At 44.8% G+C, this 143,270-nt stretch overlaps 4 protein-coding genes, 1 long non-coding RNA gene and 1 pseudogene across 7 annotated transcripts in view; 3 read left to right on the top strand and 3 right to left on the bottom strand.

The window, feature by feature from the left end:
* Positions 1–695, top strand: part of PROKR2 (prokineticin receptor 2) — a 7,820-nt gene extending 7,125 nt beyond the window's left edge. Inside the window, exon 2 of the mRNA XM_047067505.1 lies at positions 1–695. This exon is cut by the window's left edge and continues 2 nt beyond it. Coding sequence (XP_046923461.1) covers positions 1–695 — 695 coding nt within the window.
* Positions 696–26,703: 26,008 nt separating this feature from the next.
* Positions 26,704–38,190, bottom strand: LOC124503612 (uncharacterized). Its single transcript, XR_006960224.1, has 4 exons — positions 37,100–38,190; positions 35,039–35,227; positions 33,902–34,090; positions 26,704–26,986 (listed from the first exon to the last, which is right to left on the bottom strand). It is a non-coding gene; the product is annotated as an uncharacterized LOC124503612 (long non-coding RNA).
* A 19,927-nt stretch (positions 38,191–58,117) lies between these two features.
* Positions 58,118–114,265, bottom strand: CDS2 (CDP-diacylglycerol synthase 2). 2 transcript variants are annotated; one of them, XM_047067830.1, is made up of 13 exons: positions 114,112–114,265; positions 74,626–74,762; positions 72,656–72,752; positions 71,592–71,689; positions 70,442–70,581; positions 68,600–68,658; positions 67,864–67,946; positions 65,304–65,391; positions 64,719–64,787; positions 63,635–63,787; positions 61,774–61,893; positions 60,948–61,051; positions 58,118–60,687 (listed from the first exon to the last, which is right to left on the bottom strand). In XM_047067830.1, the coding sequence occupies exons 1-13, from the start codon at positions 114,166–114,168 to the stop codon at positions 60,555–60,557; spliced, it is 1,338 nt and encodes a 445-aa protein (XP_046923786.1). In that variant the 5' UTR covers positions 114,169–114,265; the 3' UTR covers positions 58,118–60,554. The 2 variants fall into 2 exon arrangements, with proteins under 2 accessions (XP_046923786.1, XP_046923787.1); XM_047067831.1 differs by lacking the exon at positions 114,112–114,265 and adding an exon at positions 94,316–94,408.
* LOC124503068 (ATP synthase F(0) complex subunit C2, mitochondrial-like) lies at positions 97,943–99,912 on the bottom strand (annotated as a pseudogene).
* A 10,020-nt stretch (positions 114,266–124,285) lies between the features above and the next one.
* On the top strand, positions 124,286–131,118 carry PCNA (proliferating cell nuclear antigen). The gene is made up of 6 exons (XM_047069243.1): positions 124,286–124,659; positions 125,496–125,593; positions 125,745–125,812; positions 127,081–127,275; positions 129,609–129,732; positions 129,831–131,118. Exons 1-6 carry the CDS (start codon positions 124,439–124,441, stop codon positions 129,908–129,910), a joined length of 786 nt encoding a protein of 261 aa, XP_046925199.1. The 5' UTR covers positions 124,286–124,438; the 3' UTR covers positions 129,911–131,118.
* A 535-nt stretch (positions 131,119–131,653) lies between these two features.
* TMEM230 (transmembrane protein 230) lies at positions 131,654–142,056 on the top strand. 2 transcript variants are annotated; one of them, XM_047068993.1, is made up of 4 exons: positions 131,654–131,765; positions 133,914–134,034; positions 135,360–135,482; positions 140,966–142,056. In XM_047068993.1, the coding sequence occupies exons 2-4, from the start codon at positions 133,936–133,938 to the stop codon at positions 141,104–141,106; spliced, it is 363 nt and encodes a 120-aa protein (XP_046924949.1). In that variant the 5' UTR covers positions 131,654–131,765; positions 133,914–133,935; the 3' UTR covers positions 141,107–142,056. The 2 variants fall into 2 exon arrangements, with proteins under 2 accessions (XP_046924949.1, XP_046924950.1); XM_047068994.1 differs by lacking the exon at positions 131,654–131,765 and adding an exon at positions 134,407–134,485 and having other exon boundaries at positions 133,946–134,034.
* The last annotated feature ends 1,214 nt before the right edge of the window (positions 142,057–143,270 follow it).

Genomic DNA, 143,270 nt, shown 5'->3' with positions numbered 1-143,270 from the left:
ATCTCGCCATCGTCCACCCCTTGAAACCACGGATGAATTATCAAACAGCCTCCTTCCTGATTGCTTTGGTCTGGGTGGTGTCCATTCTCATTGCCATCCCATCGGCCTACTTCACAACAGAGACGGTCCTGTTCATCGTCAAAAGCCAGGAGAAGATCTTCTGCGGCCAGATCTGGCCGGTGGACCAGCAGCTCTACTACAAGTCCTACTTCCTGTTCATCTTTGGCGTGGAGTTCGTGGGCCCCGTGCTCACCATGACCCTGTGCTACGCCAGGGTGTCCCGTGAGCTGTGGTTCAAGGCCGTCCCGGGCTTCCAGACAGAGCAGATCCGGAAGCGGCTGCGCTGCCGCAGGAAGACGGTGCTGGTGCTCATGTGCGTCCTCACGGCCTACGTGCTGTGCTGGGCGCCCTTCTACGGCTTCAGCATCGTGCGCGACTTCTTCCCCGCCGTGTTCGTCAAGGAGAAGCACTACCTCACTGCCTTCTACGTGGTCGAGTGCATCGCCATGAGCAACAGCATGATAAACACCGTGTGCTTCGTGACGGTCAAGAACAACACCGTGAAGTACTTCAAGAAGATGCTGCTGCTCCACTGGCGGCCCTCCCATCACGGGAGCAAGTCCAGCGCCGACCTGGAGCTCAAAACCAGCGGCATGCCGGCCACCGAAGAGGTGGACTGTATCAGGCTCAAGTGACCGCCTGGTGCTCCGAGGTGGAAAACCCGAAAGCCAGCACTCCGAGCACAGTCCACCAGTAACCAAGTTCACACAGGCTGCCTGGGAAAAGAGCAACTGTGTTCCCACCTCGCTGCCTTCAAGGAGCAGATACTTCTCAGTCATGGTGGGCGGTGAGACTCAACGCAGCTGATGTGGACTGGACAGCTCCTGTGTGCCGGCCACACCAATGAGATTGGACAAGGCGACAGGAGCTGGTATTTACCAGTTACTGTGTGCAAAAATTAAATAAGAAAAAATGGCAGAAGCTATTGGAGTCACCAAGCGATGGCCAGTCAGAAGCCTCACATGGTTATTGGCACTCACTCTCCATCTACCTACCCTCATTCTCTATCTCATCAGTTTGCAGGAAAGTCAAAAGGCTATAGAATAAGCCACTTAGATGTGATGGAAATGTAAGGATAAGTTCGTCAGAGTGTGGGGTTTACAGCCTCTTGGGAAGAAGGTTCATGCCATCACGTTGAACTTTCCCACTCAGCTCCCACTACCTCCCTAAGGATATTCTTCAGGATTCTGACTGTGAGAGAAGAATTTTTCTCATAACCAGGCCATTGGTTAGCTACAGTGGTGTGATTTCAAAGTAAAGGACCAAAAAAAAAATCTCTTTTCCACTGATGCTTGAAAGCTCATCATTCTTTTGGGTGAAGACATACAGTCCTGAAACGAGGACCACATCCTGTCCTTGATACATTAGTGTAAAGGATTCAGAGGCTGTAATGTCAGGGAGGAAGGGGACAGAGAAAGGGGTGGAGCTTGCCACTGGCAATGAGCATAATCTATGTTGCTCTTTTACTAAGGTGTGGATCACTTTTCTAGGACAAATCGTCTTTTGAGAACAAAGTGATCTCTACTTGGAACGGAAAGGCCTGGGTTCACGTCTTTAAGATTCATGTGACCTGGATGCTTACTCTGTTTCTTGGTTTTGCTTCAATGAAATAAGGGTGATGAAAATACCTGTACTGTCTACCTTAGAGGAGTATTGGGGGAGCCCGCTGACACCATAGTTTGTGAAAGTGCTTTGTACTATACTAGTGACAAGAATGGCTAAGCGATATTGAACAGTTTGGATAAGAGAATCCCCATTCACTGTGACTTAATGTGAAGAAGCACTCCCGCTTTTTCATTCCTGTTCTTTGGACCAGGGACCCCTGAACTCTTCACAGTGCAGCCCATCTACTGGAGTAAAAAAAAAAAAAAAAAAAAAAAGGAACGCCTGTCCTGGGTTATAATGAGGAAGATTTAACTTCAGAACTTCAATGACTGCCCGCCGCCCTCCATCTCTTCAGAAGCGTTGACGGTCTTCCCTGCATGTTGTCAAGGAGCTTGCCCCAGGGCTGCATAATGTTTGCATTAGTATACATTGGTGATGATTGTGTATATATGTCCTCAATTCTTCCTTGTTCATTTTGAAGCAGAGACTACAAATGGTACCCGGTTTGGGACTGACCCATCCACATTTGGACAACTCCGACTTTTCTGTAGAGAAAGGGTTAATGAGTTGTCTGCTTGTTTGTCTTTTAAGTAAGTGTTGGTTTGCCCAACAGTGAAGTTTCAACCAACGTTTTCTTCCATCACCACCCAGCAGACTCACCTTCATCCCAATCACTGTACCCTCAGAAAATGCAGACTCACTTTAACATTAGCTTAAGCCAAATGGTTTGTAAGTTCTAAGTTTACAAAATATACACAATGCGATTTAAAGCAAGCAGCTATTTGGGTTTATCTGCATTTTTACAAATAGAATAACTATGCTTTTATTTATTACCCCCATCCAGACCCTTCTCCTAATTAGAAGATTCTTTAAGAGTAGACTGTGCACCAGTTGTGTGTGTCAAAAGAATTCAGCCCTTTTTTCCTTTTTACCTGAAATGGACCATCCTCTTGTCATTGAAATTTAACCGAAATAACTTTGTAAATATCAGTGTGTTTGTGATTTTTTCCAGGGAATGAGTGTTATGTTATCCAATTAAATAATTAATATATGGAATCTTAACCACAATGTTCAAGTGTTTCCCCATATATATATATATAAGTATATTTAGATACAAAGTAATAGCCACCTAAACAGTTCAATCATGAAACTGAGAAGAAATTTGTTCAAGGCATAGTTAGAACAGTGGCAGCTCAAACCAGCATCCAGCCTCATGTAGGTTACATCCCTCAAGCTTAAAGCCCAGGAGTGTTTTCATGCATGCAGAAACGATTTTGTACCCGTGTTACCCCTTTGTTTAAAAGTCATCTTGTTTGTGTAATGAAAACCACTGTTTGCATGGAGACTGTCCATTCATCTAACTGGTGTTAAGGTAATAAAAAATTAATTGCACTTGTGTTCACCCTTTTCTTCTCAAGACTAGTGAGGGGCGCCTGGGTGGCTCAGTCGGTTAAGCATCCGACTCTTGATTTCAGCTCAGGTTAAGAGCTCAGGGTCGTCAGATCAAGCCCCGAGCCTGCTTAAAGATTCTCTCTCTCCCTCTGCCCCTCTCCACCACTCATGCTCTGTCTCTCTAAAATAAAAACAGACTAATGATAAGCTTAAGATACTTTTAATGCACTTAGATAAGTAAATGTCTATATATACTATTGTGTATTGAAATTTTAATCTCATTTGACAAAACAGATCCATTTCCTTGGCCAGAACAAGAGAAAATATGGCTTTGTGATGAAGCTATTATTACAGATTTTTCTTTCAGCATCCAATATCTAAATAAGTTGATTCTCACATTGAAGAAATCAAAAGATGGCTTCAAGCGCTCAGGCATAAAAACCAATTCCAGACTTATGAGGGAGAATGTGACATGTGGGAGGTGATTAGAAAACTTTAAGAGTTCTGTTTCTAGGGGGAAATGATGGGTTTGAAACATATCTCCTCAATTTAACCATTCTCTCTCCCTTAGGCTCAGAAACACACACACACACACCACACACACACACACACACATATCTATAGGGCACTAGAGCAAGAAATGGCCTTTCAAGAGCATATGATTCAACTTACTCCTTTCTTAGGTGAGGAGATCTGAACTCCAGATGAAAAAATGATTTGCTTAAGGATGCGCAGCTAACACTTGTTGGAGCCAAAACATTGCCCCAAGGTCTAACTCTGATCCAGTGAACTGCCCTGAGCCACTGTATTCTGGAGAAGAATCTTCCAAAGAAGATAACCTCCTCTAGGAATGCTTCAAGGGCCATTTAAACTGGTTTCTGACCTACTGGGAGAATCTTAAGTTGCACAAAAGATACCTTCCCTCCCTCTGACAAGCAAAGAGTGCATCCCATCCATGTGACTTCATAATCCAGACTCCAAGATTCCAGAGAAACCAAAGAGCATCATGCCAGGGCCCCTCTAGTGCTCCTATGTTTCTTTCCCCCATGAGAAACATGCCCTCACTGGGGGAGGTCTGAACACATTGACCTGAATGTACATGGAGCTATTTGGAAGTGATACTAGAGCATATGGGAAAGCAGATTGTGAGGAGAGGTGACATTGACCCAAAGGACAGCAGGTAGTAGGAAAGGGGGTTTGTTCATATTCAAAGACAAAGCGAGTCTGGGGCCACCCAAGACACAGTATGCAATCCTCAACCAAGTCACTATCAGCTGACCCCAAGCAGTGGTCATTCTTCATGCTTCCCAAGAACCAAATGCCTTCTGGTCACCAGGTCAGCCTCCCTCCTGAGGCATACCAACCAGGCGCACATTGTCCCCTGGGGTTTCTTGACCAGCTTACTCCTGTGTTCAGAGAGCTCTAAATAAGGGACAGTTTTTCCAAGAGATTAAAGCTGTGTGAGAAAAAAAATGTGTCTGGCACTTTCTTCAGATATAACCAACTCGTGGGAGGCAAGGGATTTATTGGAACTTAGAATGAAGAAGTAATCGCTGGACAGGGAAACAAGCAGGAAGGAGGTTTGCCTCCCAGAAGCAGGAAGGTCAGCCCTTGGAACAGAAGGCCGTGTAGGCACAAGGTCCTTGCATCCTTTTGCTGACTCTTATAGTGAATTTCCGCAGATGAGTGTCACAGGCTGAAATGAAAGAGGTAATTCCTGGAAGCTTGGTTAAGTGTTGTTTAATGTTGTTTAATGGTAATCCCAGCTCTGGCTCCAACACAATCTTTTGACTGAACCTGGCTTCAGGGATGGTCCACTGTGTGTAAAAAAAGGGCCTTCCACCCACTCATCCAGTCTCTATGATGCTGCAAAGGAACAGAGCTGATGGAGGTGCAAGCCTGGGTCCCAAGGTGACTCTTGAGATGATATACAAAATGGAGACACTGTAAACAAAAGTGGAAGGAATTCAGAAGACAGTTTCCTTCCAGCCATGGGATCAGAGAAGGTTCGGGGTGGTGGGGTAGTCAGGCAGAGCCCTGGACGATGGTGGGGAGAAGGCATCCCAGGCAAAGGGGACAGAATGACCAAAGATGTAGAAGAGGGGAAATGAGACGGAATACACATGGAATGATGAATTGTTTGATTTGCACAAAGCACGCAGGTTGTCTAAAGGGAGAACAGACTCAGGCAGCAGGCTAGAGAGCAGGATGAAGAAAGTGGCCAGGGAGTGGCCAGGATGGACTGAAAGAGCCTGGGGGGCACAATCATACAGAATCAGGTTCAGACAGTAATTCCTGCTTCACCATGTACATTGGGAAGATACCTGACCCCTTAGCTGGGCCTTAGTTCCTCGTGTATTAAATGGGAGTAGTGATAGTACATACATCATAGGATTATACGTGGTATAACTATATATCTTAGAAAAATCCCTAGTACATCATAAGCAGTCAAAAAATATTATCTGTTATGTTTATAATGACTAATTCTAGAAACAGAATTTCTTCTAGAGGAATCCAAAACATTGTGTCATGTATAATGGATATAATGTTTGGGGATTATCAAATCGGAGTATTTTTATTTTCTGTGATTTCAAGTCTGTAGTTATCTTGGACTCCCACCCATACCAGGCCAGCTCAAATCACAGGAGCTTTTCCATAATGTTGAGAATGCCCTTTCCACCATTAAGCCTGAGCCAGGAAGTGTAATGACTCTCAGGAAGGAGACTATAATGTAGGGGAAGCCCTTCCCATAGAGGAAGAAAAAAACAAGGACCACTCCTTCCAGTCCCTGTGATGTTGGGAAAGAAAGAAAAAAGAGTTAATTGAACACAGAGGTATTTGTCCTTGCTTTTTCCTTTATGGGCTAAATCTAGGTGGTGGCGGTAGGGATGCACTAGAAGCATCTAAGTTATGGGAATGCCTAAGATCAAGAAGTAGGGACACACCAATGAAATGCTTCCCCAAGTTCACTCTTCCTCAAGCTCCTCTAAGAGGAGTCATGCATGTCACCCAGGGAGATTGTGGACCAGCAGTGGAAGGGGCCACCATCTTGGTTCCCAGGTTCTGTGACACAATCTTGACATGTGGAAGCATGCTTAAACCTCTATGTCATCTCACTTCACCATTTAAAGATGGCTAAATCCCCCCACCCTTGCCCCATCTGGAAGTCCTTGATGTAGGAGTGAGATCAGTGGGCAAAGTGAAATGTGAGTTGTTACTGGGGCTCCCTTGTGAATAGCTGTTGGGAAAACAAGGCACCTGACCTCACCCAGGAGTAGTTCAAAAAATAAGTTCTTTCTCCTTGGAGAAAGAGAAGAGAGAGGAAGGGAGAGGGAGGGAGGGAAAAACCAGAAGAGAGAACGCATAGTCCCATGCCTTTCCAGCCTGATTCTAGCTGCCTTTCTGGAAAGAAAGAAAGAAATGCCTTTCCAGCCATTTCTAGCCATGCACTAGAAAATGTGAGGGATGAAGAGGTGCTTACGAAATATGCAGATGGGGAGAAGATTTGGAAGGAAGAGCTCATCCTTGGCTGTTCTGTGGGACCTGGAATGTCAAAAGCCTTGAACTGCCTTCTGGAGCCCCAAGGGCATTCTCATGGAGAGAAACACCAGAGAAAGTACTGCCAAGGAGAGAGGGACAGACCCTGGGTGAGGCAAATCCTTTGGGTAGACAATGGAGTTTCTAAAAAAGTGAGTGGGAGTCCCAAGATGAGAATAAGAGAGGAGTTGGTGCTCCCTTTTAAAGTAAGAACAAGATGAAAAATGTCTGTTTTCCACTGATTATTGTGGAACTTATTTTTTTTTTAATTTTTTAAAATGTTTATTCATTTATGAGAGAAAGAAAACAGAGCATGAGCAGGGGAGGAGCAGAGAGAGAGGGAGACAGAGAATCCAAAGCAGGCTTCAGGCTCTGAGCGGTCAGCACAGGCCCTGATGCGGGGCTCGAACTCACTGACCGTGAGATCATGACCTGAGCCGAAGTCGGACACTCAACCGACTGAGCCACCCAGGGGACCCATTGCAGAACTTATTTTTAAAGCCTATTAGGGGCGCCTGGGTGGCGCAGTCGGTTGAGCGTCCGACTTCAGCCAGGTCACGATCTCGCGGTCCGTGAGTTCGAGCCCCACGTCGGGCTCTGGGCTGATGGCTCAAAGCCTGGAGCCTGTTTCTGATTCTGTGTCTCCCTCTCTCTCTGCCCCTCCCCCGTTCATGCTCTGTCTCTCTCTGTCCCAAAAATAAATAAACGTTGAAAAAAAAAAAAAAAGTAAAGCCTATTAAAGTAAGCAAAATATAAATACAAGAAGCAAATAAAATTAAAATGAAATATTACAGTAATTTTGGACAAGAGTTTTTAAATAATAATACTATAAAATTACATGTCATTAAATTCTGAATGTAACAAATTGTAAAATAATGCCTTGAAAAAATGTAAATGTGAAGTAAAAGAATAAATGGAAGATGTAATTTGACTACTACCCAATAGAAATAGTAGTAATAAAAAATATACCCCTAAAATTAAAAAAAAAAAATCTGCTTCCATCCCTTCCATTCAACCTGTAGTAGAAGTCAGCACAATAAGACAAGAAAAAATACGTATGCATTACAAAAGGCCATTGCCCTTGTTTGCAGGTAATATACTGTCTACACAGAAAAACCAAAAAAATCTAATAAAAACACATAGAACTAATAAAAGTGCACAAGGTAGTTGGTTACAAGATTCAGAAACAAAAATCAATACTAAACTTGATAAGTTTATTCCAAAATTCAAGCCAAATCACCTTTTTGAAGGGACTTATTTTACCAGAGACCAGTATTTAGTACAAAGCTATAGTCGTTAAAACATTGAGGTGTTGGGGCGCCTAGGTGGCTCAGTCGGTTGAGCGTCCGACTTCAGCTCAGGTCATGATCTCGCGGTCCGTGAGTTCGAGCCCTGCGTCGGGCTCTGTGCTGACAGCTCAGAGCCTGGAGCCTGTTTCAGATTCTGTGTCTCCCTCTCTCTCTGACCCTCCCCTGTTCATGCTCTCTCTCTGTCTCAAAAATAAACGTTAAAAATTTTTAAAAAAACACAACATTGAGGTGTTCAGGGGCATGACAGATAAACAGCCCAAAGAAATAGAAGATAAAGCCCCAGATACAGATGCATGTATATCCGGAAGTTTGCAAAACATCAAATTGTCTCCAAAATGTGCAAATCAAGACTCAAGGACTAATTTAATCTGTTACAGAGACATAAAGTGAGATTTTACACACTTGACTTTTTTTTACTGAAACTTTACACCTCCAGTCTACTCCTATACTCAGTTGTGGAGGTGCTGAAGGAGATAAAGGCACAGAACAGAAAAGGGAAATGTATTCTGCACCCCCTTTCAGGGAGAATGGTGTCCAGGCCTTCCTGGGTCACCTGCAGCAAAGTGCGAAAAGGTGGGAATGAAGCCATGATGCCCAGCTTACTTCCAGGTAGATTCCTCATGAAGGACTGAAGAGCAACTCCCCTACAGGAGGCTGGGAGGCTGGGAGGCTTGTCCATGGATGACTCTACCCAAGTCTAGTCAGTATCATATATTACCAACAGAATTCCTCTACCATACATAACACACCAGCAACTCACTTCCCAAACAGACTGTGATCTCCCTTCCTGGCACCGGAGAGAGTTGCCCACTTTTATAATAATGCTTTCCTTCCCCCGCTAACATCACTAAAGGGAAAGCCAAAGCTACACAATCATGAGCTATGATTCTGCCACCAGACATTTATCACCATGTAAAACAGAAAGTGTGGGCTTCTGTTTTATGTGTCCTTTCCTACCTGTCCTTCCCTGCCTGTCTCATCCCTACTCAGACTCCTCTAAGACCATGAGAGTAACCCTTAACCTCCCCATTTTCATCCTTACTACCTACGCCAGTTTCTCTGGCGGAACGGGCTCATGGTTCTCAGCCTGTTGCCTGGTTCTGCGCTTATGCCCAGCTCTAGGCTTCCCATCCCATTGGGACTGAGCCTTATTGGACGCAGAAGGATTTCCCAGAGTGAACTAAGTCCCCAATCTCCACTGCCCAAGATCCCTGCCTCTTTTCCCCCACAAGAGAATGTCTCCTCAGTTTCAGCACCAGCACAGGCCGGGAACAATAACCTATAATTAAGAACCATGTGACCCACTTTGTTCAATTCCTGGGTCCTGTCTCACATGCCCCAAGTTTATTCCACCTCCTCCCCTCTAACCTGCATCACTGCTGCCTCGGAAAATCAATCCCACACAAATTGGGACACTTGGTGCCTTTACTCTTTCTCCAAGGGGCCAGTCAGATGGTTCAAAGGAGAAGAAGATTTTAATGGAGGGGCTATTTATAAAAAAGAATCCAGCTGGCATGTGAACTCCAAAAACTGCCACCCCTAGGGTCAGTCTCCAAGCATAAAGCAGAGCAGAGCAGAAAATGAATCTAGGGTGGACAAACAGCACAAGCATCCTTCCTGTCATGGTAGGTCCTTCACTTCCCCTGTGACCATGAGAGTTTCAGCTCTATCATGTGGGCTCTTCTGATCTCTAGAGAGGGGAGTTTCTCCCAACTCCTTCATGAGGTGTCCACCTGGTATTTGCCAAGGCGTTACGGCTCCCACGGTGCTACTGCAACTACTCAGCTATGAGTGAGGCCATCTCTTTGACTTCCCAGGAGTGGCACCACGGATCTCTGGTACCTCTCCGATGCCAGGAGCTACTGCAAATTTACAGACAGATGACAGGGAGGGCATGGCTCCCACCAGAGAGCTCCCAGGGGAAAAGCAGGCAGGCGGGACAGAAGCAAAAGCGAGGAAGAACACAGGACTTCAAAGCTCAAGCCAGGATCCTTTGGTCCGATCCCTTGGGACATTTGAGGGCGACAGTCCCTTCTCTCCTGCCAGGGGCTGCCCAACAAGCAGCGGAGTAGCTCAGGCAGCCTGACAGGAAGGGCTATGGACCATGTAGCAATGCCCTTTCCGAGTTCACACCCTCTGCTCTGTCCAGACCAGGCACAGATTCCCAGCCCCCACTCACACACAGTTGTCCTTTTCTAACTTAGTGTGCATTTTCCTGCATCTCGTATTCCCAGCTCCTTCCTCTCCTTTCTTTCTAGGTTTATTTATGTCATCCCATCACTTTGTGTTGTCACCTAGTCCCAGTTCCATGTTCTTTGCCAGCTTTTAGTGACTTAAAAAAAAATCTGGTTGCCATAACAACACTTGCAAATTCACGGGCTGGCTGCATTATTTAGCAGTTGGTATGTCCCACCTCGGACGACATCCTGGTAAAACAGAGGGTGTGGGCTTCTGTTTTATGTTAACATTGAGACTCAGGGAGGAGAACCAACACTCTCGCCACTGGCTGGCAGGCACATACACTAGCTCATTTGACTCTTCAACTACACTGTTAGGTACAAACCAATATTAGTCCCATTTTATAGATGAGGAAACTAAGGCTCGGAGAGGCTGAGCAACTTGTCCCAGGTCATGCTGCTAGTGAGGGTCAGAAGCAGGACAGGAGCCCCGATCTGTTCAGCTCTAAGACACATGTTCTTAACCAGTAAACTAAGTCTTCTCTATAAATCACTTCAAAGACCTTGAAGTGATGACACAAACATGAGAGGTTGTGATACAGACCCCCCCCAGGAGCCCCTGCTCCTAGCAACTTCCTCCTGCCCTAAATGAGAATTCTGCTTCTGGTCCATGGCTGCTTAAAGCTGATGCTCCCCGGGTTCTCCTTCTTCCTGAGAACCTGGAGAGTTAACTAGAATGTCCTCCTGGGGTTCAAACACTGGTTGTCCAGCACCCTGTAATCAGATCAGAATCTGACCCTGAGACTGGAGTTCAGGTGTAAGTGGTCCATTACAAAATAAGTTCCCTAATGAATCAGATGATTAATTAATTAAGGAGAACCCAGTAAGAAAATGAGGGAAGCAGTATATGAAAGGAGAAGAAACCAAGGAGGGGAGCGTTTCTGGTGGGACCCCAGGCTAAGCCAGATCCCAAAGGGAGATCTGGAGCATACAGTACACCTTGGGCTTTGTCTACCTTGAGGAGCTGAGCTCTGTACTTCCACACTTGTCCTTGGTTATGAAGGGAGGAGTTGGGGGGAGGGACATGGAACTCCCAGGCCCCTCTAGCTCTTGTCCCCACCCAAGATGATTTTCCGAATGGCACAGGTACCAGCATTCACAGCCATGGCAACTGGAGCTACACAGGGAGAGCTGGGCAGAAGGACCTCAGGGGACCTGGGTGGTACAACGACAGGGTCGATGACACACACCAGCTCCCCTCCTAAAACCAAGAGCCAGTACTGTTTTACTCCAGAGCGACAGCCAGCTCCGCCCTTCTGATGCCATAGCTCCGTCTTCCAGGTGGTTCTGAGAATGTGCTGGTTGGATTTCCAGCCCTAGCATGAGCTTTGTCCAACCCCAGTCAGCTAATTCTCTATCTTGCTGAATGTCCACGGTGCAAAGGTGAGGGAAAAGAGCAGCCTTTGGAAGGGAGGCACTTTTCTCTCCATTTACTGCTTTCGTTTCTCTGGCTTACCCACAGATTCTGTATACATCCGCCCCTCGTCTTTACCTTATGTTTCAGAACCAGACTGAATGGATGAATAGCCAGGGCTGTCAAAAGTGGCCTCCCAAATGGGGCTACACGAGCCGTAGGTAGCTGTGGTGGGAACTGGACTCCTGTCGTTGGACCTTTTCAAGCTCAACTCAACAGTCTGCCATTGTGTCTTTGTTCCCTTTTATTCCCGGAACAGAGAAAGGAACTTTCGCTTTCTCCAGGGAGTGAGGAGAGATGAAGGTGAGGTCATTCAGACAGAGTAAATTGAGACAGAAATGGGGCAGGACCTCTCACTGCTCCTCACCCCCCCCACCGTATCTGCCAGTATTGGAGTTGCTTCCACACTACAGAATTGAAAAAGCATGGCTGTTAGCACTTAACAAGCCATCTCCTGCATTACCTAGGGCAGTCTGGGATCTCTAATTCATCCCTCAGCACACACGCACACGCGCACACACACACACAGCTCTGGCTGGGTGCAGAGTGGACAAATGACCAAATGCTCCTGTCCTGGTTGTACTCGGAAGCCAAATCCATGTGTGATGCATGAGTGGTCCATAGAACCCTCAGCCCTCTTGTTTTCTAAATAGGGAAATCGGGTCCAGAAAGGCACCCTGTCCTATGCAAAGTCACAGAACCTGTTGGGGACAGACCATGATCTAGAACCCAGGTCTCCTGGCCCCCAGTGCAAGATGTTCATACTGGGCCAACCCTACTCCTTTCCCTCCATGGGGGCTAGCTGTGGAGAGTCAAGAGCAGAGTCCAGCTGGGCCCAGCCTGCCATGGCTTACTTCAAGGTGACAATATTTGTAGGGGAAGAGGCTCTTGAAAAGTGAGAAATGAGTCTTATGGTCTTTCTTGTGGCAGAGAGAGCCCTTCCCAGGTAGGACTGCCAGATTCACAAATTAAAATACAGGACATCCAGGTAAATTTGAATTTGAGATAAGAATGAATCGTGTTTTGGACAAAGTATGTTCAAATATTGCAACTCTGTCTACTCCCAAGGTTCAGATGGGGTGGGGGGCAGGAACACCATAACTGCCACCGAGCCTTCCTTGTTTCCTGGGGTTGGAGGGTGGAGGGTGGGCGGCTCAGGCCCCCAGGGCTCTGACTACAGCAAATTCAATCGGTCCCGTTTTCTAGGTTCAGTTCTGGTCTGAGGTCAACAGAGACTAGGAGGCAACTAGAAAAGTTAGAAAATACAGATTCCAGGGGTGCCTGGGTGGCTCAGTTGGTTAAGCGTCTGACTTCAGCTCAGGTCATGATCTCACAGTTTGCCAAGTTCAAGCCCTGCATCAGGCTCTCTGTTGTCAGAGTGGAGCCTGCTTCGGATCATCTGTCCCCCTTTCTCTGCTCCTGCCCCCAAAATAAATTTTTTTAAAAAAAGAAAATACAGGGGCGCCTGGGTGGCGCAGTCGGTTAAGCGTCCGACTTCAGCCAGGTCACGATCTCGCCGTCCGTGAGTTCGAGCCCCGCGTCAGGCTCTGGGCTGATGGCTCGGAGCCTGGAGCCTGTTTCCAATTCTGTGTCTCCCTCTCTCTCTGCCCCTCCCCCGTTCATGCTCTGTCTCTCTCTGTCCCAAAAATAAATAAACGTTGAAAAAAAAAATTAAAAAAAAAAAAGAAAATACAGATTCCAAAACACTTACCCCAAACTACCTGTTTGATTTTCTGAATTCCTCTGAGAGTGAGAAATAGACGTGTCATGCCACTCTAAGGGATGTCACTCTAAGAAAGATGCTGAACAGATGACCCTGAAATTAAGCAGAGGCTCTTCACATACTTCTTTTCCTTTAAACGTATTTTTAAATGTTTATTTATTTTTAAGAGAGAGAGAGAGAAAGAGCACGAGCAGGGGAGGGGCAAAGAGAGAGGGAGACACAGAATCTGAAGCAGGCTCCAGGCTCTGATCTGTCAGCACAGAGCCTGACATGGGACTTGAACTCATGAACTGCAAGATTATGACCTGAGCCACAGTCAGACGCTTAACCGACTAAGTCATCCAGGCACCCCAACCTCATATATTTCTTGAATGAGTGAGTGAATGAATAAATGAATGAGCAAACAAGGGCCAGAGAAGGGTGTCAGGAAGGCCGACATCTGAGAGACAACACTCTAATCTTGAATTGACACCCCTTCTTCTCTCCCAACCCAGGCTTGAGCTATCTATCTTTCAGGGCTCAGTGGGCTCCCCTACTCCTCTAAGAGCAAGCAGCTCCTGGACATCAGGGGTCTGGCTCACTCATCCAAGACCCGCATGGCCTATCTCAATGGTAGGCACAAAGTATGAAGCCAATTAAAAGTTGAATGAATGAATGAATGAATGAATGGCAGATCTGACCACAAGGACCTCACGAGTCCAAGGAACTAGGAGGATTTGGAGTGCACAATGATAGGAATCCATTATCACCAATTCTGAATCCATTCATCTATTCAATATTAAATATCCTGAGCTTGTTGAGGTGTAAGCAGGAAATAGCTTCATTTATCCATTTTCCTTCAAAATTGCTCAGTCCCTACCCCTAGAAAACGTCCCAGGCTACTTGACCACTTTCAACAATAAGAACAGCCTCATTTTGATACTGACTCATTGCTTAGCTATTGAAAGCCAAGTCCAGTCCATTCCAAATCAAAACTCCAGTCTTGTGTACAATTCCAAGCATCAATTCTCCTTGGAGCTCATTCACAAACTGTGGCTCAAGACCCTGTAATGAGGAAGGGCGCTGTCAGCTGTCCTTCCCTTCCTCCACTTCCTTCCTCCAATGAAACAAAGCAGGAGAAGGGGGGATTAGAGAAAATGGACTTTGCTAGTGCTGTTTGTGGTTGTGCCTTGACTGTAAGGGTCTTCTGTATGTGGAAGGCTCTCAACCTTCCTCCTGGTGGGGTACCCTGGGGAATCCTTTGCAAATATCTTTACACAAGCCTCCATGCTGTATCATTCGCTGATGTGGGCAATGACAATGTACTCTCTGCATAACCTGCATGCCTCCTCCTTTCTGCTTCTTGCCCAACCAGTTCATCCCCAAATTTCTTCCTGCTGGAATCCCTTCACCTCTTGGGCAAGATCCCATCAAGTTTGTTTACACCTGGTGACAGTCTATAGTTTCCATTCACCCATCCTTGCTTCTCTAAATGAAGTGTGCTATCTGCCTACTGATGCCTTCACTCCTAGCTCTGTCATCCATCAATGCCAATGAACATTCCACCTTTAGCATGACCTGGTAAGTCACGGACACCAAAATGTTTCACATAAATCCCCTAGTTCCAGGTTTGCCCACGAACTCTCACCTCTTTCCCTTCCCATAGCTACACCAAGGTGGATACAGGATTCTGTATCCCAGCAGACCACCAGCAAGGAAGAGGCCAGGTGGGAGAGGGTGAAAGAACCATGAAAAGTAGAGAGAAGACACCACAGCAGCTCCCACTAGACTGGGCTCTCCTTTCGCCATGACTCCCCCATAATAATTTCAAATAGAAAGTTTTCATAAACACTAGAGGTAGGAAGGGGTTGATGGCCACTGAATTTATTCTAATATTTTCTAGTAAGTCTAGCATAGGTATGTCTAGTGTCTTTGTAATGTAGGTAAATACATTTTGCATCGTTCATTCTAGTACCTCTCTTTGGGAAGTGAGGGTAACTTTCATCTACTATCCTCACCTTCAGGGATTCACCAAAATTCCATGACTTCAGGAAAAGTCCTTTTATTCATTCACGCATTCATTCATTCATTCATTTATTCATTCACTCATCCACCTGTTTATTAATTCAACACATTGTTAGAGTCCAGTATTGAGTGTGGCAGAGGGAAACTTGACATAGGAACCTAGAAGGAAGATCTCAATGGGAGAGGGCATCTGGTTCCAAGACCACACCAGACCATCAGTAATCATGGGCTTCAAAAGCAAAAATGAAACAACACAGTATAATCAGTGGCCACATTAATATACGTGAAGTCTGATTCGGGGGACATACCAACCAGCCTTCCCTCTGAACTCACACACTGAGTATTGGGTTCCATTTGGAACACCACGTTTCCATGAAGGATGTTGACACACTAGACTTGGCTGCCAGAAGTAGCTGCACGGGATGGTGAAGGTCTGACGACTGTACTCTAGGAAGAGGGGGTAGGTGAGCTCACCCCCAAAAAAGGGAAGCCGAAGGGAGAAGTGAAAACAGTAGCTGCCTTCAATATTTGAGTAGTAACCGGGCATGAGGGGAGTAAGCTCAAAGAGTAGAACTACAAACAATGACAGAAGTTCTCCTGGAATACAGATTTGAGTTGTGTATATTAAACCGCTTGCCAATATTCAGAATCACCTAATTATTTGCCCAGTCTGCCAGTGAAGGTATAAACCAAGATCTGATGGACCATCTGTCAGGGAGTTTCTCTCCTGCAATGGTCTTCAGACAGCATTTGTAGAACATGTTAAGATACGGGTTCCTAGACCCCACTCCAAGCTTGAAACCAAAACCTCTAGAGGTGTCTGTTTCGACCAGCTCCACAGGTGATTCGGAAGGGCCAGCTGAGGACTGAGAACTGAGAACTAGTGCTCTGCGGGGTGGGGAGCCACACTATGGCCACTGCCAACGCCCAGCTAGGACAGTTTTAGGAAATATTCGATAAGTAAGTCGGAGTGTTCTAACTTAAAATGAGGGACTGGTGTGCCTGGCTGGTTCAGTTGATAGAGCTTGCAACTCTTGATTTCGTGGTTGTGAGTTCAAGCCTTGTGTTTGGCATGAAGCTTACTTTAAGAAGAAATTTGGGGGGGGGGGGCTGTGTGGCTCAGTCGGTTAAGCGTCTGACTTCAGCTCAGGTCACGATCTCGTGGTCCGTGAGTTCGAGCCCCGCGTCGGGCTCTGGGCTGATGGCTCAGAGCCTGGAGCCTGCTTCCGATTCTGTGTCTCCCTCTCTCTCTGCCCCTGCCCCATTCATGCTCTGTCTCTCTCTGTCTCAAAAAAAAAAATAAATAAAACGTTAAAAAAAATTTTTTTTAAAAAGAAGAAATTTGGGGCGCCTGGGTGGCTCAGGTGGTTAAGCACACAACTTTTGATTTCAGCTCAGGTCATTATCTCACGGTTTGTGGGATCAAACCCCATGTCGGGCTCTGTGCTGACAGCACCTGCCCAACCTGCTTGGGATTCTCTCTCTCCCTCTCTCTCTGCCTCTATGCTCCCCCCCCAATAAATAAATAAACTTTTTTAAAACTGTTAGATTTCTTTTAAAAAATTAAATTAAAATAATAAAGGACTGAATACACCAATTATCTCCTAACCCTCCCCAAATCCTACCTGAAAAGTAACAAGAATGCTTCTTAAAAGGCATAAACCACACAAATGAAGACAGCGGGAGAGGAAATGACATACCACGTTTGGAAGCTGGGCAGCAGTAGGATGTGCGGTAACTGAGTTAGTAGACTTGAGAAAGTAGAATCCACAGTCAATAGTGGGAAAATCCAAGACGTAACCCGCTTTGCTCAGCAGAACCCGCAAAAGCTTCAGGCATTATCAGGGGCAGGGTTAAGGGCAATGCTGAACACAGAATGAGGTTGAGCATCTAGTCACAAAGCAAATAGACACCCAGATTCTCCTTGGTACCACCCAAAGACTAAAGGATTTTTTTCCCCAGGGAGAACAAAATGGAAACACCAGGCACAACAGAGGGCAGCAAGTACCATACTGAAAACAAAAACACTGGCAAACATATGTTTACATTCTAACTTTACACCCCAACCCTCTTTCTCCACTTATCCCCTGAATTCTGACAACCAGGGTCACATCCCGAGAACTGGGCAGAGAAGTTTTCTTCTCTGGAAATCGGCCTAGCCCAAAGAGTAAAGACCTAAAGATACTGACGTGACGTGTCCCTAACAAAATGGCCCAGTCAGATCACTCTACGGTGAGACCCAAAGATCGACAAGCATCACCCACGAGCACAGACTTCTCATCACTCTCAACGACATGCACTTCAAGGTGAGAAGACAGCCAAACATCTGAGGAAAGCCATGGAGAGGGACAAAAACAACAATTAGAATATATATATATTAGGGGCACCTGGGTGGCTCAGTCGGTTAAGGTTCCGACTTCAGCTCAGGTCACGATCTTGCGGTCCATGAGTTCAAGCCCTGCGTCGGGCTCTGGGCTGATGGCTCAGAGCCTGGAGCCTGCTTCCGATTCTGTGTCTCCCTCTCTCTCTGCCCCTCCCCCATTCATGCTCTGTCTCTCTCTGTCTCAAAAATAAATAAAACGTTAAAAAAAATTTTTTTAAAGAATATACATATATTACATTATATGTTATGTATAATATTATACACAATATATTAAAATATATTCTTTTATGTATGCAATAGAAATTAAATATATAATATTCTCTATATACATCTATAGCAACATAATATATAATGTCTATGGCAATTCCATTCCTCCTACACATGTGCACTGGGAGGCATAAATAGAATATTCAAAGCAAAATTGTTTCTAATTTAAAAAGGGGAGGAGGCCAGATACAACCTAAACGTCCATTGGCAGGAGAATGGATCAATAAATTGTGGTTATATTCATAAAGTGGAATACAATATGGCAAAGGTTTTCATTTTGTTGTTATATTTATATTTTGGAATCTACAGCAGGAAAATGATTGGAGCTCAGCTACACATGTCACTGGGCAGATCTCAAAATCAATAGTGACCGAAACAAGTAAGTCACAGAGGGACACATATTTCACCATCTGCAAGACTCCCGGTGAATTCCTCTGCTTGGAAGAAATGTAACTGTTCTTTTCTTCTTAATTTTTTTTAATGTTTCATTTATTTTTGAGGGAGAGAGACAGAAAGAGCGAGCAAGCAAGCAGGAGAGGGGCAGAGACACGACATCCGAAGCAGGCTCCAGGCTCTGAGCTGTCAGCACAGAGCCCGACACAGGGCTTGAACCCGCAAACCGGCGAGATCATGACCTGAGCCGAAGTCGGACGCTCAACCGACGGAGCCACCCCGGTGCCCCAGAAGTGTAACTTTTCAAGTCTGACTCCGCACTTCATGTTGCCATCTGAGGTGGCTTTGGGAAACCTCTCACCACCGACTTCCAGGGCTTCAGCCCATTCGGCCACAAAAGGGAAGAGTTTAGAGAGGGAAGCTCTTAGGCTTAGCTTCTTTTTTTTTTTTTTTTCAACGTTTATTTATTTTTGGGACAGAGAGAGACAGAGCATGAACGGGGGAGGGGCAGAGAGAGAGGGAGACACAGAATCGGAAACAGGCTCCAGGCTCTGAGCCATCAGCCCAGAGCCCGACGCGGGGCTCGAACTCACGGATCGCAAGATCGTGACCTGAGCCGAAGTCGGACGCTTAACCGACTGCGCCACCCAGGCGCCCCAGGCTTAGCTTCTTAAATGAGTACCTGGAGACTGTACATGACAGGCGGAACGTTCAGCTCTGTTCCCAAACACAAATCGGGGGTCTAATCCAGAATTCCACTCTTAGGGTGTTTATTTGTACCGAGTCTTTGATGACGTTAACAGGGCCCCACCCTGGCATGGCCTTTAGATACTGAAAGGCAGGGGACAATAATTCCCCCCACCTTTCCATCCATTGTACCTGTGGCCTGTGCCTGGCCCAGACGGCTGTACCTCCCACCCTCACTGCCCCGGACGGGGCTGTGATGCCACATAAGCACTGCCTCATCCCCACCCCTGCCAGCCCCCCAGGAACCCAGATGCACTCATTGGGAGAAACATGGAGTGGGTGGTAGGGGTGAGGAGAGCGCATCCTGAATTGACGGAGGTGAAACCTGAAACGACCAAAAATCTTCAAATAACTATACATTTGCCTGAAAGTGACTGGATGAAGTTTTACGTATTCAGATGGACAGTGCCGCAGTCTTGCTTTGGCCTTCTCCAGACGCAGACCCGGGGGCCAAGATCTAAGCGTCAGTGGCTTAGGTAGGGGTGGTCTCAGAAAAATACTGGTAGGGGAGAGGGGAAGCGAGACAGCGAAGGGAAGGAGGCCCACAAAGAATGTGTGGCTGAGCAGATTGCCGCTGTGGGCAACTGGGGCTCAGCCCGAGAGACATCCGGGGGCCCGCGTACAGCTTCTCTTGGAGTTCTCGCCCGCCGTCGATGGGAACGAGGAAGCTGGTGAAGTCCGCACTCAGGCCGGCCCCTTGGTTCTTCCAGCCCGCGCTGTGCCGCAGGAGCACCCAGAGAACACCCCCAGGGGAAAGGTGCAGCAGGAAGCCGTGGGGTTAGCCTGCGCGGGAACAGGGAACCCTGAGGCGGACGTGGGGGCCATCGACAGCGTCTGCTACAGAGGCTCGAGACGACGGAGTTCATTTTTAGAAAACAAAGGAAATGTCGATGTTGCCCTTCGGAGTTCCGTGGCCTTGAAATACGGTTTCGGGGCCCCATGAAAAATCAACAGACAATGCAGAGTCCCATAGATCTCCAGAGTGGTACATTTGTTACAGTTGATGAACCCGTCTGGACACGTCAGTGCCGCCCAAAGTGCATGGTCTGCATGAGGGTTGGCTCCTGCTGTTGTATATAATCTGTCTTTAGATAAACATATAAACCACCACGACAGCATGGTTTCACTGCCCTGAAAATCCTCTGTGTTCTTTTTATTCGTCCCCCCCCCTTCCCTCCAACCCCTGGCAACTACCGATCCTCTTGCCATCTCCATAATTTCGCCTTTTCCAGGACATCACGTAGTTGGAATCCTACAAAACGTAGTCTTTTCAGATTGGCTCCTTTCCCTCGGTAATATGCATTTGGTGTTCCCCTATGTCTTTTCGTGATAACCGTTGATAACCCGTTTCAATAATATTCCGTTGTGTGGGTGGACCACAGCTGAGCCACTTACCTGCTACAGGACCCCTTGGTTGCTTCCACGTTTGGGCAATGAATAGATGAATAGAGCTGCTGTGAACGTCCACATGCCGATTTTTGTATGGACTTAAGTTTTCAACTCCTTAACGCCAAGGAAGGAGCACGGTGGCTGGACCGTGTGGTTAGAGTGTGCTCAGTTTCGGAGGAGACCACCACGCTGTCTTCCAAAGAGGCCACACACACCATTTTACATGCCCGCCAGCAAAGAAATGAGAGTTCCTGTCGCTGCACCCCTTTGCCAGCACGTCCTGTTGTCGGTGTTTTGGACTTGGGCCATTCTAATAGTTGTGAAGTTGTATCTCAATTAATTTCATGATAATTCTAAATGTAATCATTAATGTCATTTAAGATTTAAAAAGGTGTTTTTTTTTTTTTTTTTGAGAGAGAGAGAGAGAGAGAGAGACAGTGGGGAAAGGCAGAGAGAGGGGAGACAGAGATCTGAAGCGGGCTCTGTGCTGACGGCAGAAAGCTTGACGTGGGCTCGAACTCACGAACAGAGATATCACGACTGAGCTGAAGTCAGAAGCTTCAGTGACTTAGCCACCCAGGCGCCCCTGTAACTTAAGATTTTTAAAAATGTTTCCTGACATTAAATGTCTCCTCCATAAAGGGAGGAGAGAGTTGGCCTCTGTGCTTGAGCCTCTGCATCAGAATGAAATGTAAGAAAGGCACATTAAGCCTGAGGGAGGATGGGAAACGTCCTACCCAGGAAGGGTAGCCTCCTTGAAGAACAGCTGGTTCCACCTTCTGGCCTCATTCCTCCTCTTCCTCTCTTCTGTCTTCCCTCCTCCGACTGCCACTCAGAGGCTAACATTTATAGAACAGTTGCCATACATCAGACTCAACAGATGTGAAGTATCCCGATTATATTCTTATCCCAGAACATTCCAAAACAGTTGATAACAGCTTTAAATAGAAATTTAGTGTATTTTAAGTGGCTCCATAAGGAGACAGTGAAACCGATGCCATGGGGAGAAAGTGCCGGGTAGACAATTTATTTATTTATTTTTTTAAAAAAACTGTTTATTTATTTTTGAGAGAGAGAGACAGAGTGCAAGCGGGAGAGGGGCAGAGAGAGAGGGAGACACAGAACCCGAAGCAGGCTCCAGGCTCCGAGCTGTCAGCACAGAGCCCGACGCAGGGCTTGAACCCACGGACCGCGAGATCGTGACCTGAGCCGAAGTCGGATGCTTAACTGACTGAGCCATCCAGCACCCCATTGGGTAGACAATTTAGCAACATGATTCCATTCCAGAGTCCTCTGCTTATGGGTGACATAGAGTCATCAAAATTACATAGGAAGTGTGCAGTGGTAACACAGACATTCGTGTGCTGCCAAGGACGTTTTCCTGATTTGTGATCCTAAAAGCCCAGAGAGTTCACTGACAGGCTGGTGGGGCTAATCCACCAGCTCCCCCAACTGCAGTTGGGTGTGAATATGTACAGTATCAGAAATGGGAGCAAGTTTGGATAAGTTTTCACCTTGATAACCCTCTCAATTTTAGAAATAATAAGTGTGGGAAAGGACATATACATATGTCCTTATATATGGACATATATATGTATATATATATACACACACACATATATATATATGTATATGTATATGTCAGGAATATGTATATGTCAGGAACATATACAAGGGAGCGCTGGGTGGCTCAGTCGGTTAAGTGTCCAACTTCGGCTCAGGTCATGATCTCACAGTTCGTGGTTTCGAGCCCCGTGTTGGGCTCTGTGCTGATAGCTCGGAGCCTGGAGCCTGCTTTGGATTCTGTGTCTCCCTCTCTCTCTGTCCCTCCCCTGCTGGCACTCTGTCTGTCTGTCTCTCTCTCTCTCAAAAATAAATAAACATGAAAAAAAAGAACATATACAAGGATGTGCATATGTGAGTACACCAACAGACACGTATACATACATACGGGGCTCCTTGGCAATGACTTCATTAAAATGGGATCACCTTATGCATACTTTTCTCCATCTGGATTTTTTCATTCAACAGTACCTTGGGAAGATACCTCCAGGCCATGCGTGTAACTCTGATCGGCTCCTTTTTTTTTTATTTTATTTTTTATTTTTTAAATGTTATATCCAAATTAGTTAGCATATAGTGAAACAATGATTTCAGGAGTAGACGCCTTAATGCCCCTTACCCATTTAGCCTATCCCCCCTCCCACAACCCCTCCAGTAACCCTCAGTTTGTTCTCCATATTTATGAGTATCTTCTTCTGTTTTGTCCCCCTCCCTGTTTTTATATTATTTTTGTCTCCCTTCCCTTATGTTCATCTGTTTTGTCACTTAAAGTCCTCATATGAGTGAAGTCATTTGATTTTTGTCTTTCTCTGACTGACTAATTTCGCTTAGCATAATACCCTCCAGTTCCATCCATGTCATTGCAAATGGCAAGATTTCATTCTTTTTGATTGCCGAGTAATACTCCATTGTATATGTATATACCACATCTTCTTTATCCATTCATCCATCGATGGACATTTGGGCTCTTTCCATACTTTGGCTATTGTTGATAGTGCTGCTATAAACTTGGGGGTGCATGTGTCCCTTAGAAACAGCACACCTGTATCCCGTGGATAAATGCCTACTAGTGCAATCGCTGGGTGGTAGGGTAGTTCTATTTTTAGTTTCTCGAGGAACCTCCATGCTGTTTTCCAAAGTGGCTGCACCAGCTTGCATTCCCATGATCGGCTCCTTTTAATGACAGCACAATATTCATCAGTGCGACTCTGCCATATTCAAGCATGCCTCCATTTGTGAGCATTTTCTGTATCCCCAGTTTCTTCTGGCAATAACCAACAACATTGTGATAAACACCTCTGTTTTGTATGGACTGGTGGTTTTAGTTCATGGAACAGACTTCTAGGAGAGTGTTACTGGGTGAAAGCAGATGTATTTCAGTGAAGTGCATAACTCTTCAGGGCATGACTCAATGAATTTTTAAAGGATAAATACTTTTTAATTGTAATAGATGTTGCCAGATGGCTGTTTATAATGCACATGTCCACAGCAATGAGTGAAAGTGCCTTTTGCCCTCACATCCCTGCCAGTAATGGGTTTTTTTCCCCAGTCTGATGGATACAAAGTGATACTTTTTACCTTAATTTGTATTTCCGTGGCTGCTGGTGAGTTCGAGCATCTTGTCACATGCAAATTGACCATCTAAATTTGCTGCTCTGTGAATCATCTCTTTAAATCGTTGTCCATTCTTTTCTGGTGAGTGCTTGATCTTTTCCTCGTGAATTGTAAGACCTCTTTGAATTTTAATGAATATTAATATTAAATATCATTATCGACATTTTTCCCAATCTATCATTTCTCCACTAACATTTTCTGTGGTTCCTCCTTTCCATATTAGTCTGTTAACAGCAATTAAGGCGGGGGAGAAGAAGGATGTGGATAAAGATCTGAGAAAGAAGAAGGGAAGGGGCAAGTAAAAAGAAGGAAAAAAGACTGCATTTGACATAAACTCTGTACATTTATGTAAAACTATGTATATGTTTAAAGAAATTAAATACAGGGGCGCCTGGGTGGCTCAGTCGGTTGAGCGTCCGACTTCAGCTCAGGTCATGATCTCACGGTCCGTGAGTTCAAGCCCCCGTCGGGCTCTGTGCTGACAGCTCGGAGCCTGGAGCCCGTCTCAGATTCTGTGTCTCCCTCTCTCTCTGACCCTCCCCTGCTCATGCTCTGTCTCTCTCTGTCTCAAAAATAAATAAAAAAACATTTTTTTTAAAATTTGAAAAAAGAAATTAAATACAAAGGTAAAAAGACATGAGACTGCTTTTTTTTTTTTTTCATTTTAGAGAGAGAAAGAGAGAGAGCAAATGAGCATGAGTGGCAGGCGTGACCCAGGGATCCCTGACCCATGGATCATGACCTGAGCCAAAATCAAGAGTTGGAAGCTCAATCAACTGAACCACCCACATGCCCCAGAGAGACTGCTTTACTTTTTAATTAAAATTTTTTTATTTGAGATCATTGTGGATTCACATGCAGTTACAAAAAGTTCAATATACCCTTTTATCCTGTTTACCCCAATGATAACATTTGGCAAAAGTATAGTAAAATGTCACAAGCAGGGGAACCTGGGTGGGTCAGTCGCCTAAGTGTCTGACTTCAGCTCAGGTCATGATCTCACGGTTTGTGGGTTTGAGCCCCGCGTCAGGCTCTGTGCTGACAGCTCAGAGCTTGGAGCCTGCTTCGGATTCTGTGTGTCCCTCTCTCCCTGCCCCTCCCCGACTCACACTCTGTCTCTCTCTCTCAACAATAAATATTTTTTTAAAATGTATCACAACCAAGACATTGACATTGATACAGTCAAGATACAGAACGTTCCCATCACCACAGGATGTTACCCTTTTATTTTATTTTATTTTATTTTTTAATTTTTTTTAAATTTATTTTTGAGACAGAGAGAGACAGAGCATGAGCGGGGGAGGGGCAGAGAGAGAGGGAGTCACAGAATCCGAAGCAGGCTCCAGGCTGTGAGCTGTCAGCACGGAGCCCGATGCGGGGCTTGAACCCACAGACTGTGAGGTCACGACCTGAGCCGAAGTCGGACGCTCAACTGACGGAGCCACCCAGGCGCCCCGGATGTTACCCTTTTAGAGTCACACCTGCTCCCCTCCCATCCTTAATCCCTTCCTCGGCCCCTGGCAACCTCTGCATTTCCATAATTTTGTCCTTTCAAGAATGCTACATAAATGGAATTATACAGTATAGGAAGCAGGGTTTACTTTAGGGTTGCGGCATTGTCTGGAGATTCCTCCAGATTGTTGCCTCTGCTGCCCCTCGACCCTCAGTATGGAATGCTCAGTAGCATTCCACAACACGGATGCACCGTGGTTTAGTCAACCAGTGAAGGGCATCTGGGCTATTCCATTTTCAGAGTATTACAAAAACAGCTGCCAGGAACATTCATGAGCAGCTTCCTGTGTGAACACGTTTTCATTTCTCCGAGATAAATGCCCAGGAGTGCGATAGCTGGATGCTACAGTAATCGCATAGTTCTCGTAGTTTAAGAAACTACCACACTGTTTTCCAGGACGGCCATACCATTTTACATTCCCGGCAGCAGTGGAGGAACGATCTAATTTTCCTGAATTCTCAGCAGTATTTTGTGCCATCACAAATTATTTTAAGTATTCTGATAGGTGTATAGTGAAATCTCATTGTGGTTTAGGCATAATTTGGGAATAGGGATCCCAGGCTGTTGTTGACTCACGAATCTCCATCAACCCAGCCGGCCTCCCCGCTCTGCCCCGCATTCACAGGGTCTCCCACTCAGGCCAGAGACACACGGAGCTCTATACATCACGGTGGCCAGGAATTGCAGGTGCCTGTCCTGACTCTCCCGGGGGCTGGGGACGGGGAGGGGAGTGCTGTCACCTTTCAACACCTTCTTTCTCCTGCACACATGGTGATGAGGTGGGCCACACTAGACTTAATTCCAGCCAATAAGAGCTCCTTCAAGATTAAATAAAATGGAAATCCCAAAGACACGTTACACACTCCCCTGCTTCTTAACATTTTATGGAAGACTCAGGATCGCTTTGTGTGCTCATCCATGCCACAAATGTTTCTTTTATACAAAACTAAGGTCCTAGTGTGGAGCATAGTATAATGTAATGGTTAAGATTACACTGGAATGCCAAAAGGAAGCCAGTCTGCTTAGGTTGAAAGCCTCAATTCCCACCTTCCAGTATATTGCCTTGGACAAAGTACCTAACTTCTCAGTGTCTCCATTTCCCCGTGTCTCATAGGATTGCCGCTGGCAGTAAGTTGGGACAATTCTTATGAATTTAGTGCAGTGCATGGCACGTAGTAAGACTCAATAAATGTTAACTATTATGATGACCATTTAAGGCCACTTCCTCTATGCAAAGCACGGCTCTTGTAGATTTACTTAAATCATCTCTTAATTCTCAGAGTGACCCCATGGAGTAAAGGGCAAATTTTCATAGGAGATGGAACTCAATCTTGGGGAGACCCTTCTATGTGCTGGACATTGTGTTAGGTGATGCAAAGAGGGAAAATTAGACACTCTCTCAGCATTGACAAGTTTGTGGAAGAGACAGTAAGAGAACAAAGCAGCGATCATCCGAGTGATGGACGAGTGTGTTTCCAGAGAACCGGTTCCAAACTAAGATTAGCCTGCTTGCAGATTGAAAATCAACACTTGCGAGACAAGCGATGGTGGAAAGAGCAGGGTTGCTTTATTCAGGAGGCCGGAAACCTGGGGAGATGCTGGACAGATGTCTCAAAGACCACCTTCCTCATCCAAGGGAAGCTGGAAGGTTTCAAAGGGGAAGGCACAGGGAAAGGGCAGGGAGCTATGTGCAGAAGAAGCAAGTGCCCAGGTCGTTAGTCATATGTGGACATGACCCTGAACAGACTTGCTGGCATCCGTGGCAGCTGTTTTCGAATGTAGTCAGGCCTTATCTTCTGGGAACATTTGGTCCTTCGCTCCTCAAGGCCAGTGGGCTGCAAATCGCAAAGTGAGTAAGTTAGTTCTGCTACAGATCAAGGGACTTAGGTTAGCAATCGAGGAGAGCATAAACGTGACGCCGGTTAACCCTCGAGACTGGGTGCAGTGCTGTTGCAGGTGTGGCAGTGAAAGCATAGAGCACCAAGTCTTTTGTGGGGTCATGGAGCCATGTGTCAACCGATCTATCCCTTCCTCCTCCTGCGATGGCCCCTCATGGCACGTCTCCGGTTTCCACAGACTTGTGTTCCTGTTTCCGGCCCTTCCGTTGCGCCTCATGTCTAGTCGTCTCTCCTGTGACAATATCACAGTGCCTTAATGACTCCGACTCTTTAATAAGTCTTGACAGGCAGTAGAGCAGGACCTCCCCACCACCTTGCCCTTCCTGTGTCGAGAGTGTCTTGACTATGCTTGGTTCTTGACTCTTCCACGCAAATTTTCAAATCAGCTTTTTGGGTTCCAGGATGACTTTATTGGAATTTTGCATGGAATTACATGGTATCCATAGCTCCGTTCTGGGGAAATGGACACATGTGTGGCATTGTATCTTCCTAGTCATAAACATATGCAATTATTTAGATATTCCTTAACGTCTTTCAGTAAAATGTCATCATTTTTCCCATGATAAATCTTGCCTTGACAAATGAAAAAATCTGAGTCTACACGGAAATCCTCCTTATCTTAATTTCCAAAATGCTCGCATAGTTAGCACTGATTTTCATTAGTAAATTGGCTGCTGCTAAAGAACTCTCTAGAAGAGCTCTTCAGCCTAAGTTCTCATCAGTGAGGAGCAAAGATGGGGAGGTAAGATCGTGCCCAGGAAGTTTTTAATCAGTTAATTTTCTCATCCACTTTGTTCAAGGGGAAAAGAAAATGCTCACTGCGTAGGCAGTGCTCCAGGACTTAAATAGGTTTTCAAAAGTTATATCCTCTCACTTTTCCAACAGACTCTTATACTCCATGTACTTGGCACCATGCTGGAAACTACTGGGACGCAGGCGGGAAATATATCGTACTTGGTCCCTGTCCCCCAAGAATTTACAATGTCCCAAGAGACAACTCACCCCTGAGTTGTTCTAAACTCACAGCCCAGAGCTGCTTCCAGTTTGTTCTTCCCATTTAGCTCAAGGCAAAGTGATGATGATGCTGAAAATATGGTTCTTCTTTATCCCCACCATATACATTAAAAAAACACTATTGCCATTTGCACCCCTTTTTCTTATTTTAGAGAGAAAGAGAAGGGGAGAGGGGCAAAGGGGGAGAGAAAGAGAGACAATCTCAAACAGGCTCCAGGCTCAGTGCAGAGCCTGACAAGGGGCTCGATCCCACAACCCTGGGATCATGACCTGAGCCAAAATCAAGAGCCTGACGCTCCACCGACTAAGCCACCCAGGCGTCCCTGAACTTTTTTAAACGGAACTAATGGTTTCCCTTTTCAGTCCACCTCTCCTTCGTAGGGAAGGAGCTGAGGGCCTCCTCAATTCACTGATTGAATTTTTTTCTTAGCATGTGTGTTTCTTGTATGATGGCAGGTAGTATTTCTATCATACACCTTTATCTCTAATTGGGGAGCAAAAGATTTTGCTTGCTGTTAAAGGAACTTTATATCAGCATCTAAGGAGATATCTTTCGGAGGAGGAAGTTTAACAAAGGGGCAGAGAGAACTTGAAATCTAGTGGCCATCTACAGCCCTGAAGAGAGGAAGACTGAAGTTCCTCCATTTGCACTGACGAAATTATAAGCCCAGAGTATGGGGTAAAGGAGAAGAGGCACATGTCCCCCCACTTGCAACTTTGCAAAGGAAAAATAATTTGAGGGGCACCTGGGTGGCTCACTGGTTAAGCATTCGACTTCAGCTCAGGTCATGATCTCGAAGTTCACAAATTCAAGCCCTGCATCGGGCTCTGTGTTGACAGCTCCGAGCTTGGATCAGTTTCTATACCTCCTTCTGTCTCTGCCCCTTCCCTGCTCTCTCTCTCTCTCTCTCTCAAAAATAAATAAAACATTAAAAAAATAATTTGAAACTATGAGATATGATTAAAGCGACAAAAAGTGTATCACACACACATTTTGTAGGCAGGTAAGTTGTGACACATAAGTTATATTTCCATTCTGCAACAACACAGAAATTGTAAACCTTTCCTCAAGGTAAAAAAGAAAACGGAAGAGCCCTTTGGCATGACTCAGCCACCTACATCATTCAGATTATGCCACCTCTACATCCCGGCACCAGCTTATGTCTTCATGTTGACACGTGTGCAGCTCTCCATTGCCAGGCTCCCACATTTCGTATTTCCCTTCAGTCACTAAATATTTAAGGCATGTTTGGCCGTGGGTTCTTTCTAGCACTGCAATGTCCAATACAGTAGCCATTAGCCATATGTGACCATTTAAATTTTAATTAAATAGAATTTTTTAATGTTTATTTTTTCTTTATTTTGAGAGAGAGAGAGAGAGAGAGAGAATGAATGGGGGAAAGGCAAAGAGAATCCCAAGCAGGTTCCGTGCCATCAGCGTGGAGCCCAACGTGGGGCTCGATCTCACAAACCATGAGATCGTGACCTGAACCGATCTGAATCGGCCTGAATCAAGGGTCACATACTTAATGAACTGAGTCACCCAGGCACCCCTCAATTAAACAAAATTTTAAATCCAGTTCCTCGGGGGGCGCCCGGATAGCTCAGTTTGTTAAGCATCTAACTTTTGCTGTGAGATGGAGCCCTGCATCAGGCTCTGAGCTGAAGGTAGAGCCTGTTTGGGATTCTCCTTCCTCTCTCTCTCTCTCTCTCTCTCTCTCTCTCTCTGCCCCTCCCCCACTTGCACATGCATGCACACACTTTCTCTCTCTTTCTCAAAATTAATTAATTTAAACAATTCCATTCCTCAGTCACAATAACTACATTTCAAGTGCTCAGTAGCTACATATGGCTAGTGGCTACTGTATCAGACAGCAGAGATCTAGAACATTCCTTCATTATGGAAAGCTCTATAGTGTTGTTCTTAATAATTGGAAGAGCTTGAAAATCAGATTAAAACCAAACTCATTCTCTTCCCTCCCAGACTCCTCTCCTCTTTTCTCTCTCCCTCCTCTTCTACCATAGCCTATTCTTACATCTGGTTCAGAATTCCTGGAAGAGACTGGACACAAGTCTCCAGGATTTGTGAATATTAATAAATTCCTGAACTTTCCAGCAATGACCCCAAAGTTGTTATACATCAGTAAAAATACGGGAACTGTAACAAAAAAAAATTTTAAAGAATGAACTAAACAGGAAATAAATACTTAATAAATATTTTAGAAATTTAGTAATAGGTCAGGAGCCTGGGTGGCTCCGTTGGTTGAGCGTCAGACTTCAGCTCAGGTCATGATCTCATGGTTCGTGGGTTCAAGCCCAGCATCGGGCTCTCTGCTGTCAGCACAGAGCCTGCTTCAAATCCTGTCTCCCTCTCTCTCGGCCCCTCCCCTGCAGGTGGTCTCTCTCAAAAATAAATAAAAAACATGAAAAAAAAGAAGTGTATTCATAGGCCAATTGTTTATTATAATGAATAGTTCTGATTAAAATATTTGTATTAGTAGTACTTTGAATTATACATAACTCAATTCACTTTAATTTTTTTAAATGTTGACTCAACATTTTGTGTAACATAATTTGAAGGTAGGTCTGTTTCTTTTATTTTTTAATTTTTTTTTAAGTTTACTTATTTATTTTGAGAGAGTGAGCGAGAGCTGGGTAGGGGCAGAGAGAGAGAGGGGAAGAGAGAGATTCCCAAGCAGGTTCCAGGCTCTGAGCTGTCAGTACACCGTCTGATGCAGGGCCCGAACCCATGAACCTTTAGATCATGACCTGAGCCGAAGTCAGACACTTAACTGACTGAGCCATCCAGACGCCCCATAGGTCTGTTTCTTTTAACACTTCCTTTTGATATCTCTTGTAATCGAAAAATATTCCTCATAAGAAGTAAATGTAGTAAGGACATCATTGGGTATGCTCTCCTAAATTGTGATACTTCTTTTTCTCTCTTCCACCAACAATTATGGTGACATGTAGACAGTAAATCACTATGTTCCCTGATGTTTTTGCAGACTAATCAGAGGGTGCCATATTCTCATATATATTAACAAAGTATTTCATTTCAAAACCTACTGAAATACTTCATTTGGAAGCTTTTAAACAGCCCAACCATTCTGTTCCCAAGTTTCCCCCCCCCCATTTTTTATTGTGGTAAAAAACACATAACATAAAATTTACCATGTTAACCATTTTTAAGTGTATTATTCAGGAGTATTAAGTTTATTCACATTGTTGTGAATGGATCTCCAGAATTTTTTATCTTGTAGATATGAAACTCTATACTCATTAACTCTTCTTTTCCCCTCTCCCCTACTCCTGGGAATGACCTTTCTACTTTCTGTCTCTGAATTTGACTACTCTAGATACCCCATATAAGTAAAATCATGCCATATTTGTCTTTCATGACTTGCATAAAGTCCTCAAGGTATATCCTTGTTGTAGCATGTGATAGGATTTCTTTCCTTTTTAAAAAAAAAAATTTTGTTAATGTTTATTTTTGAGAGAGAGACAGAGAGACAGAATGTGAACGGGGAGGGACAGAGTGAGAGGGAGACACAGGATCCGAAGCAGGCTCCAGGCTCTGAGCTGTCAGAACAGAGCCCGATGTGAGTCTCGAACTCACAAACCATGAGATCATGACCTAAGCCAAAGTCAGACGCTTAACCAGCTGAGCCATCCAGATGTCCCAGGATTTCTTTCCTTCCTAAGACTGAATAATGTGTGTGTGTGTGTGTGTGTGTGTGTGTGTGTGTGTGTGTATCTCACATTTTGTTTATCCATTCAATTGTCATTGGATGTTTGGGTTGCTTCTGTCTCTTACTATTGTGAACAGTGCTGCTGTGAACATGAGTGTGCAAATATCTCTTCAAGATTCTGATTTCAATTATTCTAGATATACACTCAGAAATGGGGTTGCTACCTCGTATGATAGTTCTGTGTTTAATTTTCTGAGGAATCTCCGGACTGTTCTCCATAGCAGTGGGACTAGCTTACAATCGCACCCTCTGTGCACTAGGGTTCTAATTTTTCCACATCCTCACCAACATTTACTATTTTCTAGTGTTGTTTTTCATAGTGGACATCTGAATGGGTGTGAGGTGATACTTCATTGTGGTTTTGATTCACGTTTCTCTGATGATTTGTGACATTGGCATCTTTTAATATGCCTGTTGACCATCTATATTATCTTTAGAGAAATATTTATTCTCAGTTGGGTGATTTGAATTTTTGTTGTTGAGTTGGAAGCGTTCTTTATATATTCTGAATATTAGCCCCTTATCAAGTATATGTTTTGCATATATTTCCTCCCATTCCATAGGCTGTGTCCTTTGATGCACAAAAGTTTTTAAGGTTGATGTAGTCACATTTGTCTATTTTTGCTTCTGTTGTCTGTGTTTTGGGTGTCATAACCAAGAAATAATTGCCAATCTCATGAGCTTTTCATCTATGTTTTCTTCCAGGAGTTTTACAGTTTTAGGTCTTAAATTTAGATCTTTAATCAATTTTGAGTTAATTTTTGTCTATGGTGTAAGCTAAAGTCCAACTTTATACTTTTACATGTGGATATCCAGTTTTCCCGACACCATTTGTTGCAAAGACTGTCTTTCCCCCATTGAGTGGTCTTGGCATCTTTGTTGAACATCATTTGACCATATACACAAAGGCTTATTTCTTGGCTTTCTATTCTATTCCATTCTTCTATTTGTGTTAATGCCGATACTACACCGTTTTGATTATTGTAGCTTTGTAATGTGTTTTGAAATCAAGAAGTGTGAGTCCTCCAACTTTGTTCCTTTTCAAAATTGTTTCGGCTATGCTGAGTTTCTTGAGATTCTATATGAATTTAGAATGTATTTTTCTATTTCTATGAGAAATGTCATTGGGATTTTGATAGGGAGTGCACTGAATTTGTAGGTTGCTTTGGGTAGAATTGATATCTTAACAATGTCAAGTCTTCTGTCCATGAATACAAGATCTCTTTCCACTTATTCATCTTCTTTAATTTCTTTCAATAAGTTTTATGGGGCACCTGGGTGGCTCAGTTAAGTGTCCAACTCTTGGTTTCAGCTCAGGTCATGATCTCATGGTTTGTGAGCTCGAGCCCCGTGTTGGACTCTGTACTCCAGTGCAGAGTCTGCCTGGGATTCTCTCTCTCCCTTTGTCTCTACCCCTCCCCTGCTCTCTCTCTGTCTAAAAAATAAATAAATTGTAAAAAATAAAAAATAATAATGTGTTGTAGTCTTTAGGATAGGAGGCTTTCACCTCCTTGGTTAAGTTTATTCCTAAGTATTTTCTTCTTTTTATTGCTATTGTAAATGAAATTATTTTCTCAATTTCCTTTTTGGGTTGGTCAATTGTTTTTCCCCCAATTTTAAAAAGTAAGGCAGGAGGTAGACGACCCACTTGTTTTTCTTTGATCAGTAAAATATAAACTTTCAAAATGTTCTCTCCATATATTTTATTCCAGAAAAGTATTTGCTTTCTTTCTCAATGCTGAACCATCATTTTCACCTTGGTGGTAGATGTTTTGTTTTGTTTTGTTTTGTTTTTTTACTAATTTTGTTTATTATAAAATTTTTATTACGAACATTTTCAAACATATGGAAAAATAGAAAAAAATAGTGTAATGACCTCCCATATATGCATTACCTAAACTTAACCATTCTTAACATTTTGCCAGATTTGCTTCCTATTTTTTGCCAAAGCATTTATAATAAATTACAGACATGACATTTTACTTCATAACACTTTCATATTTCTATTTTCTAAAAATAAGGACTTTTCTTCCATAACCCTATACCACTCTACCTAACAAAACGAACAATAATTCTTTCATGTCACCTGGTACCCGATCCGTATTCAGATCTCTCCAATTGTTGCCATAACGTCTTTTGCAGCTGGTCCATCTGAGCCAAGATCCACACAAGGACCACACATTGCATTTGGTTAGTAGGTCTCTCAAGTCCCTCTGAATCCAAAGACAGCTGGACAGCACTAGGTTCAGGAATGTGTCTGGACAAGGCTGTTAGTCTGGAGAAGCAAAGGGGACACAGAAGGCTGTGTTCATGGCGGAGGGTATTGGGACCTATAATAATATTTCATATCATAAACTCCAAGAGTGATGAAGTGCCTCTGGCTCCAGTGCAAAATTATGGAAGTCTGGAGCCAAAGAGGCTTCCAGAAGGTCTGTTGGAATCCTTACTTGATCAGATTCTGTCATCTGACAATGTGTATCTCTGGGAGAAGATTTCGTGCACAATTTTACTTCTCTGTATGGCTCAGTTAATGTTTCTAATCTCTTTGCAGTGAATTCTGACGACACCAACTTCCTTCCCCATCCACGAGATAAGCGAGTCTTGCTGATTTACTCTTGTCCTTCTGCCAGTCTGACCCTCCACCATCACTTGTCAATTCTATTGATAGTTATTTGTCTTCCCAGAATAGGCTCCCAAATTTGAAACACTAGCCTTGTTTTAGAGGAAAACTGTGTAACTTACTTTTAAATTAGATGCCCTTTAACAAACGTTGCCACCAGATAACCCATGAATTCTCGTGTGGTCTAATGATTTTTATGCTCATCCTCTTAGAAACTTCCTTATTCAGCAAGCTATGTCAGTGGAGCACTTCTGATTTCCACCTCTTTGCTGCAATACCTAGCCTCTGAAACAATGGTGGATGTGTTTTTTATGGGATGTTCAAGACCCTCACACCAAAATCCTTTCTGATCCCTTCTTAAAACAAAGCAGATGATCCTTGCTGGCTACAGGTTTTTTGGGCTTTCCTTTTCATCAAACACTGGTTTTATTCAAAAACTCATTACTGCTGAGACTCTCTGTCTAGTTCATCTTTTCTTTCATGGCTCATTAAAAACATCTCTTGCATTTTATTGCCGCCAGAACCTAACAAGCACTTTATACCCTGGGACACGTTAGGAAGAGCTCTCTGTACTTGTACCAAACTGCACTGCCAACTTCTCACCTGAGTCCTTTGTTTTCACATTCTCCAAATCTCCAGACGCATTTTCTAGGTGTCCTCCATTGATTTTCTGACCAAGGACCGCACCGTAACTTTGCTACCATCTTGTTTTTGTTTATTCTTTCAATTGTTTTTATTCCAGGAGGATGAGACGTTTTACACAAGGGCATGGAGCCTGCCATCTTTGCACTCCTAGATGGGAAATATTAAAAGTGATAGAAAATATTAAAAGTGGCTTTCCACTTGTCGGGAAGTTTCACAATATTTTGTCGAGTTCTGAATCCCGTTGCCCATGATTTCAAAAACAAAGCAATGAAAAAGTGGAGAGCTTTGGATTAGGGCCTACCCTACTCCAGTGTTACTTCATCCTAATTACATCTACAACGACCCTATTTCCAAGTAAGGCCATCTTCTGAGGTCTCAGGGGTTATGACTTCAACATATTCGGGGCGGGGGGGGGCACAATCCAACCCACCACAGAGCTTAGAGGAATGACTACAGACCCTCCCAGCACTAACAGCCTATGTATCTAAAAATGAGATGAACAAGGGGCACCTGGGCGGCTCAGTCAGTTAAGCATCCAACTTCAGCTCTGGTCACGATCTCATGGTTCATGAGTTTGAGCCCCACATCGGGCTCCATGATGACAGTGTGGAGCCTGCTTGGGATTCTCTCTCTCTCTCCCCCTCTTTCTCTCTGCCCCTCCCCCACTCACGTGCACACATGCTCTCTCCCTCTCTCTCAAAATAAATAAACCAAAAAAAATGAGATGAACGATGGGAAGTGCTGTCCAAGCAAGAAGCGCCACTTGGGAGAGTGATGACTACGCTTTGTGATGGTTGGTGTGGATGATGCCAACCAGAGATATTATTCTGATCTCTGCCTCTGCCATCAGATCTGGCTTTATTTGGATCTAGCCAGATTGGGTTCTGGCTGCTGTTGAATCAAAATGTGTAATTGCCCGTGCTAGTCATAAGAGTGCTCTATTCAGGGATATTTCCTCCCACCTGTAGAAGTGATCGATGTTCCTAATAAGAGTCAAGTGACCCTGCATGGTTAGGGAGTATCTTCTGAATCATCAAAGAACAACTAAATTGTCTTCTGAAGAATGTTCCTGTTAAATGCATTTGAATGCTTTCTTTGAAATTCAGTCTCATGATAAGTCCTTTAAAAGCAGAGGTTGAGGAGCACCTGGATGGCTCAGTTGGTTAAGAGTGTGCCTCTTGGTTTTGGTTCAAGTGTGATCTCACCCTCAGATCGAGCCCTGCGTGAAGTCTGCTTAGGATTCTCTCTCTCTCTCTCTCTCTCTCTCTCTCTCTCTCCTCTCCCCTGCCCCTCCCCTGCTCTCACGCATGCAGGCACTCTCTCTTTCAAAAAATAAAATAAAATAAAATAAAATAAATATATAAAATAAAATAAAATAAAATAAAATAAAATAAAATAAAATAAAATAACAGAGGCTAAGACAGGATTCAGGTGCACATGATTTATTGAGGGTGAATGGAGAAGAGGAGTAAGAGAAGCAGGAGGGGGGCAGGGGAAGGAGCTGAGCAGGGATGTGGTCTCAGCTGGAGTCTAGCGTCAGCCTGGTCCACAGAGAGCTCTAGAGTGTGAATGCACCACGTGATCAGTCCCACCTTAAGGCAAGGGGACTGGCCTTTTGTGCCCCTTATCAGTTGTCATTTGCAGTGGGCTGCCAGAGGGGATGCGTAACTTCTCCCAAGGAAGTTCCCAGACAAGGAAAATTCTGTGCAGATGTGAGCCACCATCTGCCAACAGTCGCAGCAAACGAGAGATGGGTACACCAGCTGGTAAAGGCTGTCTGGCATTTCTGTACACTCGGTGATGTGTATATGGGCTACAGTCACTATTGTGGGGTGAACTGTGTTACCACCACCACCACCAAATTCATACGTTGAGGTCCTAGGTTCCAGTACCTCAAAATGGAATTGTATTTGGAGATAGGGTATTTGAAAAAAGTCAGGTTAAATGAGGTCTTTAGGTGGGCCTTAATCCAATACGACTGGTGTCGTTGTAAGAGGAGATTAGGACCTAGACACTCACGGATGGAAGGCAATGTGAAGACACAGGGAGAGTCTGCAAGCCAAGGACAGAGGCCTCAGGATAATTATACTCTGGTGACGCTTTGACCTTGGACTTCTGGCCTCCAGAACTGTGAAAACATAAATTTCTGTCAGTTAAGCCACCCAGTCTGTGGTACTTTGCGATGGCAAACGAACAGTCTTATATGGCAAAAACAGTCACTCATTTATCTTCGCCAGCTCCAAAGGCCAGGATGTTGGATTCGCTTGGAAATCTCCTCTCCCAATCCTGCTAGAAACCCCTGCCATAGTGTTTCATTATCCCCAGTGCCCCGAGGCCACCAATAAAGACAAATTCATCTAACGGCTCTACCTCTGTGGAAACATACTTACATTCAGGCATCTCCTCCGTGTATTTTCCCACACCCACACCAGTGGTTTCTACAGCCAGCAAGCAGGCTTTGTTTTGCTAAAAAATTATAAATGTGAGAGTTCCCGCATTAGGGTGGTTTGAATAACAGTGGGAGAGAAAAGCTATTAGACCAGGCGCGCTCTCTGTCTTCTGTTCCCATAACATCTTCACTCTGTAATGGTGTCAAGGGATATTAAAACGTCATTGATAGACAAAGGCTTTATAACAACACCATCTTACCCAAAGGCTTATGGGTGGCTGAATTATGATGGAGAAGTTACTCAAATAGCCATCAATCTCTGCTGTGTTGTCTGGGAGAAAACATTTAGTGCTCTGATTTCACCATCTTCTCCTGAAACTTTTTGGTAAGGATTGCTGCCGGCCTGGGTATATGTCACTATTTGGAAATAAAGCTACTTCCTAATGACCTTTTCCATAAGAGGACAATGGCTAAGGAAACTGAAATTCCCACAAAAGCAATTTTGGTTCCTTCCCTCTCCCTTCCCCACACCCTTAAAGCAAATAACAATGTTGGCTCCCCGGAGTTTCTTCGGTCTTTCTTTCCTCTGTCCATTGACTGGTGGAAATACCGATGAAGAGGTGAAGTGGCAGGCTCGAGGAGGCAGGAAAGAGAGATGCATATCACGAACGAGATCCTTCAATTCTCACTCTACCCTAGAGCTGAGCTTCAGAGCTCTGTTAGGGCCAGTGGCTCAATGACTCTGGCGTTCGGCCCCAGAAGCACCAGCCAGCCTTCCTGACCTCTTGGTGCGGTTCATGGGTCCTTGGACGAAGCTGTCTGAGGCAGCTGCCCCCTACTACCCAGATGTAACCTCCAGAGTCACTTAGAATCTTCTCCTGTAACTCGGTGGGGATGGGGGGGTGGTGATTTTGCTCCCCAGGGGACATGTGACAATGTGTGTAGGCATTACTGGTTGTCACACTGTGGGGATCGGGGGGTTGCTATTAGTATCTAGTGTATAGAGGGCAGGGGTGCTGTTAAATATCCTATAATGCACAGGACATCCCCCCCCTCCCCCATCGTCCAACACGTACCTAAAAAAACAATTATCTGGACCAAAATGTCAATAACGCTAAGTTTGAGAAACCCTGTTCTAACTATTTTTCATCAGAACCCACCCCCCCGCTCCAGCCTTTCATCCTGCCTTGACCTACGTCACCCATCTATGCATCTATCATTCAGCCTATAAACATTCACCATGAGCCTTGTCTCAGCCTGGAACTGTACCATTTGCTTTCAAACACACATGGAACAGGAATGATAAAGATTTAAACTGTAGATTGGCAGCTAATAAGGGCAATCATTCAGACGGTGATTTTACTTGAAGATATGGAGGAATGTGGCGTGTGATAGATGGGCTGGGCCAGTGGGATGGCTGCTCAGCGTGGTGTTGGCAGGGCTCCCTCGTGCACTACAGTCAACTCATGGCCGATGACCTCACTCGCACATCTGCCGGGTGTCTGCCTGTTGGCAGGGACAATAACAGTCTGTTTATCATCCTGCAGTGGGCTCATTCACAGAGCAGTAGTAGTAGGGTTCCCAAGAGCACCATGAAAGGGCAAGCTCCACTGTGCTAGCATATTCCAAGCCTCTGTTTGCAACACAGAGCAAGTCACATGGCCCTGCACCAATTTCCAGGAGTGAAAAATAAACTCCACCTCTTGATGGAAGAAACCAACAAGTCACATCGCCTAGGGGTGTAGATACAAGGAGAAGAAGATCTGGAGCTATTTTGCAATCAGTTTTGCAATGAGAGTGACTCCTTAATCTTTCTTTCTGGTTCCTCTCCATGGCCAGATACTGAATTCTTCCCTTTGGCTTTGGCTAATGACCATTTCTCATTTTCACTTTAGTGAATCCTCATCCCAATCCCACGCGGGTTGGCCAGGCAGGTTCAGTTTTCCTTGTCGCTGTTTTTACTCTATACGTGCAAACCTTGAGTCCCTGCAAGACAGCGTTCTAGCCTAGGTCAAAAGCTAGTAAGTGACAGAAGTAGACCGTAATAATGACCATCATGTGTTGACTGACCACCAGATGTCAGGCGATGGACTTTCTTAATCCTCACAATAACTCTTTCATGGATCCTATTTTACAGATGGGCAAAGTGAAGTTCAGAGAAGTTAAGTAATTTGCCCAAAGTCACACAGCACATAGGGTTGAAACTCTAACCTAGGACTTAAATCCAGATTTTTCTGCTGCCAAGTTGTATCTCCATGTAACAGGGTCGTTATAAAAACAGCCTGAGCCCTTGCTGAAGCAGCAGGTAACCTCACCTCTGTAGTTAAACAGGGCAATACTATAGTTAGCTGGGGTCATCTCTGTGCTAAAATCAATTTCCCCACCATCTAAGCTGATACACAGGACAATGAAGAGCTTATAACCACAGTCAACAATGTGGTCTGATGAGACTTCTACGGGATGTCGCTGTTTCTTCATGGTGACAGAGGCCCCATGGGTGAGGAGCCTGTGCTCACTCAGGTCTATTGAACTTTTTTGTTTTTTTTTAAAGTTTATTTATTTATTTTGAGAGAGAGAGAGAGTGCACACGCATGGGGGAGAGGTAGAAACAAAGAGGGAGAGAGAGAATCCCAAGCAGGCTCTGCAGTGTCAGCACAGAGCCTGATGCAGGCGGGGTTCAAATCCATGAACCACGAGATCATGACCTGAGCTGAAGTCAAGAGTTAGACGCTTAACCGACTGAGCCACCCAGGCGCCCCTCAGGTCTACTGATGTTTGACCAGCACGCCAGCCCAGGTAAACCCTGTTAATATGAATGATAGAGCCACACCTGAGGCTGGAAGGCAACCACGAGGTGTAGTTTTGCTCAAACTATCTGCATCAACAGGATCAAAGACAATATTCTTTTTCTTGATATATTTTTCTCTTTGCAAAAAGAATATGGTCAACATAAAACACTGTGAAAACATGCCAATAGTATCTTTCCCCAAATTCCAAACCAGCCCTCCTTCCAATGTACCCATTATGAATACAGTCTTGTCTACTCTCCCTGTGGGTCTGTATATGTGATTTATGTGTGTAAGTAACTTACATGTATAATATAAGCATGTGTCTTGTGTATGGGGGTAATTTACAAATGTACCTATAATTTTTATTTGCCCGTGCAATGTATCAAAATGAGGAGTTCCTGTACATTCTGCCTTGTAGTTTGTAATCTGTTGTGAGCACTTACCCCTGTATGTCAATATTCTTTAGAACATGACTATAAGGGCTATGACATGTCATCACACCTTGATCATCTATCTAGCTGGACCCCGGGGTTGGATGTCTAGAGGGACAGACTTATAACCAGTTGAGTTTTGGGATTTGGGGCCCCTTATCATTGAGGCAAAGAGGTCTGGGGTGACCAAATGGAGATGAGGATGAGAAAATAGGCAAAAGCCTCTCTCCACGCCTCCTTCTCCCAGAACCCCACACAGGGGCCCACAGTCCTTGAGTTCATTAGAAATGCCTGGGGGAAGCACAAGTGATAGAAGCACATTACATCTCTCAGGGCTCCGTGAAGCATGATGTTGCGTGGGATTGTGGAAGGCATTATTTATTTTCAAATGCACCTTGCCTCCAGGAGGCAGCCCATTCAGTATTTCCAGTGTGTCCATGCTGCTAGTCTAGTTAAGGACTTGGAGGTTAACATTTGTATGCTAGCTATTCAAGAGAAATTATCGGCTCAAGTGTATGCTCGAGGCTGGTTGGCAATTTGAGGCTGTATGCCAATTTTAAAAATAATAATACCCAGAGTCCTCATCGTTCCTCTTTAGAGAGATTCCAGGAAGAAGGAACATTATTTTCTTGTACAATTTGTCTGTATCTCTGCTTGTTATTCATGTGACCAACAGAGACTATGTCTTAACCCTGAATGCTCTGTGAACAAACAGGACTTCCCATCTGTGGCTTTAAGCCTCCTTGGTGTACCCGGACCTCACTTTTTCTCATAGTGCCAGATGTAACGAGGAAAATATATTGTTTTAAACTGCTTGCAGTGTGAGCAACAGCCAACACTCAGAAGTAAGCAAAATGTGCAGGGCGAGACCTCCTCCTTTGTTTAGCCAAGACTCTCGATAGGTAGGGTTACTAGAGGAAGTAAAGATCCCTTGGGAATAACTTGGGTGAGAGAGATAAGGATAAAGAACAGTTAAATCGCTCTGCATAATAATTTGGGATGTGTCTGCTGGGGCCTGGAGAAAAGGGGTGAGATCGTAGAAGGGAAAGTGAGACCAAAGGGGTCCTAGCAATATGGTGGGAGGGAGGGACCCTAGTGGGAGGATGAGGCCAGTACTGCCATCAATCCCAGAGAAAGGGGGACCCATGGAGGCAGCAGGTGCATTGGGTCACTGAGCAGAAGTCAGGGAGCAGCATCTTAGGTGGTTCCCCAGAAGCTGACCTGAGACAGGATTTGAGTGCAAGCAGACAATTAGGGAGGTGATCCCCGAAATGCTGGTAAGGGGAGTAGGGTGAGAGATAAAGGGACGGCAGGAAGTGGCAACAAGCAGGACATCACTCTGGGCAGGTGGGGCTCAGTCTTGCCGGGCAGCTCTGGGAGACAGCACAGAACACACCTGAGTTAGCCCACCACTGAGGCAAAGGGGCTGGATTGTTTATCTACCAACTCCTCCACATCACCCGCTGATAGGCCCCTCCCCGGGACGCTTACTCCCCAGAATTCCAGCCTCCTCAGTGCGAAGAGGGAAGCCTCGGGCAGGAAGGTACAGGGGCTCGCAGTGGAATGCGGTCTACATGTCCTCAAACGGTGAGTGCCAAGAGCTGGCCGGTCACTGGTGAGGTCTGCTGTCGGCACCCAAGACTGAGACTCACCGGAAGGACTCATGAATTACCCTGCTACTACAGTTTGGTTGAAGGCTGGCCACATGAAGGTAGAAATGACATAAATAAAATCAAAAATCTAATATTCGGGAGCCCCAGGGTCATCCAGTTCAAACCCATTATTTTACAGGCAGCCAGAGCCCAGAGGATTTCAGGGCATCTTTGTCTATACAGCCAGATAGAAGCAGGGGATTAGCAGGGGAAGGCCAAAACATTTAACCTTTCACACCCCTGGGAATCCAGGAAGGAAGTGATCCCAGTGGCCAGGTGAGATGGTTGCTGATAAATTCATAGAACAAACACTGCTAGGTTCCCAATGTTCACATCTAATCTGTATTGCAGGGAACTTACCATGGCCCAGCACTGTTCTAGAAGATTAGAACACAACAGGGAACAAAGGGGCAAAATTTTGGCCTTCAGGAATCTCACCCTTGAGAGGGAGAGATAGACAATAAACAAATAAGTAAAATATGTAGTATGTTGGTGACAAGCATATGGGGAAAAAAAGTCATGAATGGGGAAGGGGGTTATCTGGGGTGTAGGTGTGTGTGCTGTTAGATGAGTGGCCTGATGAAAACCCACTAAGGAGGAGACATTCGTGTAAAGATCTGAAGGAGCTATGTGGACATCTGGGGTAAGGGCAATCCAAAACAGAGGGAACAGCAGGGGTGCCTGGGTGGCTCAGTCGGTTAAGTGACTGACTTTGGCTCAGGTCATGATCTCACGGTTCGTGAGTTTGAGCCCCGCATCAGGCTCTGTGCTGATAGCTAGGCCTGGAGCCTGCTTTGGATTCTATGTCTCCTTCTCTCTGTTCCTTCACCACTCACTCTCTGTCTCTCAAAAATAAATAAACATTAAAAAAATTTTAAAAACAAAACAAAACAGAGGGAACAGCAAGTGCAAAGGCCCTGAGGTGGGCTGTGCTTTCCCAAGGGGCCAGTGTGGTTGGTACAGATCATAAGGGCTCTGGCTTTTACTGAGTGAGAAGAAAGTTCCTGTAAACTTCTGGGCAGAGGAGGGAGAGGATCTGAGTGGCCTGGATCACTCTGGAAGCTGTGTTGATACTAGAGTGAAGGAAGGGACAGAGAAAGAGAGACCAGTACCAGTTAGGAGGGTGGCTAATCTAGGTATGACATGACAGTGACTCACTCCAAGGTGATAGCAAGGGGCAAGAAGTGATTGGATGCGAAGTGCATCATTTTTAAGGGAAAGTATAAGTAAAATACACATTTGTGCCAGAAGTGATGTCCCAGATATCCATACCATACAAACCTAAGAGGCCAAGAAGAAGGCCAGACATGGACACTGCCTGTGTGCGGTGTGGGCTTAGAGAGGCGAAGGGTGGCATCCAGTGACTTGGCCAGCACCCCCCTCCTTCCTCCTTGTTCCTTTCCTTATGGCAAAGACCCTCTTTGAACTTTCCCTACTTTCCCCATGGAAGGTCTGTCCCATAAGGGGCCCAAAGCAGGAGTTCGGGCTGCAACTTTCCTATTCATTATTTAAGGCAACTAACTCACTCTTGTCACCAGATATTGAATTGCAGGGGACTCTGAAGTCAGCATGGTCTTGTTACTGCCACACACCTCCTGAAGCTGGTTAATATTGTGGACTTTGTGAGGCCCAAACTGGTAGGCTCCTGTGTTTCCTTCTGCCCTTTTTTGGAAAGTGGGGGTGAGTGGTTATTTGGTATGTGTTAACGTTTGCTTGTTTAGAGAGCGAGCACGAAGCCGGGGAGGGGTGGGGAGAGAGAGAATCCCAAGCAGGCTGCACACCCATGCAGGGCTCCATCTCACCACCGTGAGATCATGACCTGAGCCAAAATCAAGAGTTGGACGCTTAACCAACTGAGCTACCCAGCCTTCCCTTGCTACTGTTTGGAAGTAAAAGCTGTTCTTAAAGACAGCTGATGTGACTTTCCACTTAACCCTTTTCAAGTTAAATGTCCTCAGAAGGGTCGGTGTGCGTTTGGACTGACGTAGGAAGAAATGTGGCAGCTCCCCGAACTAATTATGACTCGTCTTCACGTCCACACGGAACATCAATACTGTGCCTTCATCATGCCCAACAGTTGACTTAATGACACATCCTGGATATAAATCATTCTTTTCTAAACTCACTTTTCCCGGATAGTACTTCCATTAACATTGACTCATATGGCAAATTTGTACAAATTAGAACAAGATACATCCCCCAGACAGGTTGCAGATTCCTTGTGTCCAGATGTATCCGGACTGGATACAACTCCTTACTGGATATTGGAGACTAGGTGAGTGTAGCTGTTGTGCATTTTGGCCCCCCTCACCCAGCACCCTTGTGCAGCAGGGGTCCGCCCTATAGTATCCAGACTGAGCCCACGTGAGCGAGGCCTCCAAACGTCGAAGCCAGCTAATTACCTAGGTATTGTATGCATGAATTCCTGGAAAAGGTCTGCCATGACCAGCCCATACTTTCGGCCAGTTGCATGGGCTCCATGCAAGCTGGCTATTTTAAAGAACAAAATTGTTGGAGGAAGTATCAAACATGGGTGGAATATTTTGGGATGGAACTATCATGGAAATTATTTTGCTGTTGCTTATAATTTGTTGTGAGGTTCTCCAACTATGGAAGTGCCACAGACGCCCATGGCATCCTTTGTGTTATGCTTGGGAAGACTTGTCTGCCTGCCCTCCCGGCCAGGGCTTGAGATCCAACAGCCAGCTTTTCCCTGAAAGCTGCAGCAGCCGAGGACATCAGTGCCCACCCATGTCCCCTTGGCCCTCACCGTCCCCAAGCGTGCAATGGCTCCCGATAGCAAGTGCTGGGGACTCATCGCCTGAGAGGTCCCTCTGGCTGCAGAAATGTTCTTGGTCCACTGCACCACGGGTACGGTCTGCTGGAGGATTTGATGTCCCCCGAAGCTCTCCTCGACTGGTGACAAAGCAGGTTTGAGGCCTTTCCTCACCTCTTGGGGGTGACAACTCTGAAGAATGTGCTTTTCATAGTGTCACAAGTTCCTGCAGGGGGACTGAGCCCCAGATGCCCCTGGCAGGAGCTTCTCATTAATACACACCTCTCGGTCTGTATTCCACACCACCCTGCAGGCTTGTCCTGAACGTACTTCCAAACAACCTCCTTGCCTCGGGGTCTGCTCCTGGAGAAGCCCAGTTGCAAGCAGCTGCTTAAAGGACTAAGTACATTGATTCTTCCTTCAGCTCTTCTAATTCTTTCAGAGTCCAGTGTAGACGGGGAGTAATTTTCACAGAGGAATTGAACGTACGCAATGACAGTCAAATCAATCCCGCTCAGTGGGCAGAATAAGAACCACTGTTATTTCTGCAAACCTAAATATGCTGACGCCCGCAAAATGCCAGAAAGAGAGAGGCTGTCAAAACAAAGATAACAGATACGAACGCACCAAAGCAGTCAGCCCTGGCTAGCGCCATCGACTCCCAGGTGAACGCGACTTCACCATGAGAAGTCCCGATTTGGAAAGTGTTTCAGGTGTTTCTCCTCGGAAACATCCTTCACAACCGTTACCCAGTTATGTTCCCACTCCCTCGGATCTCTCCCCATCTCCGTAACCACCTCTGTCCTACACTAAGTAGTGAGACTCTTACCAGGAAACAGTGGGACCCTGTCCACAATTATGGACAAGCCCATCCTTTCCCTGCTGCACTAACCTTGGTCGTAAACCAAGTGGTCATATATGTGCAGGTCTGTTTCCCTGCTCTTAATTCTTTCCCTTTATCCACCAGTTTCTACCTAGGCTGCTAGTTGGTTCGTCTTCATGCAGCAAGTATTTATTCAGGTACAAAAAATTTGCTACAGTTTATTTAGAAAAGGCAGGATGAATGCTTGATTTTGCCCCTTTGTTTATAAGTTTCATTTATTTTTAATTTTTAAAAAAAATGTGTTTATTTATGGGGCACCTGGGTGGCTCAGTCAGTTAAGTGGCCAACTTGGCCTCAGATCATGATCTCAAAGGTTCATGAGTTCAAGTCCCGCATCAGGCTCTGTGTTGATGGCTCAGAGCCTGGAGCCTGCTTCAGATTCTGTGTCTCCCTCTCTCTCTGCCCCTCTCCCACTCACACTCTGTCTCTCTCAAAAATAAATAAACATTAAAAAAATGTTTTTAAATGTTTTTATTTATTTTTGAGAGAGAGGGAGACAGAGCACAAGCAGGGGAGAAGCAGACGGAGAGGGAGATGCAGAACCCAAAGCAGGCTGCAGGCTCTGAGCTGTCAGCACAGAGCCCGATGCGGGGCTCGAACTCATAAATCGTGAGATCATAATCTGTGCCGAAGTCAGACGCTTAACCGACTGAGCCACCCAGGCACCACTGTTTATAAGTTTTAGAAATAGTTTTAATTTACCAGCATCCTTCAGTGGTGATCCATTGACTTTAAGTATCACCCAGAATTCATGTATTTAAACCTAATTGATACATTTCAGTCAATTGCAGTTATTAATCCCAACCGATGTTCAGAATGTCCTATCTTTGGGAGCCTCTTCTTGTTGAGTCATTTGGACGTGGCCCTATTGTTTTTTATAGCTTCCTTGCTCTCTAATACATTTGCAGCAATAGGTAATGGGCAGGTAGGGAGCCCTTGGGCAGCTTAAAATCTCACAAGCCTGACTGGGGGCTATGGGGAGTTCAGTGTGAGCAGCCATTTACATAAAACAGGTATGTTCGAGAGAGGGTGGCCCAGACCCAACACTAACTCCTCCACTCCCATAGGGTCGTCTCCAGGGTGATATGAAAAGGCCAAGCATACAGATTAGGAAGCAAGGGGGGGGGAGGGGAGGGAAACACTAAAATAACAATAGCTAATATTTATGAAAACTTACTGTGTGCCAGAAGCTGGTCTAAGGTCTCTCCAAGTCCTAACTCATTTAACCCTCATAACGACACCGCGGGGTGGGCACTGTCGTTACGCCCATTTCACAGATGAGGAAACGGAAGCACGGAAAGGTTAAATAACTAGGCGGAAGCTACCAGGTCATATCAGGTCATGCCAGAAAATGATGGAGCCAGGAGACAAAGTCAGGGGCACTCTCCCAACCAAAATGGAAAAGAAGACCAGCACTCCTCCTTTGTGGATCGTTAAGGATTCTGTGCAGGGAGGGTGGGGGGTTGCAGCGCACGTGGGAATCTGCGCAGTCAGCATCCAGTGAGAGTTTTCGACCTAACTGACCTTGGGATGCCCGAGGTCAGTGATCCAGCCGCTAACCTCAGTTCCCCCTGCCTCCCTCCCCAGCAGTGTCCCTCCTAGTCTGTGCACCAGCCTCAGTGTCCGGCCCTGCTCCCGCCTTCCCTGGAGCATGGTGCTAGCTCCTTCCTTCCCCAGCATCCCCCAGAAATTCACTTCTCAGACCAAGGTGGGAATAGCACAAATAAGTTTCTGATGGGGGATTAGGAGGTGCTTTGCACATTTCCTCGAGAATCGCTATTTTGTAGAGGAGGAAGCTGAGTGGTTGAGTGTTTTGTTCTAGCCATGAAGCTAGCGACCTCTGGACCAGATTTCCGCTCAGATCTATCTCTCACACCACAGCCCTGTGCCTCACTCGTGCCCCACTGCTGCCCTCTGCTGGGCTCATGAGAGCACCTCCCTGATGTGCTGTAACCACGTGTTACCTACGCTTCCAGAACACGGTGTCCAGAGTGATCCCACCTGAGGAGGACGTTGGGGGGTGGGGGGGGACAGGGATGATATTTCTCATTCTCAAAGCCACGGGCAACGCTCCTCAAATCACATCAGTAGAAACTATTATTTTGCTATGAAGAACAGTATTAGGATAATTGGTGACGTTTGAATAAGGTTACATAAAAGGGACATCACGTCTATAACTTTCAAGCAATTTGGAAAAGTGTGTGTGCGGAGAGAGAGAGAGAATACTTGGGAAAATGTTAGCATTTGGGGAATTTGGGGAAAGTATGTAGGGAATTCTTTACTATTTTTACTCTTCTGTTCGTCTGAAATTATTTCAAATAAACTGTACTTTCAGGAAGCCACCCACCACAGCTCCCCTGAGAGTAGTCTCTAGCTACTGATGGAGTCTGTAGGAGACTACAAATTTCTGAGCCACGGGGCTCCCTCCTCGGCCCTTCTTCATGACAATAAGCCCAACCACCATGGTAGGTCCGGAGTACAGGGACCCTTGAGAGGAGGAAGAAGCTACCTCTTGGGCAGTAGCTACTAGGGGTCTTCACTTCCCACAGGACCCCATGTGCAGCCCTACTAAGGCACACGGGAATTTGTCACTGTAGGCAACGAGGGGAGACCCTCAAAAAGGATAAGCCTGTGTGTGTCCAGATACCGGTCAGCATAGTGAAGGGCCAGAAGTCATTTCTCGTGAGGTAGAATGAAGGGCATAAGATGGGGCGCTTGGGAAGAGTAGAGCTGGGTGACAAGGAAAGGAGCTACCTGGGGGCACATAGGGAACACTATGGATCTCTGTCCAGCAAAATAGAAGCAGACTCAGTCTGTGAGATGTGAGAAGACACTATGAGCACTGAGTGGAGGTGCCGGGAGGCACAGGTCACTCTACACCGGGGCCATGGTGCAGAATGCCATCCAATGATTAATCCAGAAAGCTCACCTCAGGGCACCCTGGGGTGCCCACTGGGGACGCTCCCCCAAGAGGGTGCTGACCACCTACAGGGGGAGGGGGCGTCTGAGAGGGGATGGACTCACTGCAGGGAGTTCCAACCACTGCTTTTCAACCTTGGCCATACATTGGAATCACCCGGGAATTTCTTTAAACCACCCATGCCTGAGTCCCACCCCCAGAGATTCTGATGTAATTGGTCCAAGGTGCTGCCTGGGCATTGAGTTTTTGTTTTTTGTTTTTTAAGTTCTGCAGGTGATTCTAATGTGCAGGCAAGCTTGAGAATCACTGGCTTAGAAGGCACTACCTTCCAAGGCTCTTTGAATCTCAGAGAAATCAGGACCACATGAACAAGATCAGAGGGCCCATCTTTGCTGTAGGAATAACAGCTTCAATCACCTCAAAGAGAAATCAGAATGAACCCTGAACCTAGTCTCTGATGGATGTGCATCTGAGCCTGAAAATGCACTTAGGTGTCTTGTTAAAGTTGAGAAGAGACATTAAGGGAAGGGCGGCATGGTTTTATTGCATTTGAGAGCAACCTGGGTTTGGGTTGATTTTGGAACTGGTACTGTCTTCTGGCAAATATGGGGAAGTAATGGCTTGTGGTTATGTCACCGTGAGGCCATCAGTCCATTCTCTGGGGCTTTCTACTCCAACTGCCAGTCCTCTGAACATCCAAATACGGAAGTCACTCTGGCTTTGTTTCCCTCTGCCACCTTCCCCCGGGAGACCAAAAAGGTAATGGCACCCTTCCTTCTCAAGGAAGGGGCACCCAAGCCTACAAAATTCTGGCCCCCTTCTCCAGAAGGAAGTTAGCAGCCACGGCTGCTGTGGCTGTCGGGTGGGAATGGGGCCACCTGAAGACAAACTCCATCCAGGCCTTTGTCCCGTGCCAACAGCTGGATGGTCTGAGGCTCCCTGAGAAAGGAAACACTGTCTCATTGAAGGGATGAGGGGAGAGGCCCCAGGTGAAAAGCGGATCCCCAAGTCCAGAACAACGAACAGAGGGCTTAGTTTTGGACTTCAACTCTTCCCCATCAATGGTCTCATCCTGGCTCCTGGCGCAGAATATTATCTACATCTTGGCCACCCCCCTGGACTGGACAACCCCACATGGGTATTTCACAGGCACATCAGTCCTATTGTGTCCAAAACCAAACGCCTGATCTTCCCTCTCTGCTCCACCCCCCACCCCAAATCTGTTCTCCCTCAGCCTTCTTCAGCCCCCCAAAATAGCAACACCATCCTTCTGGTTGCCCAGGCCAACAGCGTCATAGCCACCCTTCACTCCTCTCTTCTCTCCCATGCCACGTAGAATCCTTCAGTCCCACCACACCACCCACGCTGAGCCACCGTCTCCTGCCTGGACTGCCACTGGGTCCCCCTCTCTGGTCGTCCTCTTTCCAACCCCTCTGAAATCTGTTCTCAGCACAGCAGCTGAATGACTTTGAAAACATCCGATCAAGTTACTCCTTGGCTCCAAGCCCTCCAACAACTTCTCATCTCTCACAGAGTAAAAGCCCGTGGCCTTGGCCTCCATAATTACCCCCTATCTCTGGGACCTCATTTCCCACCACCGCCCCCTCCCCATTCACCCTGCTCCACCCCCACTGCAGCTCCTCGAGGACGTGTTGCTGTGCACCTGCCCAAACACGCCCCCCACACCCTTCAGTGCGTCCAGTTGCCCAAACATCCCTTTGGTAGCAAGGTCTTCCCGAGGGCCCTATTTAAAGCTGTAATCTCTCCCCACCAGCCCTCCCCTCTCCTGGCTATGTTTTCTCCAACTAACATACTACCTTTTCCAGGTGTCTGCCACCCACTCCTAAAATGAACTCCACAAGGACAGGGACTTTGTTGGCTCTGTGGCTGCATCCCCGGTGTCCGGACGGGCCAACCACAGAGCAGAGATCCCATGAGCGTGTGCTGAATGCGTGGAGATCATCAAGACCAGAGCACAGGGGCTCTGAGGTCGAAGGACACCAGGTGCAGACAACTGCAGGGGGTGTCACGGGGGATGGGCCCTGATACCACTGACTGGGGACCTCCTCAGAGCAAGCAGAAGGACCTCGTGGGCCTGGACGACAAGAGCCTTCAGCACATGGACTGGGGACCAGGGGCCCCACCATTTCTCCAGCACCACATGAGCCTTGGCTCCCACTACAACAGGGGGGCAGGCAGCCAGGGAAAACAACCAACGCTGGGCTTCTCATGAACCTTGGAAACCCACAGCTTGCAGTGAGATTTTGTTGGATTAAGAAAAGTAAGTAAATACGGGCTATTTTGCACCTTGACTATTGGGCAGCAATTCCTACCAGAAGATCCCCACTGAGGGTCCCTGTGGGCAAGCAAAGCAGAGGCTCCTTGCAAAATGCAAACACTGATGGTCCCTCCCGCGGGGCCGAGGTGCTAGCCTGGGGGTGGGGGGCGCTGGCCCACATGCTCCCAGGGCTGCAGACTCGGGGTGTCCTCCACCCTCCCACCAGGCCCACAGTCTTGCTGAGACAGCAGAATCTTAGGGTGGGACGGGAAGTAGGGGTTAGGCAGGCAGGGGGAGTCGGGGGAGGAGGAAGAGAAATCTGGCAGAGGATACAGCATGGAGGCAAGGAGGTGAGTGCCTGGGACAAAGCGGGGACGTGCACGGAGCACGGTTAGGAGAGAGCAGGGCCCAGGTGTGGGGTCAGAGGGCATGGCCTTGGGAACACACCAACAAGCCTCACTTGGACCTAAGGCCGCAGGAAAGCACCCACCTGAGAAAGCTTGTCCCTGCCGGAGTGGGCTGGGGCTGGTAGAGCCTGACTGGTGGAGGTGGCCAGACCGCAGGAAGCTGGCTGGCAGGCAGGGTGAAGGCAGGATGGGCAGCTGTGGTTACTGAAAACAGAACACTAGTTACCGGCTGGGGAACAGAACACTGGACTGGGGCAGGTGTGGGAAAGGGGCCAGGGTCTGGGTTTGGTCGTGCAAAGTCCACATGAAGGGGCCTCACAGCCCGTGTGGGCTAGCGATGTGGACTTGGGAATCGTGGAGATGAGTGTGGTAATGGGAGCCGTGGGAGTGGGGGAGAATACCCAGGACGGAGTTCAGTTGGAGGGGAAGAGGGCCTGGGGCAGAATGCCACCATCTGAGGGACGGGTGGAAGAAGGTACTCAGAAAAGTGGCTGAGGAGGGGCGCCTGGGTGGCTCGGTTGGTTAGGCGACTCTTGGTTTCAGCTCAGTCATAACCCCCACAGTTCATGGGATCAGGCCCCGCGTTGGGCTCTGCGCCGACAAGCCCGTTTGGGATTCTCTCTCTCCTTCTCTTTTTGCCTCTCCCCTGTTCACTGTTTCTCTCTCGAAATAAACAAACATTAAAAAAAAAAAAAAAGGTGGCGTGGAGGAGAAGCTGAGGAAGCCCGAGGAAAGCCAGGAGAGCAGGTTGTGAAGGCCAAGGGCAGAGTGTCTCTAGAAGCAGGCAGTTGTTGGCAGCATCCTGGGAAGGGACGCTGGTTCCACACAACCAGCCGCCCCCCAGCTCGAGCCAAGTGCGTCCGCCCCTGCTGCACCCCTGGTCTTCAACAGGCACTCCTCCCCCAACAGAAACCACAAGTGACACAGAATTTAATGGATGTTTATTTGTGTAACAGGAACACTCAGGTATATAAATAAGGTAAATACTTCCCAATGGACAATACATCATGTTGTGGAACCGTGCTGGAAAAGAATCTACACGTATTGTTCAACAGGGATCAGACAGCGCGCGGAGAAAGGTCAACGGTGGCTAACACACATGGACTGTGAACCACTAAGTTGGGTAAAGGGCACGGCGGCAGCACATGGGCTCACACCTATTGGAGGAGGCCCTAGGACTGCCAGGTGGGCTCCACACACGCCCAAGAGCTGCTCCAAGGTCACCCGTGTTTGAGGTCAAGAAAACCGAATGTCAATACCCTGTACATCCATGCAAGAATACCAAACCTCACCCACACAAGAGGAGCAGAGAAAGTGACCCTGAGGGGGCAGGGTACATATGGGCTAACCTCTGCGTGGCTCAGACACAGGCAGTGATAGGCAACATGTGACTGCCTGGCACTCCCCAAGGGAGGCCACTTCTGTTTGGGGGAACTTTACCCTTAAACAGATCCTCAGAATAGACAGAATTGAGGAGGAGGCCCATAGCTGTGCCCAACTCACCCAACGGCACAGGGCTCCCAGGGCTTCAACAGAGGGGACTCTTTCCTCTACCACTTTGATCTTCCCCTCCTCTCCTGGAAAGTATAAACACCAATAAAAATTAAAATTTGGTATCAGCATCAGCTCCAGAAGGTAGTCCACAATCCATGAGCTTTGCCTCTCCCCGGATGGGCTTCTGAGCCCTGTTCCTGACCCCTGCACCCACAAAACACACAGCCGGCCTCTGTCAGTCTGCCCTCAGCTGCAGGACTCCTGGCCTCTCCTTGGCTCCTGTGGTCTCTCGGCTGTCCTCTGGCTGGACAACAGCAGCTCTCTGCGTCCTGTCCCTCACCTGTTCTCTTGGCTCCAAGTCCTCTGGTTTTATTGGCTCTGATGTCTGTTCAGCTCTTCCCCTTTCTAACCAGTCCCCAGGCACCCAGCTAGTGTGACTTAAGGCAGGAACACGGTGCTCTGTGTACGGAGGATTTAAACGAAACGGCACACGAAGGGCGTCTTTTAAGAACAGGTATGCACGTTCTGCCCGCTAGAACTCCCTTCCTATTCTGGCGTTTCTAGGCACAAAGGCGGCAAGCCCAGTACGTGAACCTAATGGAGGTGAGAAATAGACGTGTTCCAGGAGCCAAGGACAAAGACAGCGATGCGGACGATATCAGACACAATTTCACCCAGAACAGAATCACCAGGGGACTAAGCCCAGCTAAGCCGTCTGAGTGCTACGTATAGGTAAAGCCCTCAGGAGGCTGTAAGGAGCTAGGCCCTGCCTAATGCCTGGAGACCGACACAGAGGCATCTTCAGCCTAATGTCCAGAGGGCCCTTCTCCCCAGTTTAGACCCCACTTCTCTACAGAAAAAAGCAGCCTGGGTCCATCCAATGCAACAATGAGGGAGGAAGTGCCAGGTCTGGCAAACACAGGTCCGGGAGGGCGTGAGGGCAAGCCAGGATCAGCCTGTCACAGCAGCACTTCCACAACCTTGTTGTCCTGATTCCTGTCATAATCACTCCTTCTTTGGGTAACTGAAGGGGAGAGGCCATTATTTAAATACAATGGGCCTTTGAGTCTGGTCTCCATTCCCCACCAACACCCAGGAAACAGACAAAGGTCAATTGGTAGTCCTGTTACCATCATTCCCTTGGCTCGAGAATTTCACGGATCCTTGGACAACAAGATTCCTTCAAAGCAAAGAACTCTTCACACGGGCCCTTCCCAAGTCCCCATCTCCATTTGGGAAACTAAGCAGAGGAAGTATTTTTCACACAATCCAGTGCCCCTTTCCCCTTCATTCATCACACACCCATTTGATCCTTCAACCTAGATTCTAGCTAACCTAGACTCCAGCAGAAACATCCCACACCATCTATCCTCAAGAGGTCACCTGCTTCTAGCCCATTAATACTTTTAAGAAAGCATGAAACACGAGCCTCCTAACTGGCTATGTTGTGAGGGTGTGGGCAGCATTTTTAGGCTTTCCATCGGTCCCATAATCACAGGTTTCTCTTTTCCCCACTCTTCTTGGCCCCGGAGAGGTCCATCCATACCGAGAACAGCTTTCGGCCCCTGAGCTGTGTGCAAAGAGCACACAGAGGAAAATGAGCAGAGGAAAACGGGGTCCGGAGTTACAGACCCTCACGTCTCATGGAGTGGAGGTGCCATCAGCAAGAGGTAAGGGCCTTCTTCTCCATGGAAAGTCTAGGCCAGGGGCAGCAGGAAATGGGCAAGACCTCAAGGAAACCATTCCAACTAAGAGGGGAGAATCCCTGACTATCCTCATGTCCTCTTTCCTTTTGTCAGGCTGGTCTTCTAAATGCAGTATGAAGCACCTAGAGGTCGTAGGTGGGCGTTAAGGATGGACTGCTTCTCTCAAAATCTTCTCGACGGTGAACTCCCGGGCTGTGTGCAGGGCGAGTGACAGTGTAGTATGGAAGGACCCAGTCTCTCGCATTACACCAACTTGGGTTCAAATAACTCACTTGAGTTCAACAAAAATAACTACCATTTACTGAGCGCTTACTATGTGCCAGGCACGGTGCTCGACGCTTACGTGCATTATCTCATAAAATTCTCACAACCATCCTGCGAAGGTGGTACCACTATCAGACCCTGGCAGGTTGGAGTTACACCCGGTAACCTGCCCAAACCTAGGGCTATTTGAGCCCAAAGGCCATCTTCCTAACCACGGAGATCAGCCTGTCATGGTCTCTCAGTCTCTTTATCTACAAAATGGGAATAATCCCTAATCAATAGTTGTTTTCTGGATCAAAAGGAATAATGTCTGTAAACCCTTAGCACTATGCCTGGCACATATTAAGCACTATCAGTGTTCTTGCAATTATTAGTAATAAACATACCACTGGTATCTTGTTGGCTCAAGAATAAAATGGAGCCTCAGCAGACAGGCATTCGGTGGAGAGGACAAGGGATGGGTCAGGGTTTTCAAATGGCCCATAGGTTTGAAATCCACTGACCATAAATTCCTGGATGCCACATTTCTGCCCCCTATTCTCATAAATCACCCACATGTTCTACAAACCCCAATACTTCAGCATCCAAAGTATACCCCCCCAAACTGCCCTCACGACTGTGATCTCTTTGCCCTCGAAAACATGGTGAACATACGAACAGGGGAAAGTCTTAATCAAGAGGCAAGAATAGCCTCTACCCACCTGGGAGCCCAGGTAAATATGGTCATTGCTGGTCAACCTGAGAGGGGGAGGGTGGCAGGGCGGAGCCAGGAGGAACAGAAAGACGGGCCACTCTCCAATGGTACAAGCAGTCAGCAGCCGTGACTCCGTTCCTCACTGAGAAGGGGCCACCTCCTGCAGGGATGCGAGTGAGCAGAGTCCAGGACCAAGAGGAGGTGGGCCCAGAAGAGACCTTTCACTCACCACCACTTGGTCCAAACTGCAGCACCCTCTGTAGATTAGGCCATCAGGCCCTCCCTCAACAAGGGAAACCACGTCAGGCAGTGGGAGTGGCAAATCTCTTCAAAAACTGGAAACTGGTCAACTGGAGATCGATCGAGGGAAAGGGAAGTTTGTTTTCACCAAGACAAGGACAGAATAACGAGACTGCCCAAGAATCAGCCCCTCTCTGCAGGGAGTGGGAGGTCTGTTCTGGCTGCTGTCACAGCCCCTGCTGCAGACAAGCACAGTGAGTGGGTCCACGCTTATTTTCTTGTGATGTGTCTAGACAGCCACCTGGACATCCTCCTCTAGCCTTTCCTCCCCACCCGGACTTTGGAGGAACAGGAACCCCGGGACCAGGTGAAACCAAACCCCTCCCCACCCCACCCTTACCCAGCACATCATCACAATGCACAAGCAAGGTGGGCACACAGACTGCTACTCCGAAAGACTGACAGTGCCTAAGATATGATGAGCACAGGAAGAGGTTCCAGCAAGGATGAATCACATCTGGCAGAGAAACAAAAATCTACTTGCCTAGAAACTGACCTAGGGCAGGCTCCTTATGGAGCAAGGCCATTGTTAATTTTCCAAGCAGTGCCGCTCTTTGCCCTGAGCCATTCACATCCTCCCCTGCCCACCGCCATCAACATCCAGGGTGCTTCTGAGCCTGCTGGGACCTCATGGACACACTGAAGATCTGAATTCAAGGATCCATTCGGATCAGCCTCTGGCCAACTCAGCAACTCGCTTAGACTCAAATCACAGGGTCTGTTTAATCGCCTTTAAAATATATCATACAGGAAGATTCCAAAAATATGAATCAAGTTACAGGAGAAGAAGCCCAGTGGGGAAAAATAAATACCATAAGAGTGACTTCAAAGTCCACCTGGGCAAAGTTAAATGTTACAGTTCACCCCTTCTACAAGTAAAAGAGACACTAATTTCAAACATACACTGTAGAATTAGAAACCCAGAAAACACTATGGAAAACACTAAGAGTAATATGTTTTAAATATGATTACACAATAGCTACTAATATGCTCAGAACATGAAACAGGCAAATAATAATAAACATAAACAGGACCCAGGCTGCCGTGGACTTTCCCTGTGCTGAGGGCAGTTAGGGGTGGCAGTTAGGTGTGCCCGCTCATAAAGGGGAAAGACCCAGGTGTCCCGTGAGTGGTCACAAGTAGGGCTCACAGGGAGGCGGCTCAGGCCCGGCCCTCTGCAGATGCGCCCTGCTCTCCTTGACAGCGTGTCCGTCAGCTCCCTGGGGAAGCTCCAACTTGGTGCACAGGCTGACCTCCTCGGCTTGAGGAACAAATATTCCAGAATTCTTGGAATTTCAGGCACACCTACACCACTTTCACAAAAGCAAGTGGAACTAGGGCTGATTCCTGTCCTGGCAAGCTGGAGTGAGGTCTGCCTCTGCCCCACGACCCTGGGGAAGCGCTCCATGTGCTCTTGCCCTCAGCGTCCTCACAGGCAAGGCGCTCAGGACTCTTGCCTGAGACCCCTCAGGAGGCTGCTGTGAGAACCTATAAGATGCAGAGGAGAAAACAAAAATCTTGGGGCACCTGGGCGGTTCAGTCGGTTGAGCATCTGACTTCGGCTCAGGTTGTGATCTCATGGTTTGTGAGTTTGAGCCCTGCATCAGGCTCTGTGCTGACACCTCGGAGCCTGGAGCCTGCTTTGGATTCTGTCTCCCTCTCTCTCTCTGCCCCTCCCCTGCTCATGCTCTGTTTCTCTCTCGTTCTCTCTCTCAAAAATAAATAAACATTAAGAAAGAAAGAAAGAAAGAAAGAAAGAAAGAAAGAAAGAAAGAAAGAAAGAAAGAGAAGAAGGAAGGGAAGAAGGAAGGGAAGGGAAGGGAAGGGAAGGGAAGGGAAGGGAAGGGAAGGGAAGGGAAGGGAAGGGAAGGGAAGGGAAGGGAAGGGAAGGGAAGGGAAGGGAAGGGAAGGAAAGGAAAGGAAAGGAAAGGAAAGGAAAGGAAAGGAAAGGAAAGGAAAATCTTGACATCAGGACTGCATGATATTTATGAAGCGAAACAAGTGGGAAACACATCCACACACGAAGTGAGAAACTGAAGTCACAAGGGAGAGCATACAGTTTCAGCCACATTTTATTTCTCACACAAAAAATGGATCTGAAGCAAGTTATACCATTCATTAAGAATGCACAGGTATATGTTAAAATAGTCTTTTGAATCTCGTCTGTACAGTGAAATATCTTCAATAAATGGGAGAAAGAAAAACACTGTGCATATATATAGATATAGATAAATAGACACGAGGTGGTGTCGCTTTCCCAGCTACTAGGCTAGGAAGCTCCTCTTATTTGACCTGAAAGCATGTGGGGAAATCAGAAGATAAAACCCGAGCTGACCCTCTGGGCTTCTTGCTAAGAGCTCTCATGAGCACCCAGCTTCAGCTTCCTGGGATGCCAGGACCCTCCCCACTTGGTGACCACTTCCACAAAGGAATGTGCCAGTCACCTCGATCCCAAAGATGGCCTTATGCAGGAGTTGCTGGGCCCCAGCCACCAAGCACCCCGCCATATGCCCACAATAAGGCAACAGAGACAACCCCTTCTGTCTCTGGTCTCAGGAACCAAGTTCATTCTTCAATGTGAAAACTAGACTCGTTACTAATTACCTCCACTAAGATTTGTGGGTGAGATACTGACTCGTCTCAAGGACCAGCATTTAGAAATGGCCTGAAAGCTGTTGCTTTTTGGGTGCCCAGGACATCACTCGATACCCATAAGTAGCCTCTGGTGACAAGAACTTGCTTAGCCAGAAATCACAGAATACTGGACTTAGGAGAGAGCTCTGAAAACGAGGCCCCGGAGAGTGCTATGTCCTGCCCAGGGTCACAGAGCCACAACAGAAACCCCAAGCAAAAACACATTTTGTTTTTAAGGGGGCCTTGGACCTGAAAAAGAAAAGCCATGTGCTGAAACAAGTACACGCTCAGAAGAAAAAGTCACGTAGTGACTGAGAGCTGCAATGTTGAGGGAGGCCTGCCCTGTGCTGCACATGGCAGCCATCTGGGCGGACTGTGAGCTTTCAGGGAAGCAGGAGGGCTGATTTAAACAGAAACAGAATGAACCGGCCGCAGACCAAGGTGCTGAAGCGGGTCTCTGCACTGCATTTGGCAATGAGAAGAGCCGTGGCACAGAATAAGCAAACACATTTGGGCACCAAGTTCTCTCTCCCATTCTCCCCTGCTTGCTGTCCTGACAAAGAACTTGTCTTCCCAAAGTCAACCTCACTCCTATAATCAGGCAGGGGAAAAAAAAATAAATCACAGTTTAAAAGGAAAAAGGTCCCTCAACGAAATACACACTACATTTAAACTGGTCACATTATATTAAAAAAAAAAAAAAATGCGCACTGAATCTTCAGAAGAGTCAAACCTCTAATCGGATTAGGTTTCCAGAGCTGTAAGCAGGATTCTGTGGTTTCAGTGGAGAAGTCATGGTACAACTGAAATCACTGCAAGGGATAAGTGATTTTTAAACCACACACACACACAGATACACACTTGCCTTAAGAGGAGTATATACACAACACAGCAGCTACGTGGGTGGTCGGTCAGGCTAAGGGTGCATGAACAGGAAGCCCCCTGCTCCCTAACAGGAAAGCCCCCAGAAAGGATTCAGCAGCAACAAGTCTACAGCCCAAACGTGAACAGCATCGTCCCTGAACAGACACAGTTAGTCGGAGCCACCAGAGCCTACAGCCTGTGGGAGGGCTCGGTTACAGTCCATTCTACTGCGTACACTTGAGATATTACAGTGTATTTTTTCAGACTATTATAAATAATTTCTCGTGCTTTCTGGAAAAAAAAAAAAATCAAACGAAGCCTTCTTTCATTCAGTCTGTGATGAAGTAAGGTGAACCCTTCTCGTAAAGCACAGCTCAGGCTCCCCAGGGCTTTGTGGGCAGGATGCTCCTCTGATTAATAAGCTTGTGTCCCTCCAGCCTACAGAAGGCAACCGTCCCGTCACTCCAGCGCAGGTGTTCTCAAGAGGCCCGTGTGAAGGCTCTTGGGGAGCAAAGGCATCCAAGCTGTGCACCTCTTCCCTGCTGGGGGGCAGCTACAAGGCAGGCAGGGGGTCCTCTGAACTGGTCAGACACAGACGAACGTCTCTACTCTCTGATGGAGCACCGAAACAGAAGCTCTGGCTTGGGAGCTAGAAGTACCCAGCAGACCCACCCCAGGTGGGCACAACACTGCCTTCCAGGTTAAAACTTTTGTATAGAAGACCCAAATGGTCTTACCCCTGTGACTTCTTTCCAACTCAAAGCTATGGTTTACCCACAACCCAAATCATAAGCACATAGACTGTATATATACAGATTGTTTTTAAATCCCACAAATAAAAAACACTCTACAAAAAAAACAAAAAACAAAAAAAAACAAAAACAAAACACCAGTGAGTTGAAGCCTTGTCATAGTCTGAGACACACCAGCGGGGCTTGCCTTGGGGCCCTGCCCCTCGCTCTGCTCACTCTTGCTCTCTCGGCCCTGGGGCCCCTACTCATCCTCCGTGCCGGCTGTCAGCATCCCCTTGTCAGCCAGGTGAGATCTGAGGGTGTTGAAGATGTGCAGTTGTTGATCTGGACGCAAGGTCAGGAACTGCTGAATCAGCTTGCTTGGGTTCGGGCCCCTGGAGGAGAACGTGAGGAAACAGCTCTGAGTGGGGGGACTCAGCAGCTTCTAGGGCCTGATTATCCAAATAGCTGCTGTTCCCTGTGGATTCTCTACTCATGGAGGGCAGGGGGCCTCAAAGAATCCATTAAGAGCAGCAACTGAAAACTGCATTCATATTTGGGATGCTTTTCACTTCAACTGAGGTGTAGCTAAAATCTCAGATGTTCACCACACTCAAAAATCCAACAACTGGCTTCAGATGGAAAGGCATCGTACCTGATAAAACTGGCAATGTACACGTTGACAAAGGTGGCCATCAGATACTGGCAGTCAAAGCGATCCATGATGCCGCCATGGCCGGGAATGGTATTGGCAAAGTCCTGTTAGAGGCAGGGGAAGGACTGGTAAGCCTGGGCTAGGCCAAGATCAAACCCTGCCCTATGGTCCCACCTCAGTGTCCAGCTACTATCCTGAGTAGCTGAGGGCAACAAAAAGTAAGAAGTATGGACCCAAATGCTGAGGATATAATACCACAAAATCTTATTATAAAATGTTTCTTTTGAAGAAAGATACAAGGTATATTAACAAATAAACTGAAAATCCAACTACAGTTGACTCTTGAACAACAGGGGTCTGAACTACAAGGGTCCACTTAAACGCCATTTTCTTCAGTAAATACAGTACAGGAATATAAATGTATTCTCTCTTCCTTATGATTTTCTTAATCACATTTTCTTTTCTCTGGCTTGCTTTATTGTACGAATACAGTATATAATACATATAACACACAAAATAGGTGTGAATCAACTAATAATTCTTCTGGTCAAGTTACATGTGAGTTTTCTAGTACATGGGAGGATGTGGTAGGGGGGAATGTCAGTGCCTCTAACCCCTGCATTATTCAAGGGTCAAAACTATTCTGAATTTTCTTGGAAAGCAATGTATTTTTATTTAACCTACCTAAATCTCATGCACGAGTGAAGGAAAGCACACATTAACAGTCAGGGTTTATAGCCTGGTATTTTGAAGGGGGCGGTGGTTGATGGGGTGGGACAGGAGACTGGGCTGGGAGACAGAAGAATAGGGAAGACAATTTTCCTACTTTGATTTTAAAGGCTCGTTTGAATCCACTTGCAAAGAATCCTCCAAAGGGGCCGATGAGCGAGGCAAAAGTGGACAGGGCGATGCTGTGGATCTGGAAGGGGTACATCCAGACTGTTGTCTGAGAAGAACAAGGGAAAATCAGTCAAGATGCCTTGTTGACATAAATAACTCTTTATCAAATGAACTATATTTTCCCTCCAAAATCAAAATGAGTAAGAAAAGTGGATTTTGTGTTTGTAAATCTCGAATATCTGACTTAATGGAGGACATTAAGTATCATACATTCAGTCTGTTGCAATATGTTTTGGCTGACGTATGCGGAGAAAGTCCAGCCTTACACAAATTAGGTAGTTGAAAAAAAGGAAGAGTAGGGGCGCCTGGGTGGCTCAGCTGGTTGAGCGTCCAACTTTGGCTCAGGTCATGATCTCACAGTTTGTGAGTTTGAACCCCATGTCAGGCTCTGTGCCAACAGCTCAGAGCCTGGAGCCTGCTTCGGATTCTGTCTCCCTCTCTCTCTGCCCTCCCCCACTCACACTCTCTCTCTCTCTCTCAAAAATAAAGACATTAAATTTTTTTTTAAATAAGAAAAAAAAAAAGGAAAAAAGGAAGAGTATTTTAGCACTGTCTTTCAGATGCTTACGGGTATTCTGCTCTGATACTGCACCAGAACTTGACAAATGGTAGCTTCTTAAAAATTTGTCGAATTTGAGATCCAGGAATGAAATTTTTGTACTCTTAGCATTAAAATCCATTGGTCTGTCTTGAACTTTGAACGGACCTTTTACCCACAAGTGACTGCTGTAATGCCATGCACTGACTATTTAGGAAATAATAGTTCACTAAGTTATGTAAATCTTCCAAACGTGGACACATTTTGCTATATATAATGTCAAAACATCATTATGTTAAAGTCATCATATGTTAAAATCACTATAAAAATCTTACAAAGAATCACCACAACTCTCAACAGCAAAGCTATGAAGTATTAAGAGCTCTGGTGGAAACCCTATGACACTTTCCAAAATACTAATTTTCACTTGGCAGGTGAATTTTATCGTTGGTAACAATCACCGTTAGGTGTTTTCCTTCCAGTGACAGACTCACTTTCGTCATCTTCAAGGAAAATGTTCGTCAAATACACAGGTCTGAAAAACCATAGCTTGTCGGTACTTTTCAAGTAAAAATGATGTCCCTATAAAACAGCAGCTAGTTCAGCTCATATCTCAAACAGGCACACGCGTGTTTCCTTTAGGTAAACGCTGTACTTCAGTATTTACCAGAAATCTTTTATGCATCCTTTTCATACACAAGAGTATTAGAAAGATATGTATTCAAGGGTCAGGATTTAATAAAATGAATAGTTTTACTGTTTCATCAAAGACACTCTTCGGAGGAACTCTCTTATTCTCACTGCGTGTGTGTGGCACGAAGAATCCAACGACTCAGTCCAGTTCGGGGCCAGAGCCCCCACTCATACTAACGCACCAAGCAAGTTTACCCATCACTGCTTGTGTACCCTACCATTCACAGCAAATTTCAACAACGTAAACAGGCAAATAATGTCATTATATTGTTATGGAAATAATCGTGACTTCACAGGCCCCCTGAAAGGATCTCAGGGTCCCCCAAGGATCCACAGAGCAAGTTTGAGAACCACTGGTCTAAATGAATAGAAGTGAGATGAAGTGTCTCCTTCTGCTTTCAGCCTGAACTGACCTGAACAATTCTCTGTCCTGGGGCTTGCAGCGTTGTGGAGGGAGGAAGCTAGGTTGTTGTTGTTGCTGTTGTTGTTGTTGTTGTTTTGAGGGAGTGGTCACTATCTAACCAGGGATAGCTTGCCCCATGTGAATGGCACGTACCAAGCCAATGACCGACCGGATCACCTCAGGAATGTTGTACTCCTGCAGACGGAAGAGGTCCGAGGGCTCACAGTCCACAGTGAAGCTGTTGGTGTCATTGTTGTACTCCACGGGGCAGACAAAGCATCTGTACCCGGACATCACATAGGACAGCTGAGGATGAAGAGCAGAGACGGGCAGAGGAGACCAGTCCCAGTCATCCTGCCTGGGTGGCAGACACGGGGCCTGGCTGTGTCCCTCACAGCGCCTAGCCTGCTCGCTGCAAGCTGTGCACTAAATCAGAGGTTCATATTTCCCCACGTGAGTATTTTGCCAGAATCTGGGAAAAATTTTTAAAAGAGGTTCATGGCCTGCTGAGGCTTCACACATACTTACCCCAACATCCAGGCCAAAATCCAGGACAGACCTGAAGGAATCTGGGCAAAGAACTACAAGAAGATTCCCCCCATTCAGGGAAGCTACGGTCCCTTTTTCTCAGCATCTCTTAATTTAATTCAAATGGGAGGCAGGTTGGCAGGGAGCGATATAGTGAGAGACAGCCAGTCCAGAGGAAAAAGGAAGAAGAATAATGAAGTAAGGGAATCAGTACTAGAGGATGGCTGGACACCTCTGAAGAAAGGAGAGAGGCTGGCCTGATGGTCAGAAGCAGGGAATGCTCCAGAAAGGGTGGGAAGATCAACCACCCACAGGCAGGGCACAAATGGGAGAGAACCTTGGCCAGAGTGGCATGGCTTGCCTCACCTCCCACTCTTAGCTGCCAATCACTTGATCTTGAAATATCAAATGCATGGACAAGAACACTACCTGCTGAGTGTCACCGTGCCTCGACATGGGGGGAGTACAGGTTCACACGGCCCTGCTCAACTGCCAAGACCCTGTTTGGAATCTGGCAGATAAAGGACAGCTGGCTCTGCCCGGGCCACTTACGGAGCATGCCAGGCTCATGCCCCTTGCAGGGCAAGGTTACCATTCAGTGGGACAGGGTCCTTGGCCTCGGGAGACAAGCTCTCTAGCCCTGGACAAGCTTTGAAGGTGGGCTGAGGTCTCTGTGCCCTCTCCCACCCAGCGGGAAACCACCACCTACCAGAAGGCCAAACACCACTGTAGCAAAGAAGCCCCCAATGAAGCCTTCCCAGGTCTTCTTCGGGGACAGCTACGGACAGAGAGCAAATCTTAACAAAGGTCATTTTGATAACTGGCTTTGGAACAATGATTACTTGTTTAAAACCTTCCTACTGTTAAAACAAACAAAAAATAAACAAAAAAACCTTCATTCTGTTAACCACCTCCCTTTCTAAAAATAACCCCATGCTTGGTTTCCTTGTTCCCAGCCTGACAGCCCTCAGTTTCCTTTCTGTCCCAATTAGTCACTCAAATAATTTAATTATATTATAAAATAGTATACTAATTAAATAACAACACTCAAATTCAGATCAGAGCCCCCAAAGTGTGCCTGTATAGTCTATACAATTATCTTCTCTAGGAACTTCTTCTTCCTTTCTGAATAGTTGTCAAATGTCTTAGTCTGGCTTTTCTCTTAAGACTAAACTATTGCAAGACTTTCTCCAAGATGACATGAAGACATAGACGCTAGTGAGATTTCTTCTGTGCCAAGTTGATCCTCACCGTTGCCTCACAGTGGTGTTTCATGTTAGGGTGACCCACTTACCTTAATGAGTGGGGTCCGACCAAAGAAGAAGCCAAACATGTAGGCCATAATGTCATTACAGATGACGCAAGAGATGGGGACAATGAACCTAGGGAATAAACCAAAGTAGAAATCAACTCTCCTAAGATGACAATACCTCAGATGTCTATAAAACACTGCCATTCATCACTTCCGGCACCAAAATAACCCCTAAGTACTTGTTCTCCACTAACTAATAAGTAAAAGAAATTAAATAGCAGACAAGCCATACCTAGTACCTGGCACACAGCAGACATTCAAGTGTTTACTGAACGACTCCCGAGTAAACAGAGGTGGTGTTCTCTAAAATGCCATTTGTTCTTTTTATCCTTACAAAGTAATATAGGCACACAATACTACAAATTTAAACTGTAAAGAAAAGAAAGTTTTCCTTGTTCCTCCCATCCCTATCTCCATTCCCCAAAATAACTGCTTTTAATGACTTCTGACTTCTCTTCTTCTAGAGGTCATCTCCATAATTCTATGCAGTATGTTTCATAATTTACCTATTTTTTTTTTTTAACTATTTATGACTAGCTCTGATGAGGCCTACATTTCCTAGTGCTCGGCTGAGTGCACAACCACACCCCATATAGCTGGCTACCTTCTCGACAGCCGCCGCCCCTCCCACCAGCCCACCATGAAACAGGAGGCTGTTCCCACACTTGTAACATCTTTCTGTCCTCCTCACTCTCTACTCTCTGGCCAGCACTTTTTTAAAATTTCCCCTATTTAAATTTCTGAATTTCACATACAGAAATCTCTGACTTCCTGGCCCCTAAACTACAGGCAGTATTTTCTGACTTCCTGTTTGTTAAGGGAGCATCTGTATCCTCTCAACACCACACGATATTATTTACTTTGTCGAGGCTTCTAGCACATATTCTCTGCTCAACATATTTTCTACATCTACAATTAAATCTTGTAGTTTGAGTGTGAAAACCAACAACCAGAGATTTTAATATAATTCACTGTAGAACTGAGTGGCTGGCACGTTTGGCCCTAAAGATAAGGACTTATCATGAGCCATTCTTCGAAATTACCTGAAACTCTGAAAAGGAAAGATTGTGTGTCTCCCCAGGCCATTGCTATCATTGTTTTAAACGTAATAATGCCTAAGGCTGCCAATTATCTGAGCTAGTCTCTGGTCTAAGCACTTTACATATATTTACTAACTTGGAGGTGGGTACTATTATACCCTCATTCTGAGATCTGGAAACAGACACAGTCTGGGATCTTAACCACAACTCCTCAACACCTCTAATATAAACTAGGATATGCCTTACCTTTTCACTAAGATCATCCAGTTTCCTTAGCCAGCCTGCAGATTTCTATAAATACTGATAGATTTCCTGCTGAAACCACTGCATTTCTGGAATAATGTCTACTAAGTAACAACTATATCATTCTTTTGACACATTGCCAGATTCTATGTGCTAATATAGTTTATTTACAATGGCTTATCTGTAATCATTAAAGAAATCAGCTTAACATTCTTTCTACCTCCCCATGCTTATTAGCTTTAGTATGAAGGGTTAGATAAAACTCTGAGATTATCATTGGTTGTTGTTTTTTTTTTTTCCTTCCAGGTGTGGATTCTTAGGCAATCCAAAGTTCTTCTATAGTTATTGATCTTTTCAGGTTTTCTTCTTCATGACTTTTGGTAGCTTCCATTTTGCCAAATCATGAAAGTTTCCTTTTGTTTTCAAACCTGTTGCTATACAATTGCATTATCTTTTATTCTTTAAATATCCATGTATAGGGGCACCTGGGTGGCTCAGTTGGTTGAGTGTCTAACTCTTGATTTCGGCTCAGGTCATGATCTCATGATTTGTGGGTTCAAGCCTGGCATTGGGCTCTGTACTGACAGTGTGGAACCTGCTTGGGATTCACTCTCTCTCCCTCTCTCTTTCTCTCTCTCTGCCCCTCCCCTACTCACGTGCACTCCGTCTCAAAATAAATAAACTTTAAAAAAAGAAAACTTTTAAAAATTAATTAAAAATATCCATATGCTAACAAACACATGTCTAATGTCTACATTAGTTTTTGGGGAACCTGAGTGGCTCCGTCGGTTGAGCGTCTGACTTCAGCTCAGGTCATGATCTCACAGCTCATGAATTTGAGCCCCGCATTGGGCTCTGTGCTGGCAGCTTGGAGCCTAGAGCCTGCTTCAGATTCTGTCTCCATCTCTCTCTGCCCTCCCCTGCTTGCACTTGCTCTCTCTCTCTCTCAAATGTAAATAAACATTAAAAAAAATTTTTTTTAAATAGAACATTAGTTCTCAAAATATAGATCCTGACCAACAGTATCAGCATCACCTGGGAGTGTATTAGAAATCAAATTCTTAGTACTGAATCTACTGAAGCAGAAACTCAGAAGTGAGGCCCAAGTGATCTGTGCTGTACCCAGCCCGGCAGGGGATTTTGATGTAGCTCAAGGTGAGAACCCCTGGCTTAGACTGTAAGCGGGGGTTCTCAGCCTACCTGTACATGAGAAAACCCACAAAATAAAAGGGAAAACCTCCCTCACTGACATCACTCACCAGATCATTCCTTCAAACAGGTTGTGGATAACAAGGTGTGACTGGGTTACAACAATCAGTAATGTTACATGTGTCCAGCCAAACTGCAAAAGAAGATATAGATTACATTTTACCTGTATGTTTACCTTGAAAGGAACTTCAAATAACTGCCAGTAACAAATAGAAAACTGCCAGCAACAATAACAAAAACATGTAGAAAAAATGTCTGCTTCTGTACCTGTCTTATTGGAAGAAAAAAGATACAGAACAGGCATTTGGGAGTAACTTTGTCCCCCAGCTACAGTCCCCACCAAAAGTAGAAACCACAGGGCCCACTTAGTGAGCAAGTCTTTCTACGCTCCAAAAGCCTGGGTATGTCTCATTTTCTCAATAAGTGTTTACTAGGTGCTTGGGACACTCAGTGAGGGGATGTTTTCAAGTTGAGGGAGCAATGTAGCTGGTAGGATATTCGTGAGCATTGCCTGAAGCTTCACCCTGAGCCTTACTTGGAGGCCACCTTCAGGTCCTGGCGGAGAGGTTGCTTGGGGTGTATTAAGCAACAGTGATTGGGTCTAGGTAGAAGCAGAGCCACCTAACTTAAATGGGGACACTCCTTCGTGCTCTAGGTTCTAGATACAAACACAACAGCCTGCATTCCAGACTGTTGATTTGTCACAGAAAGCATAAAAGGCCTGCCGAGTTTCTGCAGAACTTCCCTTAAGCCAAGAATTCTGACACACATATACATTTTCCTTACCATGTAGAACTGCAGTCGATAATGCTTCTTGACCAGACTCAGTACAAACATGCAGAATCCTAGTTTGAGGAGCAGGAAGAGAAGAAGGGGCAAAATGAATTACACTCTGTATTATCTTTGTCCTACTCATTTCCTTTAGACGCATGAAGTGGTCCTTTGGCCAATCCCCTGGCAGCGGTTAACCCGGGTACAACTCCAAAGCCTAGGGGGATGATCCTAGTCATTCCAATGACAGCAGGGATAATGGACTCCCTCAAGACAGTCAGAGGAAGGCAATATTTTTAAATCTTGCAGACTACACTCAATTTAGAACACTGTTCACCAGATAGGAATGTTTTGATCCTAGAGCAAGGGTCAACAAACAAAGGTCAAGCCAGCTGCCTGTTTTTACAAATCAAATTTTTTTTGGAACACAGTCATGCCCATTTGTTTACATGTCGTCTGGGCTTCTCCTTTCATGCTCAAGGCCAGAACAGAGGAGGTGCAGTGAAGATCCTTTGGCCTCCAAAGCCTAAAATATTATCTGGACCTTTAAGAAAAGGTTTGCTGAAGGGAGCCTGGGTGGCTCAGTCGGCTAAGCGTCTGATCTCGGCTCAGGTCATGATCTCACAGCTTGTGGGTTCGAGCCCCGCGTCGGGCTCGGTGCTGACAGCTTGGAGCCTGGAACCTGTTTCAGATTCTGTGTCTCCCTCTCTCTGCCCTCCCCCACTCACGCTCGCTCGTGTGCGCACGCGCTCTCTCTCTCTCTCTCTCTCAAAAATAAATAAATATTAAAACAAAATTTTTTTTAAAAAAGAGAAAAAATTTGCTGACTCCTCCTGTCCAAAGTTATAGGTCTGGCTAAGGGAGACCCACCTGGTGTGGAGTCAAGGCCACCCCTGCATCTCTCACACTGACCCAAATGGTGGCAAAACAGTCTACAGCCGCCCTTCCCCCACCTCCTTCAGGAAGGAAAGAGACTTTTACCCACGAGAGTGCTGGGCCCCTCAAACACAGCCCTGCCCAGAAGAAAGCATGTGGCTATTCTAGACCCCTGACCTGACTCTGTGAGGGGTCACTCTCAGGGTCTGAGGCATGCTCTCTGACTGTGCTCAATCCCTGCAGACCTCTTGGCAATGGATTTTCTATTTTACAGCCAGGTGTCATTCACAGAGACGAGTATTGCTATAAGCTGATCAAAAATAGATCAGACGGAAATTTAGGTCAGAACAAATTTCTCATGTGCCTCAAACTGGCTTTGAGGGCAACTATGAAAAAACAGGAGCATGAACACTTAACACTCAGATAAGACTGAGGTTAGATGGACACAGTGTTTGACTGTTTGTCAACTTCTAATGTATCTGACTAAACCCTCACAGTACCCCTGCTGTTTTAGCTCCAGATTATGAAAGGGATTCAAAGATTAAGCTCCCAGCTCCTGTGAAGTCACAGAGTCTTTTTAAACCCAGGTTGGTAAAATTTCCACTACACTGCAATGTCCCCCATGCGGCCACGCCCCTAGCGATAGCCGCTTGTTTTTATACCCAACTTCCTGGACAGTTTTTGTTTTGATCACACCGCAGAATCTCTGCCAACAAGAGAGTCAGGACAGGACCGTGTTATGCTGTCCTCTGACGGAGGCTGGGACACAAGGTCAGATGGCACAGACTGAAGTCCCCACAACTACACAAGGCCCTCGGTCCCATTTCTTAGGCAAGAGCTGCTACAGGGCCCTCAGCTCTGCTGCCCTGAACAGAGTTAACACCATCGAAACTGCGTGAACCAAGAAATTCCCCAACCTCTCCTCCACGGACATACAAACACAAGACAAACACAAGAACTGGTAAACCGCTGAATGCCTACCTATTAGATAGAGAGTAAAGGAAATGAACCGGTGGTATTTACTGAGAATCCGCAAAGGCTCCTCTCTCTGGACCAGAGTGAAGAAGTAATCCGTCACGGTTTCACCATAGAAGAAATAATTTACACACAGTAGAAAGTACCTGTAAAGGAAGACAGGTCACTGCTGTGAGGGGCACATGTGTCCGCTCCTTTACAGTGAGGCCATGAAAAAGTTCCAGGGATCAGAGCGGCAGTCCACCTGCCCCTCGAAACCCTGGTGGCAGCTTGCAGAGGGACAAGCAGACCAGGGTTCCCTGTTTACTGGTGACCCTGTAGGTGAGAAGTTTATCTGGGAATTTGTGGCAGCTTTCACTCCCTCTCCATGTATCACAAACTGGGGGCTCAGTTTTTGCTCTTTTTGTCCAGTTTCCACGCCTAATGTAAGAATACTCAAACCATAACACGACCTTCCAGAGTGTGCCTCAGCCTGCCTCCCCATCCTATTTCCACTCTTCCAGGAACCCTGTGCACCTATCACAATGGTTGACTCTGGCTTTGCCACCCGTCTGCTTCGTTCCTGTCTTTCCCAGCCTGGAATATCCTCTTTGCTTACCCATTTTTTTCACTTGTTGCTCAAATACCATTTTCTTCATAAAACCTTTATATAACCTAACATGTATCTGTCTCCCCCACATTTATTTCCATAGTATATAGTATTTCATCATTTCACTAAGCAATTAATTACGCTCTGTCTCAGAACTTTCCTCCGGCCCCTGGTTGGGCTCTGAGCCTGCTTGGGATTCTCTCTCCTTCTCTCTCTGCCCCTCCCCCACTCGTGTGCACATGTGTGTAAGCTCTATCTCAGAATAAATAAAGATTTAAAAAAAATATATGCTAGTCTAAAAGTGGGGGTCACTGTGCAAAGTCTGACGGATCCAAATACCAAGGCCAACATGTTCATGGATACAGCCAGTGTGGAAGTTTCCAGATCCCAGGTAACTATTATAAACACTCCTCATAGGCCAACCACATAAAATACCTGGGTCTCAAAGGTATTGTGTGAGCTGGTGGCCATCCCTCCCTGCCCACCCAACCACCATGCCTGTAAATACCCACTACAAAACACTTTTCATCCAAATCTGTGGGGTCCCTGTGGGGCTAGACGGCTTACCAGCTGAGGGTTCTAAACCAGGGCAGGTCATAGGAGTGGTAGACGTTGTAGCCAATAGTGATAATCTCATGGAAACACTTAATCTGAACACACATCACCTGCAAGACACAAAAGAATCCAAATACTTGCTGATTCCCCAGTTCTTACCATCTTTGGAAACAGAAACCCACACACAGGTCATGGGCCTTCAAGGAAAACTATCACATTTAAGAATGTCAGTCCTACAGGGTGCCTGGGTGGCTCAGTCAGTTAAGTGTGCGACTTTGGCTCAGGTCATGATCTCGCGGTCTGTGAGTTCAAGCTCTGCGTCAGGCTCTGTGCTGACAGTTCAGAGCCTGGAGCCTGCTTCGGATTCTGTGTCTCCCTCCCTCTCTGCCTGTCCCCCACTCATGCTCTGTCTCTCTGTCAAAAATAAATAAACATTAAAAAAATTTTTTTTTAAAAAGAATGTGGGTCCTACAGGGACTCCGCTCTCCTCCTCACTCTCACTCACACCGCAGGACTTGGCAATGTAGTCCTTTATGTCACACAGAGTAGATGCAATAGAAACAAACCCCTGAAGCTTCAATTAACTTTTTATTGTTGTACCTCCCTGGATTCAATCCCTTCCCTTTGACTTTGAATAGGAATACCTGAAAAGCCCCAACTGCTGTGCTCAGCAGTCAGCTGCTAGTCATCTGACCCTGTCCATGACAGTGGGAAGACTGCAAGAGCAGTGCTGTGGACTGGGATTTTTAAATGAAAGTCCTAAGCCCCAGAGTGAGGCCCTAGGAAAACCAGAAACAAACCCGAGAGTCACAGAGAGTCACAGCTGGGGTCACAGTTTCATCAAATGGCTGAAATAATATCATCAAATTTTTAAGTGAAGGGAGATCTTCAACCACATACTACTGGCCTATCCCAGTGCCCCTCTGGTTGGCTCCTGACAGGGGAGAAGTCACAGATACTGGAAGGCAGATGTGGTCTGAGGAGCCAGGCCCACCGCTGATTCCCAGAACCAACCACAAACCCCATACTCAAGATTAAATTAGACAAAATTAAAACAGCATGCAAATGGCACTTACAATGATCATTAAAACCATTGGTCCCAAGTAAATGATGATGAAGAAAAATGCAATCATGGCCAAAGTCAGGATGCCTCTCACCCACCAGTTCTTCCATCTAAGTTAGAGAAGAGAGAAAGGAGAAAACATGTTAGGAGCCCAGAAAGAAGCAAAGCACAAACCCAAGGGGGAGGGCTCTTTCTGGCAGGAGAGGCCAATCCCTTCTAGGAACACCTCCTTCACCTTGACAGAGTACTAGCCACAGGCTGGCAGAAGCAGGGCCAATAGAGCCATTACCTCACTCCCACCAGACTCAGCAGGTGCTCCACAGCCTACAGAAAAATATACCCAGCTTCTATCTTAACGAAGGAATCAGGCAAAAACCCTGAGGGAAATGTGGTGCCTACTTCTGTATCTACTCGGATGGCTTCTATCCAAAGAAAAAACTGCATATTTATCCTGCAGCACAATCCTACATCACTCTGCCCCTGCATCATTATGGTGATAACATACCAGTGATTAATAGCTATCACAAATATGCATCTGGCACACTTATAAGGATTTTGCATATATTAATTCATTTAACACTCAACACTACTAGCCTTGACAGTGGAAGAATTGGACAAATCATATAGTTGTGATGTGGTTAAACTGATATCTGAATCCTGGGAGTGTAGCTCTAGAACCCATGCCCTTGACCACAACAGAACCTTTCAAAGAGAGACGTGCATGGGACACACACATAGAAACACTTTTAGATAATGTCTTGGGGTCTTATAGTTTGTGTTTTTAGTCTACACACATAGCTGGTGTTGGAGGACCAGAGTCTCAAGGGACCAACACTTTAACCCTGGATTCACTCAAGTTGAGATTCCTTAATTCTTCCAGAAGAATCTCAGGAATGTCCACAATGGATGTGTGGGAGAGGGAAAACTAAACTTTGACCATGAAACTTGGGCTCCTCTGTGGAAAGCAGTCTGCCCATCAGTCACAAAGCCCTTCACATGCTACGTCAGCAATCTTGCCCACCACCACCCCTTTGTTTTTTGGGGTTTTTTCCATCTTATTTTATTTTTTATTTTTTACAGTTTACATTCAAATTAGTTAGCATGTAGTGCAACAATTTCAGGAGTAGATTCCTTAGTGCCCCTTACCCATTTAGCCCATCCCCCCCTCACAACCCCTCCAGCAACCCTCAGTTTGTTCTCCATATTTATGAGTCTCTTCTGTTTTGTCCCCCTCCCTGTTTTTATATTATTTTTGTTTCCCTTCCCTTTTGTTCATCTGTTTTGTCTCTTAAAGTCCTTATATGAGTTAAGTCATATGATTTTTGTCTTTCTCTGACTAATTTTACTTAGCCTAATACCCTCCAGTTCCATCCACGTAGTTGTAAATGGCAAGACTTCATTCTTTTTGATTGCCAAGTAACACTCCATTGTATATATATATACCACATCTTCTTTATCCATTCATCCATCGAGGGACATCTGGGCTCTTTCCATACTTTGGCTACTGTCGATAGTGCTGCTATAAACATGGGGGTGCATGTGTCCCTTCGAAACAGCACAGCTGTATCCCTTGGATAAATGCCTAGCAGTGCAATTGCTGGGTCGTAGGGTAGTTCTATTTTAGCTTTTTGAGGACCCTCCATACTGTTTTCCAGAGTGGCTGCACCAGATTGCATTCCCACCACCACCACCCCTTTGTCCACACTTTCCTCCTCCTTGGGCTACTGCACCTCCCAGCCCAGCCTGCAGCACCCTTCAAGGGCCAGATGTAGTTGCTGTTAAGCCCTAGATTACACTCAGTGGAGCCCTGAGCAGAAGCAGGGAGACTGTGGCCAATGCAAGTGAACAGGCCCACCCTGCACATTTTAACAGAAGTGGGCTCGTGCCATATGACTGCAGGCTGTCTGAGGGCTCCGGGTCTTCCACGGCACTTGGACCTGATGCGAGGCCCCCATGGGCATCTGCAACATTAAGCCAGGTTACCTTGAAGACAAGTTGGAAAGGGCCCTGTTGAGGACCTCTGGGGTATCGTCTGCAGAGGTGGATAAAGGAACAGCTTCCGCTCGGCTCTCAGTGTCCGATGCAGTCTCTCCATCTACCTTTACTTCTGACTCCAATTCCTACGTGGCAGAAAAACAGATGAAAGGTTAAAAAAAGAAAAAAAATGCCTAGTAGCACGCCGAGAAGTACATGCATATCATAGGAGATCTGTGGGAAAAGACCCCCAACAGGGCTCGGGGACATAGCACAGTCAGGTGACAGAACAGATGGGACTCACAGCGATCCCAACACTGTTCCAGCATGTGCTGAGGTGGCCAGCTCTGCTGGAAGTAAGGCATGCGCCTGCACCACGGGGTGGGGGATGAGTGACAGCCACAACCTGCTCAATTTCCCTTGCCTTACTGGGGGCAGGGGAGGGAACAGTCCAGAACAGGGAGAAAGAGGTTCTTTTGCATCCACAGAAGGCAAACGGGAGTCAGGCCTGAATTTCATCAGGACCTCATTCCTGACTCTGCCCTTAATGCCAGGCTCATTACCTATAAGGGCTCGGCTGCTGGCACCCAGGAAAGCATATCCACCTCTGAAAACCCCTCTCCCCCAACACCTGAATCATGCAGGGAACAGTCCCTGCTCTGCCACAACATGCCGTGAACTCTCAGAGCCACCGGAGTGGCCCCAGAAACAGGCTCTCTCAGAGAAAGGCTGGATGCGCAGGCTGTTGCTCCCCGCTGGACTCCCCCAAGTCCACAGTGTTACTTCCAGACTTCACAAGAGCACCCCATGAGGAGGCCAGCCCCAACGAGTGTAGAGGCCGCACAGTATTGCTCACCAGGACGGGCGTGTTGCTGTCTTTTCCCTGTCACCCGGTCCTGGGCATCAGCAGACCCTGCGATGTCACTCACAGAGTTGCCATCCAGGCTCCGGCCAAGTCAGGCAGTCACCCTGCTCGCCAGCCCCTGTGAGGGGACCAGAGCCATGCCAGCAATAGGCTCTCTATCCGAAGTACCAAGGAGCAGGCTGCTCTGAATCCTAGGGACCCTACTGCTACTCAGAGCATTTTTCTCTTACAGAAATTTAGAATCATTGCCGTGAGGAGAGATGGAAGAGAAATCAAATCACTTCGAATTAGACAGAGTCTAACAACACTGCTCTGTATTTGCAGGGCCCTCAACAGTTGTAAGAATGTTTCCCATACCTGCGAACCTCAGAGTTCTGGAAGGAAGGGAAAGGAGACAGGAAGATCCCTACTTACAAATGAAGAAACAGGAGCTCTGAGAAGTCCAATGGCTGGTCCCAAATCCCCTATTAATCCTGGTCTTCTGACTTTTAGGTGTTCATCCCACTAGACTTCCTTTTATTTAAGTATCTTGGAATCCATTTTTTTCCTGACACCCGACACTTTATGGGTGAGGAGCCTTGGTTTGGGGATGGGGGAAACTGGGATGGACAAGAATCACCCGTCTCAGGGGATTTTCCTGGACAAAAAATTTTTAACTTAAAAAAAAAAAAAAGACAGCTGCCTTGGTAAAGGATGTAGAGATGGTCTCCTCAGTAGGATGTGAGGGAAAGAGCCACAGCTTCTGATGACAGGGTCACTGTTCCTTACTCTGCCACAGCTGAGCCTGGTGGCGCTCAGTAAGTCACACTGGTACCTCTGTACTTCAGTGTCCTCACCTTGTAAAAGGGGGCCAGGAAAGGTCCTCCTTGTGAGGGTTCCCTAAAGAGATCCAGCCAAACTCCACCCAGGGCTATGTCCTATTCCACCATCTGAGGTTCCGAAACAGGACAGTGCCTCCGGGATTACCCCTCTCCAGTTAGACTGAAGACCTGAGGCATTCAGAAAAGCTTCCCATTCTTTATGTTAACATTAACACCCACGTCCCAGCAGCAACCATCAATGATACGAAGTAACATCTAGATCTGACCCCCAAGCCCAGGAGCTTCAGCACGTGACCACCTGGGCCCTACCAAGGCCTCCCACAGATGCTCACCAGGAGCATCCGGAAGCCACGGGGACTGAGCTGGAGCCCAGCATGGGAAAGGGCATGTATCCAGGCGCAAGCGCATGTGCGAACACACGTGCCCCAGCACAAGGCTATTTTTAACTTATCCATCCTGTTGTCAAGGAGACTCACAAAGGCTGCTGGTCTCCCCAGGCGAGGAAGGGCAGGAAGGAGCCTAGGCAGAGCCTCTGCAGGGGAGGGTAGAGAGACTTGGGTGCCGAGTCTCTCTGGACCTTCCATGCCCTTTTATGAGCATCAGCCCAGCACTGTGTGCTGCAATATAGCCCTGACTCCCCTCCTTCCTTGCTAGAAGGGGTGAGGTGCAGAGAGATACCCTGAGATGGGAAGTAGAACACGAGATAGCTGTTAACTGTCAGGACAAGAAGGGCAAATCCTGTGCAAGGGGCAAGGGCACAACCCAGAAAGACACGGACAGAGAGGGAGCAAGAGAGCCGGCTCTGGGGGTTCCTGAACCCTAGTCCCCATCCCCCCCACTCCCTGAGGCATAGATGTCACAAGAGAGCAGGCCAAGGGAACAGAAGCTTAAGACAACTTGGAGGTTACAGTGTCTGGCTCCTCCCCACCCCATGGGCAAAAGCCTTTTGCTTGAACTGCTAAGACCACCTCTTTGGCTGCTTATGCCTCTAAATCAAAGAAGCCCAGTGCTGGTGGTGACTCCCATAGTGGACAGGGAGGCCGAGGAGGCAGGAACCCGGAGCTCGAGTTCTTGCCCAGGAGAAAAGTGGCACATGTTGGACCAAGAGTCAGAGGTGCTGAGAGGTACACTGCCTTGCTCCTCCAGGGGATGGCAAGATAGGCAGATGGAGAGGAAGACTTTCTGCAGGAGGAGGCGGCAGCCAGTCAGGGAGAAGGGGCCCAGGACCTAGCTGCGATGCTCATTACACTCCTCAGATCTCTGGTCTTCCAGTGGAGAGAGGATCCCTTATCCTGGACAACTTGGAATGATCAAATGTCATACCGATGAAAGTCATGAAAACTATAAAGGGACTGAAGAGCAACACCACCCCCACCCCACCCCACAGTATCCTGACCATGGCTTACAGGACAGGAGCACAAGAACCTTAAACACCTAACTCAGGCGACCTGGGTACCCTGCCCGAGGAGGGTAGAGTGGAAAACACAAGAGCCATCAGGCCGTGCTGGGGCCTGTGTGTGACCAATTACGTGAGCTCAGCACCAGCCTGCCTTGCTTCCTCTTTCGCACCCTCCACTCATCCAATAGGTGGCCCCTCAACTCAAAAATGATCCACTTCCCAAAGCTACCGTGGAAAGGGGTGGCCTGGCACATGGAGGCAGCCGTATATACTAGTGCTCTCTGAAGTGGGTGGGATGTGTGCGACACAATCCACTGAAGCGTGAGAAGAAATATTAGGACTTCCTTCTATCTCTTTTGTATTTTTCTTTCTTGTGCATGCTTTATGATGGACCCAGCAGCACACGTATGTAACTCAGTAAGTCCGTGCAAGCTGGCACACGTGGCTAAAACCTCACACACTGTCAGACAAAAGTGTCTCAGCGGCCACAGGCTCGTTTCCCACTGTGCTGAAAAGTGCCTGGATCATAGCAGGCACCCAAAGATTTGTTGACCCAATGAGTTAATGAAGTCTACTTGACCCACCACAGGCCAAGGCATCCGGACTGCACCGAGAGTGTGAAAGAACCCCCCTGCCTCCCAATGCCCTCACAGCAGGACCAGACTTGCCCAGTCCCATTCTGGCCTTCTCCCTGCAAGGAGGGCAGCAGGGGGAGACGGCTTTGTTGCTTCAGACTGTCTCAGCCCAGCTCCCAGGCGGCCTCTCCTTCCTTTTCAACCCAAGGGCCCAGAACAAAGGCTAACTGGAGGATAGCCTATCTCTCCAATTTGATCTCAATCAACAGCCATCCTCCACAGTCCCTTAGCCATTCCCCAAGGAGCCTATGATGCTGATGTAAACAGGAAGCAAAAGAATGTTTCAAAAGGAAAGAAAAAAGCTCCCTCTTAGGCCCTTCTGATTCACTTAGACCCTGAAGGGAAAGCAGAAAGTCTGTCTAATGACGGACAGAGGTAATGTCCTGGGTACCAAGGGCTCAGCTAAGACCTGTTGACATTTTTGAAGAAATAGACACTCAAAAGGCTTCCCCTACCAGCCTTCCAGCGCCCACAACTGCTCAAAAGCAACCCCAGCCCTGACCTAAGGCTCAAAACAGCACAGCACAGAACCTTCTTTCAACAAAGGACAAGGCAGTGAGGAGGGAGCTGCGGGGTGGGAGGTGAAGCTCCTTGGGGCGGAGGCCTGGTGTTTCCTGGCCTGGGGAGGGACCAGCACTCAAAAAACTCATTCTCATTGTTATTCTCTAAGTAGACAACCCTACCTCTTCCCACCCCCTCCTAATTCCCAGTATTTCCTGAAGGCCTGCCTTGGGCTTACAAAAGCTTACTAGGCAGTGTCCTTTTGAGGCTCCTTTTTGGTGGTCAGTTAGCGTCAGGGCTCACCCTCTGACGTTGCTATTCCTCAAGACTCCACAGTGACACCCACAAGTGGTGATGGTCAGAGCTTGACCAAAAAAAAAAAAAAAAGTGTGGCTGTGGCCAAGCTAAACAGGAGCCCTTGGCATTGTATCGACCAGGCTCCAGGCAGAGGGTAGTCACCCCACCTCATACCCCATTTCTTTACCAGATGCCAACTCAGTTTTGTACCTTGTTAAGAAAATATATTAATATTCTGTTCACGTTTGCCCATGAGGAGCAAAAAACTAAGGAAAGAAAATAAGTGGTACCATCCACTAGGCCCTTTCTCCTCTCTTTCATTTTCAGAGAAATTTCATTAAAAGGTAGTGCTCAGTGCACTGGCTGGTTATGCTTCCAACAACCCTGCCCTTTCCACTGGCAATGCATTCAGATTCATAAGTTTCATTTACTAGGTGACTCCAAACTCACACAAACTATGTTTTGCACTGCTTTAGATGCAAATCACAAACTTTGCCCTAGAAGAAAGTCATCAGGCTGAGCCTAACTTTTCTGCTAAATATTGGGCTTGCCATCGTTTTCAACCCTGTGGCAGCTGCCAGGGCAATCCACTCCCCCACTTACAGACCCATCCCCAGGAAAGAAACTATCAGAGACAGGTTTATCCTTAATATCAGAGACCTAAGTGTCCCTCTCACTGAGAAAGCCAAGTAGCTGTGTGTGTGTGTGTGTGTGTGTGTGTGTGTGTGTGTGTGTGGTGTTAGGAAGAGCAAATATTTCTAGCTTTTTCTAATGTTAATCCTATTTGACAAGTTCAATTGTTTGAACAAAAGATCAAGAAAGAGAAGTCCTACTCTGCAAGTTCACCATCATCCCCAATATGGCTATCCCCTGTCCTCCAAAAGCCTATTAATAATATGATCTACAGAAAATGCACTCAGCTACTCCAGATGGACTGCTTCACCTAAACTACCTCTACAGGTGACTGCATCCCAGACCAAAGACCTCAGAGAAAGGACATGGAACAACATGTACGTGGGAGACTCAGCTTTTTAAAACCTGACTCTGGATATGAACCATTTCACCTCCAGACAACACTTCTTACAAGGAGCTCCAGGGACCTTTGCTGAGAACACATCCCTTGAAGGACAGTCGTTCCCAGGACAGGTGCACACATGCCCAAGTACGCAACATCCCTTTTGCTACGGCCTCCTCTGAGACCTCACAACACTGACCTCTCTCCCTCCCTCTGGAGTCCTCTCCTCCCCCTCATCACAGGCCCTTACTTACAACCAGGTGAGCAGGCTCAACAATAAAAAGCTTTTGACAGCTCATCCACCCAATGCACTCTCTTTCCTAGTTCACAAACGAACCTTTGGCAAGAGCTGCGGACACCCCATCCCCCTCTCTGACCGCATGATTCTTCAACCATGGCAAGCCACCTGCCTTGCCTGCCCAGCCACTCTGCTGAAGTGCTCTCCCCTCACCAATGACCTAATCACTAAACCCTGCACTCTCTGTCCTCTGCCCAGTCCCTCCCTTCCATCAGCCAATGCAAGAGACACACCCCTTCTTTGCTTCCAAGCAGCACATCCTTCCTGTTTCCCAGCTGCCTCTCTAGCCAGGCCTCCTTTAGGCAGTCTTCTCCTTGGCAGCTTCCTCTTCCTGGCTCTTAATTTGGGGGTTCTGCCAGGTTTCTTCTGAGGCTCTTGTTCTTGTACTACCCACTCTCCATGAGTAGCCTCGTTCACTCTGATGCCTCCAACTGCCTCTCCTTGGGCTTCACATTCATTCATCCAAATGTACTAGATGTCTCCCCTTGGATGTCCCCACCACACCTAAAATCCTCCACGTGTCCAAAGCCAAACTAGTTCCTTTCTCCTGAATTCTCAAGTGAGAAATGCGACGTTCATCCTTCGTGGCTCCCCCCTCAGCTCCTAGAACTATCTATCACCCAGTCTGTGTGCCAGCTCCAAAAAGGTTTTCTGCTGCAACTACTTCCTGTCGCCTCTGGCACTCCCTTAATTCAAGCCAGTACCATCTCTGCTGAGTACCTGCAGCAGCTCAACTGGCCACCTCACCCTCAGTCTTTAGTCCACTCCTACCTCCCCTCTACTCTTTACGCTGCACCAAGAAAATCTGATCATGTCGCTCCCTATTGTGAACTCCCTCTGGAGCACCGGTGTAAATGGAGCAATTTCCACTTCCAGTAATCTAAAGGATAGACTGAACTATGGAACAGATCTACACTTTTTTGAGATGGTTGTACCAGCCACTTTGAGATCCGAGTCTTATCCACCCTTCTAGCCTCATTCCTTTCGGCCATTCTGAAGTACAGTCAGCTGTACTTTGTCACCTTTAGGTCTTTTGTTCATTCTGCTCCTACCCAGAGCAGTCTGCAAATCACTTCTATGGACACCTATTTCTCTTCTTTTTGGTCAATTATAACTTAGCCTTTGAATCTCGGCTAAGAGATCCCTTTCTCTCTAAACCTTCCCTAACTGCCTATGTGCCCCAGTGGCCCCCTGTCATTTCTCAAGAGCACACCATACAGCGTGGTCTCCTGTTGACTTCCTCAACACAGTACCCCAACATCTGGCATGGGGCCCACAACAGAGAAGACAGTAAGCAGGTCTTACCACATCTGCATAAGGTGTCAGAGAGGATCTGGGGTTTACTGAATTGGCAAATAGCTGGGTGACTCAGCAACTCATTTCCTGTGCTCTTAACAAGCACTACATGAAGTATCACCGGGTTGTAGCCCCGCTGTCCATCTTCTCTTCTTTCCTAAAACATTGTAACAGAGACCCTGATTTTTAGCTGGGCTTAGAACCAGGACTACATTTTCCAATTCTGGCCAATGAGTCATTAGCAGTTGTGTGCACTTCTACTATTCTTCCATCATGCTGGCTAGAATGCAGACAGGCTAGGGGCGCCTGCGTAGCTCAGTCGGTCAAACGTCCCACTTCAGCTCAGGTCATGATCTTGCACTGGTGGGTTCGAGCTCCTCATCAGGCTCTGTGCTGACAGCTCGGAGCCTGGAGCCTGCTTCAGATTCTGTGTCTCCCTCAAGTTTTTTTAATTAAATTAAATTAAAAAAAAAAAAAAGGTCACCGCTGAACTGCAAGTGACTTTGAGATATCCAGTACCTCAGCAGAGAAAAGCAACACGGCCTCAATTTCTAACACATGAAGTAAATAGCCTCTATGCTGCCAAACTGGATGGACTTTCCAGTATTCATCTTGCTGTACCTCTTGGCAATTTTAAATATTAGATCTAGTTGACCATTTCCTCCTTGAAACATTTCTCTCTTAGCTTCCACGATCATTACCTTCTGGGTTCTCATTCCATCTGACTGGCTGCTCTTTCTCAGTCTCTGTGCTATTTTCCCTCCACATGACCTCTACATGTTGGACCAATTCTGGTCCAATTCTAGACCCATTACATTCTCTCCCTAAATATTACCATCCAACCCCTTAGCTTTAATTACTAATTCCATGCCAAAGATTCTGACATTTATATTGCCAACCTCAACCCCTCCCCCACTGCCAGACCCAACTATTGTTTCCAAATACTTCATGGCATTTCCACCAAAAAGTTCTCATAAGCATCTCAAACGTAACTACCTGAACAGAACTGAACAGAACTACAGATGTTGTCCTCAAAACTGTTGATCCTGAGGCCTCACCTTGCTGACAAGTTGATGACACCACAATCTGTATCCTGCATAAGCCAGAAACTTGGGAGTCATGCCTAATTTCTCTCTTCTCAGCCTCCCCCAGTACTGGACACAGCAGTTGGCTCCCTCTGAAAATCCATTCCACTCCTCCTCGATGGCACACAGTAGCCTGCACAAGCTAATTATTTTAATTGCACCCCCCTTTTCACAGTGACAGGTTCCTGAAGAGGCATTTTTACCCCCAGCCTAAGCCATGGCTATTTTATTAGAGTGGGCACTTGGCCTCAGATGGTACAGTCGAATTATAGCTCCAGAATCTGGTAAGAAGACCATGGAGAGCCACTTGAGCTTTCTTTCCCTCCCTAGCCTGAGGAAAAAGGAAATCAGGTGCTACCAGCACTGGCTTGCATCTCCGTGAGAGCCTTGGGATGACCATACACCTGAAAGGCACAGAGAAGCGAGGACAGAGAATGATTTAAGCTAATGAATTTCATGATTATTTGCAACTGAAAGACAATGAACCCAAATCCTGCTGACTCCACAGCCAAAACAGATCTCAAATCTATCCTTCATATCTCAGCAGTCACTAAGAGCCAGGGATCTTTCTAAGATGCCTATCAGTTTGCGAAAACTAATGAAAGGAAACCTTGTTCACAAGGAAGTCAGGAGGCCAGCAGGAGAAGCTCTCATGCCCTACCACTCCTGGTCAAGGGCAGACCCAATAAGAAGAGACTACTTTGCAAGTCAGCAAGTCAAATCACTACTACTTTACTACCTCAGCAGGAGGAAGAAAGGTTCTCTTCCTCCCCGGCAACAGCCCAGCCAATGAGAAAAAGTCCCAACTCAGTCAATGAAAAGCCACCATATTTTGAATTCCCCGTTTACTCCAATAGCCTTTTTGTTTGTAACAGCCTTCCCACCTTCCCTCCATCTCCTCTATAAGAGACCATTCCTCTGGTTTGTTCTGTGGACTTGTCTGTGGTTTTGCCAGTAGCTTGCTTATGTCTGACTGCATGTCTGTGTTATTCCCAAGTAAACCCATTTCTACTGGTAAAATGGCTTTTATTTTTAATGTTAACATTACTTGGTGGTAAGAAGTGGGATCCAGAAAAGATCCCCCAAAAACTCCAAGGCTGGTGGGTAGAAGATGCCGGTACCCACAGAGCCAAAGGGGCTCACTGCTCTCTTGCTGACTCTGGAGTGTGAAGGTAAGTTTTCTCCTAGATTTCAAGCTCCACTTTGTGTCCAAGCTCTCCAGGCTTTATTTGAGATCAGTTTTAAGGCCTGTTTCTTATAAGAATACTCTTTTGGCCTTCAGTCTGACTCCTTTTCAGAGTCAGACTTCTTGTTGGAACTGTGCTGGCCTCTGGTCTGATTCCTTCTGGAACAAAGCTGTTCCTGTTGAAACTGTGTTTTTAGGAATTTTTTTCTGTGCTCTAGAGAAAAACCTCTAAGAAATGGGATTCCAGTCATCAAAATGCTTTGAGGGTGCCCCCTTTCTGAGTTTCATATTTAAAAACTATGGTCCCTACATATGCACATTTATAACCAAATGGACTTAATGAGAAGTAATTTAGGGCACCAATGGCCACTATGAGGAACTTCCAATCTCCCCAAACTTGTTTTCTTGAATTAAATTAGAAAACTGTGGCTCCCTGGCACAAAAACAGACACTCAGATCAATGGAACAGAATAGAGAACCCAGAAATGGACCCACAAACATATGGCCAACTAATCTTTGACAAAGCAGGAAAGAATATCCAATGGAATAAAGACAGTCTCTTCAGCAAGTGGTACTGGGAAAACTGGACAGCAACATGCAGAAAAATTAACCTGGACCACTTTCTTATACACAAAAATAAACCCCAAATGGATGAAAGACCTAAATGTAAGACAGGAAGCTATCAAAATCCTCGAGGAGAAAGCAGGCAAAAAACTCTTTGACCTTGGCCACAGCAACTTCTTACTCAACACGTCTCTGGAGACAAGGGAAACAAAAGCAAAAGTGAACTCATCAAGATAAAAAGCTTCTGCCCAGCAAAGGAAACAATCAGCAAAACTAAAAGGCCACCGACACAATGGGAAAAGATCTTTGCAAACGACCTATCTGATAAAGGGTTAGTATCCAAAATCTATAAAGAACTTATCAGACTCAACATGCAAAAAACAAATAATCCAGTGAGGAAATGGGCAAAAGACATGAATAGACACTTCTCCAAGGAAGACATCCAGATGGCCAACCGAAACGTGAAAAAATGCTCAACATCACTCATCATCAGGGAAATAAAAATCAAAACAACGAGATACCAACTCACACCTGTCAAAATGCTAACATTAACAACTCAGGCAACAACAGATGTTGGCAAGGATGTGGAGAAAGAGGATCTCTTTTGCACTGCTGGTGGGAATGCAAACTGATACAACCACTCTGGAAAACAGTATGGAGGTTCCTCAAAAAATTGAAAATATAACCACCCTACGACCCAGCCAAGAGATACAAGTGTGCTGTTATGAAGGGGCACATGAACCCCAATGTTTATAGCAGCACTATCAACAATAACCAAAGTATGGAAAGAGCCCAAATGTCCATCGATGGATGAATGGATAAAGAAGATGTGGTGTGTGTGTGTATATGTATACACATACATACACATACACACACACACACACACAATGGAGTATTACTCGGCAATCAAAAAGAATGAAATCTTGCTATTTGCAACTACGTGAATGGAACTAGAGGGTATTATGCTAAGCGAAATTAGTCAGAGAAAGGCAAATATCATATGACTTCACTCATATGAGGACTTTAAGATACAAAACAGATGAACATAAGGGAAGGGAAGCAAAAGTAATATAAAAACAGGGAGGGGGACAAAACAGAAGAGACTCTTAAATATGGAGAACAGAGGGTTACTGGAGGGGTTGTGGGATGGGGGGTGGGCTAAATGGTAAGGGGCATTAAGGAATCTACTCCTGAAATCACTGTTGCACTATATGCTAACTTGGATGTAAATGAAAAAAATAAAATAAAATTTAAAAATCTTTAAAAAAAAAGATATTTAGATATTAAAAAAAAAAAAAAAGAAAACTGTGGCTCCTTAGAGACAAGAACTCAATGGGATGCATATTTTATTTTATTTTATTTTTTTTATTTTTAAGTAGGCTTCATACCCAGCACAGAGCCTAACGTGGGGCTTGAACTCATGACTCTGAGGTCAAGACTGGAGCTGAGATCAAGAGTGGGATGCTTAACCGACTGAGCTACCCAGGCACCCTGGGATGCCTATTTTAATTGGCATCCCCCAAACTATTTCAAGATTGAGACCCCCAAACATTTTCAAGATTCTAAGTTTGCCTTTCTGCAAAAACACTATTTCTAAATTAACTGAGGCAACCAAATCATCTAAAGAAGTCAAAATGATTTCTGTGGCTTCTTTTTCTAACTAAATAGACCAACTTAAAAGTAATTTAGAACTTCAATGGCCATCATAGAGAACTTTCAATCTCCCTAAACTTACTTTCTCAAAACTGAATTGGATAGCCATGGCTCTAAAATTGTCAAAACTGAATAGGCTTTTGGGATTTTGAAGCTTCTAAACATTACCAGGAATCCCAAATTGCTGCTCTGCAAAATACAATTTCTAGACTAGTGGAAGAAAGCAAAGGGGGTGGAGGGGAAGGGCTTCTGTGGCTTCCTTTTTCCCTTCCTGTCTTTTGTGTCTCAGGATGTGTCTTGTGTTCAGTCCCTACCTTCTCTATATCATCCCCCTCCCATACTAACCCTTTTACTGAACTTCCCTTTTCCTCTGAACTTCTCCCCACTCTCTTTCCTGAACCTAATAAAACCTGTTTCTTTAAAGTTAGGTCTTCTTGCTTTGGATTCTGTGTTTTCCCCTCGCTGCCCTTCCCATGCTCATACTGTCTCTGTCTCTGTCTCTCTCTCTCAAAAATAAATAAACATTAAAAAAATTAAAATTTAAAAAACAGGGCACCTGGGTGGCTCAGTTGGTTGAGTGCCTTACTTTAGCTCAGGTCATGATCTTACCCTTGGTGAGTTCAAGCCCCACATGGGGTTCTGTGCTAACAGCTCAGAGCCTGGAGCCTCCTTCGAATTCTGTGTCTTCCCCTCTCTCTGCCCCTCTCTCACTCACACTCTGTCTCTCAAAAATAAACAAACATTAAGAAAGATTAAAATTTAAAGTTAAGTCTTCTGAAGATCTGAATAAACCCCAGATTTCTTATGCTGCCTGGACCAAGGCCAAACTGCAAGCCAGAGTTAGAGTTTCCTAAAGTAACTCAGGACCCACGTTTGCTAGAGAATTTAACATAGTTACTCCAACTTACCACCCTGCTTTCTCAGATTTGTATCAGTCAGGCCATGTGCTTGTTGGTGAGAACCAGGCCCAATGTGGGATGAAACTAACCCCATGAGAACATCCTAAAGGATTTAGAGAAATAAACCCCTAACTTTTGGCAAGATGCTAGAACAGTCACTGGAAATCTTCACTGGGCAATTACAGTAGCTTTTTCCAAGCCTGCTGATTGAGGAACAAAACTCAGGCTTGCACACAAAAGCCTGACGAACCTATTCATGATCATTATAATCAGCTTGTCTATAAAGAAGATTCTGGTCTTCCTTTAGAGGCTGAATCCACCTGGGTAGTTTAACTCTGTTTACTGAGATCTTTTAAAGGACCAGCATGAAATGGGAAATTGTGTCCACTCCAGAATTAGCTAGCTTGGCAAACCAGCGCTCTCACATGCTAAAGGAGTCATCTCAAAGAATAACCACTAGGGGCGCCTGGGTGGCTCAGTCGGTTAAGTGTCTGACTTCAGCTCAGGTCACGATCTCGCGGTCCATGAATTCGAGCCCCGCGTCAGGCTCTGGGCTGATGGCTCAGAGCCTGGAGCCTGCTTCCAATTCTGTGTCTCCCTCTCTCTCTGCCCCTCCCCCATTCGTGCTCTTTCTCTGTCTCAGAAATAAATAAACGTTAAAAAAATTAAAAAAAAAAAAGAATAACCACTAATTTTCTCAATTTTCTTTTTTTTTAATGTTTTTTTTTAATGTTTTTATTTATTTTTGAGACAGAGAGAGACAGAGCATGAGCAGGGGAGGGGCAGAGAGAGAGAGGGAGACAGAGAATCTGAAGCAGGCTCTAGGCTCTGAGCTGTCAGCACAGAGCCCGACGCGGGGCTCAAACTCACGAAGTGTGAGATCATGACCTGAGCTGAAGTTGGATGTTTAACCGACTGAGCCACCCAGGCGCCCCGTCTCAATTCTACTCTGGCAAATGAAGGGCCCTAACAGACCAAAACCCCCTGGCTTTCTGCTATCACTGCAAAGGGCCAGGGCACTGGAAAAAAGATCATTACAAACATAAGCATTTCAGAAGCCTTCAGCCCTCTAGCCAGCTTTTCCAATGTCTTCTTAATTCCCAGTGACGGGGCTCTGAGGACCTACAGGGGCTCCTCCCAGTCCTCCCTCTTTTTTTTTTTCCCCCCAGTTCTCCCTCTTAATCAGCTTGGAAAAACCACTCCCCAGACTAAGAATGAATCTCTTTGTCTTAGTGACCCCAGAGCTGCATTCTTGGGGCTCAACAGCACTGCTATAAAGTAGGTCCTGTCTCACAGCATGAAAACAGTTCAAATAGTGGGGGTCTCTCATAAACCTCAACAGGTCCCTGTCTCTGCACCTGTTCCCGTTTAGGCCCTTTGAGATTCCCATCCTTTTTTCCTTAATTTCTCTACCCCATTCATTTACTAGGCCAAGATTTCTTAGGAAAGTATCATGCCAGAATTTCTCCCAAAAGAAAAATAATTCTAGAATCAAAATCACCACGGGGCACCTATGTGGCTCAGTAGGTTAAGGAACTGACTCTTGATTTCAACTCATGATCTCATGGTTTGTGGGACTGAGCCCCACACTGGGGTCTGCACTGATAGCATAGAGCCTGCTTCGGTCGGTCTCTCTCTCTCTCTCTCTCCCTCCCTCCCCATCTCTCACCTTCTCACCCTCTCTCTCTTTAAAAATAAATAAACTTAAAAACAAATTGCCAACCAGGTGAATTAAATGACCCTTCAACATCTTTTATTTGCTCCATCTCTAATGTCACTATAAAGGAGTCTGGGGACGCTGAGCACTTATCCCTATTGGACCAGTAGGGATAGATTCCTTTATGGGCAGATTCCTCAACTGATACTGGCAGAATTCACAGTGCACCTCCCATCAATATTCAAACAGATCCCTCAACACCTCTCCCCAAAAGTATATTAAAAAAAGAAACCCTTTGGGGCGCCTGGGTGGCTCGGTCGGTTAAGTGTCTGACTTCAGCTCAGGTCATGATCTCACGGTCCGTGAGTTCAAGCCCCACGTCAGGCTCTGTGCTGACAGCTCAGAGCCTGGAGCCTGTTTCAGATTCTGTGTCTCCCTCTCTCTCTGCCCCTCCCCCGTTCATGCTCTGTCTCTCTCTGTCTCAAAAATAAATAAACGTTAAAAAAAAATTTAAAAAATATATATATAAATAAATAAATAAATAAATAAAAGAAACCCTTTAAGGCATCAAGCCCATAATACGGCACCATGGACTCAGGGCCTTATTATCCCCTGCGCTAGTCCCTGTGATACCCCAATTTTATCTGTGAGAAGACCCAGTAGCCAAGAATGGAGGTTAGTCCAGGACCTCAGAGCAATAAATAACAACATTATCCCTCGGTGCCCTGTTGTTCCTAACCCCCACACACTGACATCTGTTTACACTGAAAGCAAATTCTTTACTATAACTGTTCTATACAGTGCATTTTTAGTCTCCAGTTGATAAGGACAGCCAGTATCTTCTTGTTTTCATTTGGGAAGAACAGTACTATACCTGGACAGTAATGCTCCAGGGTTATACAGATAATCCTTCTTAACTTTTGCAAACCTTAAAAGCTGATTTGGAAGATATAAAATCTTCTGCAGGCTCTGGTTGGTTACAACATGGAGATGATTTGCTTCTCTGCTCCCTTTCTCAAACCTCTTCACAGGAGACAGCATTCACCTGTTCAAACTTTTGGCCTTAGGGGCACCTGGCTGGCTCAGTCGGTGGAGCATGTGGCTCTTGATCTCGGGGTTGTGTCCAAGCACCACACTAGGTGTAGCAATTACTTAAAAATAATAATATCTTTTAAAAAATACAAAAACAAAACAAAACAAAACACTTTGGCCTTAAAGAGACATAAAGACTCTCTTTTTTTTTTTTTTTCGGTTTGCTCAAACTCCGGTTCCATTCCAAAACTACATTTTGCATTCAGATGAAACTCCTCATGACAGCTTAACACTGACAGATTACCTTTTGATTTCCGTGAAATTTACAGGAAACTCCTCTAACCAATGCAAATTTTTCATGGCTCGCTGATAGTTCTTATTTATAGGGTGAAAATGGTAAATCCTGTGCTGGGAATGCTAGTGCGACTCCTTCTGAAGCCACTGAAGCAGCACCTTCACCTTTAGCTACTTTAGCCCAAAGGGCAGAGTCACAAACCCTTACTTGAGCTTATACCTTAGCCCAAGGTAAAACAGTAAATGTTTATATTGATAGTTGCTATGCCTTTGGGGTAACTCGTGACTTTGGAATGTTACGGAAATAACCAGGTGTCCCTACCTGCAATGGGGACAAAATCAAGTATGGTTCCTAGGTCCAAAATTTATCAGATGCCATACTTCTGCTGGCTGCTCTGGCTACTGTTAAGATTACTGTGCATTCCAGATTCACTCCCTGAAGGCCAAATTAAACACCTTGCTGGTATTTCCACCAAAAACACTGTTCTCAAGGAAACTAATGGCCTAACCTGTCATGTTCCAAAAGGATGTTCTCCCAAACGATAATTTGGGAAAAGTGACCAGAGATACCCAGAGAGGGAAAAACAATATTGGAAATCTAATAATTGTTGGCTCAATACAAAGAGAACCCTGGTTTGGACAAAACAGTCATCCATCCCTACCAGCAATTCTCAAATTCCTACTACTTACCACTGTACATGCCTTAAACCATTAGTCCACTGACAAAATGATCTCATTCAAGAGCCAGTATGTTTTGATAATATTGATAAATGTGTTTGGGTCATGGTTTGTATGTTTTTCACTGGACACACAAACTAATCACAGTGATTTCCTGTACTTCTTCTGGAGCCCCAAGGAAGAAGACATGACTTTGTCCATGGGACTTCCACCTGCTGGGAAATCTTGCAATCATGTGAAGCCTCAAAACAAAAGTAATGTGAAAGACAGCAACCAAGGCTTGGTGACATCTGAGACTCCAGATTAAATTAGACCTGAAGCTAGAATTCCCTTGGTCTTTAAGTTTACATGAGCCAATGGATTCCTTTTTCCATTTTAATCAAATTTGAGCAGCTTCCTGCATTTATAACTAAAACCATCTTAGTTTTCTTCCTCTCCAATCACACCTTTTCTGTTCTTCCTCCCCACACTTCCTAAATGCGGGTTGCATTTCTACACCATATCCTTAATGATCACTCCACTGCCATCAGCCTCTCTTCTATGGACTCATCCTCCATAACACTAGTTGTGTCCCCTCCCCCAAGCTACAGCACTACACTTCAGCCTTCATGTCTGACCAGCACCCCAAACTCAATAGGTCCAAACTTATCACCTCCTTTCCAACCCACACAAGCTCTTCTGTCTTCCTTCAATACCCTAATCAACCTGAGATGTACTCCATGGGAAGCACATCCTCATCACTGTCTCCAACCCCCTGTTGAAAACTACAGACCCCAAATGGTGTCACTTACACCAAGTTCCCATACCGGAGCTTAATACCTAATCTAATTGCAGTTTCAACCTCCCCCAGAAATGTAGTCTTAACTGTGCAGTCAGGAAGTTCTGGTCAATGGCAGTAAGTATGCCACATGGCCCTCTTCATCCCCCAAATGAAGAAAAGTAATCTGCATGAGAAGACCTTCAGCTTCTCCCCACTTGCCTGGAACAATCCTTTTCTTTAGCTAGTAACTTTCTCCCCCGCACCCCCTCCCAAAAAAAACCTTCCATTCTATACAACTCCTCAGAGCTCCCCTCTATTTGCTAGATGGGATGCTGCCTGATTCATGAATCATTTAAGAAAAGCCAATTCAGTCTTTAAAATTCACTTAGTTGAACTGTTGTTGTGTAACACCCCCCACCCACCCTTCACCTCATCAGTTCTCAAACCGTGTGACCTTCTCACTTACAGGGTCTTCCCTTATTCCCATTCCCACTGCTAGTACCCTTGCTGAAGTCTGCACGTCAACCTCTCTCTACTATGCTGGTCTCTCAACTGCTTTCTCCACCAATTCCTCCTTTCTCTAATTTATTCTGCACACACTCCCAGATTAATCTTCATGAAGCACAGTTCTGATCACACCCCGCCTCCACTCATCTTTGCTTAGTGAATTAAAGACCAACTGCCTCCCTTTCCGGGGCCTCCACACTCTGCACACACCACATGCTCCCACCAAACACAACTAACTACACTTTGGCCCTGATTACATCCCACTCTTCCTTCTCTCCCTTGCTCCTTGCCTTTTCTCCTCCCTGCTCATCCCTTAAATCCCATCTTAGAAGCCACCGAGACTCCAGGAAGGTCTTCCCTGATTCTCATCTGTAGTAGGAATAAAAAAATGCTCCCTCCCTCAATATAAATTGACTTCCTAGGAACCTGTGGATATTACCTTATATTGCAGAAGAGTAAATATTCCCTCATATGGCAAACGGCGTGACTGAATTAAGGATCTTGAAAGGAGGTGTATTCTGGCCCCTAAATGCAGTCATTTGTACCCTTATAAGAGGGGGGCAGAGAAAAATCTGAGAGAGGAGGGGCAATGTGGCCAAAAGCCAAGGAATGCCAATAGTCACCAGAAGCAGGGCAGAGGCAAGGCACAGGATCCCCCCTAGATCTGAAAGGGGTACAGGCCGGCCAACACTTTCATTTCAGCCTGCTGGCCTCCAGAAGTGAGAGAATAAACTTCTGTTGTTTCAGATCACCCAGTTCGTGGTAATTTGTTAGAAGAGCCCCAGGAAATAAACAGCCCACCAGCTTTATCTCCTACAAATAAAGTTCCCACAGGATGTTACTTACACCTCTCTCACACCATTTGTTGCCCAAGTGTATTTATGTCAAGACAGAACTTTCCATAATCTGATTTGATTTCAAACTCCTCAAAAATCGGGACTGCACTATTCATCTTTATCTTGAGTGCTCCTTGCCTTGAATTTGGTAAAAGCTACATAAGTGTTTTTTTAAAAACTCACTGAATTTTAATCAAATTCATCAACCTTTATCTACAAAGCCTAGAATCATGGGAGGCCAGCATTTCTTTGGGGAAGACCACCCTAGAGCTACAGCGCTACAAATCCAACTGGTGACTAAAAGGGTTGCATTTTCATCCTTCCCAAAGGTTAAAATGACTGGAAGGCCCCAGGGGGCGCCCATAAAACCCAGGGTGGCAATGAGCTATATTTCCAGACAGTCATAATGTTGCCAGGAATAATGAATAAGTGGGCAGAGTAAAACCTTTTAGAGCCCTGAATGGTTCAGACCTGCCCTACAAAAGGTAGGTCTGTGCACATTTCCCTTGAACAATGGGAAATGCTCCAGGAAGAGTAAGAACACATTTGTCCTTTGAGCTGATAGGACTAATTAGTGGAAGGGCCCTTCCAACACTAACACTTCAAAATGCTACCCTCATATTAAAAAAACACCCACTTTGTTCTTCATAACACTACTACCACCTGAAATTATTACACATTTGTCTGCCTCCGCTGGAGCACAAACTCCATGTAGAAGGGACTTTGGGGGGCGCCTGGGGGGCTCAATCGGTTAAGCCTCTGACTTCAGCTCAGGTCACGATCTCATGGTTCATGGGTTCGAGCCTCTCACAGGGCTCTCTGCTCTCAGCACAGAGCCTGCTTCAAATCCTGTCTCCCTCTCTCTCTGCCCTTCCCCCATTCACTCTCCCCCCCAAAAAACAAAAGTTAAAATAAACATTAAAAAAAAAAAAAAGAAGGGACGTTGGTTATTCACTGCTACATCCCCATGGCCTCCAACACTGTCTGATATATCTGAGGTCCCCAGTACAGGTTTCTTCAGAAAGGGAGGAAGAGTGGGAAGATGACAAGTTAAGGAACAATTAAACAGTTCTCCGTTTCTGACTCTGTAGGTTAAAACAGCAAGCATAACTTCTCACATAACCAGCCGCTCTGCACGAAATGGTCCCGTCTCACTGTGTTCCCCCAGATTTGCACATTCCCTAAGTAGAAGGAATGGGAAATTTTTAAGAATGTCCTAAGGATGAGGCATCAAACATCCAAGAGAATAAAGGTGGTAGGAGAATGAGAAACTAATCTCCAGCAGCTACTGACAGCTTTCCTGTCCAGCAATCTTGCAAAAGGGAAATACCTGCTTCCTGCAGCTTGGGCTTCTAGAAGCTAAGCCCCTGTCCAACTGGTTGTTGCCCCAGACAGATGCAACAACCAAGAAAATCACTCACCATCTTTGCAACAGGTGCAGCTGTGGCGGCCACTCCAGTCTCTGTACTGTGGACAGGCTGGCTCTTGTGCCCACCCAATTCTGTCTCAGCTGACAGTTGAGGTTTGATGAATAAGCTCTAACACCTCAGTAATCTGGCATTAAGGAGAAATCTGCGAATCCACAGTGAAACTTCTCAATAACCAAAATGTACCTACTTCATCAACAAAAAATGGCTTTTAATGTTCAGGATTGTAAATCTTCTACCCAAAGATTATTATGCACTTCTGCAACGAGGACACTTATTTAACAGGGCATCATTCTAGGTTTCCTTTGTTAAAAAAAAAAAAAAAAAAAAAAATTCAGCTGAGTAAATTTTAAAGCTCTCATTGGCTTTTTTGAATGATTCTTGAATAGGGCAGCATCCCTCTAGAAGACAGAAAGGAGCTCTGACAAGCTGTACAAAATGAAAGACTTTTATAGGCAGAAGGGAGTAGAAATAAGGAAGTCACGCTAGGCCCAAGCAGATTGGTTACTGTGAGATCGTTTTCCTTTAGGGGACAACAGGGGTCTATAAGGCAGATTACCTAACCGGTGCTATCAGATGACTTCTGACTGGTTTAAGATTCCATTTCTACGAGAGCCAAAACTAAGTTTCAGTTTGGTGATGTAATGCTTAGCGAAAGTGACTCCATTTTTGGGCCAGCTATGTTGTTTTCAACACCTGAAATCTCTACTGTTCTTCTGGCTGGGCAGGACTCAGGGGCTAGTGAATAAAGATGCCGCCTGCCCCAATAGTACAGACCCTGTGCTTCGTGCTTAAGTTTGAATCCCAGAGTATCCTCCCTCATTATCAGGCCACTGGCTAGCTGCAGACCTGTCTTGAGAGTGTTTCCAAGCTGCCTCTCTCCCAGAGAACTCTATCAAGGATGGAGAACTCAGATGGCCCAGGTTCTTAGAACTAGGCCTGACCGGAGGATGGACACAGGGCGTGAGTAATTCACAGCTCAAGAGGGTCCTCAGGCTCAGTGCCCAATCAAGGACTTCTAGGCATGCACTGTTAGACACCAGCCCCTGCTGCTCTCAGAGCATTTACTCCAAGAGGTCGTGGCTGGGAGCAATAATCTCTCAATCAGAAAGGCTTGAGAATGACAGGACCACATGACACTTAGGCCCTGCAGGTAGGTTTCCTGCAGCCTGAGGGAGACATGGGGTGAGAAGAATTATCTATCTGTAGGCTTCTACACAGAGAGAAGGAAATGCAGGTCAGCACAGTGCTTTGTGGCAGGTGACAGGGAGGAGCTGTCTACACCCAGTCCAATTCATCTGTCATACCTGCATGCTATCTATACACCAGCAGAGTTTCATTCTATTAGGGGGAGGCAGAGGATGAATGCCCTGACAGCCTCCAAACCACACAACCTCCAAAACAGTGAGCAAATGTATACCATTCATATTCACAAAAACATTTGCGGTACTTAAGAATACTGGAATTCACTAAGGCTACATTAATAATGAATATCAATCCTGTAAACACAAGTAAGAGGGAGTGATAAACTAGACAAAAACAAAAAGGCTGCAACCGACTTTCCAAAGAAACAAGTCTATCTCAAGAAGAGATCTCAGAGGCATGGGGAAAGGGGGAACCAGTATACGCTGTGTGATCTTAGAAGAAATAACGTCACCTTCTGGGCCTCAGCTTTTTCACCTATAAGAAAGAAACAATTCTTGTCTCAGGGGTATTGGGGAGATAAAATAAGGTAGGTGTTTTTCAGACTGTGGATTGAAACTTACTGGGTCTTAAAATCAGTTCAGTGGATCACAACTAGCAAAAAATAAAATCAAATATGGCGCCAGAAGTCAAGCTACTCCTGAAAGGGGTACACGTCATGTTAACATAATGTGGCACTTCAGTATTAGAAATAAATCCTGACATGCCAATATTTTCTTTTTGCTCTACAACAACTCTAGTCACTACGCTCAACAAATTCTTCCTGCAACCAGAGCCCTGGTTCTCACTGCCTGGCCAGCTGCTAATCTTCACAGCTGACTTAACACCACTCCACCTTCTGACAACCATATGTGCTAGGGACAGCTAAGTCTCACAGCAACCAAGGAGCTTATGACCAAGTCGGCAGGAGAGCTGTACTCTCAAGCTTTCTTCTCCCAGGGACAGTCAGTTTTGCCTCCCTGCCGGGAACATCATGACAGATCAACATGCCTTTACTGAATCTCATGGGACCTGCACAAATCTAAGACAAGGAGTCCAACTCCAGAGACTTTCTTTGCTGATGAGACAGCACCTACCCAGAATTTGAACAATCTCCATAGGAGACTGGAGAAGGAAGGAAGATGAAGAAATGGGGTGCAGGAATAGAAAGCGTGCCACAGAGGAGCTGGGGCTGAGGTGGGCATCAGGGGATGAGGGCTCTATGCCACGCGTGCTTCACATTGCTGTAGCCTCGAGCCTCCTTGCAGCCTGCAGGGCCTGTGCTGAGATGCCCCTGCTTCCAGCATGCAGGCCCCAAGGAACTCTGGGGCCACTGCCCCCACTTCCTCTCTCCAAGACTGTTGCAGAGTGAGGCAAGTACTCTCCCACCCCCATGGGGCCCTGTTGGCCAATGCTGAGACACTCACAGGTCTTCCTGTGTTAGGGCCAATTTGGCCAAACCATGGAAGAAAATGACTGGGGAGACCAGGAGGCCAGGAAGGCAGAATGGCAAAACAAAGTGCATGGAACTCAGATTCAGCCTCCCTGGGTTCAAATTCTCACTTGAATTTCAGGCCTTTTAGCTCATCCTTGTAAAATCGGAGCCGATACTTTTTTTTTTTTTAAGTTTATTTATTTATTTTGAGAGAGGGAGAGAGAGTGCGTGTGTGTGAGCAGGGGAGGGGCAGAGAGAGTGGGAGAGAGAGAGTCCCAAGCAGGCTCCACGCTGTCAGTACAGAGCCGGATGCAGGGCTTGATTCCACGAACTGTGAGATCATGACCTGAGCCAAAATCAAGAATCAGACACTTAACCAATTGAGCCACCCAGGCATCCTGCAACCAATACTTATAATCCTTTAGATATATATACAAGTGGCCAGCTGGTCGCTCGCTGCATGATCAGTCAGGCGGTATAATAACATCACAGCCCTACTGAACAGCGCCCCCTGGCCCTCAAATACCTGCCAGGTGATCACTGCACCATGTCTATGAAAAACAAATCATCATTGTAAAAAAAAAAATCCTTTAGGATTTTTTAGGAACAATATCACTTTAGCTCTTTCAGCTCCCTTAACTATTAAAAAAAAAACTCTTATAATACGGCCATGCCAACAGAAAAAAATCAGGAGAGACAATTTGCCGAATACAAATAACCTGTATACTTATTTAACCTCACTAATAATCAATGACATAAAAAAGAAAATGGCCATAGAAGCCATCTTCTCACATCAGGGTGAATAAATAGATAAAGAGAATATTCACTGTGAACGAGGCTTGGAGAAAACCAGTACACTCACATAGGGCTCACACAAATATAAATTAGTATCACCTTTCTGAAAGGCAATTTGGAAAGACGTATTAAGAGCCTTTAAATGATTCACATCTCCTCTGATCTAGCCATTCCTTGATGAGAACTATATCCAAAATGAGTATCTGGAGAAATGTATCATTTACACGAGGATGTGCATCACACCATTATAAGAAGAAACAATTTATATGATCTACTTAACGAAAATAGGGAAAAACACCAAGCAGCCAGAGAAAAAAGATTAGAAGGACGTGATAAAAATGTTAGCAGCAGCTACATTCTGGGTAGTAAAATTAGAGGTAATTTAAATTTTTTAATATTTTCTCATCACCTCCACATTTTCCACCAAACAAGTATTGCTTCCATAATTTAAAAAAAGTACTAAATGGATACATCTAAGCCTCTCAATTCCTCTGTGCTGACATCTCTACTGGCTTCCCCCTAAACTCTCTGGTCTGGCCCTCAAGGCCTATCCATTGGGACCCCTGACTCATTCTTGGTCCATCTTTCCAGACACATTCCTGCTCCTCCAGCTCAAATGTCACCACCCCACAAGACTTTCCTCCGCCCCCGCCTAGGCAGTGCTGAACACTTCAGAATGATGAGCAAGCCCGAGAATCCCACACGGATGACCACAGGAGGCAACATGAGAGTCTTCAAAAGTAACCAAAACAACCAGCCCCCGAGGTCAGCTTCTACAACCACATCACCTATACTGAACTCATCAAAGCTAAGAGAGATCTGTGACGAATGAAGATGGACATCCCAGGCCAAATTTCCCTGGAAAAAAGGGGAGCCCTGAAAAATCTCAAACCATCCTGGTTTCCCATCCCCTTTTTGGTCCCCTGGACACTAAAAGTCTTTGTTTTCAACTTCAAATAGTGGCTCATTCTCGTACTTTGGACATTTTTTTAAATCTTATTAATACAGTATTTATTTGTCTTTCTTCTGTCAAACCCTGAGCCAACCACTTTCCACAGGCTGCCTGGGGAGGTATAGGAAAAGGAACATACAGGGCAGATGAGACTCAGGAAAAAGATCTATGGGAGGTGGAGACAGCTACTTCACATGGCAAAGGAGGTGAGAAAGCCCACCGTCAGGAAAAAGAGCCCCATGGCCTCCAAGAAGGCAAAGCCCAGGACGACACAGAAGAAGAGCTGTTGCTTCAGAGAAGGGTTCCTGACATAACCAACGATGGAAGTACCAAACACTGTCCCAATTCCAGCCTCAGAGCCAGCCACCCCTCCCGCGGCAGCCCCAGCCCCAATGAACTTGGCTGCTGTGTGGACGTCCCTTGAAATGGCACTGGTTTGGAAGCTGTGGCTGGGAATAAGTAAGGCATGGGACTGCCAAAGCTGCTAAGGCTCTCAACTTTCAGTGGTTTTAACACCGCTGCTCAACAGCTGAGAAGTGCTCCTGACAAAGAAGGAGTGGAGACAAACTCTGCCCAGGTGTACATTTTCAGGGGACGAGGGGCTGTGGCAGGAGAGCTGTGCCCAGTGCAGAGAAGACAGAGAGCTCCTATTTTAGATACTTTAAGACCAATGAGAAATGTAAGAGTCGTGTTAGAATGCCAAACCCAACATTCCAGATAATTCTTCCTGAGATCCAGGAAACAGGATGTCTAACCATTTCTCCTAGGACTCAAGTAGGACCCTCAAGCAGAACGATGAGATGCCACCTGTCTGATAAAAAGCCTCTAGGAAAGGCGAATATCTCTGGAAGAAATGGCCCTTTGTCAGAAGTGCTCAAAATAGCTACTCTGCCATGGCGTGTTTTCAGCAGACCACTATGTGAAAACTGAAAATTCTCTGTACAGAGAACTCTATGGAACAGACAGAAGATAGAAATGGCAACTGTTCTGGAAAACTGAGAGTCTGGCTGACATCCCTGTAAGAAAACAAAGCCCATGTGGCTCTTGTTCGCCCAACACTATAGGAGATGACAGACATCAGTCTCAACACGGCACAGAGCAGATTGTAGCGGGAGATTCTATTTAAACTAGCCAGGGAAGAAGGTCCTTGGGCTTCTACAACTACCCTCATACTCAAAGTAGGATGGGACACTATACACCTACAGTGGAAGGGAACAGAAAAGATTCATGATTTATGCCTTCGGAGGTAAGCCCCTGGAAAAAACTGGCTACAGACAATCAGAATGCAGGCTGGCTCGTCAGTCCCCCTGAGCCTGCTTACACATGCGACATAATGGGACCCCTTCTCAACTGATTATTTTTCCACCAATGACCTCTTATTTAGAAGACTATTATTATTTTGAAGACTGAACTTATTAGTAACTGATTCATTTCTCCAAAGAAAACTGCCATGTCGCACTAAGACCCTAACCATGGCATGCTTGTTAGGCCCTTCAGGTAGCAAGACAGCCCTGCCAGGATTTCCAGCAATTGACTGTTCCAACATCTAAGGAACATACATTTCCGCTGCATTGGTGGAAAGAGGCTACATGTGCGATAATCATTTTTATCTGAAACCATCTTGTTAAAGCAGCACCACCGCTGGCTATCTTGAACAGGTACAATTTCTTAAGAATTAAGATCATCATTTTAGGGGCACCTGGCTGGCTCAGTCGGTAGAGCATGCAACTCTTGATCTGGGGTCGTGAGGTCAAGCCTCACGTTGAGGATAGAGATAACTTAAAAAAAGAACAAGAAGATTGTCATTTTAGGTAACATTTACTGCTCTGCCCGATAGAGAGATCACAAGATATAAATTAGAGGAGGGGTATGAAACTGAGAGCCTGTTTTTCTTTCTCTACCTTTAGAAAAATGTTGCTGGACATAGTTGGGAACTACTGGGATGCAAGGAGTTTTCTGGATATTACTCTTGTTTGCCAGACATTTATGGACCACTCACCAATAGATCCCCAAGGCCTGTGCCTAGACGGTTCTCCCACTAAGCAGCAGGCAGCTCCTTGTGCTTGATCCCCTGGCCCTTCTTTCCCATTCCCACACCTGTGAAACAGCCCCTCTTTTCTCCTTGCCTGGCTGTCAGTGAGTCGGCTGTCTACCACCACCAGAGGAGACCCTGAGCCACCAAAACTGGACTTTTCTACTCTCTACCTTCGTCTTCCCACAGCTTTGCTTCTTCACTGCTATGTAGAATGCCTGCCAATTTTTCATAGGCATCTTCAGGCCCATGGAAGTGCTCACAGTTCTCCGTTTGTCCCAACATCCATTCTCCTTTCCTTCCATCGTAATAGGAACCCCAAGGTTTAGTCAAGCACACAACCACCAAGAGGGAGCATTTCCCAGCTTCCCTTGCAGCCAGACAAGGACATGTGAGAGTTCTGGCCAATGGGATAGATGCAGAAATAGTGCATTTCCTAGAAAGAGTCCATACAGGAAAGGACTCTCTCCTTCCCTTCTTCCTCTTGGAATATGAAAGTGATGGCTGCAATTCCAGCAGCCATCCTGTACCAGGGGGTGGAAGTCACCCGACTCATGATGGTAAACAGCAAGATGAGAAGAAACCTGAATCCTTGACACTGTGAAGCTGCTGGAATGCCCACCTCCAGACTTCTTTTGTGTGAGGAAGAAGTGTATCTATACTTCTGTCTTGTTTAAGCCACTATCATTTTTGGTTTTCAGTCACATGTAGCTTAACAGGGCAGCAACTACTTTTTGGTACAGAAGCCAGAGACTTTCTGGTAATGCTTAAAGAAATAGGTTATAAACACACACAGTACTGGTTATTTCATAAGATAATAGAAGCTAATAAATATTATAAGAGTTTAACAAAATCCATTAAATGGGCCACATATAAAGCTTTTATATTTGTATACATGTATACAAGTTTGCAGTTCAGAAAAATTTAGGCCCCATCACCTTCTGAGATACCATCTTCCATGAAAGGATTTTTGGACCATTGTGGGAAACAATGGTGGCAAGGTAAAACCTTGTCTACTATTCATTCTACTTGATCTACTTGAAAAGCTGTGTTTCTTTTTTCTCAAAAACTTGTTCTTTCAGGATCTGGTAGCACACCTCTCTCCTGACTCTTCCTTGGTCCCCTGCCCAGTCTCATCTCCTCCACCAGCCAACTCCAGTCAAACACAGGCCCTTCCTAGGGTCGCTCGTCAGCTCTTGCCCTTCTTAATGTCAAGAGCAGAAGCCCGGAATTCACAGGTGTCATCAGTCAAGAGCAACCATTTTTATCCTTCGCCCCCAACACAGAACAACAAAGGGTTGCAACAGCCTGCTTCTAATGTAAGATCAACTCAGTCTCTCAAAACTGAAAACTTCCTGTTGGTAAAAGCAGACAGAGCACATGCCTTTTGACCTCAATATCCCACTGAAATGAATGTCATTAAGCACAGTAAGGAATAAAACCATGGCCTTTTAGGCAGAAATAGTAGGGGACTGGGACCATCCATGGATGTGAGATTTTAACAAATTTCTGGATAACAAAGTAGACTGAAGAACTAAGATGGAGGAAATGAAACAAAGTGTAGACAAGAGTATACACTTCGGAAGGCTGCAGAGAAAGTAGAACCCCTCTGCCCTCCACCACCCTGGAGGGTTCTGGATTGAGATCTGACATATGGGATGGTGGATGGCATTTAGGAGGTCCCACTCCCTAACCGCTCAACCTAAAATGAAGTCTATCGTGCAACAGGCCCCATCTAAGCACAACAGAGTCTTAGACAAAGTCTGGAGAGAGGTGAGCCAAGACATTGCTATGTGTCTTCCTCATCCTCTCCTTGTCCAAATGGGAAAACTTATTTGGATTATCCTGCCTCCTTCCTCCTGTCCCAACTGTCCCTTGAAGAAGAGAGGGATGGAAGATAACTTTTAGTTCGTAGTCACCAGACCCAGTGAGACCACTGAACATCAAATGGTGACACAGAACTCTGGGCTGCATAGAAGGACTAGCAACTGGATGGGCTTGGTGCCGCCTGCCTTGGGAGGAAGTGAGGTGTTCTGCAGGCCGGAAGAAGAGACTGTATTAAGTAAGCACACCCCGCGAACCCTCCCCAGTTTGTGTTTGCCTGGGAACATAGGCACAGATTGTTAATATGCAAACTTCAAACAATGCACATGATCGTCAACATGAGGTTTTCAGTCAATGTTTATGTAAGAAACAAATGTATATTTATGTCTCAAAAATCCATTTGGCATTTAAAAAAATATTTTTAATGTTTATTTATGCTTGAGAGAGAGAGAGAGAGAGCGCGCGCGCACAAGCAGGAGAGGGGCAGAGAGAGAGAGAGGGAGACACAGAATCCAAAGGAGGCTCCAGGCTCTGAGCTGTCAGCACAGAGCTGAACGTGGGGCTCAAACCCACGAACTGCAAGATCATGACCTGAGCTGAAGTAGGAAGCTTAACTGACTGAGCCACCCAGGTGCCCCGATTTTGCATTTTTAACAAAACAATGCATGGGGAAATTTTCAAGTTACATTCCAAATAACACTGGGAGGAGGTCAGAATCATTAGATAAATTTCAAGTCATTAGTCAAAATTCAAAAGGAATGTACAGTCTCCAGAATTACTGGAATTTTGAGAGTCGCACTGGCAACATATGCTTTGTGAATATATAAGAGGTTTTCCTTTAGAAAAAAAAAATGACATGATGTCTTACAGCATCATACAAAGAAATTTTTAATGTAACAACCAGGAACGTAATGTAGCTACATTCTGTAGTTTTTTCATCCTAAAGCACGGTCCACAAGAAGATGAAAGCTGGCCAGTTTAGGAAGCTCTGCTACAACACCAGGCAAAGGTGAGTGGGTTGCCCAGTTTGACCATCCACCTAATAATGGATCCTGTCATTAGGGTGACCATATAACGTATCCTCCAAACTGGGACACTGGAGGGCAAAGGAGAATGTCACCCACCTCATCTACATCCATTAGCAAAGACTGCTTCAATCCTTCTCTTCCTTGGTGAGTAATAATGCAGTTCATTAAAGCTGCAGTTCTTGATTTTTTTTGCTTTTTTTTAATTCTCAAGACCTCTTTACACTCTTAATTACTGAGGACCTCAATAGTTCTCTATGTAGGTTATATGCATCAATATTTGCCATTATTGGAAATTAAAACAGAAATCCCTAAAATTTAACAAGAATACACCAATGTGGCGGTTCCTAAAAATATTAAACACAGAATTACAGTATGATCCGGCAATTCCACTTTGGGGTCTCTGCCCAAAATAACTGAAAGCAGAGATCCCAACAGATACTTGTACACCCATGTTTATGGCAGCATTATTCCCAGTTTGGGTGGTTTGCAGACTGGGGCTACTACCAAGAACACTGCTTTCAATATTCTAGAACTTATCTTTCAGTGAACATTATATACAGATTTCTATCAGGTAATCACCTAGGATCTATCCTAGGTCGTAAGATTTGTGTATAAAATAGGCATTAGTAAGTATCTGCCAAACAGTTTCCCAGAGCAATTGTACCAGTTTATACTATCCCAAACAGTATATGAACTCCACGTACGTGCCGTCCCTTAGTATTTTCAGTCTTCTTAATCCCAGCCATGCTGGTGGGTGTGCAGTGGAAATCTCATTGTGGCTAATGATGTTGGGCACATTTTCATATATTTATTGACCGTCTAAAGAGCCTTTTTAAAACTGAGTTGTCTTTTTTACATGTTCATTTTGTTGAAATTATTTATGCAGATTCTGGATATGAGTCTTGTGTCAAGTATTTTTTTTTATAAATATCTTCTCATCTGTAGACTTCCTTTTCATTTAGTTTAATAAACAGAAATTCTTAATTTTAAGGTAGCTCTATTTATAGATTGTTTCTTTTATAGTTAGTGTTTTCATTAGGGACTTTTAAATATCACTATACCATTATCATACCTATAAAAATTCATAATTCCTTTATATTAAATCTCCAATATTCAAATTTACACAAAATTTTCAATTCTTTTCTTTTCATAGCAGTTTCATTAAATCAGGATCCAGGGGCGCCTGGGTGGCGCAGTCGGTTAAGCGTCCGACATCAGCCAGGTCACGATCTCGCGGTCCGTGAGTTCGAGCCCCGCGTCGGGCTCTGGGCTGATGGCTCGGAGCCTGGAGCCTGTTTCCGAGTCTGTGTCTCCCTCTCTCTCTGCCCCTCCCCCGTTCATGCTCTGTCTCTCTCTGTCCCAAAAATAAATAAAAAACGTTGGAAAAAAAAAAATTTTTAAATCAGGATCCAAATGAGGTCCAGAAATCATTAACATGCCTTAAGTCTTTTAATCTGTAGGTTTTATCATATCTATTGCTCACACACACACACACACACCCTTTTTTTAAGTGGGTCAAGATGTCTCTTGCCATGTATTTTTTAAAGTAACCAGGTCATTTGTCCAGTGGTGTTTTTCAACGTGTTCTCCTGTCCTTTGAATTTCCTGTCAACTAGCACTTAGAACTAAAGTCTTGATCAGGCTCAGGTATGATTTTTGGACAAGATTCCTCCATCAGTAGTACTGTGTACTTCCATCAGGAGATCCACAGTGTCTGGCTGTCTCTGTCATGGTAGCAGCATTGATGGTTATGGTCTCATTCTATCAATTCAATGGGGAGTTGAATATATTAATATTCTATAACTCCTTTTCCATTTATTTACCCTATAAAAAGAAACTTTTTTTTTTAATGCTTATTTATTTTTGAGAGCACGCGCCAACAGGGAAGGGGCACAGAGAGAGGAAGACAGAATCTGAAGCAGGCTCCAGGCTCTGAGCTGTCAGCACAGAGCCTCACACAGGGCTTCAACTCACAAAGCAATCAGATCATGACCTGAGCCAAGTCGGAGGCTTAACTGAGCCACCGGGGGGGGGGGGCTGAAAAGAGAAACTTCTAATCAACTATTTGGTTACTCTAAGGTACAGTTCCTATGGGAAAAGCATGATAATGCCTCAAACCCCATTCTAAGCCCCATTATCCAGATGAGAAAACTGAGGCAAATTATTGGGGGAGCCAAGTTATAAACCAAGCAGTCCAATTAGGAGTCAGTGCTTATAATCACTAGGCTATAATGCCTCTTCTAAGATCAGGAAAAAAATAAATACTCCGTATGTCTCTGTGGGAGAGGAGAGACCACAGAGATAGACACTCTCATGAAGTTAGGGTGCTACAAATTTACTGCAGGAAGGAAACATATTAATTGTGTCAAAAGCTTAGACAACGTACATCCCTTTTTGAATCAGCAGTTCTAAACATAGAACTTATCTAAGTGCAGAAAGGGTTTTTTGTGTTGTTTTGTTTTAACAAGGGTACTTCCTGCAGCATGCTTACAATAGCAAAAACACTTAAAACAACTTAAGAGCCTGATTGGTCTATTAAGTTAAGGTACAGCCACACAATGAAATGACACATGGCCAAAGAAAGGACACTGGTTCATTGTTCAAAGACTTGAACAATGTTTACGGCATATTCTTAAGTAAAACGGAGTTATAAAACAGTAGTATATATAATACAGGAAGGTGCAATGTGTATAAAAAGAAAGGCTATACACCAAAACACCAACAGTGGTTGGTTATCTCTGAATGGCAGGCTGAAGGTGATTTCTTTTCTTTTTGGTGCTTCTACAATGAATATCTTTTATTTCCATCTGTTTCTTTCATAATGAGAAAAAGTTTGATATATTGTTTACAAAGAACTTAATGAACCTTAACGATGTGGGAAAATGCTTCTGACAGCATAAAAAAGGAAGCTATCAGATCATACATGGTAACTACAATTACAGACATGTGTAGCAACATGCATTTGAACAATGGTTGTTTCTCTGCATTACAGGATTACAGATGGATTTTGTTCTCCTATGTATACATTTCTGTGATTTCTACAACAAATATATGCCTGGTAAAGTACTGAGATGGAGAAGATCCAAAATGGATTTTGAGAAAATAAGATTTAAATAGGTAGAGTGTAGAGAAAGAGCACAATTCAGGGGTTGGAGACAGCAAGAGCCAAGACTGATACCACAGGGTCACCAAGCAAGAGGAGGGACCAGTTAAGAGAGAAGGCTATGAAGGACCAAGTTTAAGAGATCTGAAAAAGGGGCCAGAATTCTTTTTTCCCCTGTAATTTACAGGATGGTTTCAGAGATGTCAGAGGACAGAAAGGACAGATGGACTAGAACCGACCATGCAAATTCTGAAAGAACGGAGCTCAATTAGAAGGGTTCACAATACTGCTGAAGTATGTGAAATACACAAGAGCAACAGGTAAGGAATCTGGGTAACACCTGGGTAGAACCTGTGACCTAGATGCCGTGAGGGAGCAGAGACACTGGGACCAATGGATTTTAAGCTGGAGCAACTCAGAGATAGGATTCTACTTGCACAGGAGACAGAAAGAGGCTCAATGTCTAGAACAAGACAAGTCAGATTTGAGATAGTCACTGATTAAGGGATATGCACTGGGGAATGTCCTCCAAGCCACTGGAACAACCAGGACTAGCAGGACACAGATTGTGGGGAGGAGGCTCTGAGAATCACCCACTGAGGAATATGGGGTCAATGACAGAGATCCTCTCAACATCAGAGACCCAGGAGCAGAGAGCATTGTCAGGAAATCCTAGTCTCAAGGGCTCTTTCAAAAACACAGCGGAGTCTCCAGAGAAGCCCCAGGCTGGCCCTGTGGTGACCCTAATACAAAGGACATCCGACTTTGGAAAGACCTCTCAGGTCCCGCACCAACAGCAGGCATTCAGGAGCCCCACAACCTGGCTCGAGAGGCTGCCTCTGCGGAGAACTGGGTAGGAGCGAAGCTGCAAGTCACAGTGTACCCTTTGCACCTTTTGAATTCTGAACCATGCACTGTCCAGTCAAAATGACACAATAAGGTCTTGAAAAGGTCACTCAACTGAATGGGCCCTATGCCATCCCCACTGCTGGGGCAAACAGCAGAAGAACAAAGATCAGGGACCAGCAGGGCGAGCTGCCTAGTGGAACCAGCCTACCATCACTGGCACTGCACCACCACTCGACAAGGCTTGGAAGGCAAGAACTCTGCCCGATGTCGGGAACAAATTCGTATTTTTCCAAAAAGACCCTGGCAAAAATACCAGTCAAGAGTCAGGGTCTCTATGTCTCTTTCACAAACCAGAGGCAGTACAGCACATGAAAGGCCATGCTTTCTCACACCCAGCAGCCTCCAGCACCAGTCAGGAAAGTCAGGGAGGCTGTCATAGCACAGGGAACAAGAAGCTGTGTGCAGGAGAGTTACTCTGCAAGTCTGCAAACAAGTTCAACATACTCCACCTGGGTGGATCCGAGAACGGATGGAAGGGCGCACAAATCAGAAACACAGTAGCCCCTAGTCTACAGTTTTGCCTTCCGAGGTCCCAGTTACCCCCAGTCAACCAGGGTCTGGAAGCAGGCGATCCTCCTGAGGTATCGTCAAAAGGTCAACAGTAGCCAACTGCCAAGTCACAGTGCCTACATCATTCACCTCACTGCGCCTCATCACGTTGACGTTTTATCATCTCACATTGTCACAAGAAGGGCAAGTACAGAACAGTATTTTGAGAGAAAGAACACATGTAACTTTTATTATAGTACATGGCTATAATTATTCTATTTTAACACTGTTGTTAATCTCTTACTGCACCTAATGTACAAATTAAGCTTTAGCATAGGTATGTACGTATAGTAAAAAACACAGTATATACAGGGTTCGGTGAGATCTGTAGTTGTGGGCATCCACTAGGGTCCTGAAACACATCCCCTGCAGATGGGGGGTGGGGGGCTACTGTATTGATGCTCACATTCTTTCAAACAGTTTAAAGGAGGATCATTTGCAACCTTTTGCAACTGTGAAATTAGTTACAAGATTCATTTAGGGGCAAAGTTAGATATCTCCAAATATTTGGAGCCCAAACCAGTATAAAATCCTGAACATTTTCTTCACGAACACAGACACCAGCCCTCCTCCCTCAGAGACAACAAAGACTGAACACAGCAGACCCTGGATTCAAGGGATGTTCTAAGGAGAAGGTATGTTGAATACTGAGTGACTGATTACTGCTGGAACAGACAGTTCCGATACTATGAGTCATCATCCGGAAAGCAGGCTCATAGACAGCTCAGAGGGAGAAGCCCGCACCACGCCGGGAGCTCCTTCCAAGGATACCCAAATGGCTCCCCCAAAGGATGGGCTTCAAAATCTAGAAATCACCAGTCATCCAGTAACGGGGAAAACTAGGCCTAATCAACTTTTTCTGCCAATTTTTTTCCCTCAGAATCTCCACATTTGAGAATTTGCATACATATATATACATATGCACACACACATTGAAAAATGTCACCATTTTTCTGATTTTTATAGCCACATAAGAAAAACAGGTGATATCTGGGCATGTTTTATATCAAAGCCAATCTGTATTGGAGCTTTTAAAGTCTGTAAATTAAGTCTATACCTGTGAAGGCAGCATATGCAACATGAGAAAAAAACAGAAATTAGAAAACCTTCATACTAGGACCCATTCTGCCTCTAATGAGCAGTGTGCTCTTCAGCAAGTAACCCCCCTGGGATGTGGTATCCTCTTGTATAAAATAATGACCCCTAAAATCCTTCTACTTCTAACACCCAATGAGAATTTAAACTTTTTAAAAGATATAAATTCTTCTAATGAAATATCACAAATGTGTGCAAACACAAAACTTTTCAAACAAAATTAGCTGTTTTTTTAAAATGTTTATTTTTGAGAGAGAGAGAGACAGAGCGTGAGTGGGGGAAGAGCAGAGAGAGAGACAGAGTGTGAGTGGGGGAGGAGCAGCGAGAGAATCCAAAGCAGGGTCCAGGATCTGAGCTGTCAGCACAGAGCCCGACTTGGGGCTCGAACCCACCAATGGTGAGATCATGACCTGAGCCGAAGTCAGACGCTTAACCGACTGAGCCACCCAGGCGCCCCCAAAATTAGCTTTTTGAACAAAAAAAGATTTTAAGTAAATTTCTACACCAAGAGTAGGGCTCAAACTTAACAACTCTGAGATCAAGAGCCACACGCTCTACCTACTGAGCCAGCTAAGTGCCTCAAAATTAGCTTTTTAAAAAAATTAATATTGAGTAGTCACAAAATGGGAGGTAATTGAGCTTTTAAAATTACAGTTTGATCAACATAAATAAGAAACTTAAAATGGCAGGTTATATGACAAATCTTGCACCTTCTCTCCCTGTTTAAGAGCCATAGTCGAGGGGCGCCTGGGTGGCGCAGTCGGTTAAGCGTCCGACTTCAGCCAGGTCACGATCTCGCGGTCCGTGAGTTCGAGCCCCGCGTCAGGCTCTGGGCTGATAGCTCGGAGCCTGGAGCCTGTTTCCGATTCTGTGTCTCCCTCTCTCTCTGCCCCTCCCCCGTTCATGCTCTGTCTCTCTCTGTCCCAAAAATAAATAAACGTTGAAAAAAAAAAAAATTAAAAAAAAAAAGAGCCATAGTCGAGGGGCACCTTGGTGGCTTAGTCAGTTAAGTGTCTGACTTCGGATCAGGTCGTGATCTCACGGCTTGTGAGTTCGAGCCCCGCATTGGGCTCTGTGCTGACAGCTCAGAGCCTGGAACCTGCTTAGGTTCTGTGTCTCCTTCCCTCTCTGCCCCTCCCCCACTTGTGCTCTCTGTCTCTCTCAGAAATGAACGTAAAAAAAAACAAAAAAAGAAGAACCATAGTTAAAGTTTACTGATTTTTCAATACCAAAGTATTTCTCAATGTTAAAAAAAAAAAAAAGTTGAAATACAGCATTTCTCCTACATCTGTAGTTTTATAGCTCTTAAAATAAGATGTTATTTCAGTAGTTCACTCTTAAAAATCAGAAAAACAGGGGAGCCTGCATGCCAGCTAAGCATCTGACTCTTGATTTTGTTCAGGTCATGATCTCACGGTTTGTAGGATCGAGCCCAGTATCAGGAACTGTGCTGACAACGCAGAGCCTGCTTGGGATTCTCTCTCTCTCCCTCTCTCTGACCCTCCTTCCTTCACCCCCACCCCCACTCAAGGGCGCTTGCGCACGTGCTCTCTCTCTCAAAATAAATAAACATTTTTTTTAAAAATCAGAAAAACATTTTTAATTACTAACCACTGTCCTAAAACATATTATAGTTAGTGCAGTAAAGGGAAGATAATTGCATATAGCGATGCTGCTTCTACAGCCTGTGTTTCTGAGCACTGAAAAATTCAGCAAGAAAATGAAGTCAAAAGATAGGTCAAGGAAGGCCACGCCCTATCTGTAACACTTTCCTTAAAAAGTGATGAATAGGGAAAGACTACTCCAAAAACTCATAACTTAATGATTTAATTATCTTACAAGAGTGGAAGGTGAAGATTATTTTTTCTATAAAACTGTATTTTAGCCAAAGACAACATTAGCTAACCCATTATCACAATGTGACAATTCCTGCCCTACCCTACGTAACATGCATATTCATTTAATCCACAGGAATAGCCTATGAAGCACATACTAATTTTATCACCCCCATTTTAGGAATGGACAAACTGAGGTGTTTATACAAGTGCCTTGCTCAGAGTTACCCTGCTGTGCTCAAAGTGGCACAGCCCCTTTCCAAATGATGTCACTATTTCCTCCCCATTCTGGTTTCATCCATCAAAGGAAGCTTTGAAACAAGTAAAGCTCTAATTTAAGTAGCACTCTAGCACCTAAATACAGCAGCCTTCACTCTAACCTTCAAAACAAAGTCTCCTGAAATGTCAACCCAAACATAAATTTTAAGATGCCAATCTTTTGGCCCACGTTTCATCCTTTTCTTTTCTAACCTCCATTGGAAAAACGTGGTTGGGCGGAAAGAGGATCATTCCTAAAGCTTAAATTCCAAGTTTCTTAAATTTGGCAACAATACTGTGCTTTTGGGACTTTAAAATTATAAGCACGGCTCCCAGAGGAAAACATTTCCTTTATTAGCAATTGGCTTTGAAAATTCCATTCTAGGATGCTAAATATAACAAAATACCTTCTGACTTCTAATAAACACATTCTCCAGATTATTTTGAAACTAATGATTGCTTATTTACAAAACAATTTTGCCACAACCGTTAAGCAACTGGAACATTTTAAAGAGCCTTTTAAATTTGTTCCAGTTCTTTTAATGAATTGACCCGGTATTATTTTCTGGATTCTTCTACCATGAAATAAGAAAGTCCTCATTTCACAATTCATTTTTTTTAAAGAGATATACTTGTTTTATTACTTCTAATTTTGTTTTAACACAAGACTATCAACAAAGCCAGAGTCACGGAAATAGGTGTTTCAAACTTTGAAATAGAGTAAATATTATTAAAGACTCTACTACATGCATTCATCAAAGGCAAAGAAAACATTTCACGGTTGTTAAACTGTACCTTTATTATTAAAAATACCATACGTGATAGCTCAGAAATACTGAGCGACTGGGTGAGGAGCTGAGTGCCCTGTTCTGGGCTAATGGACTACATCAATCAGCTTTTAACTGAATGCAGTAGCCTCTGTGATTTAGGAACAAGCACTTAGTGGAGCTCACCACCCCAGGCATTGTCATTGTATAAGTGGCTTAAGTGCAGCTGTGAAAATTTAAGGTATCTTTAGCTGGACAGCTCCTCCTGTCCTCCCTACCTAAAAACAAGGAAGGAGAAAGTAATTAAGACTCAACCAGCACTTTTTCTCTGGGAGGTGGACCCAAGGAGTTGGGTGGGGAGGCTAAAAACTTTCACCTCATAATCCCAAGGGTCGTGGGCAGGCGGTTTTGTTTTCACCAGTAAGTACGTCTATTACAAATAGCTTTTCAAAAATTATAGCCCACTGGCTATCATGCCTTCTTTTTATCTCCCTCTCTTCCCACCTTTTAGGCCACAAAGTCCCATTAACATGAGGTCTGATCTCTCACCCTTAAACTGGGCTACACACCTACAAACATTTGAATATTCACCAACTAGTACATGCAGGGTAGCACAGAGTTCTTTTAGGCCCAACCAGAACATTTAATAGGAAGATAAAGAGACTTCAAAGTACCGTTTCCCTGCAAGTGACTCCTAAACTTCTGCTGAAGCCCTAAATCTTCTCCAAAATTTGCCCTTGGACGATCCACTGTCAAGAACAAAAAACTTGTTTAACACCCTATTATCTTTCACCCAAAACACTGCTCCTAGTGTAACTGCTCTGTTGACACTATCACCAAATCTTGAGTTTTCTTCCTCCTTCCTGGCGTCTCCCTAATGCCCCTTTCCTCCAGTTACCATGCAAGCAACATACATAAGTGGGTGCTGTAGGCCTGGTGTAGGGCAACAGCGATTGGTGGGAACTGCTGTTCCTCAGCTCCAGCCCCACGTTAATCAGGTGGGAATATGACGGCAGACCCTCCAACTCCCCACACAGGCCCGAAGTTCAGACAGTTGGGAGAAACCTTCTGGTTTTTAAAATAGCACGTCAACCAAAGCAAACATGTGCAGGTCACACACTGACAACCTCCAAGTTAACCAGTGTCTTCGATTCCGGCCCAGGCTCCCTCGGTCCATTCTACACATCACTGGCAGATGAATTTACCAAATACACTGCTCCTGAAGCTTGAAATACTACCGCGAAGTCCCAATCCTTAGGCTGTCATTCCACCTCCACAGAACAAACCACTCTCCACCTTCCTCAGCTCCCCTACACAAATCTTGCACTTCAGTAGGAGGTGTCGACTCCCCTCATCCCTCACCCCCAACCAGCTGCATCCCCACCAAGATGGCCTCTTTTTTTACCTTCCTGCTCTAACCCATCAATGCCCACTCTCGAAGGAAGGAAGATATACGGGGAGTATACCTTCCATCACCTGCTGACGACGTGAGTCAAGAGACTTCTCTGCTTAATTGAAAGCCACGGGATTCAACTTTCAAGAAAGGATTTAAATCTCCTAAGAAGCAAAGCCCATGGCCTTGTCTTCATAGCCGCCTCCCTGCCCAAATAACATTTTAAAGGAGAGCAGAGAGCCTCAGACGAACTCAGGGGAGTCTCCTGCCAAAGAAGGCTTTACGGGGTCTTGACGTCTCCACACCAGGAAGGCCTCGGGGAGGTGAGAGACTGGAAGGGGACCCCAACCAACCCTGCGAGGCAGGTGGCCGCGCGCAACCTCCCGCGCGCTCCCTCCTGCGCCCGGGAGATGCCACCCCCCAACCAGATCCCGGGGCCCGGACCTTCCGCCCCCTGATGCGCGCTCCGCCGGGCCCCCCCCCCCAAAGACCCTGGGCGCTACCCAGGCCCGGGGCCGCAGTGGGCCACGACAAAGGGTCGGAGAACCAGACGACCCCCAGCGCGCCCCCCCGCCCCGCGAACCTGCGGGGGACGCCGCTGCCCATCCGCGCCCACTCCGACGCCGCCGCTACCTTGTCCTCTGGCGGTGCGTCCGGTTCGCGGACCGCTCTCTGCCTCAGCTCGGTCATGCTTGGAGACCCCGGCGCGACGCCGCAGCAGGCGAGCAGCGCAGCCGCCGGAGCGGGCAGCTCAGTGCGGGCGCGCGCGGACTCCGCTGGGCCGGCCCCGCCCCGCCTGAGCCGCTTGCAGGACCCACCGCAGCCCTGCCGCCCGCGGTGGAACTCTGCCCCGCCCAGTGCTGCCGCCGCCCTTTCACCCAGGCGAAGCACGGTCAGCTTGCTCCACCACCCGCCCGCTAGCGCCTCTCGAGAGGGCGGCCCTGGAGCGAGCGCGCACGCGCACAGCCGCCATCACGGCCCCAGAGACCCACCAATGGCGCGAATCCGCCAGGGAGGCGGGGCGGTAGGGGCGGGGCCGAGAGGACCGGAGAGGAGCGGAGAGGCGTGCATTGGACTATCAACGTGAGGAGGCGGGAAAAGGCGTGTGTTTCCGAAGGAGACTAGCCAATGGCAGCTCGGGCCTGACCTTGGTCGGCTGGCGCTGGCGCCCAGGATCCTAAAGGTAAAACTGGTAGCCGGGGGTAGAGGTGGGAGCCTTGAGGTTCTTGTCTGGGTGGTGTTTTGCAGATCTTAGCTTCGCGTCCTCTGTAACCGGGGCGCGTCCCTCACACGTATAAGCAGATACTTGTTAGGCCCTGAGTGGAAAGGCCTGCGGAGCCCACCTGTGTAGGAGAGACTCACGTGATAAGGAAGTGAAACCCAAACTTAAGTCGGCTTTGCCTCTCCAAGCTGTCTCTAGTACTTATTGAGTGTTAATTATGCTAGGCACTGAACTAAGTAATCGCCTTATCTATCTCACTTAATCTGCTTGGAAGTGGATATGATTTTCGTTTTACAGAGTTCTTACACGGCTTTTCAAATTTCTGTCTTCTGGACTGTTGAAAGACCTTTTCTTGGACGGGAATGCTGCCTTCTTCGTTCACAGTGGATCCCCGAAGTACCTGACACATCCTTGGTACTTGAATGGATTTAAAAGTCATCCTAAAGAAAAATGATTTAACCAAGGTCTCAACAGCTAGAAAGTGCCCACTAGGAATTAGAACATAGATCTATTTGTTACCAAAGTCCACGATAACCATTGTACATACTGCCTGCCTTCCTAAATTCATTCATACCTGTGTGGTTCAAACATTTCTTTCAGCGGTTCCTATTCTCTGCTTTGTAAGTGATGTAAAACAAGTATGAAATGGGATGCCTTCCCATAAATATACTGTAATTTAGCGAGAGAAACTTGCACACGTAGGAGTTGCAATTTCGTATTAGCAATTTTGACCTTAGTTTTGGATGAAGTAGTCAGAATTCTGAGAAAGGCTTGTTTCCTTGATTTGTATAAGTATATTCCCAAGCTCCTGTTAACAGTGCTTGAGAGTGACAGTAAAATAGGCATGGAGGAATACTGAATCCGGGTGTGCTTTTTTTTTTTTTTTTTAATATTTATTTTTGAGAGACAGCGTGAGCAGGGGAGAGGCAGAGAGAGACACAGAATCCGAAGCAGGCTCTAGGCTCTGAGCTGTCAGCACAGGACCCAACTCGGGGCTCGAGCTCACCAACCACGAGATCATGACCTCAACTGAAGTTGGTCGCTTAACCCACTGAGCCACCCAGGCGCTCCTAGGTGTGCTTTGTTTTCTACCAACAATGTTGCACAAATACTTGGTGGGGTTTTTTTTTGGGGGGGGGGGGAGAAACAGATCACTCCTTTTAAGCCATACTTTATTTATAGAAAGCTTTGCTTGGGGCGCCTGGGTGGCTCAGTCGGTTAAGCATCTGACTTCAGCTCAGGTCATGATTGTCCGACTTCAGCTCAGATCATGATCTCACGGTCCGTGGATTCGAACCCCGCGTTGGGCTCTGTGCTGACAGCTCAGAGCCTGGAGCCTGTTTCGGATTCTGTGTCTCCCTCTCTCTCTGCCCCTCCCCTGCTCATACTCTGTCTCTCTCTGTCTCAAAATAAATAAATAAAAACATTTAAAAAAAAAACTTTGCCTTTGTATTTTATTATAAAAGTAAATAACATACTAATGGTAATTTTAAAGCTCTTTTAATCTGTTGAGGACTGTGTGACCACCATTTTGACCAATGTCAGCGGTTACTTCTTCATCTAAAGACCAGACACGTATTGCGTAAACTAACCAAGGTTTATTATCTAAAGGATGTAGAAGGATGTCAACACAGAGAGCCAACAAGGTCATCCTCTGAGACAGAAGGTGTTTGTATCCAGATCATTACTGTTAGGGTACTTACATAATTGTGAAAGGTCACAACTGAGAAGTAAGCATCACAGCAGTCCTTCCAGCTCAGCTGTTGCCTTTCAAACCCAGACTAATATAAAGGAGGCTGGAGAGCTGTGCATACAAATCAGAGTTTCAGAATGGACAGTATGATTACTAGGGTAGATAAGCCCCTACAATTTGGCCTGAACAAATTTCTCAGCCATTCCTCTCAGCCCTGCCAGGCTAACTGAGCTTAGACCAAGTACATTACTGAAATCAGTGCTGTAGAGAACAGGGAACAGGTACTCAGACCTCTGAAAGCCATACTAATAGGCCTTTAGGCAAGCTTTAGGGTCTAGTTCTCTCTCAACTGTAGAAAGAAATTTTTTAAAATCTCCCCTTATCTCCAGCCTGAAGAAAGATTTTGTTCCTTTACATTACCTTACACCTCCTCCTCTATTCCTGATTTTTCTTTTCTAATCCTCATAATAGCTCTTTCCCTAGGGTCATTTCTTCTGGGCTTGTAGCATATCTTGTTTACAGTGACTTTTTTTCATTGCATTCCTGCATTAGTTCCATTATTTTTAGATGTTACTTAGATCAGTTGAGGTAACTAACAAGAGAGTCTTAAACCCCCCGGAATATTCAGACTGACTGTGAACTCAGTGTAAGTGGACAGCTATTGCTATAATTATTATTCTACAATAAAAACACCTCCCCCCTTTCTGATATTTGAAAACTACATTGGTACAGCAAGATAATTCTTCAGTTACCTGAAGAATTTTCTTCTATTACATCGGAAGAATTAATAATTCTTTAAACATAACTTCTTTTAAAAATTGTCAATAAACAAATACAGCTTTATCTGCTTTTTATCTTGCCCTCCATATCGCCTTTCTAGTTCTTAGCCTGACAAGTGTTTTCAGGGAAACCTTACTCAGTTTAATGAGGCAACATGCAAAATGGAATTACGAGTGCACTCTGCAGAATTATCAAACTTCTTAAAGCTTCAAAAATGCAAATCCTGCCCTCCCACAAACTTAGTCAATCATTAGACAGTCCGTTTAAACTATAATGTCAGTTTCCTCTCGGCAAATTGTAGGTCTGATTTTTTTCAAACCAATAGTCTACATGGAGGTGCTTTAAGCTGTAAGCAAATATTCATCTATTGATCACACATGGTGAGAGACAGTACTACTCAGGCCTCATTATTTATTAGAATTACCTGGAGAGCTTCTAAAAGATACTAATGGAGGGCCCACCCTGGACCAACTAAATAAGAATCTCTGAGATGGAGCCTAGAGGAAATAGGCTTTTTTGTTGTTGTTAAGCTCCCCAGGTGTTTCTAATGGGCAGCTAGAATCGAGAATCACTCATACATGATACCACCTTGTAAAGAAATTTGCCAGAAATTATATAAAATAGTTTACAGCATTTTTCTCTCCCAACATTCATTAACATTTTCTGATCAACAATACATATCTGATGAAGAATGCAGAAAAATAAAATGGAAAATGCAGAAAAATATAATGGAAAACATTACAATCATTTATGGTATCACCAGCCACACATAATTATTGTTATCATTTACATTATTGCATTTTCATTCTATTTTCTGTGCACTTATACCTCGATATAACAATTTTAGAAAATTGGAATACTACTATTTATACCATTTCATAATCTGACTTTTCTCTTTATCATTATATGCCCTTTGAGAATGGTATTTCAAAGACCGTTTAGTATTCTTACAGATTTACCATAACAGCATTTTGTTACTTAACCGTATTTTGTTAGACCTCAAGGTTATTTCCACTTTCAGAGGAATTTTTTTTTTTTATAATTTGTTTTTAATGTTTGTTTATTTTTGAGCGAGAGTGAGCAGGGGACGGGCAGAGAGAGAGGGAGACAGAATTGGAAGCAGGCTCCCCATAGCGCAAAGCCAGATGTGGGGCTCAAACTCATCAATGTGATATCATGACCTGAGCCCACGTCTGATGTTCAACCTACTGAGCCACCCAGGCGCCCCTCAGAGGAATTTTTAATAATTCTACAAGAAATAAACATGCTTCATCTTGGTAAGTACCCCCATTACTTCTTCAGGAAAAAATCCTGGAGTTTGAATTTGTGTGTCAAAGAATAAATAAAATTTGAAGGCTTTCTGTACACATTACCTAATTCCTACGAGAAAAAGTAAACCATTTATACTCCTATTTTCAACGCATGAAAGTGCCCACTTCCTTGATTTCTTCCTATCAACAAATATTAACACAATTTTCATTAATTGGTAGGTTATAATTCTGTCTCCCTTTAATTTACTTTTCTTTGTTTATTAATGTGGGTAACCATTTTTTCCATACACTTACTAAGACTGAGCCTTGGACACTGGAAACTACCTACTTCGGCTTTTGTTTAGATTGATAAAGTCACCTTTTCTCTTGAAAAGTGGAAAGTTTGAATTAGGTTCTCTGCGTGGAAACTTAAAATGTACTAACCAACACAGTGCTCTCACGCATACTGAAGTTTTAAAACTTATGTTTTAAAAAAACATTTTAAAAAATTTTAAAAAAACATTAAAAACATTAAAAATTTTTTTTAAAAAGGGGGGCACATGGGGGGCTCAGTTGGTTAAGCATCTGACTTCGGCTCAGGTCATGATCTCATGATCCATGAGTTCAAGTCCCGCATCGGGCTCTGTGCTGACAGCTCGGAGCCTGGGGCCTGCTTCAGATTTTGTGTCTCCCTCTCTCTCTCTGCCCCTCTCCCACTCATGCTCTGTCTCTCTGTGTCTCAAAAATAAATAAACATTAAAAAAATTGTTTTTAAATTTATGTAGCCATTTCTTATGTTTTATGAGGTTTTTCCTTTTATATTTAGAAACCCATAGCAGGATCTCATAAATAATCACCGGAAGACTTCTACACATCTTTTTGGGTTTACATTTATTTGAATTTTTTTTTTTTTTAGATTTTATTTTTAAGTAATCTCTACACCCAATGTGGGGCTCAAACTTTACAACCCTGAGGTCAGGAGTCACATGCTGTACCAACTCACCAGACAGGCACCTCCATTCATTTGAATTTTAATTCTTTATTTATTTTGGAATCTATTTTGGTGAAGAGTTATTAGGAAGAGTCTATAGCTTTATTATTTCCTAGACATTTAATGAGTTTGATAATCAATACATTGTTTCTCTTGCTGATTGGAATAACATCTTTACCAGATGTTGAAGTGATCCTCTAAAAACAAATTAGATCTTGTCAGTGACCTTCTGATAATTTTCCCTTGCACTTGCAAAGTCTCCAAGCTCCCATTTCTGCTTCCCTTTGCAGCTTCATCTTGTACCACACTCCCCTTTTCTCAATGTGTTCTAGACATATCAATCTTTGAGTTCTATTATATGTCAATTATATCTCAATAAAACTGGGGGAAATTGCCCATAAAAAAAAAAATCTTTGAATTCTAAAACAAACTATTATGTGAACATCTTCTAAGTATGCTGTCCTTTTTCAACATACTATTCTTTCAGCCTAGAATGCTTTTTTTTTATGTTTGTTTATTTTTAGAGAGAGAGAGAGTGTGTGTGTGTGAGTGGGGGAAGGGCAGAGAGAGAGGGAGACACAGAATCTGAAGCAAGCTCCAGGTTCTGAGCTGTCAGCACAGAGCCCAACGGGGGCCTCAAACCCACAAACCCCAAGATTATGACCTGAGCTGAAGTCGCTTAGCCACCCAGGCGCCCCAGCCAAATATACTCTTTCTTCCACTCTCCAAACAGCTAGATTTTGTGTAAAATTCTACTACCTTGGAGGGCCTTCTCTGACCACAGATCATAGTCATTCATAGGTCTTCATTTCAACTGATCACCTGCACTGTGGGTGAGACATGGGTGGAATTTAATTGCTATTTAAAATGCCTTCAAATCCATTACACTTAGATCTGGCATTAAACCAAAATGTTATTATGTAAGCAAAAGGCAAAGAAACAGAGTAGCCGAGTTCCTGGAGGGAACACATTCCCCATTTTGCAAAGAATTCCCCATTTTGCAAACAGAATAAGAAAGGAAAATACAAATGAATGAAACTATTACGTTTTGATATTAAAATATATGCAAAAGAATAGTTGATCATACATAAAGCAAGAAGGTGCCAGTATCAAAATTTACAAATGCGAAACCATCAAAAAAATGAAAAGGCAACCTACTGAATGGGAGAAAATACTTGCAAATCATGTAACAGATAAGGGACTATCTTACACAACTCAATAGCAAAAACAATCCAATTTAAAAATTGGGCAGAGGGGCGCCTGGGTGGCGCAGTCGGTTAAGCGTCCGACTTCAGCCAGGTCACGATCTCACGGTCCGTGAGTTCGAGCCCCGCGTCAGGCTCCGGGCTGATGGCTCGGAGCCTGGAGCCTGTTTCCGATTCTGTGTCTCCCTCTCTCTCTGCCCCTCCCCCGTTCATGCTCTGTCTCTCTCTGTCCCCAAAATAAATAAACATTGAAAAAAAAATTAAAAAAAAAAAATTGGGCAGAAAATCTGAATAGACATTTTCCCAAAGAAGACATACAGATGGCCAACAGGCATATGAAAAGATGCTCAACATCATTAACCATCAGGGAAATGCAAATCAAAACTACAATGAGATATCATCTCACACCTATTATCAAAAAGAGAAAAAATAACAAGTATTGGCAAGGATATGAATAAAAGGAACCCTTGCACATTGTTGGAGAGAATGTAAATTGGTGCAGCCACAATGGAAAACAGTATGGACGTTCCTCAAAATATTAAAAATAGAATTGCCAGGGGTACCTGGGTGGCTTAGTCGGTTAAGTGTCTGACTTTGGCACAGGTCATGATCTCATGGCTCGTAGGTTCAAGCTCCATTGACAGCTCAGAGCCTGGAGCCTGGTTCAGATCCTGTCTCCCTCTCTTCCTGCCCCTCCCCTGCTCACACTATGTCTCTGTCTCTCTGTGTCTCTCTCTCAAAATATAAATATTAAAAAATAATAAAAAATATAAATAGAACTACCATATAATCTAGCAAGTCCACTTCTGGATATTAATCCAAAGAAAATGAAAATATTAACTTGAAAAGATGGAGACAACCTAAGTATTCATTGATGAATTTATATAGAAATTATGATACATATATATGTGTATTTACACAATGGAATATTATTCACCCATAGAAAAGAATGGAATCTTGCCGTTTGCAACAGTATGGTTGGATCTTGAGGGCTTTTATGCTAAGTGAATAAGTCAGACAGAGAAAGACAAATACCATATGATCTCTGCATGGAACCTAAAACAAAAACAAAACCAAGCTCACAAATAGAGAACAGATTGGTGGTTGCTAGAGGTCGAGGGTGGGGGTGGGAGAAATGGGTGAACTGTTTCCTTATTTGTTTTACTTTAAATAAATTGACTTAAACATTTTTATGGGGTGCCTGAGTGGCTCAGTTGGTTAAGCATCTGACTTTGGCTCAGGTCATGATCTTGTGGTTCTTGAGTTTGAGCCCCACATCAAGCTCTCCGCTATCAGCACAGAGCCTGCCTGGAATCCTCTGTCACCCTCTCTCTCTCTGCCCCTCTCCCACGCATGCTCACCTACGTGTGCGTGCTCTCTCAAAAATAAAGAAACATTAAAATATATATACATTGAGGCACCTGGGTGGCTCAGTCGGTTGAGCACCGACTTTGGCTCAGGTCATGATCTCACAGCTGGTGAGTTCCAGCCCCACGTCCGGCTCTGTGCTGACAGCTCGGAGCCTGAGGCCTGCTTCAGATTCTGTGTCTTCCTCTCTCTGCCCCTAACCCACTTGCATTCTGTCTCTGTCTCTCTCAAAAATAAACATTAAAAAAAAAATTTAAATATATATATATATTAAAAACTTTAAAACATTTTTTCTTTAATTTACAAACAGGTGGCAGAGACTTGGAAGAGATTCCAGAGACCAGAGAGTAGCACTCTTGAGAATGCTGCATCATCACCACCTGTGATAACAGAGTATGCTAGCATATGGAAAAACAGCAGTATTAGCAACTGTGAGAAACTAAATGTGGAGAAATACTAAGAATGTCTTAATTTATTTTGTATTTTTATGTATGCACGGAGTAATATACAACACAAATATTTTAAAGAAACTAAAATTTCTTTCAACAATTGCAAAATAGAAATTCTAAATGATAAAGTATTGTGTGACCATTTAACATTTTATATTTTTTTCTTGTGCTACACAAAATAATGGTGCATTATACTTCGAGGTATCTTACTTTCCATGAAATAGATTCATCCAATAGAATTGCCAGAGGGAGAGAATAGTGTAGGGAAAGGCAATATGTGAAGCCCTAAGAGTTGAGAATATTCTAGATATGATGCAATACATAAATCTTCTGATTCAGGACACAAAACTTCCTGGACAGCATAAATAAAACTAAATCCACATCAAGATATGTAGTAGAAAAACATTCTACAGACCAAGATAAGATAGCAAACACAACTAAAGAGAAATGCTATAAGCAAAGCAAAAGAAACATGACAAAATGGGGGAGAATATATGAAATGGGGAAATGATTAATATATAAAGTGGTCCCTGTAATCAATAGGAAAAAGAACTTATTTTTTAAAATATTTATTTATTTTTGAAAGAGAGAGAGAAAACAAGCAGGGGAGGGGAGGGAGAGAGAGGGAGAGGCAGAATCTGCAACAGCTCCAGGCCCAGGCTCTGAGCGCTCAGCACGCGAGCCCAGGTAGGGCTCAAACCCACAAACCCTGACATTAGGACCTGAGCTAAAGTCAGACGCTTAACCCACTGAGCCACCCAGGTGCCCCAGGAAAAAGAGTTTAATAGAAACAATGGTCAAGAAATATATATGAAAGATGTCCAATCTGTAACAAATTTTTAATTTGGAAATTGGAATTTTCACAAAAAATGAGCACAGACTTTAAAACAAGATTGCTAATATCCACTGTTAGGAAAATATGGAGAAATGAGCATGCTCACAGTCTTGGTTGGAAGGTAAACTGCAGTCTTTCAGTGGTCAATTTAGTAACATTTATCAAAACTTTAATGTGTATGCTACTTCAAGGAGTCGATCTCATAAAAATCAGCTAAATGCTCAAAGGTGTTTGTAATTACAAGAAATTGGTAAATTAGGTTATATGCATAGGATATTATGCCATCTTTTTAAGAAATGCTGATATAAAGATGTTCGTGGCATAAAATTAAATATATCTTACCAAGTACATTGCAGAAGTTTCCTGTATGAATCCACTTTTGTTTTTTAAAAATGTGTATTTGTAGAGAAAAAAAAAGCTTATAAAAGTTGTATACAGTAAATGACACGAGCTTGGTGTGCGTGTGTACGGGGCGGGGGGAGCGAGATGATTTTGTAGTCATAACTGTATACCTCTTTACTGACTTTTAGGAGCACATCACCTCGATAATAGCAAAAATAAAATGCACATTTAAAACAACTGTAATTCCTCAGGCTGCAAGGCGCCCTTTACTCCTGGTAGGCTGGATTTGCGTCTTGCTTTCACTTTCGCGGCTAAATTCTTTCTACTCCTGAAGCGGGAGGTTGAGGAGGCAACATAAAACTAACTCAAAGCCCACCCCCCACCCCCGAATTGGGCCTGGCCTTCACAGAGGCCTACACTAGCCAAGCCTCCGGGTTTCCAGAACAGAGCAAAAAACGCAAGTGGTTCTAGAGGAGGTGGAGGAGCCGCGCTCCTGCCCCGACCCCGCACCCAATCCTCCAATGGGTGTTCGGGGAGGGCGGGCTACCTGCAGACTTGGGGCACTATTGGCCCTGGAGTCTCTCCGCCCGGGCAGTGGGCGGAGCAGCGTGGTGACGTGTCCATACGGGCGCCGAGGCGGAGAGCGCGCGCTCGCAGACGCGGCTGTATTAAACGGTTGCTGGCGCAGCAGGCTGGTTGTTATCTTCCTGGGTCTCGGGCTTTCGCTTGTGCGTTTGCAGGCTCGCTCTTACCCTGTGACGCCCAAGCAGGCTACAACTTCCTCCTTATTTTCGCCTGTAGCCGCGTCGTTGCGACTCTGCCACCATGTTCGAGGCGCGCCTGGTCCAGGGCTCCATCCTGAAGAAGGTGCTGGAGGCACTTAAGGATCTCATCAACGAGGCCTGCTGGGACATAAGCTCGAGCGGCGTAAACCTGCAGAGCATGGACTCCTCCCATGTCTCCCTGGTGCAGCTCACCCTGCGTTCCGAGGGCTTCGACACATACCGCTGCGATCGCAACTTGGCCATGGGTGTGAACCTCACCAGGTGAGCCCTGGGGTTGCCGAGAGCCGGGCTTTGGTGCACCCCCATCTCCTGCTCTTGGCGGGAGCGCCTGCGTGAGTCGGACCTTCATTGGCCCACATGGACCATCTGCGCCATCTCATTGGCCTGCGACACCGAGGGGCGGGATCTAGCAGAGCGCGCGGTTCGGAAAGCCCGCGCTGGCAGCAGCGCGAACCGGCTCTTTCCGCGCCAAAGTCACAAAGCGGGTGGTGGCGGGAAAATGACGGCTTCTCTGCGATGGCAGGAAGAGACTTGCACAGTTCTTTGGCCATTTGGTCCTGGCGGCCTTGGATGAGAAATCTATGGCTTGATTGACTTAGAGCGTGCCCTAGTTCTGTCACTCTACCTAGGGACAATCGGTTGGTTCCGGTCTTTTATTCTTACAAAGTTTCAGTGAGCACCCTAAGTTTCTGGACTTAAAATTTCTCCAGGGCAGTGGCTTGCAACTTTTTGGTCGCTACCTGTCTAGTACATAACCATGTTTAAATCTTAAGGCTTATGAGAAATACCCGGACTACATGCAGTGTGTTTTAATGGGTATCTTAGATTTTTAATGATCGTAACGACCCAATAATTTGCTTCACCTACCAAAAGGATTTGCAGTTCATAAAATACTGCTCTTTTGTTTATATCCAGAATTGAAATTGCTACTGGTAGGGTGTGTGCTTGTTAAAGTATAAATACTGCCAAATTGCACTCCCAAAATGGCTGGACGGCCTAATGGGTATAAATGGCAACTCCTTGTTTTAATTGCGTCAGAAATTAACGATCTTGAGAACGTGGTGTCAGTTTTAAATCCTGTGTCTTCTGTGCTCTAGCATGTCCAAAATACTAAAATGTGCTGGCAATGAAGACATCATTACACTAAGGGCGGAAGATAATGCAGACACCCTGGCACTTGTATTCGAAGCTCCAAGTAAGTCATACTCTTCTACAAAGTTAGAGGAAATTTAAATGCAGTGTTAAGTATTTCTCAAAGTTGTGAGAAATTTAAGGTAATGTTTGTAAAACTTTACATCACTGCTATAAACTTACATGCTTTTCTTCAATCTGCTTTCTTTTGGTAGACCAAGAAAAGGTTTCAGACTATGAAATGAAGTTAATGGATTTAGATGTTGAACAACTTGGAATTCCAGTGAGTATGAAATTTTCTGAGTGTACTGTACACAAGTCATGATAGTTATATATGTTAATACAATTTAAAGCCCAGTTCCCAACAACTATATATCTGCTGATAAATGTTCCAAAGTGGGGTTTTTAGTATTTAGTCATTTGTAATTTCATTAAACTACAGTACTCTAAAATGGATCATTTCATTCCCGCTAAATGAATATTTGCATTAACCTCCATGCTTTTTTTTTTTTAAGTTTATTTGAGAGAGAGAAAGAACCCCATGAGCCAAAGTTGGACACTTAACCAACTGAGCCACCCAGGCACCTGTCCCCCTTTTTTTAAAGACTTTTTTTTAAATATTTTATTTTTTTTTTTTTAATTTTTTTTTCTTTTTTTTCAATGTTTATTTTATTTTTGGGACAGAGAGAGACAGAGCATGAATGGGGGAGGGGCAGAGAGAGAGGGAGACAGAATCGGAAACAGGCTCCAGGCTCTGAGCAGTCAGCACAGAGCCCGACGCGGGGCTCGAACTCACGGACCGCGAGATCGTGACCTGGCTGAAGTCGGACGCTTAACCGACTGCGCCACCCAGGCGCCCCTTAAATATTTTATTTTTTGAGAGAGAAAGCAGGGGAGGGGCGGGGTTGGGTAGAGGAACCGAAGTGGGTTCTGCGCTGACTGGCTGACTGCAGTGAGCTTGATGTGGGGCTCAAGCTCAGGAACCACAAGATTATGACCTGAGCTGAAGACAGACGGTTACCAACTGGGTGATCCAGGTGCCCCTGCACCACCCCCCTATTTTAAAGAGTATACTTTAAGGCTATACTAACAAATTCATTAAGGTTAGGTTTATCAAAATCAAAAGAGAGAAGAGATGTTGGGATGTTTAAAATGCTTAATATTTTTTGTCTTGTTTTGGAAAGTAGTTGGGCCTGCTTACAACATCCATCATTGTTTGTATGTCATGAGCTAATGCCCTCTTGATTTAGCCTTGGAGGGTGATTAGGGGAGGCTCTTTTCCCTGGATAGCGCATTTATTATTACAGGTCTAAACTCTAATTTTAGTTTTCTTATGATTATTCTTACTATATACTTGTTTTATATCTGCATTTATTTTTTTGAGTGTTAGAGTGTGTTAAGAAGTCACACAATGAGTGATATTTCAAAGTAATCAGGAAATCTTAAATTCTGAATTCTTGTCTACATGCTGAGTCTTCAGAAAGTGAGGATGCCAAATCTTTAATTTCCAGCAACTGACCTTTAAGTTTGTTTTTTTTTTTTTTTTAATAGGAACAAGAGTATAGCTGTGTAGTAAAGATGCCTTCTGGTGAATTTGCACGTATATGCCGAGATCTCAGTCATATTGGAGATGCTGTTGTAATTTCCTGTGCAAAAGATGGAGTGAAGTTTTCTGCAAGTGGAGAACTAGGAAATGGAAATATTAAGTTGTCACAAACAAGTAATGTCGATAAAGAGGAGGAAGCTGTAAGTTTTTAAGTAAACAAAATACTTTGAAGAGAATTATAACCCTGCTTAACATTAGTCGGTTTGGGCTGCTATAGCAAATACATTGACAATGGCTTATAAACAACTGAAATTGATTTCTCACAGTTCTGGAGGCTGGGAAACTGGCAGATTCAGTGTCTGGTGAGGACCTGCTTCTTGGTTCACGGAAGGGTCAGAGGAGCTGGCCTCTTATATAAGGGTACTAGCACAAAGCACCTCCCAAAGGCCCCACCTCCAAGTTCCAACACATTGGTGATTTGGTTTTAACATGAATGGGGGGGGGGGGCACACAAACATTCAGTCTATAACAAGGTAATTGTAAATCAACAGAAGTATCTACTTGGAGGTAAAAATCTACCTTTTAGGAGCTCTTTATGTGATCTTTATATTAACTTTCTGCATGGAAGGCCCAATAGGGGGCCTAGAGAACTCCCCCCATTTAGCAATAACACTCTAATTACTAAATATCCTTAAATTAAGGTTTTCCTATAAATTGGGTGCTTTTTTAAGATCCTTAGAGTATTTATAAACTAATATTTTGTAATTTACTAAAAAAAACTTGCTAGCCTTTGAACCAAAGCATCAGTTAACTCTGTAAATGAAAGGACCATCGAAGGTTCTAGAAATCTCCGTAGGATTATTAGGATTAAATATGGTAACGTATTCAAAGTGGTTAACACAGTGTCTGACAATGTAAGTTTATAGTAAATATTAGATATTATTTTCTAGTCCCTTGCATGAGTAGTCAACCTTCAGTTTAAATGAAGGTAAAACTCAAGTTTAAATGAAGACTTAAAACTATTACTAACAAAAGTCCAGGGGCTAATTCTGAATTAATAACTCCCCTGCCAATCTGGATTTTTTTTGTTTTAATCTCAAACATTAGTTCTATAAATATTTTTTATATCTGAAGCATAAACATTTTATGACATTCTTTGATATTAAGGAATTTTTCAGTGTTTCCTATTTCCTTGATTATTTCAGGGTTTGTGTGTGTGTGTGTGTTTATATTTGTTTTGAGAGTGCAAGCATGCCAGAGAGTGTGTGGTGTGGGGGAAGGGCGGGGGGGGGGGAAATCCCAAGCAGGATCCATCCATGTTCAGTACATCAGCTCTATCTCTTGAACTGTGAGATCAAGCTGAAATCAAGAGTCGACCACTTAACCAATTGAGCCATCCAGGTGCCCCTAGAAGTTTGTTTGAATCAAGATTTTAATAGGCTGTACACATTATAGTTTGGTTGATGGGCCCTCAAATTTATTTTAATCTATCGGTTCTCCATTCAGTCTCTGCGCACCACCACCCCCCCCGTTACAATTTGTTGAAGCAAGTCCTTTGTCATTGAGTTTCCCCAAACTCTGGATTTTGCCCATTGTATCCCTTATGTCAATTAATATGCTCCTCTAACCTGTATTTCCTATAAACTGGTAGTTCCAGCTCTAGAGGCTTGATATTCAGTGTTTGGGAGTAAGAATACTTTATAGATGGTGGTGTGCCTCCCTCTAGTAGGCATGAGGTGTCTAGATACATTGTTTTAGCAACCATAATAATTGTTTAGAATCCTTGTCATTAGGGTTGTAATGTATTAACACATTCCATTCTTCATTTATTAGAAATATTCCCATGAAGAGCAGCTTTCTCTTAACACATAATTGGATTACCTGAGGTACAGTTAATATGAGAAAGGCAGACTAAATACTTGATTCTTTTGCTTTATCAGTCTTCAAAATTAGTTTCATACCACTCTCCAAAGTAACCAATAAAAGTTTTGGTTTTGGGGGCACCTGGGTGGCTCAGTCGGTTGAGCATCCGACTTTAGCTCAGGTCATGATCTCTTGGGTTGTGAGTTCAAGCCCCGAGTCGGGCTCTGTGCTGACAGCTTAGAGTCTGGAGCCTGCTTCTGATTCTGTCTCCCTCTCTCTCTGCCCCTCCCCTGCTCATTCTCACTCTCTCTCTCAAAAATAAATAAACATTAAAAAAAAAAAAGTTTTGGGGGTGCCTGGGTGGCTCAGTTGGTTGGGCACCGGACTTTGGCTCAGGTCATGATCTCACTGTCCGCGGGTTCGAGCCGTGCATCGGGCTCTGTGCTGACAGCTCAGAGCCTGGAGCCTGTTTCAGATTCTGTGTCTCCCTCTTTTTCTGACCCTCCCCTGTTCATGCTTTCTCTCTCTCTGTCTCAAAAATAAATAAACGTTAAAAAAAAATTTTTTTTTTAAAGTTTTGGTTTTGGTTTGTTTTTAAATGTATATTCTAAACATGTGTGCAATTTTTCTTGATGTTTTTCAATAGGATTAATCTTTTGTTTTCTCTTAGGTTACCATAGAGATGAATGAGCCTGTTCAGCTAACTTTTGCACTGAGATACCTGAACTTCTTTACAAAAGCCACTCCACTCTCTCCTACAGTAACACTCAGTATGTCTGCAGATGTACCCCTTGGTAAGATAAGTTTTTTGTAGGTTAAACAAGGTACCTTGTTTTGTAGGTAGTATATGTAGTCCTTCCCAATAATTAACTATGTTCCTGTCTTCTTTCAGTTGTAGAGTATAAAATTGCAGATATGGGACATTTAAAGTACTATTTGGCTCCCAAGATCGAGGATGAAGAAGGATCTTAGGCATTCTTAAAATCCAAGAAAATAAAATTAAGCTCTTCGAGAACTGCTTCTGAGATGCCAACATGTACTTAAGTCTCTTCTGTCACCAAATCTGTACCTCTCAGTACATATGTAGATATTTTATGTAAATAACCTATTTTTTCCTCCATTCTTTACAATTTGTTTAAAGAATAAAGTCCAAAGTCAAATCTGGTCTTGTTAACCTAGAAATATCTCTGCCTTAACCTAGAAATACCCATGATTTTCATAACAAAAGGGTTTTGACTATAAATGCAGTTTTAATTTTTTCAATTTAAATAAACGTTATTTGAATTTCAAACATCACAAGACAGTGCCTTCATTTGGACCGTGACTGTTGCAGGTATCCTAGGGAATTCACTTCAAGCTACTGTTTTCTAGAAATGTGTTTATTTTTTCAGTCCAGGGGAGCCTGATAAATAATACATTGATACAGCAATAAAAGTATTCCAAGTACAGTAGCTGACAAGATATTTGGGGGGAGAGGATTTATTTGTCAAAATTACTTTGGTATTCTTCTACCTTTAACTCAAGAAATGAACAGAAGTATAGACCAAATCCTATATATTTAGTTATTTTGCCAATTTTGTTAGCAAAACTAACACTTTAAGAAGCTTTATGAACCCAAAGCCTGTGTGCTTTAGAAGACTAGCAGTGCTATAGGGCAGTGTTTCATTAGCCTATGGAGCCTTTTGAAAGAATCTTGAAAGATTTAGTAGATATGAGTTAAGCCCCAAGGAGTGTGTTTGTGCAAAAATAATTTTTCTAGTATAAGTAGCCTTTTTGGGGACTTAATCCCAGCACTTGCGAAACAGACTGTTGAAATGTACCTACTAATGGTGCCACAAGGCCACAAACTGGCATTCTACATATTGAGAATTGTTTCACTAAAGTCCTTTTTCCCGGCGTATTTTGGGCTTGGTGGTTTAAATGACTGATTTCGTTGGTGTAAAACCTGGAAGAACTCACAATCCAGTAGGTTACTGTTCATTACATTCTGTGTGCCTGGGGGGTGGGGAAGAAGACAGAAAAGGGGCCTGATGGGAGTTGGGAGTGATGTAACTAACTTATCTAGAATGTGGTGATGATTCCAAGCCTATGCACTTGTCAAACTCCTCCAATTGTACTTTATTGTATGTAAATTATACTTTAATAAATCTGACCTTTGAAAAGCTTCATGTGCTGCAAAATGTCCCTTGTCGGCGGGCTTCTTACCTGGGCAAGACCTGATAGGCGAGGAGAGGGAAACTGAAGCACAAGAATGTGGGGGCACTCGAGTAGTGTTGGGGTACTGACTAGCAAGACCGCTACGCGCCCTGAAGGAAGACCCGCAGCCCTGGGCAGTGGATAGGAGACCAAACAGTTCCGGTTATCCGGTGCCTCACCGGCTCGGCTTTCGTCTGCCGGGGGCGCCACCACCACCGCCCGAGGGATCACGGAAAGAAACACGTAGCCTGCTTACCCGGGTCTGACCGTGACCCAGGCGGCCGGTCACCCTAGGCACCCGCACAACCCTGTGGAGGTGGCCAGCAGCAAGCCCAGGCCGCAGCGACTGCCGCTAACCCACAGAGAGGTACTTGCCGCCGGAGAGTTCCGCCTGCAGCACACCCCCACTAGCGTAGAGCTAACGCGGGACGTTCCCGAGCTTGGGATGAGAAGGCGTCGCTCTCGGTGACGCCACTTCCGGCGCGCCGCCTCTCGTCGCGCCACTTCCGCCGCCGAGCTGGACGGGAGGGGCGGGTGGCCGTTGGGTGAGGCGTGCCATGAGGCCTCGGGCGCCTCCGCTGCCAACCGTGAGCGAGCTGTCGGCGCGCGGGCGGCCTGGCGCGACGCTCCGGTAAGGCGTGCGTGCGGCGGGACGGGAGCAGAAAGCGCCCCCCTCAGGCGCTCGGTGGGGCCGAGACTGCGCTCCCCGCCGAAACCTAGCTTCGCGCCCTGGGTGTGCAGCGTTCGCCCGCCGCGGCCACGGCCGGCCTCTTTCTAGAAACCGGTTTTGTGTGTTCACCGTCTAAATTCGCGTCGGCTTTTAGTTCTCCTCCCGCCTAGGTCTGGAGACGGGCAGGAAGGTAGCGTGTGTGGATGTGCGCAGTGCCAGGCACTGCGCAAAGGGCTTTGCTGGTGCTTTTCAAGTCTCGCAGCCTTCGGATGCTGACGGAGGTTGGGGGTCTCGGTGCAGCCCGTTAAAAAGAGCCTGTTGGGAACTTGGACTGGTACTTTGAAAGCCTCGGGTTACGTTTTTCCTTCCTGTTACCCTTTGCATCAGTGAGCATTCGTGTCCCTCTTCCTCGCTTCCTGCTCTCATTTATGTTTCGATGCAGGTGTATGAATAGGTATTGGCAGAGTACATAAACTTTTTTCAAGAAGACAATACAAATCAGAGGTGATTAAATGCCCTCAACCCCCACCCCCAAACCCGTAGTTTGGACTTTAAATTTCATAGAATTAAGTTTAGGTTATCGTGTAATCGCGATCGCAACACTTGAAACTTTGTGAGCTCATTTTAGAAAAGCATATAAATTAGCATACTTGATTCAGTACTTGATTTCTGCACTGGTATGTAATTGTTAAAAAGTGACATTTGCAGTTAGCGCCACCAATTCCATCATAATGCTGGTTGTTTTAGGTTGACTGTGGACCTCTTAAAACAGATCATCAATATTTGGGATTAAGTATATAGAAAGCACTTAGAATAGTACTTGGCACCTAACCAACACTGGGTAATTATTAATTGATATTATTATAATGATGATGGTTATTTGCAAAGTGTCATACCAGAGGAATGCAAAGTCTTTATGGTTTCTGGGGGTTTTTTTGTTGTTGCCCATATTGTGAAATACTTCGCTTTCTCTTTTTACAGATACATTTCCCCTTTAGAAATAGCTTCACAGTCAAAATAGATTTACTTGTTTTATTCATATAAATTTGATTTTATGGAGGAAAAGTGCACAAATTACAGACGTTTTCCAATTAAAGTGTCATTGTTTTTAATCTTATCTGCTATCTCTTAAACTAGTGGCAAAATAGTCATTTCATTACTGAAGTTGGTTTTGAATATTTTGGAAAAAACAAGTTTTTGTTTGTTTAAGGGAGCTAGAGAAGTAATTTGGAAAATGAAATCACTACTTTTAGTGCTAGGGGTGGGGCAGAAAGGCAAATCAGAAGGCACTGGTACAGTGCTGATAACCAGAACCCATAGTGCTGATAGCCACATTTACAAGAAGCTCTACAGATCTTTGCATTAAAAGAATAATATCTGGGGCTCCTGGGTGGCCCATTGGGTTAAACGTGGACTTCAGCTCAGGTCATGATCTCATGGTTTGTAAGTTCAGCCCCAAAGTCGGCTCTGTGCGGACAATGCGGAGCCTGCTTGGGAGTCTCTCTCTCTCTCCCTCTCTCTCTCTCTCTGCCCCTCCCTCACTTGTACATGCACTGTCTCCCCCTTCTCAAAATAAATAAACTTAAAAAAAAAAAAAAAAGAATGATACCCATCAGGGGGAATCAGCAAAATGCTAATGAGTGTATTCCATATTCCACATTCCACCCTCTCTCCCTTCCTGGCAAATAGGAGTATCCCTAGAATATATGCTCCTCTTGCTTTTTCCTGAAGCAGGGACAGGGCCAGGCAGTACAATAGCAGAATGACTGAAAATGTGGACTTTGGTGTCAGATTTAGATTTAAGTCACCACTCTTCCACCTACTCTCTGTGAATTTGGAAAAATTAGGAGTCAGGGGGACATTGGTGACAAGGTAAACATGAAGTCTGCTTCTTGGTAAATGTCTTGGCTCTCATTCCACCAGGACAAACCAAAGTAGATGCATAATGTGAATGTTTTCACTTTGTCAAAGGAATATCAGATTTTAAGTGCAGTGGAGCAGAAATTGCCAGTTGCTTTGTGTGACATCACAGCCCCAAACGCCAGTATATCCAGTATACGTAACACAGTGTTGTCATTTGCAGACAATAACAGTTTTCTTTGTTTTCAGACTGTAGCTGTGTCAGTGTGTTATGATGCCGACTCGTACCAACCTGGCTACTGGAATCCCCAGTAGTAAAGTGAAATACTCAAGGCTCTCCAGCACAGACGATGGCTACATTGACCTTCAGGTAAATGCAGAAGGGAGCTGATCAGACCAGCTGGCTCTGTTTCTGTTGAGTTAGCAGGAAGGCCTTGCAGGTGGAGGTTTTGCTAAGCCCCTGGGGATTAGAAGGAGCAGCAAGAAAGAAACTAAGCCCTGAGATCCTTTCAGCTATAGTTTGCAGAAGGAAGGACCTTGGTAGAGCAGTTTCAAACCAATATAAATATTGTTCATTTCTAAGAATTTTTAGTTGTGACACATGACACCAGAGCCCAGTAGTTGCAAATTTTATCTAGTGTATCTGGAAAATACTCAGATTATGTTTTGTTAAGTAGAATTTTTCTAAGGACTGTGTCATTGGTTCATTTACACTTTAGTCAAAGCCAGTTCATCTTTTAAGGGAGAAACTCACTGCTAAAGCCAGCAGATTGTGGGAATCTTCCTTCTTTCCTGATGTCATGAGATCCAATTTATTAAAGGTATTTTTTGTGGCAAACAGTAAGTAAAACAGAATATTTATTAAGTTTGTATCCTACCCTATTCGCTGTTTATAAAATACTTAATGGTGTTACATCTTCTTTTGTCCACTTCCCCTCAGAATACCTTAGGTGGGACCAGGGCCAAGGAGGAAGTAGCAGGAACCCATCCCTTTAAATATAAAAAAAATCAATTATTCTTGGCATTCTTTGGACCCACACTTGAAGGAGAGAGATTTTGTTTTGTTTTGTTTTAAAGTATACATCTGGGAAGCTTCCAGCCAGTTAGGTCAGATGAGGCACACCTTAGAAAGCTTGTCTCTGATCTTAACTTTGAATCAAACTTACTAAATACAAGTCAGGTTACTTCATGGGGCAGGCAAGTAATGCTTGAGAAAAAGCTATTTTTAAAACCTTTTGACTATATGCTGACTTAACTTTGAATGCCAGACATTACTTTTTTTTTTTTTTTTTTTCTCCAGAGCATGATGTTCACTCTCGAATCCCTGTAGATTAGTACAGCCTTCCATGTGCCAGGCATCTAATAAACCTATGTCTAATCAGTGAATGACCATGAAGTGTCTTTTGTTTTTGTAAGAAAATATTTTCTTATGGTACAGTGAATGGTATGTGGAATGAGATTAGAAGTAGAAAGAGTAACGTTTTGCCGGGATTCCTTTGAGTGACTGTTAGAGCAATAAGAAGAGCTTCACCTCCTGCTTGTCCCTTTCCTTTCTGTCCCAGAGCTGTACTGAGTAGTAGGACTTCCTTCAAGGCACACAAAGCATCCAGATTGGTTCTTATTATCATCCCTGTTTTAAAGTGTCTGAGTCCTGGTGTTTTCATAACGCTCTGCCTTTTTTTGTTTCTCTTCCAGTTTAAGAAGAGCCCTCCTAAGATCCCATATAAGGCCATTGCACTTGCTACGGTGCTGTTTTTGATTGGCGCTTTTCTCATTATCATAGGCTCCCTCCTGTTGGCAGGCTATATCAGCAAAGGGGTAAGCAGAAGCATTTGTGGGAATGTGCCGTGAAATCTTTAAAGTGTGAGCCTGGGCTCTGTTTTATATTCATATCTAGTACAGCAGATTCCAGCAGTAAGAAGAAAACTATTTTCTTCTAGATTTTGTTCTCTGACCACAAAACACGTGTATCTTTGTTTTGAGCAACAACAGGCTTGTCCCCACGGTTTCTATGAGGTGGGTGGGAGCAGGTAGGCAAATTTTCCCTCTGAGATGTTAGGCAGTTTTCCGACTGTCATAATTTGGGACAGCAAAGCCAAGCTTGGCATTGAGGACTCCTGATGGATAAAGGCTGTAACTGGAGTAGAATGTGTTATTATAATTTTGCAGTGCCAGGGTTTGGGGAGAAGCAGTGAGGCTTGTATAGGTCTGGGGCCACTGACCAAGCCAGGACTTGCGACTCATGAGTCTTATCCTTCTTACACTGGGTTTGGTTGGAGTTCCTGTTACGATTCAGTATTTTATCTTCAAAACCTAAAGTGATATTTGGTGTTTCTTTCTCTCAGGCTACATACAAACACTAATACAGAGTGTCCAGGTTGTTCTGAAGTAATAGTGATCATAAGTTATGTCTACTTTTTTTTTTTAAGAATTTATTTATTTACTTTGAGAGAGTGTGTGTGTGAGTAGGGGAGGGGCAGAGAGCGAGGGAGAGAGAGAATTCCAAGCAGGCTCCGCACTGTCAATACTGAGCCTGTATTGACAGAGCCTGATGCAGGGCTTGAACTCACAAACCCCTGATCTGAGCTGAAACCAAGAGCCAGGTGCTCCAGGTTATGTCTGTTCTTCATTTTTTTTTTTAAAATTTTTTTTTTTTTAACGTTTATTTATTTTTGAGACAGAGAGAGACAGAGCATGAATTGGGGAGGGGCAGAGAGAGAGGGAGACACAGAATTGGAAGCAGGCTCCAGGCTCTGAGCCATCAGCCCAGAGCCTGATGCGGGGCTCGAACTCACGGATCGCGAGATCGTGACCTGAGCTGAAGTTGGACGCTTAACCGACTGAGCCACCCAGGCGCCCCTATGTCTGTTCTTCAACACGCACCAGGCCAGGGGATGATGGTCCTATTACTCTGCAGAGGGAACACAGTCAAGAGCTGAAACTGTGGGTGTTAGAGAAATGAGGAGTAGCATGTTGCAATAAAGTGGCTGCATGTGGCTTTTTTTTTTTTTTTTTTTTGGAGACAGAGCAAGGGGGAGGGGCAGAAGGAGACAGAATCATAAGCAGGCTCCACACTCATACTCAGCACAGAGCCCGATTCAGGGCTTGATCCCATGATCCTGGGATCATGACCTGAGCCCCTGCATGTGGCTTTTAAAAAATGTATCTGGAGTGCCTGGGTGGCTCAGTTGGTTAAGCAGCTGTCTCTTGATTTCACCTCAGGTCATGGTCTCATGATTTGTGAGATCAAGCTCCAGTCAGGCTCTACAATGAGCATGGAGCCTGCTTAAGATTCATTCTCTCTCTCTCTCTCTCTCTCTCTCTCTCTCTCTCTGTCCTTCTCTGTCTCTCCCTCTCTCCCTTCTCTCCCTCCTTCTCTCTCTCCCTCTCCCCCCGCCTCTGCCCTTCTCCCTTCCTTGTGTGCTCTCTCTCTCTCTCTCTAAAATTAAAGAAAAATAAATGTATCTGATCTGCTTTTGGTTCTTAATCTATTTAAAATTCTTAAATGGCCGCCAGATGCTTACTTGCTGCAATCTTAGTTTGAACACTTCACTTCAAGACTGTGCCTTCAGTTAACTTTCATTGCAACATGCAGTATCAGTTTAATTATAAAATTTGAGATTGGAGGTGAGATCCACATGCAGCAAATATCATTTTACCTTGGATAATTTGTTTGCCTTGTGTGGTTTTTCAAAAGACTGCTTTATAAGTAAGGGTAAAAATGGGTTTGGTTTCTTTTTCAAGTTTATTCATTTATTTCGAGAGAGGGAGAGCGAGAGAGAAAGTGGGGAAGGAGCAGATAGAGAGGAAAAGAGAGGATCCCAAGCAGGCTCCACACTGTCTGCACAGAGCCCATCCTGGGGCTCGATCTCGTGAATCATGAGATCATGACCTAAGCTGCAATCAAGAGTTGAAGTCTTAACTGACTGAGCCAACCAGGCACCCCACATTTTGCTGGTATTCCTGAGTGTGCATCTTCAGTATACATCTGTAACAGTTTTTACATAAATCCAAGGGCACTATCTTATTATCTTTGACCTTGTTCTTCTTCATATTTTTGTTAGCTTTTGGGGTTTGTGTAGATTCGTGTTTAGTTTTGTTTGAGGAAGACTATTTTGTAAGGAGGTGCTGTGTATTTACTATGGCAGATTGGTTCTGAAACTTCAGTGTTAATCAGAATCAACTGGCAGACTTGTTAATACATGGATTCCTTGGTTCCACTCCCAGAGATTCCAGTTCTGTAGGTAGGTTGTCAGAATCTGCATTTCTAACAAGTTCCCAGTATTGCTGGTATTGCATCGACCTCATTTTGAGAACCATTGCGTTGCATTAGGAAGCACATAATGGTTATCCTGATTTTTAGTTGCTATTAAGATAAACTGTTGTGTTTGAATGTCTTCAGCCTAATTCATTTATTATAAACTTCTCCATCACCCTTTATACTAATGAATCCAGTTCGGTCATTTTCTGCATTTATCAGCTGAAATTCTGCTATAAAGAACTTTTCAAATCTATCTGATTACCCCAGAATATAATATGTGTAGTGAAGGTAGGAAGAATGTTTATTCCTCTTTCACAACTTTTATAAAAACATACCTTGCAAGCTCAACAGGTGATCAAATGGTTAGAATCATTATAAACTCATGTTTTTTACATATTTGTCTCAGTCCTAGTCCCTATTCTTTTTAATATCTAAACTGTCCCGTATTTGGCCAGTAGGACCTCTGTGTGTTACTCTTGTGTCTTTTAAACCTGACCCACGTAGTCTTTGATAGCTTTTTTGCTTTCTGGCACAGCAGGTTACCCTAGGCCCATCTGTACATTGCCTGTCCCCCAACTAATAAACAACCAGTTCTCTGAGGAGCCCTGGTTTCTTTATAGGAGATAGATTTAGAGAGGTCACAAATTGGTCATTAATGGTACTCATGCTTTGGTTTTCATAGTTTCTGGGCCTTTTCAGTGACAGAATTAGGAAATAGATTTTTAAAAAAATTTTTTCAATGTTCATTTATTCTTTTTAATTATTATTATTTTTTTTAACATTCATTTATTTTTGAGACAGAGAGAGCATGAACAGGGGAGGGTCAGAGAAAGAGGGAGACACAGAATCTGAAACAGGCTCCAGGCTCTGAGCTGTAAGCACAGAGCCCAATGTGGGGCTTGAACCCACGAACCATGAGATCATGACCTGAGCCGAATTCGGACGCTTAACCGACTGAGCCACCCAGTCGCCCCAATGTTTATTTTTGAGAGAGAGGCAGAATGCGAATGGGGCAGGGGCAGAGAGAGGGAGACACAGAATCTGAGGCAGGCTCCATACTCTGAGCTATCAGCACTGAGCCCAGTGTGGCTCAAACTCTCGAACTCAGGTCATGACCTGAGCTGAAATCAGATGCTTAATCGACTGAGCCACCCAGGCACCGTGATACCTTTTTTTTTCATGTTTATTTGTATTTGAGAGAGAGAGAGAGAGAGAGAGAGAGAGAGCGAGCCTGAGTACACATGGGAGAGGGGCAGAAGAGAGGGAAACTGAGGATCCCAAGCAGGCTCCACACTGACAGCAGAGCCTGGCATAGGGCTTGAACTCAGTAACTGCGAGTTCCTGAGCCGAAGTCAGACACTTGACTGACTGAGCCACCCAGGCGCCCCAGGAAATAGATACTTTTTAGACGATAATTTCAAGTAAAAAATTTAAGATTAGAGTTGAACTCAATTTCTTTGATTTTTATATGTATGCCTGTCCTGATGATCGCGATATCTTGCCTTCCTTACCTTAGTGTATGTTACACATATAATAGCTTTAAAATAAGTGTGAATGTTAATGCTAAGTAAAAAAAGGCTGAATGCGCTGTAAGTTTTCTTTGTAATTCTTTTAATCCTTAGGATATGTCCTTTTAGGGATGTACAGTCAATATCCTGCAAAAGATAAAAGAAGCAGGAAAAACAAAACAAAAGTAGCACCAAGTATGTCAATTGTGTTGTGTTGATGTTCACATAGTCCCATCTTTGGCCTGAGAGAGCCCCTTCAAGTTCTCTTTTCTTGTTTTGTTTTGTTTTTTTCCTTCCTGGGTTTTAAGCTTGTTGAGTCATTGTGTGCAGCTGAGGCTGCTTGCCTTACATGTATTACCTCCTCTCGTTTTTCTGTAACCATAGGAGGTAAATACTCCTGTTGCTGTTTTTTAATGAAGCAACCGAAATTATACTGAGTAGCTAACCTATCAGTGTACATTGTGTAAGTAGCCCTGTTTAAATGAGATTTTTAGATTGGGTTTAAATCTTTAGATGAGGGAAAGCCTACAAATAATGGGGAAAATCACAAAAGAAAAAGAGGATAGGTTTAACTGTATAAACGTTTAAAACTATACATAAAGACAAGACACAGAGCAGTTTTATAAAGGTGGATTCATTCAATACATTTATATGTTGGGTGCAGCTGGGAATACAGGGATGAACAAAGTCCTTGCCTTCAGGGAACTCCCCAAATATTTGAAGCCCTGCTGATAAAGAGACTAAACGTCATTCCTTCCTGTTTGACCTGGGAATTGTGCTCATGGGAATATACACTAAAGAAATACTCTGAAAAATGCAGATGAAGTTTATTGTGGTATTCTGTACAGTCGGCCGTGTGTGTGTGTGTGTGTGTGTGTGTGTGAGAGAGAGAGAGAGAGGTGTGGTTGAGTAAAATTGCGGTGTATCCATTACAGTGGAATGATAGACACCATTAGTTGACATATAATGTATCAGCTTCAGGTGTACAACATGATTCAATATATGTATAGATTGGGAGATAATCATCACCACACATAGTTACAGGTTTTTTTTTTGTGATAAGAACTTTTAAGATCTGTGTCAGCAACTTTCTAACATAAAACACAGTATTGTTAATTGTGGTCACATGCTGTACATTGCATCTCCAGAACTTACTTATTTTGTAACTGGAAGTTTGTACCTTCTGACTGTTTTCACCGTTTTGCATATCTCCCAATGAAGAGCTTTTCATAATATTTTGGCAATTGCTTGTTAAAATTGGGCACAGGGTATGGTGTGTTTACAACTAAAAACTAGAATGGAGAAACTAGAAATAAGTTCTTTCTTTATAATATTTAGTGCTTTGCAGTTTTTCTGCATTTTATAATAAGGAGGAAAAGAGATGTAAACCTGTTCCCTTTGGTATATTTGGGTATTCTACCCAAAGGAAATATCCTGAAGAGTAAAATACTGATATGTGGATTGAACTCATGGCTTTATTTAAAATTTACGATTTGTGTGGTGCTAATGTGTTTGCCTCCTTCTGCCACCAGGGGGCAGACCGGGCCGTTCCCGTCCTGATCATTGGCATCTTGGTGTTCCTGCCAGGATTTTACCACCTGCGCATCGCCTACTATGCATCCAAAGGCTACCGGGGTTACTCCTACGATGACATTCCAGATTTTGATGACTAGCACCTGCCCTCAACCCTGAGGAGAAGAGTCACAGATGGGACTGAGACCAGCTTTAAGATACTGAGCAGAAACTGTGGTTAAGGGCTAAAGAATTCTGCAAGTTGCAGACGTTCAACAAAAGAATGGCCAGATTTTATGGGTCCATCCTCAGGATGTCAACTGAGCTTACAGTTACCAATTAACTAATTAGGGCATGCTCTGTTTTTCGTCTCCTGGCCCTAGCAAAAGCTGACAAGTTTTTCCACACGAATATGTATCTTGGAAGGGTGGCAGTGTTCGTGGTGTGGGAAAGCAGGAGGTTATTCTGTAGTGGGAAGAGTTACTGCTACCATCCTTTTTAGCTTTCAGCATTTCTTTTACATAGTCTTCGTTGTCGGTTTGTTCTGGTGGCAAATGGAAGAATTCAGTGTTTCAGACTTCCTGTTACTAGTAATTTATTTTGAAAACATTGAAGTATCTTATCCCTACACTCATCTCTAACTTTGTGTTCTAGTGGAAGATCTTGGCAAAATCAAGTGTCAGCGTGGGTGCAGTTTTACTTGGTTTCTTATTAGCAGCAGCCAGGACTTTTTAAAATCTCAGATCAAGTTTCCAAAAGGTAGACACTTGCTCTGTTCATCCATCCTTAGCTCTGATTTGGCCTACCAGTAAGCTGGCCAGCATATAATTTGGGTCATTCTGTTCTTTGTAGATCAAGGTGTTCTGTATACCATGCCTTTAAGGACTGAACTTTTGGCTGTTTCCTAAGGAAGAGGTACAGATAAGTGGTTATCATTTAGAGATTATAAGCCCGTTGTTAGCAGGTTATATTATGATGTCATTCTGCTGAAGATCCCAAGACTCGACCTGGATCCCTAGAGGACTATAGACTGCCTTAGTTTGATTCTGTTTCCTAGCTTGCAAAAAGTGACATAATCAAAAGAAATTAAAATGCCAATATCTAAATCCTAGACTTAAAACATGTTACTTTTAAGTGTATTTCAGAAAACATTTAAAAAAAAAATTGTTTTTAATGTTTATTTCCTGAGAGAGAGACAGTGCAACCAGGGGAGGGGCAGAGAGAAAGGGAGACCCAGAATCCAAAGCAGGCTCCAGGCTCTGAGCTGTCAGCACAGAGCCTGACGCAGGGCTCAGACCCACCAGCCTTGAGATCATGACCTGAGCTGAAGTCTGACACCCAACTGACTGAGCCACCCAGGCACCCCTTACTTCAGAAAACAGTTTAATGATTGTATGTCCCCCTTTTTTCTTTCTTTTCTTTTCTTTTCTTTTCTTTTCTTTTCTTTTCTTTTCTTTTCTTTTTTCTTTCTTTTCCTTCCTTCCTTCCTTCCTTCCTTCCTTCCTTCCTTCCTTCCTTCCCTTTTTTGGTTTCACGTGTAAAATTTAGTGATTCATCACTTATATATAACAACCAGAGCTCATCCCAGCAAGTACCCTCCTTAATGGCCATCACCCATTTAGCCCATCCCCCCAACTACCTCCCCTCCAGCAACCCTCAGTTTGTTCTCTGTATTTAAGAGTCTCTTACGGTTTGCCTCCCTGTCTGTTTTTATCTTATTTTCCCCTTCCCTTCCCCCATGTTCATCTGTTTTTTTTTCTTAAATCCTACATGAGTGAAATCATCTGATATTTGCCTTTCTCTGACTGACTGATTTTGCTTAGCATAATACCCTTTAGTTCAGTGATTATATATTTTTGATCTCAGTACCCAGGGCCATCTTCATTTTTAGATAACTGGCATTGTGGGTCGGACTGCTTCTCAGTTGTCCTTTTACCACAAGCTTATGGACGTGGGTGACTAGCAGCCTGGAAGTGCCATCAACTGAGATTTGGAGGGCTGTGGGTGGAACAGGTCTATTGGGGAAGATGAATTCAGTTTGGGATGTGTTCAATTTTACATGTGTACTCTCCATCCACATGGAACTGTTGAATAGGCAATTGCAAAGCATGGATCTGGAGTCCAGGAGGGAGACTAGGCCAGAGACAGAAAGTGAGTAGTCACTGTTGGAACAGTATCTAAAAGCTGGGTGATACTATCCACAGAGCAAAGTGCACATGGGGAAGGAAAAAAAAAAAAACCTAGGGCACAGAAAACGGACAAAGCAGGGGTGGCCTGAAGCAGCCTCCAAAGTTAGATGCATTTGGTAATAGGAGAGGAGGCTGG

This window comes from Lynx rufus, unplaced genomic scaffold (assembly GCF_022079265.1).
Source record: "Lynx rufus isolate CCGP_SWC_20201006 ecotype Redwood Valley unplaced genomic scaffold, mLynRuf1.p SCAF_8, whole genome shotgun sequence".
Taxonomy (NCBI): Eukaryota; Metazoa; Chordata; class Mammalia; order Carnivora; family Felidae; genus Lynx; species Lynx rufus.
Note: the sequence above shows the minus strand (reverse complement) of the source record. Positions and strands in the feature narration are given on the sequence as shown.

Excerpts from the sequence above, each read along its gene's own strand:
- CDS2 (XM_047067830.1), bottom strand. The coding sequence starts at position 114,168 with ATGACCGAGCTGAGGCAGAGAGCGGTCCGCGAACCGGACGCACCGCCA. Across the intron at positions 65,392-67,863 it reads CTGTTTGAAGGAATGATCTG|GTTCATTGTCCCCATCTCTT; the intron begins GTGAGTGATGTC and ends TTTATTCCCTAG. Across the intron at positions 63,788-64,718 it reads CAGTGGTGTTTGGCCTTCTG|CTGTCCTATGTGATGTCCGG; the intron begins GTAGGTGGTGGT and ends CTTCATCCTCAG.
- PCNA (XM_047069243.1), top strand. The coding sequence starts at position 124,439 with ATGTTCGAGGCGCGCCTGGTCCAGGGCTCCATCCTGAAGAAGGTGCTG. Across the intron at positions 124,660-125,495 it reads ATGGGTGTGAACCTCACCAG|CATGTCCAAAATACTAAAAT; the intron begins GTGAGCCCTGGG and ends TCTGTGCTCTAG. Across the intron at positions 125,813-127,080 it reads TTGAACAACTTGGAATTCCA|GAACAAGAGTATAGCTGTGT; the intron begins GTGAGTATGAAA and ends TTTTTTTAATAG.
- TMEM230 (XM_047068993.1), top strand. The coding sequence starts at position 133,936 with ATGATGCCGACTCGTACCAACCTGGCTACTGGAATCCCCAGTAGTAAA. Across the intron at positions 134,035-135,359 it reads ATGGCTACATTGACCTTCAG|TTTAAGAAGAGCCCTCCTAA; the intron begins GTAAATGCAGAA and ends TTTCTCTTCCAG. Across the intron at positions 135,483-140,965 it reads CAGGCTATATCAGCAAAGGG|GGGGCAGACCGGGCCGTTCC; the intron begins GTAAGCAGAAGC and ends TTCTGCCACCAG.